This window comes from Carettochelys insculpta, chromosome 18 (assembly GCF_033958435.1).
Source record: "Carettochelys insculpta isolate YL-2023 chromosome 18, ASM3395843v1, whole genome shotgun sequence".
NCBI lineage: Eukaryota > Metazoa > Chordata > Testudines > Carettochelyidae > Carettochelys > Carettochelys insculpta.
The window spans coordinates 10,799,196-10,942,899 of NC_134154.1; the positions used below are offsets into that span (position 1 = coordinate 10,799,196).

At 43.7% G+C, this 143,704-nt stretch overlaps 4 protein-coding genes, 1 long non-coding RNA gene and 1 pseudogene across 13 annotated transcripts; 2 read left to right on the plus strand and 4 right to left on the minus strand.

Moving 5' to 3' along the window:
* Positions 1–19,327: 19,327 nt before the first annotated feature.
* Positions 19,328–26,152, minus strand: LOC142022545 (RIMS-binding protein 2-like). Its single transcript, XM_075012501.1, has 2 exons — positions 20,351–26,152; positions 19,328–19,430 (listed from the first exon to the last, which is right to left on the minus strand). Exon 1 carries the CDS (start codon positions 26,150–26,152, stop codon positions 20,570–20,572), a length of 5,583 nt encoding a protein of 1,860 aa, XP_074868602.1. The 3' UTR covers positions 19,328–19,430; positions 20,351–20,569.
* Positions 26,153–30,448: 4,296 nt separating this feature from the next.
* On the minus strand, positions 30,449–31,328 carry LOC142022848 (stathmin pseudogene; annotated as a pseudogene).
* YDJC (YdjC chitooligosaccharide deacetylase homolog) lies at positions 31,140–97,046 on the minus strand. 8 transcript variants are annotated; one of them, XM_075013084.1, is made up of 7 exons: positions 96,933–97,046; positions 93,873–94,051; positions 74,083–74,239; positions 72,535–72,634; positions 69,599–69,776; positions 37,610–37,784; positions 31,140–31,307 (listed from the first exon to the last, which is right to left on the minus strand). In XM_075013084.1, exons 2-6 carry the CDS (start codon positions 94,034–94,036, stop codon positions 37,640–37,642), a joined length of 744 nt encoding a protein of 247 aa, XP_074869185.1. In that variant the 5' UTR covers positions 94,037–94,051; positions 96,933–97,046; the 3' UTR covers positions 31,140–31,307; positions 37,610–37,639. The 8 variants fall into 8 exon arrangements, 7 of the variants coding, with proteins under 7 accessions (XP_074869185.1, XP_074869186.1, XP_074869187.1 ...); XM_075013085.1 differs by having other exon boundaries at positions 31,141–31,307; positions 37,610–37,738; XR_012648055.1 differs by lacking the exons at positions 31,140–31,307; positions 37,610–37,784 and adding exons at positions 58,799–58,899; positions 60,599–60,691.
* UBE2L3 (ubiquitin conjugating enzyme E2 L3) lies at positions 36,367–66,297 on the plus strand. Of its 2 annotated transcripts, none has more exons than XM_075013090.1 (4): positions 36,367–36,425; positions 48,431–48,526; positions 56,512–56,698; positions 61,301–64,129. In XM_075013090.1, exons 1-4 carry the CDS (start codon positions 36,399–36,401, stop codon positions 61,453–61,455), a joined length of 465 nt encoding a protein of 154 aa, XP_074869191.1. In that variant the 5' UTR covers positions 36,367–36,398; the 3' UTR covers positions 61,456–64,129. The 2 variants fall into 2 exon arrangements, with proteins under 2 accessions (XP_074869191.1, XP_074869190.1); XM_075013089.1 differs by lacking the exon at positions 36,367–36,425 and adding an exon at positions 42,531–42,679 and having other exon boundaries at positions 61,301–66,297.
* Positions 97,047–122,090: 25,044 nt separating the features above from the next.
* On the plus strand, positions 122,091–130,459 carry SDF2L1 (stromal cell derived factor 2 like 1). Its single transcript, XM_075012481.1, has 3 exons — positions 122,091–122,324; positions 124,018–124,214; positions 126,297–130,459. Exons 1-3 carry the CDS (start codon positions 122,165–122,167, stop codon positions 126,573–126,575), a joined length of 636 nt encoding a protein of 211 aa, XP_074868582.1. The 5' UTR covers positions 122,091–122,164; the 3' UTR covers positions 126,576–130,459.
* A 919-nt stretch (positions 130,460–131,378) lies between these two features.
* LOC142022774 (uncharacterized) lies at positions 131,379–136,654 on the minus strand. The gene is made up of 3 exons (XR_012648034.1): positions 136,427–136,654; positions 133,917–134,020; positions 131,379–132,077 (listed from the first exon to the last, which is right to left on the minus strand). It is a non-coding gene; the product is annotated as an uncharacterized LOC142022774 (long non-coding RNA).
* Between the last annotated feature and the right edge of the window lie 7,050 nt (positions 136,655–143,704).

Genomic DNA, 143,704 nt, shown 5'->3' on the forward strand with positions numbered 1-143,704 from the left:
GGGCGGGGCTGTCCAACCGCCAGCCGGCCCTGAAAGGGGACAAAGCCCTGGGCCAGCTAGACCTGGAGGGCGAGCTGTGTTGGCCCATGCCACCCAGAGGGGGCGCTGCCATAGGCCAGGGCTTTACAGTCCCACAATGTGGTATGAGAGCAGATGAGGGCACAGATGATGGCTTTGCTTTAAAAAACTGTTCTATCCTCATTCCTTCACCTGGGCTCGTTTTACATTACGCAGGTCCCCAAGCAAAACCAGGGTCCAAGGCGTTGGGGATGGAACTGAGTTATGAATTGGCCTCCCACTTCTGTCTGGCAGATAAAAGGGAGAAGGGGGATATGGACAGAAAGAGCTTCCTTCCCCTGAAAACTTTCTATTGGAGGGGAAAGGAGACTGGACAGTGAGGGACCAAGGGCAAAGCCTACATGGTGACTTGTGCCCGAGGCAGGCCCTGAGCATACAGCTATGCTGGATGTTGTCAGGTTACAGTTAGGAACTGAGCCATCAAGTTCTGTGTTTTTTAAATCTCTTTTTCTTTACTCAGACTTGTGATGTCCCCTCTAAAGCTGTAAGAGGGGAAATCAGGAATGCATCCTAGCACATACAGTGGTAATGAAATCTGTTTTCTAAGTTCCTGTAACAGACAAAGAAGCCTCAATGCTTTTTCAAAATCTGTTTATACTCACTGACACAAATATTCATGGATGTAATTCACCTACACAAAATGATTAAAAGCCTAAACAGATCCAACGTACACGTGAGCAAAGCTTTCCATCCTGCTCTCTGAAAGGGTGTGTTTCTCCCTCCATTTAAGAGATCCGTTTTATAGATTCAAGGACAGCTCTCTCCAGCCGAAGGAGAGACGTTGCCAAGATACCAGCTGTGGTTCCATTCAAGACCACTCACAGGAGCAATTCCAGAAGAAATCAAATTAGATGTGTTGGTTATACATTGCACAGCCTGCTCAGGATACTAAATGACAGAGTTTGCCAATAATTAAGTGAAATCTCAGCAATGATGAGTCCCCAGAGCTCTGTGGGTTATGTCGATCTAATTCTAAGTGTCATCATTATAGCAGCAGAGCAGAATATTCTGCATAGGCCACAGAGAGGGAATTGTTGCTGTGGGTTTTAAGCTTTTCACGTCTGCTATTAGAGGGCAGGGCAGTGCTTCATTATACATAGCTCTGTTATTGCACTCTCTTAACCTTTCCCTGTTATAATGCTCCGGAAGCCTGACTGCCACTTAATAATTAATATTTAGCACTTACTGTGCAATACCATTTTCCTCTTCAAAGCACTTTTCAAGCTTGTAATTAATCCTCCCCAGGTCTCCTATGAGGTAGGTAAGCAAAAAGTTCTCATTTACAGATGGGGAAACTGAGGCAAAAGGCTGTCATTTATCTCAAGGCCATGATGATACTGACAGCGCAACAGCCAGGAGTAAATCGCAGACATCCCTGTCCACAAACTGGTATGGGACAAATGACTTTTGTTTTGGTTCCAGTGCACTGGGGGAAGAAGATTCGGGAAGCCCTTTCTAGCCCTAGAGCACATCCAAAAGAGGCTGCTCTCATTGGCTGGAGAGTGTTAAGAGGTGACCAGCTACAGTTCCACCTGGCCAGTACCTGACAAGCCTCTCCAATTTTTTAACTGATTTGCCAGTTGCCAGGAAATTAATTTAATCTGAGGAGGACGGTTAACATGGATCCAAAGATTGGCTATGCCAGTGTATTGTGATATTAATGCAACTGTTGAAAGTTCCTGTTTTCTCTTCAGTTGCTATGAGAGGCTGTTGAAAGAGGGGGTTCCGGAGACACCTTGCAGTTGAAGGATGAACCAGGGCCGACCCTAGGGAAAAGGTGGCCTGAGGCAAACCTCCACCGACCCAGGCCCCACCTCTTCCTGCTCCTGCTCTGTCGGTTTCCTAAACCTGCCCCTCTCTGTCCCACCCCTCGTCCACTCCTTATTCCACGTTCTGCCCCCATCACGACACTTCCTGCCCCAGTTCCACCCCTATTGCTCCCCTTCCCACAAGCTCTCGCCCCTGACCAATACAACCCAGGGGATTATTGGGGTGCCTGGCACAGGGAGGCAGCAGGATCCAAGCCACAGCAGCAGGAAACAGTGACCCAGCAACCTGCTCCACTCTGCCCCACCATCTTCCAGCCAGCTGCACTCTGCTCCCCTGAGCTCTTATCACTTGGGAGAGTGGACTGTGCTGGGTCCAGATCACTCTGCTTCTCCCCAGCCATGGTGAAGGGGAGTGGCCCAGGCTGGAAGTTGGGAACCAGAGCAAGGCAGGCTGCTGGGTCACTCCACTTCCCATAGTTCCTGCTGTCCTGATGAGTTCAGGGCGTTCGACCCCTGCTGCTGCCCTGTGCCAGGCCCCGCAGGTAGTCCCCCACCTGCCCGGGGTCCCACAGGTTTATATCAGAATGGGGGACTGTCTTGTCCATAAAATGGCTGGGGTGAATGCCATGAACCCCCCACAGAGTGAGAGTCCCAGGGCAGCCACCCTGAGCCATCCTATGGACACAGAGCTCTGAGCTGAGGTTGCCAGGGTCTTTCCTTATGTGGGGAATGCCAGGGATTTTACATCTGAAACGTGGTAACCCAGTAGCCAGCTAGTGCTGCAGACTGCACTAACTACCCCAGAGAGAGAGCACACCTGGGTGGGCTTCCACTCAAAGGGCACCCTGAGCAGGTGTAACAAGTCCCACTAGCCAATATATTCCCCTGCCACCTCAGCAACATGGTGTCTTAGGAAGAGCAAGATGGAGGTGTTCTCCTCTGTGCTGAGCCTTGGGTGATCAATTACACCAGTACAAAGTGGGCATAAAACGGAGATGAGAGACAAATTCTGACAATGCCGGGTTTACACAAATGGAACACCACCACAGGGTGGAGGAACAGTGCTGAATTAGGATCAGTGCCCACTTCCACCCTCTCTGCTCCCATGAATAAGTTGCTGGAGCGTCTAGTTTTACATTAACAAAATAAAGCAGCAGAAATGTAGCACTTTAAAGCCTAATAAAATGATTTATTCGGCGACGAGCTTTCGTGGGATCCAGGATCTGAAAAAGTGGGTCTGTCATCACCAAATAAATCATCTTGTTAGTCTTTAAAGTGCTACATTTCTGCTGCTTTGTTTTGTTGGTGTACAGACTAACATGGCTACCTCTCTGTTAGTATTACAGTAGTTTTAGAAAACTAGTGTTAAAAAAGAAAGAATCAACCCACAAATGAATTCAAACAGGGGTGTTTGCTGCTCCCATCTGGCTACACTGAACTAAAAACAGTATATTCCTAACTCAGGTTAGCTAACTCCAAATAGCAGTGAAGACTTGGCAATTCATCTTTCAATGCAAATGAGTTACTCAAGTTAAAACCTATAAGAGAGCCTGAGGCTGAACTAAAACTGCTGGGCTAAGTTTAAAACCGAAATGCCATGCCTTCACTCTTATTTTGACCCAAGTTTGCTAACGTGGGTTAATATCACACTTGTTTTGTGCAAGGTCCCCATATGCTGCATGAGCAGTTAGTTCAGATTTCAGTAAAAATAGTGGCAAATTGAATGGCAGGTTGGCTTGAGCCCTGTACCCAGGGGACTCACAGAGCAAAGCATTGTCTTCCTATAAAGAACATGAACTGAAACTTCATAGTCTTGATATTGAAACGGACAAAAATACTAATGAAACAAAGAAAGTCAAATTCAGAATGATGTGGATGGTGCTGGGGTCAGGAGAAGGATAATGCAGTTCAGTGTGGACATGTAAATTGTTTAGCCCTAAGGCAATGAACTAAGTGAGAGTGTATATTCAAAATCCAGCCACCATTAGGTATATGAAGGAAGAAAAATCTGGGGCTTGTTACAGAAAAATCACTGTAACCGTTGAAGTATGGGACAACACATAAAAAGATAAACACTAGGTTACATCAGCTGAGGGAAGGACTACCAAGCACAAGAAGTGATTGTGTTAGGGACACATCTGAATTCAGCCGAGTCATTTGTGCTCTCCACCACCCCGATCTGGCCCTTTGTATTTCCATTTCAGAGTTGAGGTCTCCTCTAGACAAATACTGTGCTGGTGTGTAAATCTACAGTGCACTAGTGATGCTGCACACTAACTGCCTTGCTCCCTTGCACTTTGATTTAATCCCCTGCTGAAGCAGAGGTGATCCAGGTGCACAAGAGAATGTTTAGTGCATGGCACCAGGGTCCACATGGACAGTTAGTGCGCAGCAGGCAAGGAACATTAATAACCCTACTTCCACCATGGTCCCTGTTCATCTAGCCAAACCTTTGTCTCTCCCATCTGAAATAATGCATACAGTTCAGTTAACCACCCCACGGGAAGTATATTGTTGCCTGGAGAGCAAGTCAGAACAGGCATGATAACCAGTTCATTAGGCTAGATGTTATAATAAGGCTTAAGAATCCCACTGTAGGTATGGGGACATCTGAACTATATGTTATCTGTTACCTAGTATTACAACTGTTTTTTGTGGAGGAATCCAACATATTCACTCTTCATTGTGCCAGAAGTCCCATTTTATGGAATTTACTTTTGGTTTCTTGTAACAGAAGAATCCTTACCCTTCCCAGACAGACTAAATATCTGCCATAGTGGAATGTACTTGTTACCAGAAATATTTAAGTGAAAGTATTACAGCTGAACTTAAAACTTACTCCTGATAAGGCTCTGATCCCAGTTGCCCTCTCTTCTAGTTTGTTAAAATATCTCCTTCCTCAGAGGAAGTAAACATTAAATTACAAATAAACTATATTACAAATACAACAACCACAGAAAGAGAGGTTAGTGTGACATTGTCTGCACAATTAGAAATTTTGGGAAATACAAAAGTAAGGTTCTCTGCTAATGGTAACTCATGCACGTATACACACATGCACTAACAGCCTATTTTTGTTTTATTGGTTACTTCTATAGCTTAATATAACTCTCTCTCTAAATACCTACCTCAAAATACCCAGGATGTGCAAGGTACATCAGTTTACCATGCTGTTAAAATGTGAACGCTGGTGTTTCCTGACTCTTTATTTTAAAGTGCCGTCTGTATTAACATAGATCTTGCATTATACAGACTTGTTGTTTTAAAATAAAAACATCGTCACCGCATTTCCAGGAAGTCAGGTCCCCACGTGAGGTAGAGGGCTGTTCCACAGTGGCTTCTATTAATTGGTAATGTACCCAAGATGGAGTGGTACAAGGCCATATACTATCACTCATTCCAGTCCTGGGACCTACAAAGTCATTCCTTCTGTGTACATTAGCCCAAAGTCCAGTGGCATGTGCCAGGTAGCAAAGGAGATTGCTATTGGGGAAAAATGCTTTTGTTACTGTAAAAACCAACAGCAAGCCCCAATGCAAAATATAGAATCACAGAACACTAGAACTGGAAAGGCCCTCACAAGGCCATCAAGTCCAGTCATGTGCCTGCACTGCAGGATCAGGCACCATCTGGATCTGATGGATGCATATCTAACCTGTTCTTAAATATCTCCGGTGATGGGGCTTCCACAGCCTCCCTAGGCAATTTATTCCAGTTTTTAACACTCTGACAGTTAGGAAGTTTTCCCAATGTCCAACCTAAACCTCCCTTGCTACAATTTAAACCCATAGCATCTTGTCCTGTCATCAGAGGTCAAGAAAAACAATTTTTCTCCCTCCTCTTTGTAACACCCTTTTAGATACTTGAAAACTTATGTCCCCCTCAGTCTTCTGTTTTCCAAACTAAACAAACCCAGTTTTTTCAGTCTTCCCTCATAAGTCATGTTTCTAGATTTTTAATAATTTTTGTTGCTCTTCTCTGGACCATCTGCAATTTCTCTGTCTTTCTTGAGATATGGTGCCCAGAACTGGGCACAATACTCTAATTGAGGCCTAATCAGTGCAGAACAGAGTAGAATGAAGTAACTTCTCATGTCTTGGTCACAACACTCCTGTTAACACCAAGAATTTTGCACACATCCCTGATACTGGCAAAAAGCCAGAAATATGTTGGTTTCGCTTGGGTGTGAATACATTTGATCACCGATAAATCAAAAGCTTTTTTTGTTTCCCCAAAGGAAAAAGACAACATGTTGCAACGGACTTTGGAGTGATAAATATCAACTGTGTCAGTTCTCTCAACAAAAAGGGGTTTTCCCACAGTGGTATGGTAATAGCAGTTCAAAAGTCCATACTGAGATCTATAGCACTATATTTAAGTGGTATGTGAGTCATTTTGTTCAGCTCAATTGTTTGACATGCAACCTTCACAGTTCTGCATGACTGAACAAACAGCCCCATGTCCCAAGGTTCCAACAGACCTGAAGTGATTAGGCACATGGTGTCAATCAGGTCACACAAATTTGTGCAAGCAGTTCCTCTAGGGCACTGTCACTTGTCATGTGACTAGACATTCTGGGAGTTTCCATAAGGATTTGGCCAGGTAACTGTAATAACCAGAGTAAACGGGCCTAACTTCATTCAACCCAATGGAGTCATGCCTATACACAACAGTAGTGAATTTGGCCCTTGACTGCTTATAGATTATAATCATCATATTTGTGGATGAGATGGAACATCATTGAAGCTGGAACATGTAACTTCATTGAAAATAGCTGTAACAACAGTGAAGCTCCTTTATAGCAGTCCCTGCACCTAAAACGAAGGTACCTGGAAGTCTCTACAGGAATGAGGGTATGTGACTGAAGGGCTTCAGTAGGTGTTGTTTTGGGTAAGGATAGGTGAAGGAGTAAGAGACAGGACAAGAAAGAGGAAAGTACACACAAAATGCAGTGAGAAAGAAGCTCTGTAAAGAGCCTGGACATGCTGGCTTAAAAAAAAAAAGAAGACTGGGACTGCACACAAAGGAACTGTCCCCTATTGTTTGGCTCTTCCTGTGTTTGAGGAAAGACGGGCTTGTACATTTCTTGAAAATAAATAAGATTGCATCAGAATTACCTGACACATCAGCAGTTTCTTCTCTTAACAGCAGCCACCTGCAAGAGCCAAATGAAATTAATAGGTGGCAGGTTTAAAACAACTGAAAGAAAAGTATTTCTTTATGTGATGCACAATCAACCTGTGGAACTCCTTGCCAGAGGATGTTGTGAACACCAGAACTTTAGCAGGGTTCAACAAAGACCTAGATACATTCATGTAGGATAGGTCCAGCAGTATCTATTAGCCAGGATGGGCAGGATTGGCTTCCCTAGCCTTTGTCAGAATCTGGGAACAGGTGACAGGGGAGGGATCACTTGATGATGACCTGTTCTGTTCATTCCCTCTGGGACACTTGGCATTGGCCACTGTCAGAAGACAGGATATTGGGCTACATTGAGGTCAGCAACGTGCAGCTCTGGAGCCACATGCAGCTCTTTAAGGAGTCATTTGAGCCTCTGGGTGCAGCCGCTGCTGACTCCTCTTGTGGCTCCCTGCCCTGCTGCTGCTGAAATAATGAAACTAAATTTAACTGGTTTAATAGCCGGCAGGGCATTGGAAGGGATCCAGACATTAAACCAATTAAATTTAGTTCCATTATTTCAGCAGCAGCGAGACAGACAGCTGCCTGTGCTGCAGGTGGGGGAAGTGCTAAGACCACAGGAGAGCCGCAGGGATGGGCAGCCACATCTGCTCCTGCTGGAGCCGCACAGCCCAACTGAGAACGGGGAGGCGCAGGGAGGCAGCAACCACAGAGGAGCAGCAGCAGCACATGCACCTGAAGGAGCTTGTTGGCTGAGGTGAGTTAATCCTGGGGATGGGTGGGGCAGGTTTGGGACTGAGAGGGGTTAAGCCTGGAGGTGGGGGTCAGGTTTGCAGGATGAGGTGGTAAAACTTGAGGATGGGGGCAGATTTAGGGGCTGAAGTGGTTAAAGCCTGGAGATGGGGAGTGGTTTGTGGGCCAACAGGGGTAGAACGTTGATGCAAACATTGCTCCTTTCTGCTTAAGAGCCTATCTATAACTAGGCTCATTTCCTCTGAAGATATATAGTCCTTCACTGTCTATAGTTAAAAACCTGTTAAGGGCAAGGGACACAACCTGTTTACATGGGCTGTAAAATGCATGGCATGACTTTGGGCAATGTTAGCATAAATAATATTACAGGGCATCCAAGCAACAATTCAGGGTCATAAGAACAGCCGTACTGAGTCAGACCAAAGGTCTATCTAGCCCAGAGGTCTGCAACCAAAATAGCGAGAAGAGCCATGTTTTCAAATTCAGTTACGAAATCAATACTTCCAGAGCCATAATGCATGTGAATATGAGATAGTCCTTAATACATATCAAACCGTACATTTTGTAACCCATTTTAAGAACAGCAACACACAGTGATTTGTACCAGTTACAAATTTGAGTTACTTTCATCCCTGGACTGGAAAGCAAATGAGGACAAGAAAAACACTCCACCTGGGGACAGGTTCTTAAGCAGAAAGGAGCAATGTTCTCATCAACCCTCCATGCCCCCACATTCCCAGGCTCTACCCTGTTGGCCCACAAACCCACCCACCCCCTCCAACCTTTACCCTCCTCAGCCCCTAAATCCAACCCTACCCCCATCCCACAACCCCAGGCTTAACCCTCTCAGCCCCAAACCCACCCCACATCCCCAGGATTAACCAGTCTCAGCCCCAAAACTGTCCTGCCATCCCCAGGATTAACCTGCCTCAGCCAATGAGCTCCACCAGCTGTATGCGCTGTCACCGCTTCTCCGCTGCTGCTGCCTCCCCCTGCGTCCTCCTCCTCTTCCTCCTTTTCAGTGGGGCTGCATGGCTCCAGAAGGGCCGAGTTGGGCACCCCTCTCCCAGCTCTCCTGTGGGCTTAGCACTTGCCCCAGCTGCAGGGCAGGCAGCTCCCTTCCCTGCTGCACTGAAATAATGGAACTAAATTTAATTGGTTTACTGGTTGGATCCCTCCCACCACACTGACGGCCTTTAAACCATTTAAATTTGGTTCCATTATTTCAGCACAGCACGGCAGGGAGCTGCAAGAGCAGTCAGCAGCGGCCACACCCGGAGTCACAATTGACTCCTCAAAGAGCTGTAGGTTGCTGACTCCTGAAAAAAACTATTCATCCACTCAGCTCTGACAACAATGTTCACAAAAAGGCATATTAGTACTCTATCTCTCTGGAGCTAACAACACAAATTGCTTCTTTAAAACAATACAAATCTCACATAATTCCTTTACTTCTACTTCATCTATCCATTTAGCAAAGTTGGCAGCCCAGTAAAATAATCATCCAGGTGACAAGTGGTGGACTCAATTGCTGTACTGGGGCTGAAACAATGACCCCTGAGCTAGTAAACATGATTGATGGGTGAAGAGGGACCATGTTTCTGATAGCTATAGCCTCTCCTAAACCATAAAAACTGCGTTAAGATGGAGCTAAAGTTGAGATTATGTATCAGTAACATAAGGGTAAAATGCATTAGGAGGACAATGTAAATATCTCCAAACCAAGTATTATAAACCCAGATAATTAAGAATTAAAGCTACAGTCAAAACAAGCTTGGACACTTGAAAGGTAAGTAACTCTGTCCTGTAGAGAGATCATGCAATAGCCTTATGATTAAAGTGCTTCTATGTTGTGCCCCAAAATTAAACCGTCTTTTAGAGACTACATCACCAGTGTCCAATGGGAAGTCAAAGGTCACCACATCTGTGATTGTCATCTTTCCATATATACCACATTCCCCCTCCCACCCCCAAAAAATGCCCTCCCTCTCCCCCAGATCCAGGCACTTCTAGCTCTCCCTGCTCTAAATAAATGCCTGTCCCACCACCCCAAGGCCAGGCACTCCCAGCCTCCCTCCACCCCGCTCTAACTGAATGCTCTCCCCCAGAGCCAGGCACCACCAAACCGTACCCCCGCCCCATTCTAATTCAATGCCAGGGCCACCACCACCACACAGTTCTCTCACCAAGCAGTGGGGCACGTGTGCAGAGCAGATGGACAGCACTCCCCATATGCGGCTCTCAGGAGGAGCCACATTTAAAGGCTCCAAGAGCCACATGCAGCTCTAGAGCTGTGTTAGCCACAATGCAGCGTCCTATTCGCCACATGTGGCTAATGGCAAACATATTGGACACCGCAGGACTACATATTTTTGTCCCCATCCTCACCCTCTTGTGGTAGCAGTATAGGGGTGGAAGATAAAAGTCCTCTGAAGGAGGGTCTGTACTCACCTATTTTAATAGTTTTCCAGCCAGTGAAAGACATAAGAGTTGAGATTTTTGGTCAACTGATTCAGACAACTGACATTCCCAAGGGGACAAAAAGCAGAAAAGCTTGAGTTTAATGAATATGGATTAGACTATATCCTGCAAGGGGCTCCATTCATGCAGAGCACTATACCCTTAGAACTTCAGTTAAGCTCCAAGATAAATGTGGATCTTCTTGCAAGGTCGGTGCTTTAGGCATGAAGTTACATATTGGATGCCAGTAACCCATATTATAGGCACACATATGGACAGCCATAAATATAATGAACCGAAGTCCCTCCCTGATGTTTAAGTGGGATAAGTCAATATCTACGAAATCAAACAAAGTCTTTGGTTGGGGGTCTGTGGATTTTGTTTGTCCTCATACAAGACCAGACCAAAGAAAGCCAAGTTCTAATGGACTTCTAAATAAACACTTCTGAAAGTAGTTTTTCCTCTAATTTTCATTGTTTAAATGTAATCAAACTTCTGGAATTAAGTGGAAAATGTTGGCATAATATAAACTCTAAGTTAGTTCATCCGAAGGATTCTACCTTTCTACATTCTCTAGTGACATGCTGTCAGTTCTGCTCCTAAGTGGAACTGAAAAACAAATGTAAACTAGGCCTCATGAATTTTCATGTTCCCACTGGTTTGGTCATTGAGCTGCCTCAAAAATGTGCTATCGCTTGGCTGTTACAGAAAACCAACAGGGTTTCCCAACAGATTAGCACCAGCATGTGAAACACCAAATGAAGAAGTGAACAGAAACTGGCAACAGACTAAGCATAGGGTTCTACAGTTCCATGGAAGGAATCAGTTTAGATAAATACAAAGACTGCTCTCAACTAAAAACATACAGGAAAACTAGGTGGAAGAACATAGCACAGAATCTCTAATAATGACTTCATCTGATTAATGCTGAAGACAAACAAATGAAGATAGCACATGTGTACTGCTCAGAGGTTCAGCTGTGTCCAGGGAAGGGCCTACTTACAAGTTTATGGGTCATAAATGGGCAATGCCATCAACTAGCTAACACAGGTGGGTTATGAGGATTGAGTCATAAGGGTTTAGAGCAGCCCTTTGGGATAGTTGGATGCAAGATCCTATCAAACTGAAATTTCTTAGTTTGCACAGCACTCTGTTAAAGATGCCATAGAAGTGCATTTCATTAGTCAATAAGTGATCATTTAAGTAAAATGCCAGCCCACAGTGTTTTAGTTTCATAATTTGTATTCTCAGTGGAGCCTATATGATTATTATCCACAAATCAGTGAAAGATTAAGGTAGTGACAAAGCAGAAACTGAACAGAGATCCAAGAGCAGAATGTCCCAAAACACAGAAACAACAGTGATTGAAACTATTTCTCCCTTTGGTGCTGTTTCAAACTGAGTTTTAGTTTCCTGTCTCACAGGAATTTAGATTAATCTGCTTAGGTGCAGCCTAAAACCATGAACACAGTGTTATACTCCAATCCTATTTATTTTTCCCTCTCTATAGACGCCTGCTTATCAAGAACAAACAACTTTCAGGAATCAGGATAAGTTTTTCTGCTGTAAAATGCAAATATCTAGCTAAATTTTATAGTAACAGAAAGAGGAGAGAAGAGCACATGTTGTACCAGCAAATACTTGGGAGGTGGCACCAGTAAATCAGTCTGTAAGCAAATGGCTGGAATGCTAGTCAGAACTGCATCATTTTTCTATATGGTACTCTTAATAAAGTGACAAATTCATGTTCTTATTTTAGAAACACGGAGTTATTACCCAGCACAGAATCACAGAATACTAGAACTGAAGGGATCTTGAGAGGTCATCAAGTCCAGTCACCTGCAGGACCAAATACCATCTACACCATCACTGATAGATGTCTATCTAACCTGCTCTTAAATATCTCCAGTGATGGAGATTCCACAACCTCCCTCGGTAATTTATTCCAATGTTTAACCACCTTGATAGTTAAGAAGTTTTCCCTCATGTAAAACCTAAACCTCCCTTGCTGCAGTTTAAGTCCCTTGCTTCTTGTCCTATCCTCAGCATGCAGTACATGAAACAAATGCTGCTCTCATTCATATCCATTCACTTCAGTGAGGTTTTAGTCACTGGGGATTTTATCAGTAGAACAGCAATTGAAATTTAGCTCATGTTGTTAAATCTTAGTGGCCTGGCCAAAATGACTCTTGGATAACTGCCACTAGCCTGAAGACCAACCAGAGAAGTTTCATCAACTTAAGAGTAATTGGAAACAGGATTATAATACAAATCATTCTGAAACCTATACTAAGAGGTTGACTTCCAGTGACTTTTATAACTTTTTATTTATAAATCATATGAATTATGTGTGCTATTTCCAACATCACTATTTTAGGGAGTCTTGGAAAGAATTAATTTTAGCACAGCAGAAGTCCATGGAGATCATTGATAATGTGCTGATAAGCAGTGGGTTCATTAAAACCATGCACTCCATTGTCTCTTTAAGTCAAAGGCTTGTTTGTAGTCAGCCTGATGAAATGTTTAGTTTTCTTCTGCTCTGGCCTCCACAACCTCCTACAGCTCATTAGCAAAGCTAATCAGATTGAATTTTCCACAGCGCTGTTTACTGTAGCCCTAATGGAGGGCAATTACACACCGGGAAGGTAAATTCTAAAAGCTGTAAGCCATGGAAGCATTATTCTCCCTGGAATATTTCTCTTTGCCTTACTTCCTTAGGATGAAATAAGTAATAAAAGTTTCTGGTAGAGATTTTTAAGGCTATTTTGACATCAAAAATGTAATAAAGTACTGCTATAAGGCACAAATAAATGTATTTGTTATCACACATGAATGTTGCTTCATAGAAGAATAGCAATGTGCAATATGGTTACTAGGATGGGTTCTACTTTATGATTTAATTATCAGAAATAATTAAAACCTTTCTTCTTACCTCTAGGTCATGGGATGCAGATCACAGTTCATAAAGGTGAGGCCAAACTTTCTAGCTTTCATAAACTTGTCATCATAAACCATGATGTGTTAGAATCTCCTGTGTGTAGCAGTATGATCTGAGGCTAAGATATAATAAAATTCAACAAAAATAGCATCATAAACCAGGGCAACTAAAATCCCAGCTGAGACAAGACTTGGGTAAATACCTTCTAAAAACAAAGACGAGAATCACAAAGAGAGAGCCAAAGATACAATATGGGGGTGATCTACAATTCCTGGCTTCTAACCTCTTGTTGTACAACTATCTCAACACAAGTTAAGGTTTTACACAGGGTCTTACAATCAGTTGCCTCACTGATTCAATCAGTCAGTTTAAATGGGGGCTCAGATTGACCAAGGCTTCAAATTAATCTCTGTCTCATACCAGCACCTGCCAACTGTTAACATAGTTTGTAGAAAGAAAATATTGGTGAGACAAACATCTGAACTTACACAGACCTCTTAAGCTTGTCTCTCTCTCACCAGTAAAAACCTTACTCACCTTGTCTCTCTAATATCCTGAGACATATCCAGCATGATGTAGTCACACTTCTAAATCAAGATATAGCAAGAATGGATTTAACATTGTCCCTTGCAGCATTCATCTCTACAAATCCTCCAAAGTTTGTTGCCATCTGTAATGACATCATTGTCCTGAGGTTACTTTATACGCTCTTCATTCAGCTTGCACCATGTGGCAGTAGTAATAATACCCCAGACTAGACTTGCTAAGCAGGATTTCATGAGACGTTGCTAAGTGCTTGTGTTTTATAAAAATCCAAATATTACACCTACCACACTGCCTTCTGGTGCAGTTTGGCCCACTACTATGCTGTAAAGTCATTGTTTGGTTGTGAGTAAATTCAGTCACTTGGTTCCACATGCATCCAAGCCAAGTGAGTATGGATGGAGTCTAATTACTGTTTTAGTTCTTGGATTCTAGGGCATGTTCACGGGCTCAACCTTCTTGTCTGATGCCCTTCCTTGGGAGGAGGGTCACTGCTGGGCAACCTCCTTAGGCTCTGAAACCACTGTGTGAGATCTCCAAAATTCTCCCCTTGCTCCCCCAGAGCTCTACTTTGCCACTCCTGCCAATTCTGTTTACTTGTAGCTTGTTGGATGCCATGCACTGGGCAAAACTCTGCTCTTTATTACGGTCATTCCTTTGTGACATGCTCTGTAGGAAAGTACCAGTCACATGTACCATACCAGTGTAGAAGAAGTGTTGCAGGGGTGACAGCAGTTCAATCATTCCTTTTGGATCACTCCAGATGGCTTGTAATGTTAATCTTTCAATAAGCTGTCAAACTCCTGAGTAGTCAGAATACAGTATAGTAGGCTGTCTTTCGGCATCTCCAGATTGGTTTCCGTCAGCACAATGAACAGCCCACAATTTGACGCAACTACGCATTAATTTTATAATTTTAGTGTCATGTATAGTTACTACCTCCTCTTTACCGCATCAACTGCACAGTCTTCTGTTGCACCCAGGCCCAGTACTATTTTGTATGGCACAAGGTAGTTGTGAGTGACCCCAGTAGCTGGGCTCCAGGTGCTTCCCAGCCAACTGCATTTGGGTGGCACACAGGATCTCCTTAGCTCAAACACATATAAAATGTGACTATATGCAATTTAGCATCCCCGTTGGATCATGTTCTTATCTCAGAAATCAGAGTCCAGAGCAGTGTTCTGTATAAGCTTAGCACATGGGCAGCAGCCACCTAGGAAAGATGAGGTCACACGCAGCAGATTAGCAGAGTGCCCGCAGCCACCCACAGTGGTCAGCATGTTTCTACTGGTAGTGCACATCCCCATAGGCTTTGGTGCACATAACAAAACTTAACCTGGGGTGGGGAACCTTTTTCAGGTCTGGAACCACTGATCTGTAGACAAATCAGTGAGGTGGTTCCTGACTGTAGGAGGGAACGAACAATGGGATCTGCGTGGGAGGTAGTGTGCAGGAGCAGGAGGAGAACTGGGGAGTCTGAGCAGGAGGGAGGGTGCAGGAGTAGACTGGGATGGGCAATCTGGGCATGAGTCAGGTACAGGAGTGGGCTGAGGGTGGGTTTTCTGGGCCAGAGTAGGATGCAGGAGCAAGCTGTGGATAGGGGATCTTGCTGGGAGGGGGGTGTAGGAGAGGGGTGGAGAGCTGGATGAAAGGAGGCTGTAGGAGAGGGCTGGGGTGTGGGATCTGCATGGAAGAAAGGGTGCAGGATGGTTTAGGGTGTGGGGTCTGGAAGGGAGGAGTCAGGGTGGATGTGAATTGTCTGGGAGGGAGGAGTCACAGTAGGGGTGAGGGGTATGGGAGGAAGGGAGAGGAGTAGTGTGAGTGTGGGAAGGAGGGTGCAGGATGGGGAGGGAGTGGGGGTCTGGATGGGAGGAGTGCAGAAGCAGTCAAGAGGTGCAAGGTCTGGGCAACAGCAATGCAGCTTATCTGCTTAGCCCCAGATGCACATGGCTCTGTACCCCCTCCCTCTACTCCCAGGAACAGACCTCTGCTGCTCTGATTGGCCAGCATTCTGACCAATTAGAGGAGCAGAATGAAGCTTCGGGCAGTGCTGCTGAGGCTACTGCTGCTCCCCTTGCGGAGGGAACAGCAGTGAGTGGCAGTGATGCTGCACCAAGCCACTTCCTGCCTCCAGGTCCCCTGGCAGAGCCCACAATCTGAATCCAGCCCCGGCTTGCCAGATGCTATGGAAGGGAGACCCAAGCTTCATGGCCCAGATCCAGACAAGCCACAGGTTGGATCCAGACCCCGGGTTTTCCACCTCTGATTTATCCATTACAGATTTGTCTAAATAACCTATAGTTTTTCTTCTCATTCCTTATATTAATTATATTTTTCTGTTAACTTCAGTGCAGATTGACAAGCACTTCAGCCCTATAAAGACCACTTTACCTGTAACAACATATATTACATATACTGATCATTTATTGGTTTTTCAGTCTTAGCTGTTTAATGCCAGCATCATTATAGTATAGCTTTTGAGAATCAAAATTTCTTTTACTTGGTGTTAAAGATTTTGTTTCCCTGAAATTATTCGAAAATAGGTGAACCTGTTGATAAGTGAGGCAGATATTTAGGGTATGATGCCTCTCTCCAAAAACTGTTTTCAGCACTTCAAAAACGTGTTTAACATTTTTTTAACATAACCACCAACTTGCATTGTTTGCTGTGATGCTCTTTTCTTTAAAGCCCATGAGAGATCATGTTGTTTGCTGTGTTGCTACCCCTCTGCTGGTCCCAACATCTGAGAGTGACAAGGTGGGTGAGATATCTTTTGTTCATCCAACTTCTGCTGGTATAAGACACAGGCTTTCGAGTGACACAGAGCTCTACACACTGATCTGAAGAACTCCGATTAGCTCATAGGTTGTCTCTTTCACCAAGAAAAGTTAGTACAATAAAGCTATTACCTCATCCACCACTTCTCTGTCTCTCTGTCTCTCTCTCGAACATGTCTGAGTTGCATAGGGAATGGTTTGGTACCAAAATAAGACTGAATAAATGACTGGATGAGGACATAGTGTAGGGATGCAGCGGGGAAGTTTACTGCAGAACAGTTTAGAAGAGGAGGGTGACATGAGAAAACAGGAAAAACATGTATGTGGGGCAGAATCAATTTTATTAGCCAATGCTGATAGGACAGACTAAGAGGATAATGGGATCTAGCTGTAATGCTCCATGAGAAACTCCAATATGATCAACATTGTTTCCAGGAGCCAAAGGAGTAATAATACTTTAGTTTTTGGGTTACTTACATTACAGAAATGTTAAAACAAACAAAACTGAATTTAATAAGTTTACTCTTTTTAAAGCTATACAAAGCCTGAATTCAGAAATCTAGGCCCAGGTTCATAAATCAATGGAAGTTAGAAGCTGAAATACCTTTGTGCATTTGAGCCTTAACATCACGTACTTTTGTCTCAAATTAAAATTTCCCTGTATAGTATAATTTATTCCCTTATCTTCCCCGGAAAAAAATAATCACTTTGTCACACTAGAATAGCCCTTCAATTACTTAAGTTGGGAATTGTTTTCATCTTCTTGAAGAACTGTGATAATTTATGATACTAAATAAATCTAACACAATATATTATATTACAGTTTATTTTGGACACAAGACACTCTGAATTTCTATCCTGTAGTTAAATTACCAAATGAAAATATAAAGTATGAAACTGATGCCTCATTATAAATCGTACTCAAGTAACAGCTAGAGACCAGTATCATTGTGCTAGGCTGTGTTCAAATACATAAAAAAAAGTTCTCTTCTTTAAAAAACAGAATATTGATTTGTAACATAATAAAGTGTACTGGCTAACCTCTGAATGAAAAACATGTAAAATAATCCTTTTTCTTTTCTAATTTGAGAAAAGCTCAGTGAAATAAAAATTCTCAAAATGTACTAAAGGTGAGTGAAAGGAAGTCAGGCACTAAATTATATTTCAAACCTTCAAATTCCTCTTCTTATTTTGCATATTCTCTGTAATGAAGAGCAACTAAATAATGCAGTTCAATATTGACAACTGCATCTGAAAAGGTAAGGTTTCCTCAATGTTCTGATAGAATTCTTTCATCAACCAATTAAAACAGATGTCAGCTCTGCAAACACTTATGCATAAGCTTAACATGAAGCATCTGAATAATACTAGTTCCTTCAGTGGGACAACTTGTACCCAAAGTTAGGCAAATTTGAATGTGTTTGAAGGGATGTTGTCAGGTCCCGTGAGGTCAACAAATTTAGATATTTAAACATAGACTAATTGGAATTTTGCCAGTAATTACAAAAAAAATCCCCAACCTTACAGTTTTTGTAATCAAAGCAAATCTGATTATCTTCCTTGTCAGGGTCAAGAGGAATATAAAAAAATTAACGTATTTCTTGAAAGTAAATTCACTGTTAACAGTTCTTTTAAAAATAATCTAAAGGTGTCACCAATAATATCTTAGGGAAAAAAGTGAAATTTAACTTGACTGTGTCCTTTAGCCAACACTGCCATATACAAAACAAAACAAAACAGCAATCACGTAGCACTTTAAAGACTAACTGAAGCACTACATGACCATTTTGTTAGAATATAGACTAACAGGACTACCTTTTTGTTACTGCCATATACACTGACCTAGTTCTTTAGGCTCTGCTGCCATCTAGAGGCAATGTTTAGTTATTTATACTCAGTGGTTAGAGCATTGGCCTTGTAAACCCAGGGTTGTGATTTCAATCCTTGAGAGGGCCTTTTGTGGTTCTTGCGCAGGTTAGATTTAAAAACAAGCCTGTGATGAATGGTGATAGGTCTTGCTGCAAGTGGAGGGGATGGGGAAGGATAGCTCAGTGGTTTGCACTTTGGCCGGCTAAACCCAGGGTTGTGAGTCCAATCCTGGAGGGGACCAATCAGGGATCTGGGGCCAACAGACTAAAAAAATATAAAGGGGGGATGGGGCTTGGTCCTGCCAAGAGGGCAGGGGACTGGACTCCATGACCTCCTGAGGTCCCTTCCAGCTTTATGAGATGTGTATCTCCATATAATTTTTTTTAGCACATACAATTAGCATTTACTGCTGATGTCTGCATGGGTGACAATTTTCTCATAACAAGTTTTTGATGCCACCCTCCCTGTTCACTGAAATCTACAAAATAAATGAATGCTAGAGAGAAATACTATCTGAAACCACAGAATGGGGCACAACAGAAGGAAGTGTGACTGAAACAATCCATGCTCTGTTTATTCTAGGATACTGGGCAATTACTTGTGTCTGGGACAAAACTCAGCCTCCAGCTGCCCAGATTCAACGCCATACAAAGGTGGCATAAAGATACTTTTTTAACCTTAGAGATAAACCAAGTTTAATTCTGCCAGACCCAAAATCAAGAGAAGTCAAAAAACTTGTAATCAAAACTTTGCAAGTTCATAACACCACTGTACATGTCAATGAAGAACAGAGGCAAATTCTCAGAAAATAAGAAATAGGCTTTATTATAATATTTTTGTAAATAAAAATGTATGATTAGAACCCCCAGATGCCACTTTTAAAATTCAAATTTGAAAAGTAAATGAATTACTTCTTTTTTAAGACAAAGTGGATTATGCAAGGAAATTAACATTGGTATAAAAGACAGTAAACTTCCCAAAGGTCTAAAAAGTGACATCATAGCATAAAGAACACACGTATCTGTAAACTCTCCTGTTTTCAAACTCATCTACATTTACAGCTTTGATCCTACTTCAAGAGCTTTAAATCATTCTTCACAGCTTCTGCAGTCAAACAAATATTTAGATGTGTAAACAAATAAAATATTGAAATGAGTAAACAAGTAAAATAATTTATTATCTCAGTAAATAAGTGAAATAAGTCTATATTTTAATAAGAGAAACACAGAAACCTATCCTCTCCCTCCCCAATACAAACTGCACAAAAGGACACACTATTCCTGCAAGTAAGTTTGTGCAAGTGAACTCTAGTGTCTGGAGCCACCTCCACATTGGAAACCTAACTTTAACCCAATAGAATCCTTCCTATTAAAGTCTGTTTTGGGAGTGCCTATTCTCTGCAGCACATGTAAGCCTTACAGTGTGCAAAGCTATTTAACATGGCATTCAGTGCAAAAATGCTTTTGGCATTGACTCCTATGTAAAGCATGCCTTATATGATTCTAGGCGCAAATGCATATATATTGGACAAATGCCTATTGTAGTAACCCCTGAGATTTGAGACAATGAAGTGCAACTAGTGACCACAATCCATCTCTCCTTGAAGTCAACTGAAAACGCCAGCTGACTTCAGTGACAGCAAGACAGGGCATAATCTTCTCAACACCTCGAGGTATTACAAACCTCTACACTGAAATTGGAAATAGAAAAATTCCACTGTAAATCGCACAAAGAAACCACAGTGTTAAAGTCCCCCTATATAATACAAGCTTTAGTGGGAGCAACTGGCTAGAGGAAAGCCAGTGTCTTCCTTAAAATCAAAATCTAAAATTTAAAGATTAGATATTCAGTCGAGAACTGGAAATCATTTGGACGCTATACTAAGTAGGTTTGTTCTGTGTCACTGGAATATTCTGCCCATCTTCCTCTCTTTGAACTGCTCCTCTCAATGAGGAGAAGTAGGCTAATGAACCACGTATTTTTCCAGAGAAAAACATACCAAAAAGTAGTTGAAATTCACTTACCCCTTATGAAAAATATTGCTTGGCATGTTTTTAGCAGCCATTTCACACCATTACTGTAATTCTTATTTTGTAGAAGGTATTTTCATGGGTTGTTTTTAATGCTAGATATGACTAACATAAATTAATTTTTCATCTATATTTTGTGGGTTTTTCTGTTGACATATCAGATTTTTTCTTTTCTTCCTTCTCTGCAAAGGTGTTGTTCACAGGAATCCTCTTTTACTCTTCATCCTGAGTGATAGCTTTGAGGAAGTCAGAAGAGATAAGGCCTCTCTGTCCATTGAACTCACCATGGTAGAACCCATCATCATCCATAGACCCGAATACTGTGATGATGTCTCCAGCATGAAACGCGAGCTCACTTTCTACATCTGCATTCAAGTTCTCCCCCGGGTTGTAGTCTACAACAGCCACCATTGCCTTAGAAGGAAGCTGTTCGGCCTTGCTATTCCGCAAGCTATGTTCTGTGAGAGACTTACTGTTATTCTGTGTATCCACCTCCATTACGTCAACCACAGATTTTTCATCAGTAATGAAATCTTGTTTTAACAGGTGTTGCTTCATTTCATTACTCTCCACCTGCACTTCAGACACCATATTATAAGGAATATACCCTACCCTTCCTGCACATTCACCTCTATAAAAGCCATCAGCATCTTTGTCACCAACCACCATTAGAATCTGCCCCTTTTTAAATGGGAGCTCCTCTTCAGCTGCATCAACATTAGGTGACATAGATATGGGATCATAGTCAAAAAGGGCCACAAATACTCTTACTGAATTATCATTCACCATTTCCTCTGAGACAAAGCCTCTCAGAGGGCCTGCTTTAGACAATGAAGATTTCCCTGCCTGTCCTACTGTTGAAGTGTTACTCGTATTTCTGTTCTGAGCCCACTGCATGGGAAACTCTGGAAGCTCCGGTAGCCTGTAATCATTACCAGCCATCTTTAATCTATTCTCTTCCTGCACATCTAAATCCAGGTCTTCTTCTTCCTCTTCCAAAATATCTGAAAGCTCAGAACTATGGCTGCGGTCAACAACAGGATTCAATGGCCAGTCTCCTGTTCTTGATTTTTGATCTGCCTTTATTTCACTTCTAGACATCCCTAGGCTGGGGTCTTCTTTGGATAATTCTTTCATCTGTTTCTTCTCAGTGGGAACATGTGGGATTTCCTGAACACACGTATCATGTATACCTATATTTCTATAACTGTTGTCCTCCAATTCAAGCTGAGAACATAACTGAGGTACAGAACTTAAGCATCTCTCATTGTAGCCCTCATTATCTGGAGTGGCTGTATCTTTCACAGATTTGTCATCAGAGTACACATACTGGCTGACCATAGACATTTTCATTTTGCTAGTGTCCATTTGATTTTCAAGTACAGCTTTTTTAGTAACAAAGAGATTTTTTATCTTTTTTCTCTGGCTGTCTTCAGCAAGTTCTTTTAATTCTGACATACTGGAATTGACTGATTCTTCATACCGTCTGCTTGGAAAGACAAAGCCTGCAGATTGTACACTGACTTCTGTTTGATTGTAAGACTTTAAATATTTATCATTTTTGTCTCTTGCTATATCATCACCAGTGTTGCACAATGTAAGCTCATATATCAAGGAAGGACTCTGAGAGAACAATTGGGGAGAGGGGATGCTTGCTGGCAGGGAAACTACTGAGTCTTCGCAATTGGAAGTAAAGGGAATGGTGAATTTGTTCTCTTGACTGGCCATGCACATCTCTGAAGAGGGTGAAGACCTCCAATGCGTCAAAGGGATTTTCACATGCTGAGAGTCTGTGAATTCCCCATAGGGCAGCCCAGGGTTCAGGCTGGCAGACATAGAATTTGATGGTGAAGAACAACTGGGAACATTCAACATGGCTGAGGGAATCAGAGCTGGCACAGAATCAAGTGACTCTCCAGCAAGAGAGACAGTTCTCACAGAAACCTTCTGAGACCCTTCTAGCATCTCTAACTGGGACAATTCTACTATGGCACTCCCAGCTGTTGGAGACATAACTTCTGATACTCTTTGATCATTGACATACACAGCATAACCAGTAACTCGTACCCCATTGGATGAACCTGCTGCATCAATTGTTACTGGTATCCAACTGATAACCAAAATGTCCGCTGAAGGGCCAGGCTGTACTTGAACGTCAAGTGGAGCATCAGGTGGTCCCGCTGATGGAGTAATGAATTTAATTATTGCTGATTTCTGCTCCCATTGCTTTTCAGGCAAATCCCATACAATTTTCTGAGGCCATGCTTCCACTCTTGCTTTGTATTGAGTGTTGGGTTGCAGGTTATGGAAAGTGTACCAGTAGACCCCTGCCTCTGTCACATCATACTCCTTCTCGTTAAGGTACAATGCATGAGTGTAGTTGCTATTGCTGGGTAACCAGGTGATCTCTGCTGAAGTGGCTGTGATGCTCCTCAGTTTCAGACATGTTGGTGCTCTATGGAAACCTTGCCCTACAAGGATTGTGCATTGCTTCTTATCTGAGTTTCCCTCCTCTGTCACGCTTTGTACTGAGATCCGATACGCCTTAATCTTTAGATCCAAATTTTCAATTGCTGCTTGAGTCTGACTACCAGACCTCACGTTGTGGCATAGTTCTGTATCTACGTAAATATTATAACTCTGCACATCTCCCCAGCAGGCTGGCATGAGTGGGGGCTCCCAGCTTACAACAACACTTCTTGCAAACTGTTTGATTAGAGTCAAATTTCTTGGATAAGGCACAGATGTATGATCATCAGGCATATCCATATCTCCTTCTAGTCTATTAGGTAAAAACCTGACACTGAGTTCTTCATCTTCACTTTTTTCTCCACTACTAGCACTTCTGATGAGGACATTCATTTCATGATCTAAAGTACAGGAGAGGTCACTTGTCTTTGGAGGTACAAAGGTCATGAGGTCATCATCTGAAACTTCTTCTATCAAGTTAGAGGGAACCAACCCTCTTCTGCCATCCATCAGCTCTCCTTCAAAGAAACCATCCTCATCCATGTCTCCATAGATGTAAACGTATTCTCCAGCTGTCAGTGGAAGCTCTGCCTCAGGGTTCTTATTAGGACCATCAAATGGGTCATAGCTATAACGAGCTAAAAATACTTGAAGTTTTGCAGGACCTTGTCTCTCAGGATCCAAAATCAGGGCAAATTTGCCTGTTTCCCCTTCATCCATCTCACTTGCACTATCCCTGTCTGGAGTGGGGTAGGACTTTGGACTGTTCTGTGTGGATTCTGATTTTGAGGAGTTAATCTGGAACTCTAGTTTTTTGGTTTGCTTCTTAGAAACAGGAGGACTTACTACAAAGTCATTAATATTCTTACTGCACTGAAGAGCATGGCAGTCTTCTGAGGAACAGCACACAGAATGTGGCAATTCTGAAGTCATAAGGTCAGCATTTTTTATTTGTAATCGTTCGAGTTCCTGAGACAGAAGATTAAAATGTTCGGTTTGACCGTGATATTGATTCTCCAGTTCTCTCACCTGCGCTTCCAACAGCTGTACTACTTCTTCATGATCCCTTTTTGCTTCTCTCTGGGCTTGCTCCAAATATTTAACTTCCTCATCTTTCTTCTGCAGTGCTAGCAGTGTTTCCTCATGGTCAACCTCCAGCTGTTGTCTTCTCTCCGCCATTTCTGTCAAGTCCTTTAATACGTGCTCTAGTTCCTCCACTTTGGTTTGAAGTCCTTTGGTCAACTGGACAGCAGCATTCCGCTCCTCTGTCACCACCATTAGTTTCACCTTCAGGTCAGAGTTTTCAGATTCAACCTTTTCTGTCCATTTAGTTTTTCCACTGAGTTGAGCATTTTCCTCAGCCATTCTGGCATTTTCCATCAGCACCTCTTTAAGCTGCATTTCCAACTCTTCGCATCTTTTCTGCTTTTTCTCCACTTCTTGTTCAAGGTTTTCACATTGCTTAATTTTTTTACTAAGTTCTATTTCCAAATGCTGTATTTGATGTTTGCTATCTAAATCTGTATTTAAAGGGACTTTTTCATGTTCCTCAGACACACTTCCCAAATACAGCACTACTGGCTTAATATCCTTTGCCAAAGTGATTGATTCTGCTGGAGTCTGTTTTGGCAAAGATGAAGCATTTACGCTTGCATCAATGTTTGGTGCAAGTGCTTCCTGCATTAGGCACATGGTAGAAGCTGAAGAACTGTCTGGACCAATTCTGGAAGACTGTAGAGACTCTTTGAGGTTCTTCAGCGTTATCTGTCTCTGTAACCGTAACACTTCTTTCTGAGACTCCCTCAACAAGCGATCAAAGTCACTTAAATTGAGCCAGCATGAGCCCTCCTTGCCTGTTGCAAGTTTGGCCCGCAGCTCCCAACACTCTCTCTGCAAAGCTTCTATCTGTTTATCTTTGGCCAGAAGGATGCTGGCTTGTTCACTTAGGTCTTTTGCCCGCTGCCGAGCGAATGCATTCTTGCATTGTTCCACACTGGAGCCTTTGAAGGATAATGGTATTGGGGCATTGACTTCTTTGAGGTTGGACTCTGGGATTTTCCTGGCTCTCTCTTCCAATCGCTTGGCAATGATGGCCAGCTCTGCATTTTTCCTCTTGAGCCGCTTCACCTTCTCCTGCATCTCGGGGAAGCTGTTCCTTCTCAGGAGGGCATTCTCTTCCTTAAGGACTGTGCATCGCTGCTCTAGATCCTCCAGGGCACTTAACAGGTTCATGTTCTGCTTCACCAGCTGGCTGTAACTGTTGCCAGAGAGCCACTCCTGCTGCTGCAACACTAACTGGGTGCCACCTTCTCCTGCAGACCCCCAGTTCTCCATCTTCCCCTCAGGAGGTGAGTCCAAGCACTCCAAAGAAACCTCCTTACTGGTGGGTTTCATGGGAAGATCCTTGGCTGCCCCCTCCTGCGGGTGGGCATCTTCTTCTGAAGCCTTTAGGGCCCCCTGCTGCCCATGACAGGGGCTCTGCGGGGGGCTCCCCTCCAGCGAGGACTCCGCCTTGGCCAGGCTGCTCTCCAGCGAGCGGGATCTGGCTGCGGCCCCATCCGGAGAGGCGGCAGCGACGAGGCTCTCCAAGGAGCGGGGCCTGGGCCCTTCCAGGAGCCTCTTGCTGAGGCGGGGCCGCGGGCCGTGCCGGGTGCGGTGCGGGGAGCCGGCGGGCGGCTGCTCGCCCTCGAACCGCTCCAGGATGTACTTGAGGAAGAGGCTCCGCTCCAGCTCCAGCTCGGCCCGGAGGTGGCGGATGCGGGCGGCCTGGTCGCCATCGATCTCCCAGCGCAGCTTGCTCAGCACCTCCTGCAGTTTGCCGCGGCACTCGCTGCTCAGCCCCGCCGAGCCGCCCCGGGCGCTGCTGTAGCCCCGGCTCACCAGCTCCTCGGCCAGCTGCCGCTGCAGGTCCCGGGCCTGCCGGATGGCGGCGTCCCGCTCCCGCTGGAGCAGCTCCTGAGCCTGGCGCAGCTCGGCGTCCTTCCAGCGGATGAGCTGGCGGATCTCGGCCTCGCGCTCCCGCAGGCTCAGCTCCCGCAGCTGGTGCAGCTCCCGGGCCCGCTGCTGCTCCCACTTGGAGCGGAGCTGGTCGGCCAGCAGCTGGCGGTCGCGCTCCGCCGCCTCCCGCAGCTCGCGGGCCTCGGCGGCGAAGCGGCGGCGGCTCTCCTGCGAGCGCAGCCGCTCGCCGTCCAGCTCGGCCCGCAGCGCCTCCAGCTCCCGCTTGTGCTCGTCGTGCTGGGCCTGGCTGCCGGCGGGCTGCGCCGGGGCCTTGCGAGGCGACAGCCGCCCCCCAGGGGGCGGGCCCCCGCCCGGGCTGTCTCGGGTCATGGCCCAGGAGAGCCGCGGCAGGCGGGGCAGGGGCCCGCCGAGCCGCGCGCGGGAACGGCCGTCAACCGCCACCCGCGCGCCAGGCCCGCTCAGCGCGTGGCCTCCCTGCAGCTAGGCGCTAACGAGCGGCTTCCAGGCGGGCAGGCGCCCCACTCCATCCGGCCCAGGGGTGCTGAGCCATTGAACTAAACTGTATCCCCTCTGTATAATGGACACCTCTTCAGCTCGGGGTGCAGCAGCACCCCCCTGCGCCCCTATTCCCAGCCCCTATGATCTGGGCCTTGCCTGTCTGCAACTTCAGCCTCTCCGCAAACATCAGTGCTCCCATGAGTCCAGGAACAACAAGAAGTCCTGTGGCACCTTATAGACTAACAGGAATTTTGGAGCATAAGCTTTCGTGGGCAAAGGCCTGCTTCGTCGAATGTTAGGGGAAGCGGGTCTTTGGCCACCAAAGCTTATGCTCTAAAATTTCTGTTAGTTTATAAGGTGCCACAAGACTCCTTGTTGTTTTTGAAGATACAGGCTAACACTGCTACCCCTCTGATGCATGCCCCCAGTGCCAGTGCTATTACACCAGGCCCATTGTATTAACACAGGCGGCCTCATCCTCATCAATAAGATTGTGTGTTCAATTAAAGAGAAGCATTCTTCACCAAATCACCATTCCCTTCCAAAAATAAGAGAATGCCATTCATGCTGCTAACACAACAACTCCTTGAGAGAGCAGAAATTGAACAAGTCAAAGATGCCATGTGCTAAAATGCCACAGGAATTGCTGGATTGCAGTCAGAGCAGGGCTTATCAAACATTCTTAGAGGCATGGCTCATTTTCTAATACAAGAAGTATCTCATTGTCAGCCTTCCCATTCCTGATGTTAGGAGCTATCTTTTCTTGCATTCACCATAACTTAACTTCCATGTGCCAAATGCAAAACTTTTGCTGGGAAAGTTGGAAACAAAAACAAGAGCAACTTTATTACCAGCCAGTGAAAGCTCCTCTGAGCAACAGTGATCAGAAGAACACATTGGGAAATTGCACTTGAAGGCTCCCAGTGAACTCAGTGGAAATGCAGGTTTAAAGTTTTAAGCATGTGGATGAATCTGTATTATCAGGGCACTGGATTTTTGGTAATGAGTCGCTTTCCAATTGCACGTACTTTGTAAAGTAAGGCATTGTAATGGAAAAGACTCTTAGCTGTGTCTACACTACAAAAAATAACTTCAAAGTTGCTTACTTTGAAGTACAACTTTGAAATAAGCAACTTAGAAGCTGAACATATACACACCCCCTTTATGTAGACTCTCTGCTGGCTGTTCGAAGTAGTGCCTAACTTGGAAGTTAATTTTGAAGTTAGTTCCTAGTGTAGACACACCTGGATAGTTCTCATACCTTCTCATTCATACCAGCACACAAGGAAAGGAAGAGCGGAGCTCCAGGTTTTTGACTGCAGCCACCCTTTGGGCTCCATCTGGATGAGGAACCATGTTGATTGAACAGTTTGGCCTAATTCAGACCAACTCAGCTGAAATACAGTTTGTTTAAACTGCTATTTACGGGACTGGCAAAGACATCTTTAAAAATAGAACCTTGGCTGCAACTGAGGAATGCACAGCTCAGGGAAGAAGAGTGCTCAGATCACATTGAGGCACACTCTCATTCTCCGGATATCTGTGCACCAGACCAGTTTCCTGTCAGGCTGGCTGCAGATGGCTCCAAAATGGTCATCACAGCAGCTAACACAGAGATGTCCTAGCTACAAGGGGAGTAAAGAAGTGCTTATACCAGTTCTGTGCCACCAGAGTGTACCCTACGTTCAGCAGATTCTCCTGGAGTCAGCTTGGCAAAGCTGCCTGAAATCGGGAGTCTATAGGCCTGGAGATCTGAACTTAGCTGTCAAGAATATAGCCTGTGCTAGGGGTGGGCAATAATTTTTGATGGAGAGGGAAATACCGAGTTTTTCTTAAGTGGTCAAGGGTCACACTTTTCTATAGAGGGAGTTGTGGGCTGGGGGTGGGGTCAGAAGATTTGGGTGGTGACCTGGGGCAGAGAGTTGGTGGGGAAGGAGGTGCTGGAGTGCCAGAGGCAGGCTCTGGCTGGGAGGCACTCACCTAGGTGGCTCCCAGACAGCATCCCTCTGAGGCACACACCCTGTCCACTGGAGCCCCAGATTGGGCAAGCCTGCTCTGGTGGCTCCCAACTACAGAGGCTGAGGGGAGGGGAAGCTTCACATGCTGCTCCTGCTCCCCAGCAAAATCTCTAAGCTCCTATTGGCCAAAAAATTAAAACTGGACAATAGAAGCTGATAAATTTTTATGTGGGGGAGGGGTGTGGCAGCACGCAAAACCTGTCCCTCAACCTGGGGATCTGAAGCAGAGAGCTACGTAGAGCAGGAAGCCACTTAAAGCAGAATGGGGCAGTGACTTCCTGCTCTGTGGCTGAAATTCTCTGGGGTGTGGTCCACGGGCTGGATGCAGCGGCTTGGTGGGCCAGACCCAACCCATGGGCCATATCTTGCCCACCCCTACTCTATGCCATGCTAGATCATGTTTTTTAATAGCGTTTTAAAATAGTTTGTCTCTTCCCAGGCTGTCTGGCTAAACCATGTTACCATATTAACTTATTAATTTGAGTAAAGTTTCCTAACAGATGTAAAATCCCACTGCAGATAGGGCCAGCCCAATGCCAATTTCTTGATGAGTTACGGAGAGAAAAGAATGTAGAAAGAACTGATGGAGGTTGATGGGGGTCTAACTAGAGCTGTTCCTTTCAGTTGATAAAAATGAAGAATTTGTGGGACATTTATTGATTAGCTTTTCTTCCTATTTCACATTTTTGTAGTTGGTGATATTTCTTGTTCGTCTACTTTGTAATTTATCATCTTTCACATTTATACGAGTTTACTGTGATGTATTGTTAATATGAATATCTTATGATTGATGGTGGACAAAATTCAGATTTGGCCCATTTTGCTGCTTTTAGAATAGGTTTGGTATGTATAAATCTTGGTTTGGAAATAAAAAGAAATATTAAAAAGCAAAAGACACGCATAAAACGTCCAGTAGAGGGCCGTGGTGCACATAGTCCCAAACCTCAGCGTTTCCCAAACTTAAAACATTCGCATACCCCTTTCTGGACTTCGGCCTTATCAGGATACCCTCTCCCAGTGCCATCTCAGTGCTTAATCTCCTGATTTTAGTAATTTATTTTCTGCTGTGTAGCCCTTGAAATCCTTTCACGTAGCACACTTTGGGAAACACTAGCTTACTGAATAGATGGCACTTGTAGCATATGCTCAAATTAGATCTCATTGCCAGACTATAAAGCAGTTATCATAATTGCGATTATATGTACACCTGCTGTGGCATACTGTATTCATGATTAAAACTAATTAAGTGTAATCAATCTTATATCGGGGAGGAATAGGAACTAAATAGTACGTAAAACGTAGAGAATAATATTAAACAAGATATAATTAAATAGCTTGCAAGAAATGCATGCTACTTTTTGGAACCATCAGTCTGCATAGTTTATTTAAATATGGATGTACTTTTGGCCTCTGTTGAGTAGATCATGTCTTTTTATTATATGTATGGACATTGCCCACCTAGCACAATGGGATCCCAGTCCCTGCTTGGGGCAGTCTAGACATGGATGAAATACAAATAAAAAATGTATATATGGTACATAGCTTCACAGCACATTCACTTTAATACTTTGTACAAGTTTGCATCACTAATGTTTTGTAATTCTGTACACTAGTTTCATTTGTGAGCCAACCATTTCTAAACATGGTTTCTACAAAAACTGTCATGCCAGCCAGCATAAATTGGGTCTCTCTCTGTGTATCTCGTATATATTGTGAGAGTTTGTGCATCTGTCTGTATGTCCATTCATCCGTTTGAGTCTATTTGTTCAAGAACTCCCAGGCTGCATCTACACTACCCCTCTCTTTTGGAAGGGGCATGTAAATACAGCTGAGCAAAAAATACAAATGATATGAGAATTTGCATATTTGGTACCTCATTTGCATAATGACAGCCATTTATCTTTCTGGAAGAGCTGCTTTTGAAATGCAAAATGGCCATGTAGAAGGGGTTCCTTTGAAAGGAAGCCCCACTTTCAAAAACACCCTTCTTCCTAATTTTTTTCAAAGTCAGTGTCACAGTACTAGATTAGAGATAGAGCCTTTTACTTATTTTCTATCTAAGCATATACAAATTGTACAAGTAAAACATAAGAAAGGATTTCCGTCTTTCTCTCTGCTCCCCCACCCCACCCTCACCTTGGGTCAACATGGGTTTTATGTCTGTTTTGTTATTACAAAAATGCTTAATCAAAGACATAGGTTTTATACTTGTGTAGCACTGTGCAGTTGTATTAAGTCACTCAGTTACAGTAGTATAAGACTGGGACAAAGTCACATTTTGAAGTGTAACAGATATTTTAACATGGAATAGTTGCTACATATTCCTTTCACAAACATGTCTTACAGAGCTCAGACACTGCTAGCCATCAGTCCAGTAGCAAGTGCACAGGAGCAGAAAAGGATGCAACAAGATAGGTACACTGGAAAGACAACCACTTTTGAAAAAGTGAAACATGTAAGATCTCCCCTTTAGTCCCCAAAGCAAGTGTACAGTTTGGATCTAACTATACAGCCCTACATCAGTTTTCTAGAAATTCAACAAAAAGCCCTCTGGCCAATACAGTCTTTTGATATTTAGGGGAAGCGGGGAAACGTAATTTTCTAGAATGAAGTCAGTTTTATTTTCACCGGGTTCATTGCCTTCTTTGTTCTCTCTTGCTTCTTCAGCATGCTTATCTTTCTCCCTCAAGTGCTCCAGTTCAGCAGCCATTTCTGCATCTCTGTTAGCTTCCATTTTGTGGGTCAGCTTCTCTTCTGCCATTTTGCTGAAGTTATTTTCTTCGATTGCTTTTTGAAGTGCCTCTTTTTCATGCTCTTGTTTTTCAGCTAACTGCTTCAAGACTTTTGCTTCATGATACTGGCATCTGTCTTCTGCAGCTTCCAAGTTCTTCTGAATTTCTTCCGGTGAAAGATTCTTCTTCTTTGAGGGGAGATTCTGGGACTCCTTTTGAATGACGACTGAGTATCAGCTCAAATGCTTGCCCAGAGGCACTCTTTTCTAGCTCCACCTGAATATCAGAAGAAGCCATTACCAAGAAGGTAGACACCAGAAATATAGAAAGTCTCTAATTAGTGGAAACCCTGCTCTGTCCATGCCACTGCCTAATATATCCTCTGGGACTGAATTAGTTTTGTGGGCCAGTTGGTGAGAAAACGTTATTTCCTCTCAGGGCTGGCTTTTATGTTCCCTGCATCAGTGGAACTGCAATGGATGATCAAGATCTTTGAGAGTGAAGAGACCCTCAATGTAGTTTGGGCCAGGCTTTGGAGGATTTGGAAGATAAGGACTGAAACCTGTGCTCTGGATAATGTTCATTGTCAAGTAAACTCATGCATTTTGCATTTTCTTCTGTTTTTATTTAAGTCATAATGTTTCATTCTTGACTAGAGTGGCCTTTAGTAGTCAAGCCTGAAGGTCACAAAAGCAGGGATCATGATAGCCAAGTGTGGAACATGCTGCGAAATACAGTACAGTTGAGACCCCTGGTCTGGCTAAAAGTGGGAGAATGGTGATGTGGGCTCGAGAGGAAATCCTTGCCACTTCTTTGAGGTGACAGCACACTTCATGTTTTGACAATAACAAATGTCATGGAGAGATTCAGTAGCACAGCCACTGTTATTACAACCCTTTTCCCATGACAAGAGATCATCCTCCCAGTGCAGTCACTACTGTATATGTTCTGTGTTCAGTCTGAAACCTGAATTGAGGGTTATGCAAAGTATTGGCACCAGAAGTTACACAATTCTTTGCAAACTTCCAAATCATCTGGCTAGAAAAGGGATTTAGATATCAGGTGGTGATTTGGGAAGTTAATGCAATGAGCAATGATTTCGTAAGAATGAATGTACTACAGTGTACTATATATAGGCTGAGTGGTAGCTTTTCCTGTACAAAGTAAAGGCTGAATGTTAGTAGGGGTCACAGATACTTTTTAGACTCTGTTTTACCAGCCATGAAGGACAAGGATCACACTTGCAGATGATCACTCAGTTTTCATGTACTGCTTTTAGGACTCCATGTTAAAGAAGATGGGATTTCTTTTTCCAAGAACTGGTGGAGAAAAGTTTTTGAAAAATTAAAGTTTAAAGACTAGGGATTTTTGTGTCTCTGAAGGACTTTATAGCCAAGGTGTAATTAAGTGTGGGCAGAAGAGAAATGAAGATAGTGTTGGAAATGGTTGATGTGTCTCATATTTACAGGACTGTAAGACACATAAGAAGTACTCTTCTTCCCAGTCAGTATGGTATCAGAGAGTTTCTGCAGTTTTTCCCATCCTGTCTGCTTTTTATCCTCTTTTTTGTTTTTTACCAAGCAATATTCATTGGTTATTTTGAAATAAGCTCTGTTCCCTGTCTTAACATCTATTTCAAAATAGCTATATCAAAATAGATGCTGTTCCTCATAGAATGAGGTTTACCTATTTCAAAATAAGCCAAGTGCTATTTAAAAATTATTTCAAAATAGTAGTTGTATTGTGCAACGGCTAGGATAGGTGTTATTTCAAAATAACTTAGCTGTGTAGATCTGCCCCAAGAGATGATTGTCCCAACAGTGTGCATTAGAGAGTCTACTGAAAATTGATGAGTCAGGTGGGGAGAAGGATGAAGGATGGAAGCCCAGTCTCCAAGTACGGCTGCTTCCAATGTCAAATTGTTGCACTGTTTAGTATTAGCTGTATGATTCCACAGATTTCATTCTTCCTGGAGACAGCAGGAATGCACAGTGGCAGAGGAGAAACCAGAAGTATGATGGTACCAGAAATAGATGTGCAACAAGTAAATCCTGTGATGGGGCTAGTTTGCACATCTTGTCTGTTATCACTGGGATATATGATGGTTTCAAGTGGGCTCCCAGGCTGGGCTGGAGATTCAGCCATGCCCCCTCCCTCACAAGAGTACCCCAAAGGAGTATTTGTGACAGACTGAGAACATTAAATGGATTTATTCAGTAACATTTCTTATTTCTGCAGATGTTTCCATGGAAAATGACGTACAAAAAGTCTGCATCTACACTAGCAAGTACTTTTGGAAAATACGGCCCTTTTTCGAAAGATTACATGGAGCGTCTACACACAAAATGCGCTCTTTTGATCTGAAATCAAAAGAATGCGGCTCTTCTGCTGGAAGCCCTGTTCTCTCCTGTATCATGACAAACACCTTCTTTCAAAAGCGTCTTTTGGAAAAAAACACATGTAGATGCTCCGCGGGCCCTTTTTTCAAAAGAGCGATTCTCATGGCATCGGATTTTTTGATCCCTGGCCCATTCTTTCAAAAGAGTGGGTGATGCGTTGATGCTCTGTCTATTGAAAGAGCAGATCAATCTTTCAGTCCTCTTTTTTGTGTGTGCATGTGCTCTTTGGAAAGAGGTTTTTTTCAGAAGAGATCTTCCAGGAGAACTTTTTTCAAAAGATCGTTGTAGTGTGGACATAGCCTAAATAAAATTCAACACAGCCACAGCTAAAGCAGTAATACGCAGTAACAGAAAATCCAAAACAACCTGAACAACCTAAAGGAGACTTTAAAACTGGTTTAAAGATCATGCCAAAGAAACGTGTATTCTGCATTCTCTAGTCTTCCTTCCTTCTGATTGCAGGTGATTTCAGTTTCAGTTACTGTGGTGGTTGGGATTGTGTGTCTGGCAGGGATAGATCCTTTCTTCCCTTGATTGCCCTTGATCATCCTCAGGATCAGCCTTCCCCATGTGCCTAACAAAGGGAAAGGCCTGACTTAAGTTTGCAGGGACAAGATTAGAAAGATAAAGGCGCAAAATGAGCTCAGACTAGCTAGAGACATAAAGGGTAACAAGAAGATATTCTATAAATATATTAGAAACAAGAGGAAGACCAAGGACAGGGTAGACCCACTGCTCAGTGAGGAGGGAGAAACAATATCAGGAACCTTGGAAATGGCAGAGGTGCTTGATGGCTTCTTTGTTTCGGTCTCCACCAAGAAGTCTGATTCAGAAATTCCTAACATAGTGCATGCTTGTGGGGAGGGGGTAGGTTTAGACAATAAAATAAAAAAAGAACAAGTTAAACATTACTTAGAAAAATGAGATGTCTGCAAGTTACCAGGGCCTGATTAAATGCATTGTAGAATACTCCAAGAGCTGATCGAGGCTGTATCAGAACCTTTAGCTATCATCTTTGAAAAATTGTGGAAGTTGGGAGAGATTCCAGAAGACTGGAAAAGGGCAAATACAGTGCCCATCTATAAAAAGAGAAAAAGAACAACCCAAGAAACTACAGACCAGTCAATTTAACTTCTGTGCCAGGAAAGATAATGGAGCAAAAATTAAGGAATTAATCTGCAAACATCTGAAAGAAAATAAGGCAATAGGTAACAGCATGGATTTGTAAAGAGCAAATCTGACCAGACCAATCTGATAGCTTTCTTTGACAGGATAACAAGTCTTGTGAATAAGGGAGAAGTGGTGGATGTAGTATACCTAGACTTCAGTAAGGCATTTGGTGTGGCCTCACATGATCTTATCAATAAACTAGACAAAAACAACTTAGATAGGGCTAGTATACAGTGGGTGCATAACTGGCTGGATAACCATTCTCAGGGAGTAGTTATTAATGGTTCGCAGTCATGCTGGAAGGGCATAACAAGTGGGGCTCTGCAGGGGTCTATTCTGGGACTGGTTCTATTCAATATCTTCATCAACTATTTAGATATTGGCATAGAAAGCATGCCTATTAAGTTTGCAGAAGATACCAAACTGGGAGGGGTTGCAACAGCTTTGGAGTATAGGGTCAAAATTCAAAATCATCTGCACTAACTGGAGAAATGGTCTGAGGTAAACGCAGGATGAAGTTTAATAAAGACAAATGCAAACTACTCAGGGAGGAACAATCAGCTTCATACATACAGAATGTGAAGCAAATGTCTAGGAGGGAGTCCTGCAGAAAGGGATCTAGTGGTCAGAGTGGACCACAAGCTAAATATGAGTGAACAGTGCAATGCTGTTGCAAGAAAAGCAAATGTGATTCTGGGATGCATAAACAGAAGTGTTGAGAGCCAGACATGAGAAGTCATTATTCTGCTGTACTCAGCACTCATTAGGTCTCAGCTGGAGTATTGTGTCCAGTTCTGGGTACCATATTTCAAGAAAGAGGTGGAGAAGTTGGAGAAGGTCCAGGGAAGAGCAACAAGAATGATTAAAGGTCTAAAGAACATGAGTTATGAGGGAAGACTGAAAGAACTGGGCTTGTTTAGTTTAGAAAAGAGAAGACTTAGAGAGGACGTGATCATGGTTTTCAAGTACCTAAAAGAGGATTGCAAGGAAGAGTGAGAAAAATTGCTCTCCTTAGCCTCTGAGGATCGGACAAGGAGCAATGGGCTTAAACTGCAACAGGAAAGGTCTAGGTTGGATGTTAGGAAAAACTTATTAACTATCAGGGTGGACAAACACTGGAATAAATTGCCTAGTGACGTGGTGAAATCTCCATCACTGGAGATATTTAAGAGCAGGTTAGACAGGCACCTATCTATTGGGGATGGTCTAGAATGATGGTGCTTCATCCTGCCCCGAGGCCAGGTGACTGGCTCGCTGACCTCCCTAGGTTCCCTTCAGTCTAGTGGTTTATGATCCCCTTTCAGCCTAGATGGCTGAATACCGGGTTCCTCCTCTGCCCCACATCAGGGCTCCCCAGGAGGGGTAGGGGGCAGGAGGAAGGCTCCTCTCCTTTCCCCTTGTGCCCCAAGAGGCTTGTGAGTGAGCACATCTCTTACGCACAGCATCGCCAGGAGTGTGGAAAGGGAGCCCCCCCCCGGGGTCCCTAGGGTATCTCTCCCTCGAGACTGCATGTGGAGACCCTATTCCCCCCCCCTTCCCAGGAACGTGTAGTCACACTCGGAGCGCGTGTCGGGGAGGAGGGAGTTTAATGTTCCATGCAGGCCCCGGGGACGGGGACCCCCACGAGATGAGAAGGGTCCGGCCTCCTCTCCTGCCCCCCCCCCCCGGGGTGTGAAGGGGAGGGGCGGGGCAGGAGACTGGCCCTCGCCTCCCCCTCCCTGCGTTCCAGGAAGCGCAGGGGTTTAGCCGCCCTGCCCGCAGCCGCCATGCATTGTGGGGCGGCACTAGCAGAGCCAAGATGGCGGCCAGCAGGAGGCTGATGAAGGTAACATCCAGCGCCGCGCCGGCGAAGGGACGGGACGGGGAGCGGCTTGCGGGAGGGAGCGCTTCCGCCTCGGGCCCCCTTCGCGCGAGGGGCAGCGACCCCCCGCCTCGGGGCGGGAGAGCTCTCTCCTCCCCTGGCGGCAGCCCGGGGGCCGGAACGGGAACAGCCGGCATCTAGGCCGCGGCTCGGAGCCGCCCCCCCGCCGCCCGCTCTGCCCGGAGCCGGGCTTCACGGGTTCCCCGAGCCCCCGCGGCTCTCCGGCACCGTGCGGGGAGCCGCCGAAAGGCGCTAGGGCCGCGCCGGCCCCTCCCTGAAGGGGGGCTCCCGCGGTGACTAAGCAAAGAGGAAGGGCTAGTGTGGGAGGAAATGGTGCCTGGGCTGCGGCCGGGGGCTGGTGCTCTCTGTTCCCGGGCTCGCGGGGATGGGGGCAAGTAGCCCGCACGGCCTGAAGTGCTGCCTGAGCGCTCCGCAGCCCCTGACCGGCAGGAGCCCGGTCCCGCCGTGGCCATGCGGAGAGGCTGGGGCGTGACGGACTGAGGATCTGCTTCCCTTCCCCACCTTATTTTGCGTTAATTTTGTCAGGCGTTTTGGTGTGTTTAAAGATAATCTGCCCCGCCGCGTGGCAGGGAGGGAGGGGTGGCCGGTTTATCAGGTTGAAATACGGACCTTGGTTCAGAAGTTTTGTTTTAAGCACAACTGCGTTTGTGTTTCCAAACCTTTGTGCCGTCTGACATAGGTTTGAAGAATAATGTAAAGAGTGAGCCTTCCCTGGGGTGGTTGGTTTTTTACTTAGGAACGATTTAATTAATAGTTTGATTCCATTGTTATTCGGTACCATATCTCTATTATTTGTTCTTTTGTAATAGATCTCACCTTGTGTGAGACACTTTTCCAACACTTCGGAAGACAGTCACTACCCCTATAAGTTTACAGTCTTTCTAGAGGAGAACATCGTCATCAATTCAGACTGTATACTACTCAGGTCAGGGATCTGCCACACTTGCTGTATAGTACCTAGTGGGACTGTATCAACTGTAATTATCTGTATACCTTGAACTCTCCAAATATACTATGATCTTTGCACAGCGGAGTTAATCCGAGTCAGATTGTATAGTTTAACCACGGGATACGTTGATGTGAAGGCCAAACTGAACGTGGTGCAGTGTTCTCCATTTATCACTTACCTGGTACTGTGATGGAAGAGAAGTTTGGCTTCAGGTAGGTGGACCCCTGCCCAGAGCTTCACTGAGATCAGTTGGGTTACAACCAGACATAGCATTTTGTCCTTGTTGAGCCAGTAGCTGGATCGGGGTCTGAAATGTGTTATCAGATGCATAATTTACAGTCCTTCGGGTAGTTCTGAATTTGTAATGGTAAAGAGAATTACAATAGTTTAATGTCAGTTTCAATTAAGTTCAGTTTTTCTGTCTTCAATTTGCTCAGGATATAGCTCATAATTTAAAACAGTTGAACACCTTGAATGCAGAGTCATGTGTACAAGATAATGTCCATAACCTCAGTGAAGACCACAAACTCCTGTTTAGGAGCTTAGTGAGATTGAACTAATATGGATTTTCATTTATTTTTTATATATTCTAATAATATATCTACTGCTGTCACTTATGAAACTACTGCTTGCAAGTGTGTCAGAACAAGACTTCCCTCTATTTCACATGGGCTGTGGTTACACTACAGCACTCTGTCAACAGAAGTCACTGTGGAAGAGATTTCCCAACAGAACTGTCTTCAGAGTGTGGCCACACACACAAGCCGATTCTGTCGACAGAGCAGCAGGACTGCCCAGCTGTTCTCTCGACAAAATAGGCACCTGGAAGCACAGCAGACAGGGCTACCCATTGTTGTGGATGCCCTGTTTGTCCACAGAAGCCCCCTCACCCCCCTGAATATACACGCAGCTTTTTTGTGGACAGAATCTGTTGACAAAAGGCACTCTTCTTCATCTGGGAGAGGCAGAAATTTGTCAGCAAATGTGCCAGGCTTTGTCGAGATGCTGTTGGCAAATCCCATTTTGTGTGTAGCTGCTTCACTAATTTTTTCTATAAAACTGGGGTAAACATAGCCATGGTGCACAATAATAATTATTTTGTTCTTAGACGGTTAGATTTTCTTTTTTTGTTTTTTTCTAAATTGAATTTACATTGAGCTGTGTGTATATTTTTAAAATTTTTCTAAAGTAAAAAATGCACATAAAGACTCCTAGTACATATCTGAACAGGAGCAAAGTCCTTGAAAATCTGGAGGGCTGCAACAATAATAGTTTAATAATACTAAGTATATCCCCAAGCTTGTTATCATTCTGCTACATTTTATGGTGGTAATGGTGTTGTTGCAGTATGTTTACAGAGACAGTGCAGTGTATAGGTCTTAATTTTTTGGAAGTATTTGATTCTTTTGTCTTCACTTAGACATACTCGTCTAGAAGAAATTCATGATGAGGAATTGGCTGATTGTGGGGAAGGGTGTTGGGAATAAAGAGTGGCATTAATAACAAAATTACTACAGGTTGCACCTCTCTAGTTCAGCACCCTTGGGACCTGACCATTGCGCAACAATATAATATGCCAAACTATGGGAGAGCAGTATTTTTTAGGAACATTACCAACAATTCCACTGCTTAGTGGGCTCATAGAAGACACATGGGAGTAAATTAGAGCCAAATAACAGCACAACACTGAGAGCAAGGACTAGGGACTGTAAACAAACTTTATGGGACCATGGGAAACCCAGCCAAATAGCCACTTGTGGGTATGTCCAATAAAATCGTGCTGGACTATGGATGTTGCTGGACAAGATCAGAGAGGATTCAACCTTTAGTAGATTTTACTTTCATTTTTGTTTTGTGTTCATGTATTTTGGTAATCGGAAACTTTTCACCATGAGCTCAGCAGCTGCATAATCCTCTCAACAGTTCAGAATTTACCTGGTTATACGCCACAATTTACGGATGTTACTCCTCCCACTCCCATCCCCCATTACTCTGATCATTCTGCAGTAGATGCTCAATCCAGGTCCCACGGGATTTTTTTCATGGGACTACATGAGAGCTAGATTAAAAACAAATCCTGCAGTTGGAGCTGTGCAGGCTCTCCAGTGGAATCTGGTTTCAGGATTTTGACCACATAGTACGATTCCACAGTACGCAGATTGCACCGAAATGTGTTCCATTACTGAACAGATAAAAAATAAATTGGAAATCTCTTGCAGATCGTTCAAAGTATAACATTCATGTAAGCAAGGATGTAAGTGAATGCACATTTTTTTTAAAGTACTGGAGTTGTTTGGAACCATTTAAATGGTGTAATACGAACAAATAATTTATGATTCAACAGGTTCCACTTGAGATTAGGGTCCTGTTGCACTAAGAGATAGTGCTTTCTGTGAAGAGCTTACTGTATAAATAGGCAAGACAAAGTATAGGAGATTGGAGTATCATCCACATTTTGGAGATGAAAATTGATCTTGCTTTAAGAGAACCAGTGTTGATATTTAGTCTTGACAGCATTCAACTTTTATTTTTGATAATTTCAGTGGATAATATAAAAAATTACTATTTAAGCTTTTGAGAGTATCAATTTAATTTTTTACCTTGCGTGAAGTTATAGGTCTTGAATACTTTTCCTCTATTTTTATCATTTTATATGTTTTGTTGCAGGAAGCTGTGGGGGATCAGAGATTATTTAATGGCAATAAGACATTGAGATTAAAAAAATTTCAAGATTGATAAATGTTAACATCCAGATGGTCAGTTTGGCAAAACATAGAAAGTACATATCCTTAAATCAACAAGTCGTGGTGTTCTTACTTATCTACTCATTAGTCCATTTGTAAGAAGCCTAATTTTAAATAACTGGATGTTGACTCTGTTCACAAATGGCATTTTTGTTACTTTGCCTATACATTTTGGCTATTGCTGATTGAATTGTTTTGTTCTGTGACACCAAAATCAATATTTACCAATAAAAATAAATCTTTATAAAACTATAGTTAATAATTTACAAATCTTAATAGACCATATTTCAGTTTATAGAAATGTATTTGTATGGTTATAATCATAAACATTCAAGATTGGGTGAGGAATGGTGTGCTGTCTAGAGGGCTGAACTCTATTTTGCTAGACCCTGTACAAAGAGTAAATACCTAGCAGGCATTAGTCACAAACTCTCATTCCCCAGAGTAGTGTAATTGAAGTCATTGAGGCTACTTGCATGAGCATTTTACAGGATCATGCCCCAAGTTTATCATAACAAACATGGTTAGTGGATTAAGCCCTTTGTACATCAGTAACCCAGTTTTAATGTATGAACCACCATGACAACTATGCTCCTTTAGGACAGTGCAGATCTCAAAACTCAGAATAAAGCATGTGAGAGCTGGTGACAAAGCATTCTCTGTCAAGGGGATCTAGCTGTGGAACAGTTTTCCAGAGTAGGAGTGGTAAGTCTGGACTCTGTATTAGGAAACCTTGTAACACCTTTGATTTCAGGAGAGCCTTTACATCATAACTGACGCTCACAATTCAAACATCCTTCTTATTTCCAAAGTTTTATTATCCTCTACCCACCACCACCACAAAAATCTGTACCACATGTAGAGTTCTAGTTCCAGAAATGGAGGAGTACCAGAGACTCTGTGATGTTCATAGCAAAAGGATTTTGCTGTTTCTATTGATTTTACATGGAAATCACTTGGATACTATAGCCATGGGCAACAGTATAAAATCCTAAAATGGATGGATGTAGAGATGACGTTAGTTGGTGGTACAGTTGAAGATGGGAAGGAGGCTTATGTGGGAAAGATGGTGAAGCTGCTTATTTTTGCAGATATGTCATGTTAATATAAAATACAATGTTATGGCACTTTTATTAAATTGACACTACTGTATATTGAGAGATATTCTTCAAAAACATAACTAATAATCAAGAAGACTCTCTTGGATAGTATCTGAGACACCTTCCACAGGTAAAACTCCTGTTGACGTTCCAACTATAATAAGGCCAAGTTAAAGTTTATATTAGGTCTATAATATTTCCATTTCCTGTAATTTAAGTGTTTAAAAAGTTATTAATATTCTGTCAACATAAACTTTTGTTTTTGTATTTTAAGAAAGTGAATAAGGGCAGAAGAAGTTTTTAATCTTTGTGTACACTTACAGTTGTATAGTCAAACGTTTGTGAAGCAATCAACTCCACAGTGAATTACGTATCAGAACCACACCCGTGTAATTAATGTTGAGGACATGTATGTACATTGCTATAGTGCTGTAAACAGGATAAGATCAAATTTATTGAGAATTTTGTATTTTTGATCAGACTTTTTCAGTTTATAGCTTTTGTACTTACACACACACACACACATATATATATAGGTTTTTTATTATTCTGGCCCTTATTACTCACAACCAACCAGTCAGGTGAAAAATATAAGCTGTCTGTTTTCATATTTCTGTTTTTTAAAGAGGTTTATACATTTTTACTGCAGGAGTGAGAACGTATGGTTTTATAACTCAAAAATGAGTGATATTTTACTCAATTCAAATTTGAGCAGAAATTAAGCTTAGGGACTTTCTATCAGAAAGGAGAATTATGGAATCTGAACTATAGGTTTTATGAAAACTAACTATTGTCAGGAGGTTTTATTGAAATTTAAAGTTTCCTTAAAAAACTCATATGGTGAAGTACTAGAGAACCAGAAATTGAAGCAGATCAAATTTGGGTGCCTTGCTAAGGGACATATTCATCATAAAACCACTTATGTTTAGAAAGTATTTTCCTGTTCTTTTTCATAAATAACAGTACAGAATATCTCTTCTCTGTTTAGTTTACATAGTGCATTTAACTGCACTTTGTGCCTGATGGAAAGCTTACTGGCATCAGAAGGAGTCTTTCTGTTGATTTCGGTTTGCTCTAGATTTAAACCCTTTGGCTACAGTTATACTAGAAGCATCTGTCAACAGATGTTTCTGTCAGAAGAGATTTTCTGACAAAACATCTATCGACAGAGTGCGGCCATAAACTAAAGCAGATTAAAAGAGTAATCCACAGTGTTGACAGAGAGCAGCCGGACTGCCCATCCCTCTCTCGACAGAATAGCAGACCAGAGGTTCAGCAATCAGCTGCCTGATGAACCCAGAAGCCTTCTCTGTTGACAGAAGCCACCCCCCTCCCTCCCTCCGAGCATTCACACAGCTTTTTTGTCGACAGAATCTGTGGACCAAGGCATTCTTCCTCATCTGGGTGAGACAGAAGTTTGTCAGCAGAAGTTCTGACTTTTGGCAGCATAACTCTCTAGTGTAGCCGTAACTTATGTGTATAGTCAGTTACCTTGTTTTCCCTGTGTAGACCATCATGGAGGCAAGTTGTAGTCTTGGGATGGTTCATGTGTGCAAGAGTTTGCAGGATTGGGACCAAAGTAATTTTTCCTTGTTTGTACATCCTTTTCAGAAAGCAGCAAGAACTTTGTTTGCATTTTTTAAAGCTGTTTATAAAATCATAAACTGGCAGGGAACTGAGGTTAAAGTTAATAGCTCATATTTAACTCTTTAATTGACTAGATTTCATGTTGATGACATTTTTTTACTTGCTTTTGAATTTTTAATTTTTCAAACAGCATTCATGGTGAAAAGTATTTTTCATGTTTAATAGTAAATATATGCAATGAAAAATACTTAATGCTTTTTGTGATCATGTCCTGTCACTGCTATACCTTAAGCTTAAATATTACATAAACAGCATATTCTCCGTTTTATATACAGTACCATGTTTTTATCTGAACAAGCTGAAATTCATGACATATGAAGTCCCAACCCATCCATAAAAGTAAATACTTCCATGTTATAAAAGGGAGATATGATTCTGCAAGGTCACATGCAGGGTCAGTGGCAGAACTGGAAATAGAATTAGGAGTATGCACTCCCAATTCCATGCTCTTACCATTCAATCACTCTGGTCACTAATTTACATTACTTTAATTCTGTTTAATGTTGCTGTTTTAAGAGGGTGGAAAAGTGGAATTTGGCTATTCACTACATTTCTCACCTTAAAGTTAAAAAAAAAAATCATGTTTAGCCTCATTTTCTCACTTCTAAAAGTCCCTTTCATCTTACGATCACTGACTCTGAAAGGATAAAAATAGTCCTCTTTCTGACTCTGAACAGGATACTACCTTTTACTAGTATGCTGAACGTCCACAAGCAAACATCCTCCTCCTATTTCAATTTCTTCCTTGACAAAAGTATGGGTTTATTTGCTAGCTGTGTTGCCTTTCTATGCTAGTATTTATTCTGAATTGGTGTATCACTAAGCATAGTAACAAGTTTCTGTTTTAAAATCTTCATTCCAGTGCATTAGTCAGAGAGAACACAACTTGATTTGCTTCCTTGTTGAATGTGAAGGGGAGGCAGTAAGTGAAAAGCCTCTTCTAAAGTGAATAAGTTCATTATAGAAGTTACCGACTTGCAATCAGTATGGAACCTCAGAGTGCTACTTTTCAAATAGTTATTTTTGCATATAAAGTGAAACTTTAAGCAACCAGCTGAGGTGCAGACACAAAATGTTTATCTAATGGAGATGGTCTTCTAGTTAAGGTAAAGAAGGAAGGTACTAAAAGACTTGATTCTCCACAATCTTGCACCTTGTATAGTCATGCTTGTTTAAAATACATATATTCTAGACTGAGTTGGCAACTTTTTATTCCTATCTTGTAATTCCTTTGCATACTTAAAAATTGCTACAGCGAGACTTGGACCCTGTATGCCCGCCAGGAAAAGAGGCTGAACGTCTTCCACTTGCGCTGCCTCAGGCGCATCCTTGGAATATCATGGAAGGACAGAGTGACCAACAACGCCGTCCTCGAGCAAGCTGGAATCCCAACCGTGCACACCCTCCTCAGGCAGCGTCGGCTCCGCTGGCTTGGCCACGTCCACAGGATGAATGATGGAAGGATTCCAAAAGACATTCTGTATGGTGAGCTAGCCTCTGGCAAAAGACCTCCCGGATGCCCCCAGTTGCACTACAAAGATGTCTGCAAGAGAGACCTCAGAGAGGTAGACATCGAGCTGGACAACTGGGAAGAACTAGCAGACGACCGCAGCAGATGGAGGCAGGGGTTACACAAGGGCCTTCAGAAGGGCGAGATGAGGATCAGACAGCTAGCAGAGGAGAAGCGAGCACACAGAAAGCACACTAAGGACTTGCCAGACACCCACCACATCTGCAAGAGATGCAGCAAGGACTGTCACTCTCATGTGGGTCTTCATAGTCACAGTAGACGCTGTAAATGAAGTCCTCAGTTGAAACTGTAAAGGGAGCGATCCATAGTCTATGCAGACTGAAGGATGCCTACTACTAAATGAAAGACAGTGGAGACTCAGGCTCAGATGTTTTGGTGATACTTGTCTCTTGATCAGGTTTCAGTATTATGTCATTTCAAATAGAGGCACTGTAGAGCCAGAAGGGTTACTTGTGTGTGTGTGTTAATTTGTTCAGAAAAACACCACAATGTTCTGCACTCTTGAACTGAGACCTTTTGGAGTTTCAAAACCAAATACCTAGCATAGTACTAGATTCTTAGTTGAAATGGAGATGTGATGCCTTAATGCTGCTGCTACTAAAGGTTATCATCAACTGAAAGCATGGTTTATCATATACCTAAAAAATCTCAATGCATGAGGTTCTTGATATGTGTCTTCATGGTTTAAAGCATAATTTTAATAAAACATACCTTATTTCTGAAATCTTGAACAAGTTGGGGTACATTTAATGGCAGTAGATCCTCTCAGTGCAGGCAGGGAACCAGACTAACTAGTTATTTCTAGTGTTCTGAAGACAAGTCTGAACCTTATTACCGAGACAGGCTCCTTAGCTGTGCTTATATCTGTTTTGTCATGCTTGAAGTTTCATTTTCTAGTGTGTATGTTGTTTGTGAGTTCATATTGAACTTGGATTTAATCAAGATGACACAGTAACACTGTAGTTCTGAAAGAATAAGTAAGTTGTTTTTTTGTTCACTGGAAGTTCCCTTTGCAAACTATTAATGTCTTTATTAATAATAGGCATAAACGTAGGGTTTGTTTTCCTTGACTTAAACTTTTAAAATGTTGTGTATACTTAATTGGCTTATTTTTCACTGAGAATTAAAGTTTTTGCTCTTAAGGCCTGTTATTACCTCAGAAGTAATTTCTGAAGGAAGAGAAATTAGTTTTTTAGCTCATGCAGCTAAGTATATATTGCAATTCTGGAAGGTAGTAAGTATCCAAATTGCTGTAATATTGCTGTTAACTTTACATTTTTTCACCTAAACTTAAGATTTTTAGCTATATGATGGAGGTACACTGGATTCGTTTAAAAACCAATCTAATTAGACTGGTACAAACCTTTCTTTTACTATGTTTAAGCTAGTCTTATTTCAGTTTAGCTTAAATCTTAAACCAAAATAAGTGTCCACACAGTGGTTTGTAGCAGTTTAATAATATCTTTAATTAAACGAGTATAACTTTCTCATGTAGTTATGTCCCACGGTATACAGTGGATTAGCCAGTACAGGATAAGGAGGAGCGTGTGCAAACGAATCTAAGTAGTAGATGGAAGGAACACTTTAAAGAGCTATTCAACCACTCTGCCCACATGGAACCTCCGGAGTTACAACCTGCAAATATACCTCTTCAAATTAACAGTAGCAGACCTACAAAAGAAGAGGTCAAAATAGTCATTGCCCATCTGAAAAACAGAAAGCACCTAGTCCAGACAACATCCCTACAGAAGCAATCAAGGCAGGTAGTGAGACATCAGTCAACATGATGTATAATCTATTTAGGAAAATTTGGGACATTGAGGAGATCCCACAAGACTGGAAACGTGGCTACCTTATGAAGCTTCCAAAGAGAGGCAACCGAAGGAATGCAAGAACTGTAGGAGTGTCACATTACTGTCTATTCCATGAAAAGTGTTCAATAGGATTCTCTTGGAGAGAATGAAGACAGAAATTGATAGAAGGCTCAGGGAAATACGAACCAGCTTCCGAAGTGACATATCTTGTACTGATCAAACAGCAACCCTTAGAGTGATCATAGAACAGTCACTTGAGTGGAACTCCTGTACATAACCTTCACAGACTTTGAAAAAGCTTTCAATGGCATTGATAGACACACTTAGTGGAAACTGTTGAAAAACTGTGGCATCCTGTCCAAAATTATTAACCTGACCCTTTCAGCATATGAACCCTCAACATGCCAGCTTGTTTGCAATGGTGTCTTGACAGAATCCTTCACATATCTACTGTCATGAATGTGACCAGGGTGCATATTGTCAGCTTGCCTGTTCCTGATCACAGTGGACTGGATTATGAGCAGGACAACAGATGGCCATCAATGGGCATTCAGTGGACACTTTTCAAACAGCTAGAGGATATTGATTTTGCTGATGATGTCTCCCTCCTTTCACACCAGCGTGAAAGAAAAGGTTACAACATTAGACAAAACTGCCTCAGTGACTAGACTGAGCATTAACAAAGGAAAGACCAAGACAATGAAGATCAACCAGTCCAACACCACCACCACCACATTAGGGGTTGACCTGGAAGATGTGGAGCAGTTCACCTACTTGAAGAGTATTCTGGGAAGAGACAGAGGAACAGACAAGGATATCAGTGCCAGGGTAGGGAAAGCAACAGTTGCATTCAAGACTCTTTGGGTGCGTCTACACTTGCATTCCTCTTTCGAAAGATGTGTGCAAATGAGGTGCATATTTGGCACCTCATTTGCATATTCCTATTTCAAAAGAGAACCAGTGTAGATGCTGCTCTTTGAAAAGTAAACCCTATCTTCGAAAGAATCCTTCTTCCCATTAAATAAAGGGAAGACGGATTCTTTCAAAGATGGGTTTACTTTTCAAAGAGCAGCATCTACACTGGTTCTCTTCTTTCACAGGAAGCTCTTTTGAAATCAGAATATGCAAATGAGGTACCAAATATGCAAATGTGCCTTATTTGCATTTTTATTTCCCTCATTTGCATACCTCTTTCGAAAGAAGACTGCAAGTGTAGATGCACCCTTTGTCTCATGGCGTTCACAAGTAATATCTGCAAGGATGAAACTGCAGATCATCAACACAAATGTGAAGAGTGTGATGTTTTATGGATTTGAGACCTGGAGTACTTAAAGTCTTCAAATCACAAGCTTACAGACATTCATAAACAGAGACCTGAGGTTCATCCTTCAGAGCAAGTGGCAAAACTTTGTTACAAATGAGGAGCTTTGGAACAGAGAAGAACAAGAACCACTTGACAGTCAAATCAAGAGAAGACAGTGTGTGACCTAGCCATCCCCAATCAGAAAATCATCATCCAGCATAGTCTGTTGAGCTCTCAAATGGAACCCGCTAGGAAAATGCAAAAGAGGAAGACATTGGACAACATGGAGAAAGATGTACTGAGATTGAAAGACAACAACTGGTGTACTCCTGGAGTCAGATAGAAATTTTGTCTTGAAACAGTGAAGTGAAGGAGACTTGTAGAAGTCCTGTGCTCCACTCGGAGTACAAGGGTTTAAATTAAGTCATGTCTTAGCATATCTGATTCTTGTCAGCTACAAATACAAGTGATACGATATCAATCCTTAAATTCTTGGAGAATAAGCTTTTTTAAACAAATTAATATCAGATATACATGTGTGTATAACAAAACCCTAAATAAAATTATATAGATATGATGCAATGTTACCAACCAGGCTTCTGTTGTAATGTCATGGCATATCCCTTGAATTAACATATAGACTTTTTGATTGACTGCTTTTAGATAACCCTGATGAGTGCAGGAATTCCATTTGTTTTATTAATTACGTGGCTTGTCATGACTCCCTTCTGAAACACAGATTTATTTAATATAAAACAAAGGAACCCATGTTCACCTCAGTTTCTTACGGGGGCGGGAGGGACAAAACGCGCTGCTCGTTACTGTTGTTAATGTGTACTCATACTCTGCTTGCTTTTCAGGAGCTTGAAGAAATCCGCAAATGTGGAATGAAAAACTTCCGTAATATCCAGGTTGATGAAGCTAATTTATTGACTTGGCAAGGGCTTATTGTTCCTGTGAGTATAGAACACTTGTATTGTGCTTTAAAGCAATTCACACACCCATTGTACCTGGTGCGGACTTGTGTTGTGGGCACAGAGAGGGGAAGAGGAAACTCACAAATCCATAATTATTGGAACCTGATGAACACGTGTTGTTCAGTGGTTATAAAAATAACCTAGTTTATCAGGATTTAATTTCAATTTATAACTACTGGTAAATGTTGATTTTTAGATGACACACTGAAATTGACAAAAAAAGAAAATTGATAAGTCATTGTACCTGCCTGCAATAGTCAAGTGTCATTGGCCCTTTGGCCATTTAGTGAGCACTCTGTACCCCTTTTCTCAGGGTTGTTGGACCTGTTCCTATTGTCGTGGCATATCTGAGATCCCTGAACAAGCCTCCTGCTGTGCAGCAGGGTAACCCACTACCAAACTCTGCAACAGTTCAGGTAGCTCTCTGCAGCTCCATTATCACCAGAGATGAAAATAGGTAGGTGTCCCCTGGTGTGGAGCTCCAGCAGAAGCCAGCAAGGAGCTATTTAAAGAGCTGGCAGGGACCTGGGTTGCAATAAGACAGCACCTGTAAGAAATTTTACGTTTCACCCCTGGTTATCACATACATGCCTTCTTACAAACCAGCTGAAAGTGCCAGAAGCCTGCAGCCTTCCCTTTGCTTTGCATGTACAGGGATCAGGTGTCCCAAGTGCTGTGGCCATGCAGGGAGCCGTCTGCGAACTCTCTGTCACAGCCCTGCTTTGATACTTGTGTGACTGCAGACTTGCAGAGGGTCTCTGGTCACCTGCAGCACTAGATGATGCCCAATACCTGCAGGCAATGGATGTTGGGGAGGTTGTAACTATATGGGCCCATTGGAGCACAGATCCCTGGCCAGGACTGCAAAGAAGGATCTCAAGCTACTGGCAATGCAAGGGACTACCCTGTAGTTCAGGAGTTCCTTCCTGGGGATAGCTCCCATATTCCTGGCATGAGGCTGAGTGAGTGGGGCTTGTGACACCAGTCACTGCAGGCATAAGGTGCAGGGAAAGCTGTGATCCTGACCCAGCAGATTAGAGACCCCTAGCCATGACTGTGCAGAGGAATCATTGTCCCCAAATGTAGAGGGGGCTACCTCACTGGTGAATGGCTCCATGGCTGGGCAGGAGCCAGTTAGCAGTGAGCTGGTTTCTCCTACAGGCAGGGACTTGTATTTATCCACCCCTCTTTACGGTCTGGGGAGGAGGACTGGAGGGTCCCTGCTGTGCCCTGTCAGAGCCCCTGCCTTCCCTGCACCTTGTTCCTGTAGGGATCCAGCATCACTGGCCCTGCAGCCTTGCAAGGAGCCTTCTGTTGCTCCACTGTCACAGCCCCACTTGTTCATTCACCAGCCCAGAGCATGGTAGCCATCCCCAAACATGTACAGTTCAGCAGTGGCGTGGCTAATCCTTACACGTGGCCAGCACTGAAGATCTCCTTTGCTGGCCATGGTGACTGCAGCTTCCCTTGTAACCAGGTCTTGTATGCTTCAGCCACACAGGAACCCTTTGCAACACTGCTGTTAGCATGTCCCTAACCCCAGCCTTAGCCTCCACAACAGTAAAAATAAAAATTAATTAAATAGGGAAAAGAGCTTTCAGAATAGTGTAAAAATAAAAATTCTGCCAGAACTATTTGTAACCTAGGGGGTCCTCTAGGGAGGAAAGAATTTGATATTAAAGTGATTTCTGTAAGCTCTGGATTCAGCTTCCAGCTCTACAACAGACATTTTTCATGACGTTGGGCAAGTTACTTATCTTACAGCTGACTCCACGTGAGCAGGAATGAGATTTTAGTCATATTATGTTGTTGCCATGATTTTTTAGTGTATATACACTTTTTTAAAATGTTAAAATAACTTTTTAAAAATTGTATCAGGTCAGTTTGAAAACAAAACATGTTTAACTGAAGTATCATATGGCATTGTTTTATAGTACTAGTGTTTTGTGTTTTTTTTATTTTTATATCTATATATATATGTATGTGCTACCAGATTATTTTTAAATCATGTTTATAGCAAGTGTTCTATAATTTTTTTTAAATTAAACTGTCACAGAATTCCTATTTAACATTAAGTTTTAACGTATTTTTAAGCAGGGTGGGGCTTTGTATCTGGAGGATATAAATATTCTGTGTACAAATTTAGGAACTAGAATTTTGAATAATTTAGTCTGTGGGGAAGCTAGTTTAGTGAGCATATATAAGGGGAAAGTTTCTCAAAACCACTTGAAGTCTCTTTGATTTTTCTGACTTAAGCTTCTAGGTTAATTCAGCATTTTTGAAAATTTTATCCAAACATTTTAGTTGCTCTCAAAGACATAATGCATTTTAAATGGCATTTTAAAAAGCTGTATCTAATAAAAAAAACAGTGTGGTAAGGTGAGTTGAGCTTTTAAGTTGCTTAACTTATCACTTATTGTCACTTAGTTGATGAGAAAGAGGTTTGTGGTCATAGTTTGTAATTTTTGGGTCAGATAGTAAAATGTAAAAAAATATGTTTTGAAACAGCCATGCGAAGGCTTTGTTTAACTGACACTTGAACGATAAAACTTTTGCCAGAGCAAGTGGCAGTGTGAACTGATTGTGACAGGCAGGCATGCTATCCTGTCAACAATGCGAACTCCACCCTCCTAGGGGCGTGTCTACACTATACTACACTACACAAAACTAGCAGAGTGTCTGTACACACAAGGCATTTTATTGACAGAAACTGTTGACAAAAGGGCTATGTAGATGCTCTTTTGTTGACAGGGCAGATCAAATAAGTGATCCACTTTGATGTGTAGACAGGATCTGTTGACAGAAGTTTTGTCAGAACATCTCTTTCAACAGTAACTTCTATAGCCACATGCTTGTAGTGTAGACATAGCCTTGGTGAGTAGAAGTATTTTTTGTTGGCAAAATTGCAGACAAATAACTTACACTGTCAGACTTCTAGTGACACAGCCATGTCAGTACAGCTACATTGCTAGTGTTGACAAAACCTAAGCAAATACAAAAGCTCTAAGGATTTGTGTGTGTTGGTACTTCAAGAATGTTTAGTGTATCCATTTTTACAATTTTAAAACAGTTCTTGTTAATCGGTTTGTTAACATAGTTTTCGTGTTCCTTATGACTTGGTAGCGAGTTTTAAAACAGTTGTGGTACTATCGTAGTAGTCAGGCAAACCATGTTTACCTCATTTGAGCAGCAGGAATTATTTTGAAATAGTTTTAAAATGGCTCTGCTAGTATGGTTTTATGCCAGAGTAGGTGGGCCTAAAGAGTGGGTCTTACACGGATGCAGGCGATACAAAAATAACTGGAGTCCCAAATAAGGTGTGCTGAGGCATTAAAGCTGACTAAGTTTAGGCACTCCCTTTTAAAAACCTTGTCTGGGGTTTTGTATTTTTGAAAGAGGAGTATTAATAGGCAGCTTTGGGGCTATTCTACGTAGTGGAGTAATGCATCATGTGGGAGTGTGATTTCTAAAGTGTTCTAAGGTACTTTGCATTAATTGACCTATGTTGAACATGTTGGTATACTCAACACAGGGGCGGGCAGGCTGGATTTAGCCCACCAAACCAAGAGATAAGGCCTGCCACTGTCCTGTGACCCAGTTGGACCCTGGGGTAGGCTTTTCCCTCTCTGCCCCTGCACACCTCTTAAAAAGGCTGGCTATGGAGGCTGTATGCATCTCTGTGCGCCCTGTGCCCCTTCCAGGCAATGGGAGCCGCCTGGACCATGCTTGCAACACAGGCAACACATGGAGGGTCCCCCCTCCAAGGGTGCACAGAGATGCACATGGCCCCCCACAAATGAGCACTTTGAGTGGCATACCAAGTGTTCAGCAGGCAGGGAGTCTGCCTGAGGGTCCCGCTGGGCTTCTGGTCAGGAGCCACCTAAGGTAAGTGTTTGCCTGCCTCTGTCACCCCCACCCTCACCCCTAGTCCTCCTCCAGGTCACAAGCCAAACCTTCTGCACCCTCTCCTGCACCCCAATCCCTTGTCCTAGGTCACAACACTCTCCTTCACCCAAACTCCCTCCCAGGCCCCATACCTCATCCTGCACCCCTGGCCCCTACCTCAAGTTTCCTTCCACATCCAACCTCCATCCTGCACTTCCTCCATTAATATCATGGAAGAGTGTGGCCTTTGACCACTTTCCAAATTCTTGGAGTTGGCCCCTTAAAAATTATTGCACACCCAGCTTAACATGCTGTTTGTTATGTCAAAGCTCATTAGGGAACCTTTAGTGGATACTAGTGGGCTGCATTACCCCACCATGTAGACAAGCCCTAAAAGTAAATTCTTACTATACTAGTCAAACAGGGATTTGTTAGAAAGGGGAAGGGAGGAATCCAGTGTATTAGATTGGATGAAGTCAATTGGGATTTTCAACTACCAAGTTCCATGCTAACTTTCCTGAATGAACAGCTGCATCTAGTCTTTGGAAAGGAAGGTTGGGCTATTTGGACATCAGTGCTGCCTTTTGATTGGATGCACTAGAAAGCTGGAGAGAAATATGATTGTCATGTCATCATAAAGAATTTCAACATCAGCTCTGCAGTGCTTCTTGCTTTGTTAGTTGAAAGCTGCTCCTGAACTTGGGTCATGTGTGCTCATATCAGGTTTCCTCCTGATCCTTTGGATTTGCAAAAACTGTAGCATGATTGATTTTAAAGTTAAAGCTGCCTTTCCTTACTTATGCAAATGATCCCTTTGAGTCTTTGGTGCCTGTTTTGTGAATCAAGTGACTAGGCTTTGACCTTTAGGGAAGGAAACTTCTATTAAGTAATATATTTTTAACAAAGTCCAGTTTATGGCCCTTGTACAGAGCTGTACGGCTTTGGAATTACCAGTATAAAGCTGAGTTTGCTTCTCTTTTTATAGAAAAATATTTTCTGGTGATCTGTTCCTTAAAACAATCCCCAGGTTTGATTTAAAAAAAAAAGTGTAGCATTAAAAATTAGATGTTGCTTTTAAACATAGATTTCTGGTCATTAAAACGTGATTTTGGAATACTTTCCTCTGGAAATATTCATGACCTCACAAACAGCAGAAACACTTCAGGGAGCTGTGTCACAAAAGCAGCATTAGATTTTTATGTACTTTTTCAGAAGAAACAGAGCTTTGACTTCATGTTTTAGTATGATTATGAAGAAATTATTTTAAAACAGTTTTTGTCACTGAATCTACATGTATTAAGGATCTTAATTTTTGGTGTGTATTTTAAAAAGACTTAACGTCACCATTTAAAGGGACAGCACAATGCAAATAACACTCTCCTTTTTTTTAACTGGTCTAGAATAATCTGAAATGCAGCTTTTCCATTGTGAGTAAACTTCCTTTAATTTGTGACCATAATCTGGGAACAGATGAAAGCTTTTTGATGTTAAATTTGCTTTTGAAGTACGAGGTGTATGTATCTCTTTAAATCCTTGTTAGCATTTTTAACAACAAATTTATCAGTATTTTTGTCTAGCTTTGGCTAGTTTTTGATTGTCCAGTTCTCCATTTATAATCTCCCTTGTGGCCAACTCTTCTCCTCAGCTTTTGTAGAAGTGATGCTTAATGCAGAATTAAGAATTTAACTGGGATATGCAGTCGGCAGGCCCATTGTTTGATACTTTGCATAGTGTTCAGTTAAGGTTGTTGTGGAGGATACCATTCTAAAAGTAGCCCAGCCTGAATATTAAGAAACAAGCAGTCATCTGTTTACGAAGCTAATCGAGACAGGTTATCTTGCATTTTTCCTCTACAGGTTTGTGGCTGTTTTTTATATTGCTTGTTTTACGTTAATTTAAAAAAAATCTTGAAGTGTAAGATGGTTTCATTTTCTATACACTGAAACAAATTTGTGCATGTCATTGAATTTCTATACTACATTTGTTTCAGTTTCAATATATGAAACATAAAAGAACACTCAGACTCCAAGTGCCCTTGTAAAATACATTTATTGATGTATCAGAAACTGACACTTCCTTTTAAATATTGGTCACAACAGATGGCCCTTCGGGGGAGTGAAAGGTAAAGCCTAAGCTATCAAGTGAACATTGCAGTAATTTATGTTGAAGTATAAGTGATGAACAACCCCTTGCATATACTGTCTTTTAATTCGTGACTCAGATTTTGACTTTATGACTCGGATTTTTACTTCTGCTCTGATCCCTTGATTCTGGGAATAAGGGTTATAGGCTTATAAAGTGGCTGTAAAAACCCTGAATTCTGGCACAGGATCTTTGAAAGATTTGTAAGCCCTGCCTTAAAAGTGTATCTGGGCCAGGGTGAAACCTCAGAATGAAGTATTACAGAGATTCCAGTGAGCACTACCGCTCCTAGGACAGCTTGTGCATGCTGCTGTAAGTTAAACAGGCTTTCACATCTGTTTAAATTATGCCAGGCAGTCAGTCGAGAAGGGTGGATGGATGTAAAGGGGCTTAAAGCCACTTCTGCCATGCCACACTCTGGTTTGCTAGCTCTGCTCTGTATTTGAGGACAACACAGAATCTCTTGCCATAGGTTTAATAACATTTTTCCTTTCCCTGTGGTTTGGTGTTTTTCCCCTGGATATGCTAATACTGGAGAACTCATTTTAACTTCTGAAATGGCCCTGATGAAAAGGATTGGACTGACTGGCTGTTAGGTGGGGGAAATTAAACTGTACACTGAGTAAAAACAGGCCTATTCTGAATCACCCTTTCCCCAGCATCCTGAGTATTTTTATCATGCTGGAATTTTTTGTAGTACAAAACGCTGTATTTTGATAAACTCTAAAAATATCAGTAGTTTTTTTTCCTTCTGGGTTTCTCATAAAATAATTGAAAAACACTTCAGACCAGACCCACAGTATCTAGCTACAGTTCCTATCTGTTGCTGAGCATTGTCTTGTTCACTTTCAGCATGAAGAATCACTCTCCCTACTTCTTAGTTTTCTCACCATGCTCCTCCCAAGATGTGATGAGAAGTACGCAAAACTGCGTATAGATTCAGTGTTCTAATAAGCAGATGCATGTGAATATGCATTGTTAGTTTAAAAAAGAAGTCAGATTTTTATGCTGTCAAAGCAGAAAGGTTCTCTCAGAACAGAGAAACCTGACAAGTCAGATTGCTCTGTTTGTACCACCATATTGGCAGACAAAATAAGGAAATAACCAGATTTACAGACAGAAGCAGAAAACTTGAGAGAGAAAATTGGTAGCTAAGAGGGGACGTGAAATCAGGAATAACAAGAAGTTGTGAGATTGGAGGTCTCTTCCCCAATGTTTCAAACTTCTTCTTTAACCAGGCAGAAATGTCAGTCACCCCTCAGTGCTGCCATAATATGTGTAGCTTTTTTTCTTCCTTTCTGGGTAAGTATGAGTACTGGCAAAACACTGTTACCCTTCAGCAAAAGAATATTATGAGTTTGCTGTTTTGGGCACATTAACCTAAGTCTCGACAAGTAAATGGACCTGAAGGCCTACCCAGAAAACAGGTGCATCTTAAATGTGTACCATTCAAAAGACTGAAATGTACAGCACACAATCCCTTTGGCTGGGTTTACACTACAGAGATCTTTCAAAAGAGCACATCCTCACATAGAAAGCAGACCAAAAGAGTGATCTGCTCTTTTGAAAGAGTGTGTCCACACAGCCCCTGTTCTTCTGAAGGAAAAGCCAGGGATCAAAAAATCAGGCACCATGAAGACTGCTCTTTTGAAAGAAGGGCCCTGTGGAACATCTACACACATTTTCTTTCTGAAGAATTTTTCAAAAGGGGGAGCTCTTCCTGAAGTGGGAAAGGTAGAGCAATTTCAAAAGAAGCGCCACATCCTGTTGATTTACTTTAGAAAGAATGCTTTGTGTGTGTAGACACTCCATGGGATCTTTCGAAAGAGTCCTTCTTTCAAAAAATCTTTTGAAAGAACTTGATAGTGTAGACGCAACCTTTAAATATATCTGTTCTGATGTTTAAAATTCTTTAATGTTCTCTGTTCTTATTCTAGGATAATCCTCCGTATGATAAGGGAGCCTTCAGAATCGAAATCAACTTTCCAGCAGAGTATCCATTCAAACCTCCTAAGATTACATTTAAAACAAAGATCTATCACCCTAACATCGATGAAAAGGGGCAGGTTTGTCTGCCGGTAATTAGTGCTGAAAACTGGAAGCCAGCAACCAAAACTGACCAAGGTAAGACACTGTTTATGGTGCTCTTAATCTCAAATAACTGTTAGCTAAAGACAATGGTTTTATCTTGTACTAGCTGATATCCCAAGGTGTCTGTAGGTTTGTGCAATGGATTACTCCTTGTGGGAATGTAGTTTGTACGTTAGGCTTATGCAGTGACTTAGCCTCCATTGCTGTGGAACTCCACTATTGATGATCAGAGCATCAAGTTTTCTATGTATTTCAACCATAGAACTGCAGCTTCAGATCCTAACAAAGTTGACTCTTATCTTAGTTCTTAAAAGATGATGTAAGAGTTAAGATGTGGAGATCTCTTGGATAAGACTAAATATTTTAGGGTAGAATTGGGTTTGAGGGGCCTTTCTGTTACCGTTTATTGTCAAGCTGAGAATTAGTCTTCATTTGATGTTTGATAATGCTGGCTGGCAGAGCTACTTTGTATGTTTGATATTGAGTGCTGCTGGGTGACTATTTTTAAGTATTATTATTGTTAGGGAACTCCTTCTTGTATGGGCTTTTTTTAGGATTATAAACCCAAATTAATAATAATTTCTGTCTTCCATTGGCGCTTTAGTCACCCCAAAGAGCTTTACAAAGTAAGAGGCAGAGTCTGTACAGTTAAAAATTTCATTTCTTCCAGTCTCCATCTGTCAGTTTCTCATTGTGAATTGTGTGTTGACAGAACCAGATAATATGGATAATATATCCATGAAACCCTGATATCTCTGACTTCCCATTTTCACTCCCAGATGCTCATAACTTTCTAATACTAGGCTTGATCTCAGCGCAGAGAAGGATTTAGGACAATAATTGAGGTATTTTTGTCCACCAGTAACTTTTTGGCCAAATAAAAAACGCCAAATCTATTTTGTGGTTAGTCCTCCAGAAGCCTCTTTGCCAAACTGGGGGAAACAGCTATGCATCTTTTGAAAACTAATGGGGGTGCTTCAAGCAGTCTGCTGTCTGGCACAGAAGAGTAAAATGAGAGCTAGGCATTCTCTCTATCTGGCCTTACACTTGGACTTTGCTCAGCAGACTCAACTGAGACTAATAATTGAAAAATAGCAAAATCCTCTTTTAAAATAAACAAGAAAAAATAAACTGACTGAAAAGCCTGATTCTGAAAAAAAATCCAGGGAGAAAAATCATTGCTGATCCCACCATTTTTGCAAGTTTTAAGTTGAGTTTAAAATTATTCAGTTTCTCTCTTTACATGGCAGAGTCTTCACAATATGAACTCACTGCTTGTTACCCCAGCCTGGCATAAAACAGTCTGCAACCAAATATTGGCGGTCTGGGTAAGGTGCAAATTCCTCTCCTCATGGAATCAGGCCTGGAAGAGATCTTCAAGAGGTCATCTAATTTATTGCCCTGTACTCAACCTAATCCTCATTCTGTGCTGTGAGATACAACTTTCAAAGTCTGCATGAACCAAAGGAAAAAAATGTAGCTTCACTCAAGCAGTATCAAAATAACAGCTTTAAACGCACAAATGTCAGGAACTGGGAAAGTCTTGACTCAACACACCTTTCATATACTAAATGCACATATTAAAGTTATTCTGCATATTAAAGTTGATGCTTTAATATTAAAAACACGCATGTACATGGTGATTGAATTATTGATACGCCTCTTATTACTTTTTAGGGCCTGACTTGTGTGTTTGAATATTGCAGTAATTTTTTTATTTAATTAGGTACTGTGTGTGAGGCTCATAGCATACTGTAGCATTGATAGTGGCTTGGTATACAAGCAATAATATGGTGACAGCTCTCAGATGCAGCAATCTGATAAGGCAATTGTGACATCAACCAAAATCAACGCTCAATTTCTCGTATTTTATATAATAACTCTAGTTTAAGGTAAACACATGTAAGACAGCCTCCTGCCATAGCAGTATAGAAAAAGGTTAATTCTACAAGGATCCGAGTTTTTGGTCTCAAGCTGTGTTCTTTGCTCCCAGGTTGGAAAAGGATGCATAGCAATGTGAATGCAATGTGTTATGTCCTCTGGCAGAAGTACTCCATCTAGTATTATAGTAACCTCTCAGGCAAACTCTAAAATGATGGGATGGATACTGGAGTGATGAACACAGCCCAAATCCTCATCTGCTGAGACACTGTTGTGGAGTTGAGGGAATAGGGGAGCCTGAGGAGATATGAGTGCCTTTCAAGCTGGAAGCATGGAGAAGGAAGATGATGTACCTGCAAAAGAACAGTAATTTGGAGCTCCTTTGAGGCCATTCCAAACTCCTGAAAACATGTTGGAACATACTTCTCCTTCCACAAGATAATATGGTTATTTCTTATAGCATTGATGAGACCAAACTGTTTTAACCATGCCCCTTAAACTTTGCTGCAGCCTTTGCATCATGTTACAAGAGTCTGTAGCACATTTTAGCATATAACATGGTTATTGTTGTAACCACAATAAGTTGCAGTGCAGTGTAGTTGGGAATGTAGCATCATCAGATTTAATATTGGAGTGATGTCTTGTACATCAGGAACCTCTTTAGTACTTTATGGATAAAATATAACTTACTTTTGTCAAACTGTCTATAATACATATTCATGACAGTCTTTCATGCACCATCACACAGCCAACATTCATAGAAATAATTACAGGAAAGAAATCCTCATTTAACCATTATTATATAAACAGACCTATTTAAAATTGGTCTTTATGGTATACTGTGTTGAAGGGGCTTGTCTATAATTACAGGAAGGTAGTGGTTAGTTAATTGTCAGTCTTCTGTTTACAAGCTCATTCTCCAGTTTGTTGAAATGAACTATGCTGCTTTGTCACTTAGTACTACTAAGGTGCTTGCACTGTCAGAAACAAAGAGGAAGTTGTGATATGTATCCCAAGAAACTTGCAGTTGGCACTTTGCAAATTTTATTTTAAAGTGGTTGATTTTTCTTTAGTCTGCCTTAGTCCCTATGTCCTGTATTCAGTTGCATGCACCTGAGAATGTGGTGCCTGGAACTGTTACATTGCCTGCCTGCCTGCCCCTTGAATCATCAGCCTCCTGTGTATCTGCTTTGGGTCTGAACTACCTTAGCTCTGGCTCATTTTTGCCACTATATAAAAGCAAAGTAAAACTTTCAGGTGTTTACTAATTAGGTAATGTCCTATAAAATTTTGTAAAACAAGTGATCGATTTTCTCCCATTACACTTATTTACCTTGGTTTTTGTTTTTTCAGTGTTGGGGAAATTTGAAGTGGTTTTTTGGGGCTCATTTTTTTAAACTTGCAGTTCAGGATGGTTGCTGCAAGTCTGATATTCCCATAGCAAAAGTAAGTTATATCTCCTGTGTGCTTTTAGCTAGTTTATTTGAGCAACTAGGGCTTTTCAGAATTTTGCTACTATAAAGTTACTTCCCATGTATTAAATATAGAGCAATAGTGTTCAACCTTTTTCATTTGTGGGCCCCTGAAAAATTTCAGCTGAAGGTGCAAACCTCCTTGAAAATCTTATACGTAGTCATCAGACCCACAGGGGTCCACAGACCACAGGTTGAAAACCACTGGTGAGGAGTGAAACAATATTGGTGTTCTGCTTTCTAATGGAGAGACTTGCTCTTCCCCTATTATACAAATACTATATTTGTCAAGCAACTGTGGTGTTGAGGGAAGGAAGCTGCTTTTATATGATTTGTATAGCCAAGCATTCCACTGAGCTGCTTTCCATTCTATGTGGCAGCTGATTATCAGCGTGTAAAGTATTAAATTAATAGTTTTGGCATAGTTGCCTGAAAAGCATGGGAGCAATGTTGTATATTGTTTGGGGGCCCCACATTTGACTGGATTGAGGTATTAAGAATGAACATCAGACAGTGAACTCCTGTTTTTTGCACATACCTGTCTTCTCTAGATTTAAGATATTTATTGCAAATAACCTACCTTCCATTTGTTCGTATTCCTTTTAATGACTGCAAACAGCGTAGTACAGTTTGAGAATTTGCGTTGCTGCACCCTGTGAGTTAAGTAGTTAAGCTAAGAAACACAAAAGAGTGGCATTAGATTTTAGAGTCCCTCATTTCTAGTTTAGTTTAAAGTGGTTAAGATTGAGGTTTCCGGTGAACTTTTTTTAGAGCATGGTTCTGAATATTGGGGTGAGAATCATTCTGAAATAATACTAGATTGTTCATCTACTATATCTTGGCAATTTGTCAGTGGAATGGAAGCAACCGTTTAAGAAATGAGACTATATATTTTACCGCATTCATTTTAGACTGGGTTGTTTGTGACAGTGGTAGTTTCTTCCATATTTAGTTAGATGAAATAGTTCATAAATCATGCCAGTTACCTATCCAGAATGGAGTCCAGTTTGAGCTGTATGAGATTTGCCTGTTAGCTTTCTAATGTCAGTTTACAGTTTTTCCTTCTTTAGATGAATATTAAGTCAGAATTATTACCAGACTAAAATTTTGAACTGTTTAGTTGCTATGTACTTATGAGTGTATAGGCCTGTCTTTGGAAAGCATTCATAGGAATACTTTTAACACCATTCAGACTCTTATTTTTAGTGCATTACTTTTATGTTTCAGCTATTTAATAATCAAATGTTCAAGTCACTGACAGTACCTGTCCTTCTTTTAACAGTAATCCAGTCCCTCATAGCACTGGTGAATGACCCACAGCCCGAGCACCCCCTTCGGGCTGATCTAGCTGAAGAATACTCTAAGGACCGTAAAAAATTCTGTAAGAACGCTGAAGAGTTTACAAAGAAATATGGTGAAAAGCGACCAGTGGACTAAACTCTGACAAAATTGATGTCAGCAATGTGTGATAGAAGATCCGGAGCAGTGCATTTCAGACACACCACAAAGCAGGACTCTATGGAAAATTGACAAGTGCCACCTTTTGGTGTTAACTTGTGGCTGTTACTAACTTTCTACAGTTTTCTTAATCAAAAGTGGTCTAGGTAACCTGTAAAGAAAGGATTAAAAATTAAGATGTTCTAGTTCTGCTTTCTTTGTTTAAAAATCACTGCTTCAGTATACTTTAAAGGATGCAGTTTCTTTTTCTTGTCAGAATTTATCAAAAATATCTTAGACTTATATTCTGCCCTTAAAATTCAAAAAGTTGTGGCTGTTATTTCTTGTTTTCCCTTGCGGCTCCCACTACCTTGTATTCATTTAATTTTTCATTTAATTTTCTTTCCCCAAACTGATGTCTTAGAAAATGTATTCCTGTCCTGACAGAAAATGGTTGAATGTTTGGCAGTTCTGTTTATTTTTCTCTTTAAATGTTGCACTGTGCTTTGTGGAACTTGGGTTGCAAGTTCCTCTGAACTTCAGTTTGTAACATAAAAACAAAACCCCACACAAACAATCAGAATCAAAGCCTAGGGGGTCTTATGTAAATCTGGCTGATGTTACCACAATAATGTTTATTAAATGGGGAAACCCAAGTTTTGTGTGCGTGATTGAATTAAAATATGGCTGATATCCTAGTTTTGGAAAACTGAAAAAAAAAATCTGTAGTAAATGAATAGTGGAATGTGATCATGAAGTTCTTTCACTTTTACTCTCTATCTATGCAGACTAGCTAGGAAAATATTGCACAGGACAGCATCACAACCACTTCAGGAGGATTTTAGAAATTCGGGACCAATAGGCACCAAAGTAACAAACTGTGTTTGAATTAAAAGTCATTATTTCTTGAAAATGTTAATTTTGAAATTAAAAACCAAATCTGACACAGTGGCTAGTCATTTAAGTACATCTTTCCCTCAAAATGTAGTATTATGAAACCATCCGTGTTTTATGGGATGGCAACCCCCCCCCCACATTTATTGTATGATTCTTTTTAAAAATGGTATGAGAATAGCATATAGCAATAAACTAATAGAATACAATACATGTCACTAGAAGTGTTCATAAATATCTGTAAGAAATATACTTGAGTTAGATGATTCATTGAGTATTTAAAGTAACATTCTCTAACTTATTCAGATATAAGCAAGGTATTTTCCCTTCCATCCAAGGCATGCCTGCTCAGATGAAAGGAAGCTCTTCCTGTTCAGGACTGAGTACTCTTTTTATAATCTGTTTTTTGTTGTTGGTTTTTTGTTTTTTTTTAAGATACCTGTTTTTTTCCTCTCTAACATGAGGTCATAGCCACACAAACTGCCTTCTATTCCCAACCATGAAAATTTTATCTTATTGAAAAAGCAGGTTTATTTTGAGAAATCTGAATTTAGAAGTGCATATCGGATGTGCAGGAAGCTGTATTAGTAAATTCTGGTTATTTGTAGTTCTACAATCAGCATTAGTACATCCTTGATCTTTGCAATGTTTCAGGACTTGTGTGTGGGACCCTTCTGTTTTTAATGTCTTGTATATTTGTCTCTTCTGCCCAGCCTTTTTAGCTACATCCAGCTTTGATTTAGAATTTAGTATAAACAGTGACAGCCCAGCACCTCTGTTGTAAAGCAAAACATTTTATAAATGACGGAGCTTAAGAACTTTTATGTTCAAGTGTTCTTAGACTGATTCTTTGGCAGGTAAAGTTAAACCCTGATCATCTTATTTAAGGAAACTTGCATTTCCTAAGTGTTTTAAGGCTTGGTGAGAGCAGTCCTACCAAATTTCCACATCTTTGTGTCTTCGGTTGCAGAAAGTTGGTACTGATTTTGTTTCATTCACGCTCACTGATTCATAATAAAAAAAAAAAAGTCAAATTATCTGTCAAACTGAAGTGTGTGTAACTTCTGCATCAGATACCTAAATGACCCACTGTTTTTTCTCCTTGATCATGTCTGTTAGCATGGACACTTGCCATTGCTGAAATTATCTAGCCTTTCATATTTATAAAAACTGTAGCACCTGTTTGTCACTCTTGTTTCTATAGAATAGTGAATATACCTTTTGATTGTAAACCTCTCAGGTTAAATGCTGCATATGTGCAAATTGGTGCCATTAGATACCACTGAAAGGGAACTGAAGAAGATAAGTAGTTCTAGGAGCTACAGTTCAAATTCACATCAGCCTATAGAAAAGTCATGCATATTTATGTCTGGGGGCAGGTGAAGGAAAATATTGATCTTAATTCTCTTCTTGCTTTTTTATAGTCCAGTCTCAAACCACAAGATGTGAAACACAAGTAGTAGCTTTTACTTGTAGGTGACCCTCTTTGTAAAATATGCAGACCAAATAAGTATGTGTACTGTATTTTTGAAGTGGGCATAGACAAATGAAAAGTACTAAGCCAGTCCTGTGTTAACTCAGGAATTCAAGCTCTTGTTCTATTGGTTCCCTAAGCCATGCTCAATTCTAAACATGCAGTTTAAAATACAAGACTCCAGCATACTGGTGAAACTATACAACCAAGAGTATTGGTATAGGCTTTCTGCAATTCCATTCTGCTACCTGTAATAAAAATGCTCTCAAAGGCTTTGTGGCATGGTTTATTTTTACACGGAATGAATTGTTAAAATATCTTTCTACAAGGGAAGCTCAGAATTTGTGTTTTTATGAACTTCAGCTCCGACATGCCAAACCACCAAGCTTATTTCCTTATTCACATGAAAATAGTTCAGCCATAAGCCCACATACTTAGTAGTAGGAGTTCTTTACTCAGATTTCCACTTTAAAAGTATTTTCAACTCATTTGAATATTAAAATCTTGGTTTTGTCTTATTTGTTTAAAACTAGGGACACTTACAGAATTGTGTAATTCACAGTATGAAACTGATGAGGTTAAGGCCACTGTTGTCATGGTTTCACAGTGTTCAGTTAGTGTGAAGAAAACAGAAAATGAGCACAAAACAATACAGTATATGAAAAGAGAAGGGAAGTTCTGCTGACTAAATGTGATCAAAGCAAATTAAGAGCTTGTTTAAAATGATAGTTTAGATAAACCCACTGTCTCTGGCCATATTATGTAAACAAACAAATACAACTAGGTGGTATGCACACTAAGCACTTTTACAATCTCATGCTGTAATTGCAACTCTTACAGCCCTGAGTCGTCTATTATACTTTATCACAGTAGCATGGAAACGTTACTACTCGCTGTAAACACTAGTACTCATGTATAGTTGTCTGACATATCAAACACTTCCAAAAATTGGTTTGTACAGATTTGTACATAGTACAGAAGAGATTGTAAATCTTTGGAATTAATGTTGTGGCCGAATCTAAATTTATGGAGTTGCCTGAAAGTTGCTTGATATTAGCAATCCTAATATTGCATTGATGTTATTTTTGCTACTTTTTTCCTTACCTAAGATGTTCCTAGTTGGTTAGCAAATGGGTGCTGTTAATCATGGGAGGAAAAAAAAAAAATCAGGCCCTCTGTGCACACAGCCCTGGTATGGGTGGGTAGTTGTGGGCTTTGATTTTTCTACAGGTTACTCTTCAAACAGATAAGACTTTGTTAAATAAATAAATAAATAAAGGCATTATGCTAAAATGAGGTCTCAGTATATCTAATGGGAGTCAGTTTTGTTCTGCCTTTTTAAACCACCCTTAGGCAGATACTAAGCTCATAGCTCAAGGAGGATTTTTCAGAAATTAACAGATGAATGAAATCTGCCCAGTAGTGGAACTAAAGCAAACGGTGCCAGGAACTATAAAAGTTAAAAGGGACTATAAAAGATGTCATGCATCTGACCAAGCGGGTCTTTGCCCACAAAAGTCTATGCTCCAATAAATCTGTTAGTTTGTAAGGTGCCACAGCACTTCATTATTTTTATAAAAGCTAGAAAGCTTTGATCATCAGAATTTTGTTTTTATTGTTTTCCCTTCTTATTGTCACTGCTCTCTAGACATTTGAACATCTTGATGTTTATAGTAAGTGACCCTCACAACAACAATGGACAGTGTGGTGTATTGAAAGTTGTTGGTAAAATTTCTATAGGGAAGTTGTCATGAAATATCTGTGGGGTCAGTTGCTCTTCTTGCAAAGTCACCTAAAAAGTTTGTCTGGAAATGCTGTCATTAAAATTATTTGCATTTGACTGTGCAATGCCTAGTTAAATAGAACTATCCAGCCACTGGCATGGAATACAATTGAAGACATAAGTAGGCTACTACCAAGAGTTGATTACTTATCGTGAAGGAAAAAAATGGAACAATCCTTTCTTTTACATAGGCATGAGCACAGATGCAACATTTCAAGTAGACAAATGCAAGGGAAACACAGTAATTTCTAAATATTTATCTTTAGAAAACAATGCTCAAGAGGTTACAAAAATCTGCCTCGCTTGGCCAGCTGAACCTTACTGTCTAGGCTGTCTTTTTGCAACTCTTCTCACCTCACAAAAATCTCTTTCAAAAATTTGGTGTGATTTACCCATGCGTGGATGGGCTGTCTGCTACTGCAGAATTTGCATGAACTGATTTATTGGTAAGCTGACGTTTGGGCCTTGGCTTTCATGTTAAATATTGTGGTGTAAGTGTTACTATATTACACAAAAGAAATCCATCACTTTCAAATCATCTGAGGTGGTTTTTATCTGATAGAGAGTGGCTGGGATATTGCTGTTTGGTGCTTTGGAGAGTCCAGCTATTTCTACTTTAATTATAGACTATTCCCAATCCATACTCAGCTCCCAGCTGCATTAATAGGAGGTATAGACAAAAGAGGTGTAATTCCTTAGTATGCTATCTGCTACAGTTCCCCTGGTACAAGCTAGATTTCTCTCTTCTTGCTTAAAGATCTTTAAATGCACAAAGCTGAATGTTCCTTGTTTTGTAATAGTTCTGCAGCTCTGGTTTCATTAACGTCTGGAGTTCATGCAAGCGCTCCCATGACTGTGAAAAATCATCTGGTCCTTCTCCACAGCCTCCAACGGGGGGAAGAGTGGGGTACCCTGGATGTACCATCAGTTCAACTGTTACTGTTCGGGGTTGCTGATCTTGAGGTGGAAATGGAGTCCTGTGAGAGTTTTTCTTGGTCGTGAGAGCCAGCACTGCACTATCAATGGCACTCTGAATGTTGCTGACAGACATGCTTTTGCCCATCGTACTCAAACCTATATAAATATCAACCCACCTGTTGGACGGGGAGGGGGAGATACAAAAATGAACATGTACAAAAGCCATGATTTAGCTGCAGCATTGTATTTTTAAAGCAAAGTCAATTTCAAATGCTCTTCTCAGTGTAAATATTTAAACAAAATAAAACCAAACCCACTACCACTGAATGAGGTAACTCATCCCTTAACTCCCACCCAGCCACACAGAGCAAGCTCAGGTTACACATCCGCTTTTGAACAACAGTCCTATTCCTGCAGGCTGTTAGGTATGCGGGGGATCCTGCTCCCACAGAGAGCCCCAGTGAAGTCAGCCCTAGTCCCAGTGCTTTGGTTTGAGAATGTGGGAATGGTACAGCCACCGCTGTAGATCTGGGGGTGGGAAGAATGGTGACCCTACAGGACACCTTTGCTACTGTGTTACAAAATAGTGTGTGTTTGTACAGCAAACCCTCGATTTAAGAGACAAATGGGGGGAGGGGTGTCTGCTATTCCCAAGAGTCCATTAAGTCCAAGGGTTTAGTGCCCGCCTGTCCCGGCCAGTCCCATTCCGTGCCCCCAAAACAAACGAACCTCTGCCACTCACCAGAGCTGCTGGACCCTGCTGCATGGCTGGAGCTGCCCCACCACACGCAGCTGGAGGGATAACCACCAGAACTGCCATGTGCTCCTCCCACTGGGGCAGGGCGCCTAGACAAGTGCCAGTCTGCTTGTGTCCATGTCCCACCCCTGGTGGGAGGAGCACGTGGCAGCTCCTCCAAGCTGCGGCAGTTATAAGTCTTTCTTTTTGAGGCGGGGGGAGGGAAACGTTGCAGACCCCAGTGGACTTCAGGAACAATGGGGGGGATGTCTGCTGTTCCTGACATCTGCTAAATTGGGGTCTGTAAAAATCAAAGTTTTACTGTATTGAAAGAGTCATTTAAAAATTAATAAATCATAATTTCAGGTTATAGTTACCTCTAATCGCTTAATTTTGCCTAAATTTGACTTTCAAATAGGAAACCTTTCTAACATATTTGTTCGCCCTCCCCAATATGCAGAGCCAAAGTCATGCTTCCTTACTTTGTGGACAAAATTACAGAATTTTACTACATTCAGTACTGAAAAGTCAACCAAACCAAGAGGGAAGGACCCGAAGGTTACATCATCTTATGCATTAGCAACAGAATTATTAGCTACATTCCAGCTGTAGGGCCAAACTTTTTGTTTCACTTACACAATACCAAATGGGTTTGCCCAGTGTGAGAGCATGCAGAATTAAAACACATTAAAGTTTTCAGGCGTAACTGAGGACAGAACTTGGCCTAGGAAGGCCAACTGTCTGGTGTTAAATTGGATGGTCCTTGTTTTGATACAGTTTTTCCGTCTGGTAGTGGGAGAAAACTGGATGTGGTTTTGGCTGGGAGATGCTGCTCCACCTTGAATGCACTATGTGTACAAGACCATCCTGCTGGGGGCATGGCCGTGAGCTCTTAAAGATTGAGCGCCTCTGTGTGGCATGACCTCGTGTACTGGATGTTTGAGGCCATGCCAACGGGCAATCCTAGAAGGAGCAGGATGTCACATGAGTGGCCACTTTAATTTGGTCTGCAGAAACTGTGTTACCTACTGACAATGGTACATAAGGAGGCAAGAACCCCCACTTGACTTTCAGATTTCTGGCTCAGTTTGCAGGACGGACAGCAACTCAAGTATTTCTAATTATAAATCAATGAAATTTTACATAGCACCATAACTACACATTAAACCTAGTGTCCTCTCCATTACACAGAGTCATGTCTAGAGTATTTTAAGAACTCTGGTTGGTGAACAGCCTGCATAGACACTGGAGTTCAATTTCATGAACCTTTGGTTTCAGCTACTGTCTCCCTCCATCTCTCTGAAATTGTTGCATGTTTTTGTTTAATCAGTTTGCCTCTTTAGCTGGCTCTGGCCAACAGGACACTAGACGGAGAAGTGGAAGTAAAACAGACATGAACAAACAGAAGTTAGAGACATGGGCTACTTCTAAATGAGAGGCTTTTCCCAGCAAAAGTGGGCTTTTGTCAGGAAAAACCACGAAGTGTCTACATGCAAAATGCACTTTGTCAATAGTTTGTCGACAAAACCCAGCACATCCTCTGGCAATGTTTTACCTCTCTTGACAGTGTTCTGTCAACAAAACAGCCGTGTACAGACAGGGCTTCCGGTTCACCAGGCAGCCCTGTTTGCAGAGCTTCCAGTCTGCCGTTCTGTTGCGAGAAGGCTGCGCAGTCTGGCAGCTCTCTGTCAGCAAAGCAGGTTGCCCTTTCAATCTGCTTTTACGTGAAGATACCATCTGTCAACAGAAGTTTTGCCAGGAAATCCCTTCCAACAGCCACTTCTGTTGACGGAGGCTTCTCGTGTAGACATAGCCAAAGTGCGTGAGATAAGATCTTTTATTGGATCAATGTCTGTTGCTGAGAGAAACAAGCTGCTAGCCACACAGAGCTCTTCTTCAGGTCCTGATGCTGAAAGCCAGTCCCTAGCAAAAGCCAGTCCAGTAAATGTAACAGCTCACCCACCTTGTCTCATGAATGTCCTGGCACCCAATGTGGTTACAACCACACTGCAAACAAGCTGGTATTTATGCTTTCCCTATTGTCTCAGTGGAGACCTCAGGGTTGCATGTCTACCACCGTGTGGTGCTGTGGGAGGATAAGCAGCAGCAGCTGTTGCAGGCCAGTTGCCTGATTAAAGATGGTGTTTCCTATAAGTAACCTAGTTCGTGCAGCTGTGCCCTTGAGTCCAAAGGAGACAGAACCCACTAGAAAAACTGCGCCGTTGAGGCAGAGTGCTTGCTGTTCCTGTAATATTCTGGGTGGGATGAGGAACAGCATCAAGAATAGGTAAGATCTGAATTCTTCCATATATACATGCCCTTGTTGTGTCTGTCTTACCTTATTCCATGCCTTGTAAATACATCTACTGTGTCAAGGGAATCTCTCTCTACTCCCAGATAAAAATCCATTAGAGGTGGTTCTATCCATGCGCAGCTGTGAAGGCCTGGTTCTATTGGCACACGTGTATATCTGATCCCATACTCCTCTAGCACCTGTGCAAACACATGTCTAACCTCTATAAGAAAAGACAGACAGAATTTACAGTTAGAAATTAGATCACCTTTTCTTTCCCATTGACAAATATAATCTCTCATGGCCTTTCTCCCTCTTAGAGGGTCTTCTTCATTAGTGGAGTCCAAAGATGTCTCCTTTGAGCTCCCTCCCACCCACAAAACACAGAGTCCAAAGCATCCTATTAGCAGCTGGTAACATTACACCCTCACTGCCTGCTGGACTCACTCCCCTTTATGGGCAAGCATGAAGGTTCTGTAGCTCAACCAATCTTCTTCTGACCCATGGCTTGAAAGATATTTAGGCACTGACATTTCAATGGGTGTTATATGTCTAAATACTCCTGAGGATCTGGTCCTGTGAGACAGGCACTCAGAGCTGAACCATGGGTGGTGTATTCCCCCAAGACAGCACATCCTGTACTCTTTTGGTAGAGAGAGAAACAAAAAGCAATTTCCTCGTGTGGCACCTGCGGTCTAATATAGTGAGTCCAGGCCCAGGAGTCAGTCCCTCTGGTTCCACCCCAGACTCACCTTAGCCAAGTCATTTCACTGTTGTGCCCCACAGTTGCTGTTTGCAAAATGGGAGAAAGATGCTCTCCCACCTTTGTAAAGCACACTGACACTGCTGGAGGGAAAGTGCTCATGAATACAAAGCGTTATTGGCACTAGGGAAGACATTACCAGTTGTAATAGGATCTGCTAATGTAGGATTTCGCAGTGGGGCCCTTGCAGGTTGGACATATCCTGAGCTATTGTGACTTACACACATCACAATTTTGCTGTTACAAGCTGCCTCTGAGTGCATCTTGCTATGTTGCTAGTTGCTTTAAAAATCACCAGCTTCCAGTGAGGTTTTTCATTGCTGCAAATCAGCTGAGTGCCCTAGAATGAGGCGTTATCTGTGTGAATCTCTGCTGCCAGGGGTGATAGTAACTCCAGTCAGGCCCTGTGATTCTCAAAGACTTGCTGGAAGAGTAGGGCCCAAACTTCTCTAAAGCTGGGGCTCCAAATTCCTCACCCTAGAAATAGCAGCTGTGTGATCCACTGCCAGATCTTCAATGTATGCCTCTGGGTGAGGCTCAGCTGTTCAGTTACTGTCGTGATGGGAGATTGGCAGAAATGGAAACCTCTCCAGCCTTGTCAGCAGCTCTACTCCATTTACTGCTCCTGGGAGCCAGCACCACAGTATGGTGGATAAACAGCTCAGCTGAAACCTTTGTGTACCTGAGATAAGTCTGGGTTGTGGGCGTGGAGCTCTGGTGTTAGCTCTTGAGGTTTGGCACCTCCTACTAGGGCACAAAATCCTCCTTGGGCAGGGTGGGTGATACAAGAACTCCTCTCACCAGCCCTAGTAATCCTGGAGATGTCATTTGACCAGTTCTTCCTATTATAATTAAATCTCATATTTATTGCTCTTCGTTGTTATAATTAAGTCTTAGCAGGCAGCACTTGAGTTGCTTCATAGGAAGGGAAGCCAGGGAAAATTCCACCTTGCCCTGAACAACATTAACTTCCCTGCATGCAGCATGAAAGGTCTTTCCAGCTTCACACTGACTGGACGCCCACCTCTACAGGGCACGCACGTGACATGAAGGGGCCTGGGACCATACAGAATTGCTGCCTTTTTCCCACCCACCAATCTCTCCCTGTTCCTCCTCTTTGTGGCCAGTAAAGAGGGGGAAACCTATAAGCCCTAGTGAACGGTGTACAATTCCTGCTACTTAATTAACAGAAATGTGCTGCTGAGTTCATAAAGCTGCAGTGAATGGCAACAAACCAGTTGTAGAAAATCAGACTGACGCATACAGTCAGAACACCGTACAGCCCGAAGGGACCATTATGATCAGCTGGTTGGATCTCCTGCACAGCACGGGCCAGAGAGCGTTGCCATCTAAGGAGAGCCCAGCACAGATATCCAGAGAAGAAGGGAAGACATTCAACTACACAGTGGCTATGCCCATGCTAGCCCCAGAACTTTGAAAGGGGCACGATAATGAACCTAATCGACAGATGCTAATGAGGCACTTCCATGACTATGCAGTGCCTCATTAGCATAACGGCAGTCACGGCACTTCAAAAGTGCTGCTTTCGATCACACGTGGCTTGCTACATGGGGTCCTTTTCGAAAGCACCCTGCATACTTTCAAAGCCCCTCATTAGCATCTTTCGATTAGGTTCATTATCATGCCCCTTTCGAAAGTCTAGAGCTAGTGTAGACATAGCCATAATGTATGTAAGTCAGTCACTTAAGGGCCATTCATATTTCCGTACCTCCCTCCCCAAACCATTAAAGGGCCCCCTCAATGTGATTCCTTTAAGCACAATCATCTCAAATGTCTGCTGCTAATCAAATATGGGGGGGAAGAAATACCCAACTATTTCTAAAATAGCAAATGCAAATATTAAAAAATTCTTCCCCAGCAGCATTGTAGCGCTGTGAGTTTCAGAATGGTCACTCAGCTGCCATCCCCTGCTTGACTCCCATCGTGACTGGGCAGGGAATTAGTAGAGGAAGACCCTGCATTGACTTGTCAGCCCTGGAAGGGAAGCAGCCACTTAGTGTTAGAGGCAGTGAAAGGGAGGTTAAATGGAAGTAGTTGCAGGCACAGGAAGGATACTTTCCTGTCATGCTGGATGGGGATATTTCACGTCATAGTTCTTGGCCAAATACCTTTGTGTTCATTCAACAAACTGGGAATGGAGGAACCCTCAAAGCAGAATTACCCTGCATTCTCTGGAGGAAAATAACCATCTGCCTACCTGGGAGAACATGAACATGCTGGTGTCCATCCATGTGATGAGGGAGATGACCTGTCAATTCCTGAAATAGGTCAACTTGTGCCCACAGCTCCTGTTTCACCTAAATAATGAAGACGGCAGACGGGAGTTGGGGAAGGGGGAGAGAGAGAGAGAGTTGTCATGGCTGCAGAGACCAACAAACATGTGGTACAAGGTATTCATTGGAGGACAGCCCACCCCATTCACAACACTGTCCACTATTACTCAGGTAGGGACTGCTCCTCGGAGATGCTGAGCACCCTGAACTGGTACTGAAGCCAACCCTGGACTCTACCCGGTAATGTAATAAGAGCCTTTGGCTCCCATTAAATTTGTGGTACCAGGCCCTGTTGATCACTGTCTATTATAAATGGGACCATAAACAGAGGGTGAGATTGTCAAAGCCACTTAAAAGAGCTGGATTAAAATGAATGGGAAATAGACAATCTCAGCCCAGCATCCCTATATGCGCTTTGAGGCAGGCATTGTCGACTTTTCGGTCTCTGCAATGGCCTCTGTCATGGCTGGGGCTGGCCCATCACCAGGCTCATCTGGGGCCTCTGCTTGAATGGGGTTAGCTCTTGCCTGCCCTTGTGGGAGCGATCCTTCCCCCAGACCTTCCCTGACATACCCATGCATGTCAACACTTGTTGGTACACCACAGGCCTCTCCTGAAGATACATCTAGAGGTGTTAAATTGTGCAGTGGCTACATGTTCTTAAGTCACTGGGGACTAGATTAAAGCCACCAAACTTCTCTTGCAACCAAATCCTGTTTGAGCACAGGTGAAAAACACAATGACTGGGTGGGTGGGTGGGTAGAAGAGGTTAATGTACCCTGACAATTAAAGTTGACCACTACCAGAATCAAACAGTTTCTCACTAGGCCAATTAATCCGAATGACCAGTTCTACTGCACATCCCACATGATGATCTCAGGGTACCATATAAACAGTAACTCCTGTAAAACCCCACCTGCTTAGGAAAGCAATTATAACACAACTACATGTGGGGACACTGAGGCACAGAGAAGTGCTGTGATTTGCCCAGTCACCAGACAGATCTCATAGAACCCAGCACTCCTGTCTGCCATGCTCCTGCTCCCGTCCTACAAGACAGCAGATTCCAGCACAGGCCATGTTAATCCTGGAGCTCACCCCGAGACCTCGTCTACATTACCGTGGGCTGTTGACCTCAGTTACACAACTTAGCTGAAGTCAGCGTACTCAGGTCTGCTTAGTGCACTACCTCCACCACAGGAAGTGGACAGCTGACGCTCTCCTGTCAACTCCACCTACTCTTCTCCTTTTGGTGGTGTACCAAAGAGCTGACGGGAGAGCGTTCATTGGTTGATTTACAGGTCTGTTCTAGATCTGATAAATCTACCTCCTCACTGGATTGATCTGGCTTGTAGTGAAGATGTGCCCTGAGCTCTGATCCGGAGAAGCTTGGACTTGGTCTGGGGATGAGCAATAAAGCAAAATGTTTCTAGGGAAAGCATTTGGGGAGCGTCAATTGCTTTTCCTCCCACCTCTGACATTTTCAGGAGACCTTTTGCTAGAACTGTCCGGAATCCCATCTTTCCATGGAAGAATCCATCTTCGTTGAGCAGGGAGGAGTTCTCGAGTGCCTTGCAGACAGGGGAGCCCTCAGACAGGTTGGCATGCAGACCTATTGGAATCTTATGTCTAGAACAGGAACAAAAGGCTGGTTAAGTTTCCCCTTCCCTGTGCTCAGGGGGTGAGACCCTATTTAAGGAGCTGCACTTATGTGGAGGGGTTTCATTTTCTCTTTTCGTCATGGAATGTAGTGCTGCTGCTCCTCTGGAAGGAGAAACAGAGCAAGATGCTGAAAAAGAGTAGGACCTCTCGAGGGAACAAGCTTGTGTTGTGGGAGACAATGTAACAGGTCACGTCTACCTCAAAGGTCTGATTCCAGAGGAAAGAATAGTGGAAGAGTAGCAATGAAACATCTTGGGCCAAATGCTGCCCTCCTGTAAATCCAGTTGTCAGTGGAATTTCATCAGGTGAATTGAGCCCTATCACCTGCTTCTGACAATGGTTTATAAGTATTTTCCTAGACAATGCATCTAGAGATGCTGTTCATCACATTGAAAAGATATTATTTGTGGGATACTCCAGGTTTGCCTAACAGCTTATTTTTAAGTTATCCTTTGATAAAATCCAGTTTTAAACATTACATAAGACATATAGGCCGTGTCTACACTAGCACCAAACTTCAAAATGGCCATGCAAATGGCCATTTCGAAGTTGACTAATGAAGCGCTGAAATACATATTCAGTGCCTCATTAGCATGCAGGCAGCCGTGGCACTTTGAAATTGACGCAGCTCGCCGCCACGCAGCTCGTCCAGATGGGGCTCCTTTTCAAAAGGACCCTGGCTACTTCGAAGTCCCCTTATTCCCATGAGCAGATGGGAATAAGGGGACTTCGAAATAGGCAGGGTCCTTTCAAAAAGGAGCCCCGTCTGAACGAGCTGAGTGGCGGCGAGCTGCGTCAATTTCGAAGTGCCGTGGCCGCCCGCATGCTAATGAGGCGCTGAATATGTATTTCAGCGCTTCATTAGTCAACTTCGAAATGGCCATTTCAAAGTTTGGGGCTAGCGTAGTCATAGCCATAGATATTTATGGTAACAGTACAAGCTATAAATGTATGGTAAGGAAATGAGTTGTTTAAGGGCAGTCCCTTAACCTCTGGGGTTAAACAGACTGGATTTGTGCTCACAGACAGCGCGCAGGACTTCTGTTTATGTACAAGGCCAATTGCTGACTGAACAACAGGGATGGTGTTGTACAAATTAGCACCTCTCTCTATTAGAAAAGGATGGTAGCAGCAGAGAGCTAGCAGAGGATAAATGCAAACCCTATACTTAAATAACAGCAAGGGTCTGACTTAATAGCAACTGCAGATTAAAAATTAACAAAAGCCAGCATCTCTCTTAAAATGTAATTTACTGAAATGCTTTGCATAGCAATTACATTTCCTTGCTCGGTATTTATTATGGTTTTCCTGACAATGAATACAGGAACCACAAGTGCTTACATATGTTGCTAATTCCTCTGTTGCTTCTGTGTTCGTTGAAATGCTGCTTTGAAACTTCTCCCAGAGATACTCTCAGGTCTTCTATCGACCCAGGAAGAGGTGGGGGGATCAAGAAATAGTACATACAGTGCTTCTCTGTAGGCTGCTGTGTTAGCTCAGAGCATAACCAACTGTCTCAAATACCCATCTCTGAGGGTGTGTCTACACAGCAAAGCTATTATGGAATAACAGCCACTATTGCGGAATAACATAGTGAGCATCTACACAGCAAAACCACTATTTTGAAATAACCTCAAAACAGAGGACCGCTTATTTCTACTTCTATAAACTGCATTCTACAACGAACAGCACCTGTTTTGGAATAAGGGCTGCATTTCAAAATGGAGGGCCTCCAGCTCCGGTTCCAGGGGGCTTAAATGCGATTCAGTGTGAACACTCTATTTTGAAATAGCTGAGCGCTATTTCAAATGCATTTTGTGTATAGACGCGCTATTTTGAAATAAGTTATTCCAGAAAAATCTCTTCCGGAATAGCTTATTCCGAAAGAACACTGCTGTGTGGATACACCCTGGCCGTTTCTACACAGGCCACTGGCATGCTAATACAGGGAGCGAAAGATGCTAATGAGGGGTGGATGCAAATTCCCCATGCCTCATTAGCATAATGTCACGTGATTTGGAGTTCAGAAGACTGTTCTTCCAGACTCCAAAATGCCGTGCAGAAGTGCGGCCACCGGGGGGGGCTTCCAGAAGGAAGTCCCTCTTCTGGAGGCCCCTTCTTCCTGAAAATTTTTGGGAAAAAGGGGACTCCTGGAGGAGGACTTCCGTCCAGAAGCTACCCCCCCCTTCCACCCGGTGGCCGCGCTTCTACACGGTGTTTTGGAGTCCGGAAGAACAGTCTTCCGAACTCCAAATCACATGACGTTATGCTAATGAGGTGCAGGGAATTTGCATCCATGCCTCATTAGCATCTTTCGCTCCCTGTATTAGCATGCCACTTCCGAATGAGGTGGCCTGTGTAGAAACGACCCGAGTGGCCACTGTTAGGGTCTTCGCTGTTGTGCCTGTGTAACTCAAAACTGTTGGGCTTGTAACAATTTAAATCCAATCTTTCATGTGACCTTAATACACAGCTGTTGCAAAGGGCAGAGGGAATCCTTGGCCATGATGGATTCCACAGCAAAGCTGGCCAAAGAGAGTGCCAAATTTCAAAACTCCACATGCTAGCCAGCCCCACTCCTGAGTTTCCCCCAGTGTTCATCTTCCACACCCTCTGCTTTTAGGCCACTAGAAGCAGCTGTTCTGGTGTTGGCTACACTGGGTGCTCTGGTGAGGACAGGGCCCTCGCTCTGCAAGCTGTTTCCAGCCACATACCATGAGCCCATTCACCTGATACTGTTCCAAGAACAGCTGCTGAAGACACAGACCCTTCCACACAAGGGACCCACCGTAGTTAACACCAATATAACTGAATGCACCTGGGATCATTACACTACTGTTCCCTGGTGTAGATATGGCTATGGGGTTTGATCTTTGCCAGTGACAGGACACTCAACGGGGCTGGGACACTTGCAATGGACGTTCTGAATGGCTTGCCAGGCAGGAGCTTTCTAGCTATGCGGGAGGGATATGAAAGCCTGAATTGTCTAGAGGCTGTAGATGCATAGGGAATGCAGTGGACGTAAGCACAGCTCCCAACTGAGTCTGTCTACACTAGAGAAAGTAAGTCAACTTCAGATATGCAATTCAATTGACATATCTGCAGTCAGCCTACCTGGCTGTCCTTCTGAGAGAAACTCTTCCGTCCCTCCCAGACACGCGAAATCGAACCCACAGATCAACCCTGAGCAGGTCAATGTTCCGGGCTAGTGAAGACACAGCCTGAGCTGTCTCCCGGCTTGCCTTCCCCTCAGCAGGTGGGCTGAAGTGAGATGGCCAAGAGAGCATGTTTGTAAAAGTGGGGGGCTTTGTGATGACTTCAGGGCATGTTCCAAAACTTTGGTGAAGATCAGTCGAATAGCTGATATGTCTTCTACTGAGGAGCCATAGCCTGCCTTGGCCAAAGGACTGACCCTTTGCTCTTGTCGATCTCTGATGTCCTCTGAGGGGTACTGAGAACATCATCTTCTGTACCTACGCATGTGTATGTTTTCTTTGGGACACCATAAGCCAGGGGTTCTTCAACTGTGGGTCGGAACGCCAAAGTGGTTTGAAATCCCATTGTAATGGGGTTACCAAGTCTGGTGCTGGCCCTGGGCCCCAGCAAGTCTGAAACCCAAGATCCACGGCTCAGGTTACATGCTACCCACCCAGGGAAGCAGGACTTGAATGGGCTCACACTTCAGCCCCCCTCCAGAGATCATGTAGTAATTTTTGTTGTCAGAAGCGGATCACCATGCAGTGGAGTTTGAAAACCACTGCCATAAGCCATTCAACGCAGTGTCCCTGCCCGTGTTCAGCAGCAGCTGCTCTGCATTGAGTGGTGGTCCCGCCTATCCCAACGCTGGGGACAGAAGCTCTCCCACAGTAACTAGCCCGCATGACAATGCATGCAAACAATATTTTGGCAGTGATCTGCACTGCCACAAGGGACACCAGGTTCAGATCTCCCTGTTCTGTTAGGTTCTGTTCCTAATCCCAAGCGCACTTTATCCAGGTCTGTGGGGTACAGGCAGATGGAGGGACCACCACCAGAACCTGACCTAATGGCCAGTGAAGTCAGCAGGAGCTCTCCCCATGGACTCCAATGGACATGACTTCTAAGGGCTGCAATGCCTCTCAGCACTGAAAAGGAACCTCTCGCTACTGATGAGCTATAACAACTGAAAAGGGTGTTGAAAGCTGAGACATGGTGGGGAGGATCCCCAAGACTCAGGTCCATTAGGAAAATGGAGGAACAATCCTTACCCCTCTTTAGAAGAGCCTTTCCATCCTGGGACAGAGAACTGTCTCAGACCTACCTTTCTCTTGCACAGCTCTTACTGCACTGACACACGAAGACAGTAACTGTCCGAGGTTACACAGCAGCTCAGTGACCAAATGAAATGCAGCTCTCCCAACTTGCAGTCTGATGCCCTATGCATGTGTGTACTATCCACGACCCCCTTTCCTTTCTGGCACTTCCAGAATGGCCACCAACAGTCATTCCTGGCCACTAATGCAAAGCGTTTTTAAAAAAAATCAGAATTCAAACCCAGACTAATTAAACCAACTTCGTTTGTAAAGCAGAAGATTTGTATCCAATGAAATCACTGATTGGTCACAAGCATGGTTGCTGTCAACGGCCTGGCATGCAAACCAATAAGCGTGTTGAAGAAAGCCCCTAATGTAAGCTGGTGGGATTCACCTGGTCTCTGAATCAGTTTTACTCAGTGTGTTAGCAACAACCACAATTGTACGATCAGTTCACACAGTCCTACAAATGTATGTTTACAAGAATGTCCTGGTAATCTGAGCAATGTAGGAGAGGCAGCAGCTGTGCAGCATCAGGTTTTAACTAAAACTGTGATAAACCAAAGAAACCACCTTTCTGTAAATGGGGCGCACACCTCATGACAACAGCCAAAGGGGCTAGCCATAGGAAACAGGGTTTAGTTGTCTGATTGTAAGCTCCCTCGGCAGGGGGGCTGATGGCCACTGTGGGCCCCAGAGCAAGGTGGGAAGGGGGCTCAGCTCCTGAAGGAGCAGGGCATAGGGCACCCCCACCCCAGAGACACATACATGGCAGAGCAGCACTGCTGTGATATTTTAAAAGGACCCATGGCCAGAGCTGCAGACCTCTTTGGAACAGTGGTACCCGGTGCAACTGCCCCTTTCAGCCCCGCATTGGCAGGCTGATCTTTGGGGCAGAATTCTAGTTTGTTTGGTGTTCTGCACTGCACCAAGCATATTGCCAGCACTCAATAACAGGACAGTGTCCAGCTACTTCCCCTGAGTGAAGGGTACCTGTCAAAGCCAGCCCACAGGCTGTGTGCTCAAAACACATCCCACTCAGAGGCAGGAGAGGCAAGTGGTAAAGGCAAACAAAGAGGGGAATAAAACAGGTAAACGAATCACTGGACTAGTTTCCCTTTCCAAGACTCTGTAGTTTCTCAGTGCAGCACTTTAAGCCAACGTGCCGGCTGAACCAACTGACCTATCTGCAATGACAGCAAATGCTGAGTTCAGAATATAATCGAGTGTCTCTGGTGACTGCATGCTTCGTGCATAACTGCATTAAACTTGCTGTCAGCACATCCATCTGCTCTCTGGACATGTCTCTGCTCCTGGCTCCATGTCCTGACCAAGCATATGGTGGGTTTGGTGCAGAACCTGGGATTCATTCTTTGAGACCATTCTCTTCAGTTGTTTTGGACTCCTAGCTGGAAATCTGGCAGGAATATTGCTCGGTCCTTACAGAGAGCTCTCCCTTCAAGCTGCATGTCATCAAACAGTGCTGGCGGCTGAATTCTATTCTCTTCCTTCATAAGTAAACTGACTCTCTGTTGGCATCTGGTTTGTAGCCCTATCTTGGAAATAACCAGCTGGTTAGGCTTGTCAGCTTTTATTACAAGTGGTGACATGACGAAGATAGAAACACCTGCATGCAGATGGCGTATTCGTAAACACCACAGTGCCCGACACCAGGGAAAGCAACAAGGGCCTGTGCAAGGCTTAAAAAAATCTTACACCAGCGGACTACTACTGAATTTCTGCTGGGTAAATACAAACCCATACCTACACAAATAAGGTTGTTGCATAAGAGTTCATCACTGGCACTCTCCAGCAAACTTAAATATCTGGTCAAAGGATACACCTAATTGTTGTGCATCTTAATCTGGTTTTTCTTCCCATTATTTTGGATTACAAAGCCTCTTATCCAGAGACCGGGCTTCTTAAGTCTGATCTACATGAGAAACTTTTGTTCGTATAGTAACATTGGTTAGAGGTGTAGTTTTGTTATGACACTTTTATACCTGAAAAAGCGTTTTGGGATACAGAGTTTATCCTGGGAAAAAAAGCCCTTTTCCCACATAGAGATGGGGTGGAGTGGGGAGTTTGGTACAAGCTGTACCAGTAAAAGCACTCTACTCTCATGCCAATTACCTGACAGGTACAAGCTGTTCCTTCAGTAGGAGGATTTGCTGAACTGATAGCCCCATAACAGTCAACAGTGTGCCTTTGTAGCTAAGAAAGCTAACACCATATTGGGGTGTATTAGGAGGAGCATTTCCAGCAGATCTATAGAAGTTATTATTTACATCTATTCAGCTTCCACTTCTAGCCCCCCAGCATAGGAAGGATGTGGATGCATAGGAGCGGATCCAGCGGAGGGCAATGAAAATGATTAGGGGGCTGGAGTACGTGACCTATGAGGAGAGACTGAGGGATTTGGGCTTATTTAGTTTGCAGAAGAGAAGAATGAGGGTCCATCTGATAGCAGCCTTCAGCTTCCTGAAGGGGGACTCTAAAGAGGATGGAGAGAGGCTGTTCTCAGTAGTGATGGATGGCAGAACAAGGAGGAATGGTCTCAATTTACAGAGCAGAAGGTGTAGGCTGAATATTAGGAAAAACTATTTCCCCAGTAGGGTGGTGAAGCACTAGAATGCGTTACCTAGAGAGGTGGAAGAATCTTCATCCCTAGAGGTTTTTAAGCCTCGGCTTGACAAAGTCCCCTGTCTGGGATGGTTTAGTTGGGATTGATCCTGCTTTGGGAAGAGGGCTGGACCCTATGACCCCTGAGATCCCGTCCATCCCTAGGATTCTATGACTTTATAACCCTTTAGCAGCAAGCCCTACTTCAGGTAATATCACTGGCTGGCCTTCAAGGCAAACCAAGCTCAGCTCTTTCTGTCACATACTAGCTAGCTCCCAACTGATAGTGATACGGCAGTTTAACGATTCCAGATGCAGGGAACCTGAACTGCGACTTAGAGAGAGCTAGGCGTTCAGAGCGGGGAAGGTGGATTAAAGAGCATGGTCTGGCACCTGTGAGGGCACATGCTCTGAGCCAGGGCCTAACCAGGGACAAAGTCAAGTAGAAGGGTCCCAGGGAGTAGTGAAGCTTGTGTGGGGAACCCCTGAGGGAGGGCTGACCAGGGCAGGGAGATGTCATGGGGACCAAGCCAGGGATGCAATGAGGAAAACCCTGCCAAGAAAAGAAGGAACACTGGGAGAACTCTGTGGGAGGAGGCTAGGCTGCTGTGAAAGAGGCTGAGGAAAGGCCCATACAAACACTGCAATGGAGCCTGAGAAGGTGGAAGGATTATTAGTTGGACATTTCCCTTGGAGTTTCCATTGGACTTTGTGCTACCCCAGAAGGGGACTGAACTTTATGACTTGGCCAGAGGACTGTATCACCAATGACCCAAACACAGGCAGGGAGCTTCCAGGACACACTAAAGACAAGGGCTTCTCACAGTATTGCTGCCAGTGCAGAAGGGTGCTACAGAGGCTGAGCAGAGGCAGACATGACCTTATACTGCACTGCCCTCATTCATTCAGTGGTTGAGTCATCACACCTCACTGAGGAAGTGACAGCAATGTGGTTAGCAGTCAGAGAACATCATGCAGGAAGCAGCCAAAATACCTCCAGATTAGGGAAATGTCACACAGCAGCGTCAGAGTGATGTTACTGTTTACAGGCGTGTTTTGCAGTTAGCATTGATGGGAAAGGAAGTGAAAACACACAGGGCAATTAAATGTGGTTTGATTAGAATTCTAAATTCTAAACGTACTCAGATGCGGTGAGGTCATTAGAGTTTGTGCAACTACCGTCTGAGCTACAAAAGCAAATGAGACAATAGAAGACTTACCCACTTCCATTCATCCCTGTTTAATTTTTTAATTTTAATTTAATGTTTTGGTTTAATGAGCATCTAATGGATAAGGGACATGGATGTTCAATCACAACTGAACTGACAGAGGAATGAAGAAAATACTGTGGAAAATATTTAAAAGATGGTCTCCAGTAAGGATAAGAGGTTGGAATCAATCTATGTCCAGCAATAAAATAACCTAAAAATAGCAAGTCTGAGTTTCCACTCCAATGTAATGCTGCTGACATCAACAGAGTTGTAATTAAAGGTTATTGATAAATTGTTTTACGAGTGTCTCACAACTAGCTCAGAGATAGGAGACATTACTGTGGTTTTCCAAATCCTGCAGTATCAAGGCCTTGTGCTGAGCACCAACTCCTGCTCTGATGCTAGCAGCAACCTACCAGCTACACAAACCTGCTGCAGCAAACAGCTGGTCCAATGAACCAGCAGACAGGGTAGGGAATTCCCCTTGACTATATTTCAGTTCCTTACGATATTTTTATGTCACAGTGGGAGATTAATACGGCGAAACCGACACTAAAGTCCATTTCCAATGGGCAAGTCTGGTGTTCAGTGACATATCTAAAACATCCCCAAGCTTTCCAATGTGAATTAAGCTAACCTTCTGTGGAAATCTCATCTACATCAGGCAACCAAGTTTTGTTGACCCACTGGGTGAATGTCTGCGGCCAGGCTTCATTGTGCTTTTCTATACAACTTTGCAATAACATCCCATATCCTGCCATGACTGTGGAGGGGCCTCCAGCTGGGAATGATGGTAGGTGCTACATTAGACTAGGACTTAATATTCAGAGCAAGGCCTGATTTGGGGGAGAGGGGGTGGTGCTTGACAAGTAAAAAAATGTTTCAAACTTTGAGTGTGTTGATTCCCAGAGACATTCAGGTTGTATACTCCTCTTCAGACTAGTAGACAAGCATCTTATTTCTCTGAGGCAATATTTATTCATCTTTTTAAAACCTGTGAACATGGTTGTACGCTAGTATCTTCTGAGCCATGGATCAAAAAAGAGCAGTAGGGAAAATTGGCAAGCTAAGTGTTGAGACACAAAACCTGAACACAACCCCAACATAGGCATAAAACTCCACATATGCCAAGGGACTTCCCACACTGCAAGGGGACTTCCCATATGCAAACCTCCTCCAGGCTGGGAGGGAAACTAATCAGAAATATGTGAATGAAAACTTGGACTTGTTTAAGAACACTTTACTAGATGCCCTGAAAGCCACAATCCCCCAAGTGAGGAAGAAGACCGCACTGGTTAAAAAAACAGCCTGATGTAAAGGAGGTGTGAAGGCAGCTATAAAAATAATGTGCAACAAATGGAAGAATGGGGAAGTTTACAATAATGAATATAAAACAGAAGCTAGGAATTTCAGAAAATTGATAAGGGAAGGAAAGGAGTTAAGGACAATAAGGAGTATTTCAAATATATGACAAAAAAGAATAATGGTACTGATCAACTGCTAGATGGGAATCAAAGAATTATCAGCAGTGATTGCTGAAAAGCAGAAGTATTCACTAAATGTTAGCTCTGTATGTGGAGAAAAATCAGATGATGTAGTCATATCCCATGCTAATGCTCTGGCTGGCTCCTTCCTTTTGGAAGGGGCATGTTAATGAGCAGGTTCAAAAGATGCTAATGAGGCCCTTCCATGAATATGCAGCATGGCTTTCGAATTGCTGCGGCCGCCATTATGCTAATGAGGTGCTGCATATTCATGGCAGTGCCTCATTAGCATCTTTCGAACCCCCTTGTTAACATGCCCCTTCCGAAAGGAAGGGGCTCGTGTAGACACAGGCTGTGTCTACACTTGCAGTCCTCTTTCAAAAGAGGCATGCAAATGAGGGAAATCAAAAATCCAAATGGTCAATATTTACATATCTGGCACCTCATTTGCATATTCTTTCAAAAGGGCTTCTTTCAAATAAAGAAAAGCGGTGTCAATGCAGTTCTTTTGAAAGTAAACCTCATCTTCAAACACACACTTATGTGAACCCATAAAAAATAGAAGGGTTATTTCAAAGATGGAGTTTACTTTCAAAAGAATATGCAAACAAGGTGCCAGATATATAAATCTGCACCTCATCTGCATTTCCCTCACTGCACGTCTCATTTGAAGGAGGAATGCAAATGTAGGCACAGCCTTTCTGTTCTATTAGGATCTCAAAAGATGCTGAAGAGCAGCTATTAAAGTCAGACATTTGTAATGAAATAAACTTGCATTCAAGAGTTTCACAGAGCTGGCTGATGAGCCTACTGGACTGTACAGTATTCATTTGCAGTCAGTCTTGGAACACAGAGAAGCTCCAGAAAACTGAAGGAAAGCAAACATTGTGCAATATTTGAAACGAGCAAATGGGACGGCCTGCGTAATTATAGACCTGTCAGTCCGATATCAATCCCATGAAAGATAATGGGATTCAATTAATAATAATTAAAGGAGAGTAATATAATTGCAATCAACATGAGTTCCTAGAAAAGAGATCCTGTCTAACTTGATTTTTTGCAACTTAGCTTACAAGTTTTGTTGAGAAAGGTAATGTTGATGTACTAGACTAATGTAAAGCATTTGACCGGATACCATGTGACAATATTAAAAAAAAAAAAACTAGAAAGATGTAACTTGAACATGGCACACATTAAATATATTAAAAGCTGGCTAATTGACAGGTCTCAAAATACAATTGTAAACAGGGAATCATCAAACAAATGCATTTCTAGTGGATCCTCTCAAGAATCATGGCTCTTGGCCCTATGCTAGTTAACATATTTATTAAGGATTTTGAAGAAAATGTAAAATCAGCACTGAAAGTTTGTAGATGACACAAAAATTGGGGAAGGGACAAATAATCAAGAGGACGGGATTGACTGATAAGTTGAGCACAAGCTACCAATGTGTGTTTAAATACAGTTTCAGGTAAGTGCATACATCCAGGAATGAAAAATGTAGGTCTTCCCCACACATGGGGGACTCTATCCTGCGAAGTAGAGGCAATGAAAAAGATTTGGGGACTGAGTAGATAATCAGCTGAACACGAGCTCCTGATGCAACAATGCACTTGGATGCATAAACAGAGGAATCTTGTGTAGGAATAGCAAGATTATTTCAAAACCAAATCGGATGTTTTTCTAAACAACCTGCTCTGCAAATTATTTTGGGGGAAGTTCCACGGCCTGTGTTAGATGGGAGTTTAAACAAGATCAGGGCAGGCAAAATACAACCCATGGGCCAGATCCAACCCACCGAGCTGTCAGATCTGGACTGCAATTATCCCATGGCCCAGCAGAAGCCTTGGTTTGGCTCTCTGGCTGCCCTGACCTGCATGTCACTCAAAGTGGCTAGCTGCCAGGGCCACGTGCTCTCTGCATGCAGGATGCCTGGGGGATGTTTCATGTGCTGCCCCTGCCCCCAGCACAATCTCACAGCTCCCACTGCCCCCTCAAAGGCCTTGCAGTGTGCAGAGAGCATGTGGCACCCGTAGCCACCCACTGCGAGCAGTGTGGGGGGGAAGGGGGAATGCTGCCAGACAGCCTGCCTGAGGATCCCACTGGGCTGCTGTCTGGGAGCAGCCGAAGGTACGTACCTTCCAGCCAGAGCCTGCACCTGGCACCACACCCCCTCCTGTATCCCAACTCCTTACCCCAGGTCACAAACCAAACCCTTTGCACACTCCCCTCCTCCCCTGCACACAGTCACATTCCCCTCCCAGACCTTGCTTCCCCTCCTGCACACCTCCCTTCAGGTCAGAATCCTCTCCTGCAGTGAGACCCCGAACCCCAATCTCCTGCTCAGGTCACAGCCCATACCCCTGCACCACCTCCTACCTCCCTGCTCCATGTCACAACCTCCTCCCAAACCTCACATACCCTCCTACTTCCCTCCTCCAGGTCAGAATCCACTACTGCACCCACACTCCCACTTGGACCCTGCACCCAATTCCGGCATCCAGTCACAACCCACCGCCTTCACCCATACTCCCGCCCAATCCCACACCCCTCCTGCACCCCAGTCCCCAACCCCAGGCTTCCAACTTCGATCCCAGACTCTGAATCTCCTCCATTAATATCATGGAAGAGTACTGCCCTTGACCACTTACTAAAATCTTGATGTGACACCCCCCCGTCCCCTGGCATCAAAAATGATTGCCCTCCCCTGGACTAGATGATAATAGTCCTTTCTGGCATTGGACCCTCTGATGGAGATTACTGAGAGCGAAGTTGGGATAACCTGACATTTGGCACGTTGTCCATCTTAAAACTGCACAATTTCTGACTGCTAAGGCATTGCAAGTCAGCATTACTCAGGGCAGACCTGCCTTGTACACAGGAATCATTATGTGCTGCTGGCTGTTTGGCCTACAAAGGCTGCACATGCTTGGGAAAACACACAAACCGCCTGCTCCCTCTTTGGATTGCCTGGGACAGACTCTGTCTAAATACTTCCATACTTAGAATTACTGATGACTAAAGAAGGGCCACTTGTGAGCAGTTTCCCTGAGATTCCATGGACCAGGAATGGCCAGCTACAAATACCAGGTGGGCCACGTGAGTGACCCTCCATTGCAGTGGGCTACAGCATCGGTCAGCCCACTGGGTTTTCACCTGTGGTCACTTGCTCCCCCATTTGCCCCCTCCCCACACACCTCTCATGCATCCGGGCACTGGAGCCCGTCACTACCTACAGGCCCTCTTCCTCCCAGCACTTCCAAAGTGTGCAAATTGCCTGAGTTACAGTCTGTCCCCTATTCACCCCAACCCTCCCAGAATTAGAACACCGTGAATCAGCTGTTTGCGGCGTTCCTGCTCTGGGAGGGAGAGAGGGAGGGAAGGAGAGGAGACAGAACAAATCAAGCAAGTTGTGCTTCCTCTGAAAGTACTGGGAGGGAAGGGGAGGTGTAGGAAGTGAGGGGCTGCAGTGCCCAAATCAGAGAGGAAACAGGTAAGGAAGTAGGTCAGCCCAGGGGCTGCGGGTGGAAATGCACGCAGCCTGCAGCCTGTAAATTGCCCACCACTGCCACAGACAGCATCTGCTTCTCTGCAGTGGGGTTTCACCCATGCTCACTGTTCCTTACAACATTAAGGGGTGACTGCAGATCCACAGGCACTCTGGAGCAACACCTCACTACGGAGTGCCTGGGGCAGAAAGCCATGGAGTATACACAAGAATTCTGGTATTCCTTGCCTGGGGGCTCAGGGATTATATGAGTGGCTGGAAACAGCCAGACAGGGGGCACTATCTGTGGGAAAGCAAAGATCTACCTCTGGAGGTTGCAAGTTGGGTGTGGGGGAGTTGGTATTTTTATTTGTGACTGTTGCTGGTGTGTGCCATGCTCTATAGTCACTTATTTTACTATACAGCTGACATGCCTTGCTAATTTCTGTTGTTACTTCTGCTGAGTCGCCCAACCACAGCAGAAGACAACATCCAGAGGCCCAAAGAAGGCCTCGCAAAGTAATGGTGAAATGCCACACATTACACTCCCATAGGGCTGGTGTGAACACTTAGTTCATGGCCAGCTGGGATGTGAATCCATGCCACACTAGTGTGCTGCACTCTGAGTTTCACATGGACCCCACTGACACTCACTAACAGTTCCATATTGCACTCCGATCTACTCTTGTGGACAGATCAGAGCGTGTGAGGGACCTCTTGTTGCATGGCAGCAGGCTCCATGCAGACACTTTGTCTACAGCAGGGTAGAGTGAGACCCCAGCAGTGGGGGCTCATGAACTAAGCTCCAGAAGTCCCAGATTCAATTCTGATGCAGGCTGGGTGCTGGAACCTACATAAATTCATTTACACAAACCCAGGGTGAAACAAAAAGAAACTAATTAGCATCCAAAGGCCTTTTATTCCTACCACTTCAATGCAGGATGGGCTGCCTAAGAAGTGAGGCCACTCTGGATGGTGCTATCTGAGGCTATGTCTAGATTACAGATATTTGTCCATATCTGTCGACAGATCGTGGCCAAACTACCAAGTGGATCACAAGAGCGATCTGCTCTGTCGACAGACTGCCCAGCCACTCTCTCGTCAAAATGGACAACTGGAAACACAGCATACAGGATTGCCTGGCGTCCCGGAAGCCCTGTCTGTTGACAGAGGACATCCAGACCAGCTCTCCGTCGACAGAGCTCTGTTGAAAGAGGCATTATGCCTTGTGGGATAAGACTGCTGACAAAAGCGCTGCATTCTGTCAATTCACCATCAACAGAACGCCTTGGAAATCTGGACGCTGCCTGGATTTTGTCGACAAAACCGTCTAGTGTAGACACATCCTGACAGAGAGAAGAGCCACTTTTGTTTATGCTCACTTAATCAAGCTTTGCCTGCCTATGATAGAGTAGAGGCTAACTACTTCAAGGTTTCTCTTCTCAACACCCATAACTAGGTTCAAAAGGTATATGCTCCTCGCACAATTATCCATTCTCAGGCTGAAAGCTTCACTCTGATATTCAGGTTGCAAATGTTTGCCATTACTTTGTGGGCTGGGATAGGAGGGATAGGAAAGAATGTTGTTGTTTTCTTGGAAAAGTCACTGAGCACTCAAAATTCATGGTAAAATTAAACTTCCAAATCTCCAAACATGAGAGCATCTTGACTTACACAGAGTCACCCAAACAGTAGGGATTCTGTCCCCCGTTTTTCTGCTCCTGGCATCACGGGATGACAATATTTTGGCACAGGATTCACTAAAGGCTTTAAAACTTTCACACCTTGGAGCTGTTTAAAAATAGATTTCTGACAGAATGCTGGCTTGTGCTTTTGCAGCAAAGTGGCTGGTATCTCGAGAGAGAGAGAGAGAAAAAAGGGTTTGTTTGCACAATCAGATTTATGGTGGCAACATGCACAAACTCTAACTGAATTTGCCTTTCTTCTGGGTGCTCTGCTTTGGAGCTTCAGGAACAATAAGATCCTACAAACATCTGTGCGTATGACTAACATTGAATTAAAAGGGATCACTAAGGCTGCTTAAAGGTACTCACATACTAAGTGTTCGCAGGTTCTGGGCTACAGTTATTCAGTTTTAAAATGTTTCCAAGACCACACAGCTTGCTTTTCCTGAAATGATTTCAATCAATTTCACACATTTAGAATCCAAAACAATCCTTGTTTGCTCAGATAAAATATGACAGGGGAATAGAGGGCTGTAATTTGTACTGTCTAATATCCCTCCCAACCTGCTCTAGAACATGTAGTTAGCTGACACTATAAATGCTATGACCTGGATTCCTGCCTTTTTAAACTGCGGTCACATGGCCTACAGAAGCGTGTGTAACCAAAAACTAGGCCAGGTGGAGTCTATATTTAAAAATCTGACAGTAAGTAGGGTTCGAAAGGCTGTAATACCAGATGCACCAGAGTTGAAAGCTCTGCATGATATGTCTGTATCTTGGGAATCTGTTCACTTAACCTCACTGTTTTACACTTGACTTTTTTTTTAATTTACTAATAAGCAGGCCTCTAGGTTACATTTTCCCCTTGTACCTCCTTCTGCCTGGTCTACTCTCCTGTCAAAAGTGGCATGTCATTTCTAACAAATCTGCCACTAATCATTGGTCCCTTGTAGGCAGAGAGGCCATGGACTGAAGGGACAGCTAGGCTGAACTCCGATCTTGCCCTTAGAGGACATCCCTGGCTCAAAGTTGACTTATGATGGTGGGAAAACTATACTGGTATCACCTATGTTATGTTGGATCTGTGTCTAGAAGACCACCAACTGTAGGGTTGCCGGATGAGCAACTTCCCTAATTGTCTTCAGTGAATTTCGCATTATCTTTCAAATTGTAGTAGTATACACATCCTGCAAAGCACATGCCACCACCCTCCAAGGGTACCTAACCCTCTTCCAAAGATGGCTTTGGATGCTCCCAGAGAACTAGCATGAAGATGTTAATGTAAAGCTGTCTCCGGTGAACAACAGCTGGCTTTGGAAACTGGGACACAAGATCTCAGAATCCCAGCAGAGCACTCTTTTGAAAAAGGTCCCTTTTAGCCCACTCAGTGATTTCCAGGTCCATCTTACCAGCTGCTCTCTGTTTTAGGAAATACTTCTCTTTCCAAGTGCTAGTCTAGTCTGGAGCGCGAGTGTAAGCTGGGTTTTACCTTCTCAATAAGTTACAAACAATACTTTATATGAAAGGATTTGCTGGGTTAACATGCCAGGTCATGTGATAAAGAGCCAAGTGTGACAACATTTCTCAAAAAGCCCCTGGAGTCATCAGGACTATGGCTATAAACACCAAGCTTCTTTTCCAGTGCACGTGGGCTCTTCATAGATGGGTTTACAAAACCTAACATGAGCAAACTGCTTTCATGAATGTCAAAAAACATGGGGTTGGGTGGAATTGCATACGTGAGCAACACAAACTTTGCAGAATTGTACTAGCACCTGAGGGCCGGAGCGTGAAACCTGAGTGAAATGTAAAAAAGTAAAACAGCACACATGGTAAAAATACGTGAGGCACTTAAAATTTGTTCAATTCTAATAATCTCAGGTACAAGCAGTTTGGCGAATCTGTTTCCTTTTTGAAGCGTGGACTTTTCACTGATCGCATCCCTTGAAGCATTCTAGAAACCAAAAGTCTTAGGCTACATCCATACTAAAGGTTTTTTCAAAGTTACTTATTTCAATGTTCTAATATCTAAATAAATAATGTCAGAAATTTGCATTCACACAGCCATAGTAATGTGAAATGAAGCATTCTCATTTACAGCCACAGCATCGTAAAAGGAGCCTTCACATGAGCAGATAATAGCTGTGCTTTGTTCATGCACGTTCCTTTTTGACCTTGAAGGGTGGCTGGCACGCGCGCACATGTGTGTGTTGGCAAAGAGTGCTCTAGAGCTGGAGTAATTATTTTGAGGAAAAAGCCCTCTAATCTCAAATTATAACCCTTTCTGGGAGTTTTTGCGGGGAAAACAAGGCAGGGGGTCTGAAAAAAAACATCACAGACAAGCCTTAACAAACCCAGACTGCAACAATGAAAGCAACAACACACTCATGAGGGGAAAAATATGCAAAGCACCAGTGAAGAGGAGACTTGCCCATGAAAGCTTATGCTCCAAAATATCTGTTAGTCTATAAGGTGCCACAGGACTTCTCGTTGTGAACCAATTAAGGTCTCTCTACACCACAGCTGAAATCACCTGTGACTGAGCCACATCCAATGACTCAGTCTGATGGGAGTTCAGCTGCTACACTGTTTAACTGCAGTGTAAACATGAGGGAAGAAGGTCCAGCCCAGGGACTCCCAACCTATGAGTTGGGACTCAAGCATGGGTCACCATTAGATTTATTAAGGGTCACCGGCTGGGCAGTTCCCAGAAGCATGTGGCTGTTAAAGAAGCAATTTGCAGTTTCTTAGCACTGCTGCCTCAGGCAGATATCGATCAATAGAGATAGCAATTACCTTATGCCTAGGTGATGAAAGCTTAACACTTGAGTTAATTAGTCTTAAAGACTGTTACCTGCTGGGAGCAAGAGGGCAGAGGGAGCCACCCAGCCTAGCAGCCCTGGTGAAGAAGCTGTGGGAGGAGGGGGTGTGTCTAAGGCTGGGGGGGAAATCTAACGCTGGGGGCGGTTTAGGGCTGGGGGGGTTCTAAGACTGGAGGCAGTTTGGGGAGCAGAGTGGGGTGGTGGTGACTTGGAGCTATTTTGTGTTCAGCCCCTGGAACATTTAAAAAATTGCCATGTGGCCCCCAGTGGAAAAAAAGTTGGAGACCCTCCCCCCCACTTACGCATGACAAAGACTGCTTCCATGTCTTTCATATTTGTAGTGACCCCAGAAAGCCACTTAATAGTGTCTGGCAGTAATTTTGCCCCACTTTCTCTTCTATGCAGCTGACTTCTCAGTATTCATTTTTTTGTTTGTGTCTGGCCTCCAGCCAATGAGTGTGGGGTTTAAACCAGGAGCCGGGGGAGCAGTTGAGGGTGAGTCTTTCCCCTACCGCAACTCAGATTAAGTATAATAATAAAATAATAAACTATAATAAATAAATAAACAGTTATTATTTTATTAATGTATTTTCCCTTTTTATGGATTAACTATTCATATATAAACACGAGGGGGCACAGTTTTCTATTCTTGCCTCAGGTGCATAATTAGCCAGTTACGGCAGTGCTCACCTCCACCCCTCACCCCCTTGGGTCACCAAGTCTTCCTGAATTGCCAAAATAGGTCCCAATCTGGAAAAGGTTGGAGACCGCTGGTCTAGCCCAAGCCCAAACATCAACACTCCATTTCAACAGGAGCCTCAGCAGGAGCCCGAGTCAGCTGACCTGGGCCAGCTGAAGGTGTTAAACTGCAGCGCAGAGGTACCCATAGAGTTCCTTTTGGGGTGGATTATATTTTGTTAACTACGTTAATTATATAATGTTGTAGCTGTGTCATTTCCAGGATTTTAGAGACAAGGTGGATGAAGTAATGTCTTTTATTATATCAACTTAAATAAAGGGGGAGGGATAGCTCTGTAGTTTGAGCATGGGCCTGCTAAACCTAGGATTGTGAGCTCAATCCTTGTGGGGGGCCATTTAGGGATCTAGGGCAAATAGATTAAAAAAAAGGGGGAGGGGGGGAGGGATAATACTTGGTCCTGCCAGAAGGGCAGGGGACTAGACTTAGTGACCTCCTGAGGTCCCTTCCAGCTCCATGAGGTGGGGGGGGGTGTGAGAGTGTGTGTGTGTGTGCATATATACACACATGGAGATGTCAGTTGATGCATGTTCATAGCATCTTCAAAAGACAAGTCTGGGAGCTTAAATTCATACCTAAATTGGGTCACACACTAAAAACCATGGACTGGATTTATGGCTTATTACAACCCTCCCTTGTTCTATGACTGTTGTGATCTTAACTGCCCACTTGACATTAAATAGACTCTTGCAACATGTCAAAACAGCAGTCATGTAACACTTTAAAGACTAACAAAAGGATTTATTAGGTGATGAGCTCTCCTGTGACAGACCCACTTCATCAGATCTGGTGAAGTGGATGTCCCAGGAAAGCTCATCACCTAATAAATCCTTTTGTTAATCAATATTCTAACAAAACAAAAGAGCAGTCATGTAGTACTTTAAAAATTAACACTGCTACCTCTCCGTTATTCTTGCAATGTGTGTTAATGCCTTATGCTAAATAATACGTTACACCTTATATTTAGTTGTTACATTTTGCATATCTTTCCCAGACCCAAAGAAGAGTTCTGTGTAACCTCAAAAAACTTCTCTTCACCAACAGAAGTTGGCCCAATAAATGATGTTCCTTTGCCTCCCTCTTCTCTCTATGTACTAGCTCTAGCTTTCCTTGCACAAGTCTGGGAAAGTGGAGTTTTTCCACTTAGCTATAAGAGTTCTGGATTCACTGAATGTTACAGGCTAAGCTCTGTTCCTATCGCCTGGAAAGGCCGCAGGCGAAAGGGACTAAAGTATCTCACCTTCTCGCCAGTTGTGCTGCATCTGACGCCGCGCTGCCGTTGACCAGAAGGGAAACATTGGAAACTGCTCCAGCCAGGAAACACTCTACAATTCCTTGGTTCCTCCTTGGACAGTAGCCAAAGTCATCTCCGGTGACAATTAACTTCACTCTGGACTGAAACATCCTTAGGGGTCAGCCCTGACAGGAAATCAAAGGAGACAGGATCAAAGCAATGAACACGGTAGCACATAATATTAAAAAGCTACCGGAAAAGGCAGGATTCAGCTAGAGAACAAATCAAAAATTGAGCCTGTCACCTGCCAGTTCTGATGCTCTACCTTTGTTGTTTACAATGGTAAGGACTAATATAACAGCCTGCTAGTTTCATTTTACCGTAATTGTGGCTCTTACACAAAGTCCTCTGCCCCTCCCTCATGCCAAGAACAGCCTCCTTCACTGTTCTATTCATGGAAAGGAAGGAGTGTCATGCTATGTTAGCCAGCTGGATTAAGAGTACTTTCTTCTGGTTTAAAAGGTCACCGATTTACACAACTAAAATGACTGACAGTATGTTGAGGGTCAGAACCCTCTGGTTTCTGAATTCCATCACATTGAGTTTACATTATGTGATTAAAAAAAACAGAGCACACACGATCCTAAAAGAAACTAAATCATTAGCGTATGTTAAAAGACTGATTTCTTCCAAAAGCCAAACCTCAATGAAAGTCCAGTCAGAAAGAAGGGTCCATCCTGGTTCTTGGTTCTGTATATGCTGTCTGAATTCTGCAGTTATTCCAAAGAAGCAGTCCAATAGCACTTTAAAAACTAACAATAATTTATTAGGTGGTGATCCTTCGTGGGACAGACCCACTTCTTCAGACTATAGCCACTGTTCTGGTATGGCTATGATCTGAAGAAGTGGGTCTGTCCCACGAAAGCTCACCACCTAATAAATTATTTTGTTAGTCTTTAAAGTGCTACTGGACTGCTTTTTTTGTTTTGATAGTATATAGACTAACAAGACTCTTTCTCTGTTACTATTCTAAAGAAGCAGCTTACATCCTCCTGCATCCTGGGGGGTTTCAAAAAGGGATCACATATGGCATTTTTAAAGTAAAAGAGTGGACAAGGGAAAGAGGTTAGAGTCTTCATTGCCTTCCCACCTGCATGCTTGCTCTGATGACAAGTATGCAAGATTCCTTCACACCGGTGTTTGCACTCTCCAGTCACACAGATCTAGGCTTGTTTAACTGTGGACTATGTGGTGTTTGTTCAGCATTTGACAAGGAAGGTGGAGGTTTTCTGTTTCACCAGAAGGGCTCTGAGAGCAAGGCATATCTTAGGAGTCAATCAGACCCTCTTTTTTTTTTCCTCTTTTGTTCTTCCTTTCTTCCCTCCACTGAGAAGTGGTTCACCATCTCTGTGCTAGTGCTGCTGAACAGTTACACCAGCAGTAGTAAGGAGGCTGCCGGGCATGCGCTGAGAATAAGCAGGAAGTCTGGAGCACTGAATCAAGCAGCAGAGAAGTGAGCTATCTATATTGTCCTCCCAGTGTTTGCTTACAAAGAAAGGTAAAAGAAGTAGAATTGTAAGCAGTTGCCCAAAATCAACAGGGCAGAAAGTAACTAGCTGAAGCAACAGCCTACTTCTCTAATTTGTATGGAGTTTTCATTATAATCAAGCTGCTTATTCAAAGGGCCAGGCTGCCTTTGCTCTTAAATAAGAAAAAAGCACAGCAGCAAACCACCCCTGGCTGAAGCACTTACCATTGTCTGCAACAATAATATTTCATCACAGGAATTCTGTTTTCCTTCCCTAACTGCAGAGCCTTTCAGGTCCCATTTGTGGAGGGACAGCAAATAATTAGACGAAGTAATTCTGCAGCTCACTCTCTGCTGATTAGGCCTCAACTGGAGTACTGAGTCCAGCTCTGGGCAGCACATTTTGGGAAAGATGTGGAGAAACTGGAGAAGCTCCAGAAAAGAAAATTAAAATGATTTTAAAATATGACCTATGAGAGAAGAGTCAAAGAACTGGGTTTGTTTAGTCTGGAAAGAGAAAGCTGAAAGGGAGCATGATAGCAGCTTTCCGGTACCTAAAACGTTGTTACAAGAAGGAGGGAGAAAAGATATTCTCCTCATCCTCTGAGGATAGGACAAGCAGCAATGGGCTTAAATTGCAGCAAGGGAAGTTTAGGTCAGACATTAGGAAAAATTTCCTGTTGGGGTGCTCAAGTACTGGAATAAATTGTGAGGGGTGGTTGTAGAATCTCCACCACTGGGGATATTTAAGATCAGGTTGGATAAATGTCTACCAGGGATGATACAGACCAGGGTTTCCCAAACTTAAAACATCTGAGTAACCCTTCCTGGCCTTGCGCCTTATCCACATACCCTCTCGCCCAGTGCTTCTCTCCTGATCTTTAGTCATTTATTTTCTGCCACGTACCCCTTGAACTCCTTTCGGGTACCGCCAGTGGTACGCGTCCCACACCTTGGGAATGACTGATCCAGGCGGTGCCTGCTCCTGCCCTGGCCCTAAGGTCCTTTCCAGCTCTACTGTCCTGCGATTCTGTGAAATGCCCTGGCTCGGCTCAATCAGCCAGAAGCAGGGGCGGCGCGGAGGGAAGGAGAAGGAGCCACAGGAAAGTCCTGGAAAAATCAGCGCTGGGAGGCCATCGCGGCGGAGGGGGGCTTCTGACCCCTGCAACCTGAACCCCCCGAGGCCTTGGGGGGAAGCCGGGGGGCTGCTGATTTCCAGCCAGTCTCTGATTTAACCCCACCCCCGCCCGCACACTAGCAGCCTCCCCAGCCCCCTGCGAACCAGCTCCTCCGCCAGCACAACCCCAGGCCGGCGGAGCGCAGGAGGCGCCGCTCCCGGGACTTGCAGCCAGCGCTGGGCCCCGAGAGCCCAACAGGCTGCGGCGCCCTCGGCGCCAGCCCCGCCGGCGTCTGGCCAAGGCGACCGCAGCGAGGCGCTCCCAGCCCCTTCCCGCGCCCCGGGAGCGCCGCGGCCCAGTCCCTGCAGCCTGGGCGGGAAGAGGGGCCCGCGGCGGCTGCCAGCTCGGCTCCGCACTCACCCATCGTGAAGCGCCCGCACGGGCCCTGGCAGCGGCCGCGACACGCTCCCGAGCCCGGCGCCTGACAGTGATGCGCTGCACATGCGGCCCGGGCAGGCTCCGGACTGCGGCGTGGACGCCCCCTAGCGGCGATAGAGGGCGGCGGCACGGCTGCCAAGGCGCCCAGGGGAGCCCAGCGCCCTGTGCGCTAGAGCGACTGGCAGGCAGCGCTTCGTGCGCCCCAGAGCCTCTGGGCCTGGCTGGCAGCTCCTCCCCCCCGGCCCAGGGACGGGCTAACCCAAGGGCAAAGGGGGTGGTTGCCCCAGGGCTCCCTAACTCCATTGTGGTCAGACAAGTCACTTGAAGGGAAGGGAAGGGAAGGGAAGACACGCGGCCTGTCACTGGTGCTGTGAAACCAATGGCAGTGCGATTCTGCAAGGTGAGGCCCAAGAAGCATGAATAGATTTTAAGCCTTAAATGGTGAGTTTACATTAAAATATGGGGGGAGGGTTGTGGCTGTGTTGTCCCAGGGCCCCACCTCTTCTTAGCCATGGGTGGGCTAGGGGCATCAGTTGGGAATGTAAACAATTATGCGAGCCCCCCGCTTCACCCATTCCAGGACACATGCAGCGCTGCTGGCAGAGCTCTGCAGGGCACCCTTCAAAGCAGGGTGTGCGTGTCCCCCCATAGCTGTGGGGCTTGGAGCAGAGTGGATCTCCAGGCATAGAGAGACATGGTAGGAGAGGGAATAGCCTTTAGTGGCCCAACTTCTGTTCAAGCCACCCAGAGGCTTTGTCTTTGCCCCATGACTTTCAGCAACAGGGCTGTGTTGTCCACACAGCCATGTCACTAAAAGCCAGGCAGGGTTGCCGCTGTTGTCCTCTCTTTTGCTGGCAAAATACTTCCACCCCCTCAATGAGTGGCATTTGCCTTGTTGACAGGAGAGAGCCCCAGCCCCGACAATGGACCGGTTGCATGGACACTTGTCTTGTTTGGAGACAACGGACACCTTGCATAGACGCAGGCAACTATTTCAGGATACTGCAGTATTCCGAAATAGCTCCCGCCATACAGACATAGCCAAATAGCCCAGGAGAGGGAGGATAAATAGTTTTTCGTTAAAGAATAGGACTGGGCATCAAGAAACCTGAATTCCAAACCCAGCTGTCACAGACTTAATGAGCGACACTGGAGAAATATAAAATTCCTTGTCGCTTGGCTTCCCAATCTGTGGCATGGGAATAGTTATTATTACTTCCCTCACAGGACAGCTGGGAAGCTTATTCCTTAATATTTGTGAAAAGTTTTTAGATCCTCAAATGGAAGGAACTATAGACATGTTGTTCTTTCACATGTCAATGAGAGTGTCTAGATGGAGAATTCAGTCCCCAATATAGCCCAAATATAAAAATTGGTCTCATCATTTTAGATGCATGTAGAAGAGGTATTTCTAGGAACTTATTTAACTCAGGTCCTTATGAGTCTTAAATTTTAAAACTTGGAGCACCAGGCTGTCCATCAAAGAGATCATATTCAAATTACCTTCATTATTAGGCTTCTCAAATTCCAGTATTGTTGGTCTTTGTGTATCTCTACATGCCATTATGATTGTCCATAACCTGCATCCTAACATAAAGACCAGCTACTTGCTATCCTGGTGTGAGTTTCCAAAATTGAAAGTTTTGAAGAAATAGTTAAATGTATTTTCCAGAATGGATCGAATATTGGAGCAGACTCTGGTTTTGCGAGTTTAATCTCTCAGATATTTCCAGGACAGACAAATCAATCCATTGCATGGGAATAGTTATAATCTTCCTGCTTGGGAAGATAATGGCAGAAGCAACACATGCCTGGATGTGTCCCTTCTTGGAGTTTGATGCGTGAATTGTTTCAGAAGTATAAATGAGTTCTCCCTAGTTCTTCTTTAAGGGGGTGGCAGAAGCCTGACTCTCCTTCCTCCTCCCCTCTTAACCAGTCCTCTGTCGTCACCCACACCTGCCCCTTGCATACTTCTCCTCTCCCCACAACCACCTGGCTTAGTTGTTCTTCTCATCCCTACAGCTGCTTCTCTCAAAAATGTAATATTGCATTTGCAGTGCATTTATGTTGAAAGGGAGCTCATCTCCCCAAGCCGGAGGCTGGGCTAGTGACAGTGGGAATAGAAAAGCTCTCTCACCCAAGCAGGTTGTGAAAACCTAATCCCACATGCAACCAGGACCAGAGCCATCCTATCCATAGGATGAGGGGAGGTAGCTGCCCCAAGCCCCATGCGTTTGAGGGCTCCACAGCAGCCAGCCCAGCCATCCTTAGGACAGGAGGAGGGAGGATTACCTGGGGCAGCACATGGTTTTGAGTGGTAGTAGACTGCAGCTGCAGCATGGGATTGCCTCCCCTTGGCTTCCCTCATACTCATCAGGCAGTGTGGCTGGCAGCCTGCTCTGCTCTGACGTAGCCTCCAGCCTGCTAAGCTTTCCTTCTCTGCAGCAGTGGGAAGTGGCTTCTGCTCTCTACCACATGCCCTGCTGCAAGTAATCCCCAGCCAGGCTGGTTGGGGAAGAGATAGGGAGTCAGTGTGAGAAAGGGGCAAGGCCTGCATCATTGTGGGGGTTGTCTGGGGCTTGAGAAGGTTGCTCTGGGCCCTCTTTGCCCCCATGACAGCACTGACCAGGACTATCATGTCTATTGAATACAGTATACTCAAGTTGTCTTTCACTAATAAACTCATTTCAGTGCACCACCTACAACCTTTGGCCCAAATGCGAAAGTGCTGCATAAGGTGTTCTAATGTACAGACCACCTTTCACTCAGACTGATTCAGACTGTATTAGATACACTCTGCTGAGGAGTAAAGGAGCTAATTTGGTATACTTACAAGCTCAGAAGCTAGATGAAAGTGTAGATTTGAGAACCTTCCATCCTTCTTTGAATGATACCTTCTAGCTTCTTCCAGCTTCTCAGCATGTAAATTACAATGCGTATCCTCAAACCTTAGTAGAATTGGAGTAAATAGAATGAGGGGACATATAGTCTAACTTTCACTATCTTCCATGCTATTTCTGAATTTGATTCTCTATGCAAACATCTTTTGATGGAGGGCTGGAAAATGCTCTCTCCTTTCCAACTGTAGTACCCAGGGGCACTGAGACCTCATCTGGGGTGAGTAAAGTCTCTGCTGTACAGCATCAGCTGAGAGCCAGCTGGCTTTTAGCTCACAAGGTAGCGTGCAGGGCTTTAGACTCTATGCTTGAAGGCTCTATCCCTGGTGCCAGTGACCCAGGTCTGTCAGTGTTACACAACTATGCTGAGCAATCTCTGTGATAAAAATTGTATTTTGTGTGGAATAACACTGTCTTCTCCACAAGATAAAAGCAAGTGATCGATCTTGTTTCTTGTGGTCTCCGAGGCATAAAATTACTGGTGACGACCAGTAGCCCACAAGAGAGGATGGATAATTCAGTAGTTAGGGCACTAGCCTCGGACCTGGAATTCTGGGTCAAGTCTCCTGCATCGCCATAGGCTTCCTGTGTGACTATGGGTAAATTCCTGAGCATTTCTGTGCCTCATTTCCTATTTACGCATGGATGTTGTGATACTAAATGATTGTGAGGTACTCACATACTAGCAATAAGAATGATAAGGACATTATCTTGCTAGGGAGAAGAGCAATGTGTAGTTTGATTACCAACTGGATTCCAAATCTGTCAAAGAAAATATAATTGCTCTGCTCCTTCCAGTTTTGTTTTGATGACACTTTATAAATAATCTTGTTCCTTTTTCTTGTTTGTGTGTTACTGCTGTGAGCTCTGGCTGTTGCCAGCTTACCATCCAATAAACCAATTATCTGCATAGCAATATTGTAGAAAATTGTAAGCAATCTGCAAACTAATATTCATTTAATGAAGACATTTGTGACTGAATGCAAATAACAAATATGCTCAAGAACTTTGTGATGTGTTTTGATGATTCACCAGGAGGGGGAAAAAGTTGAAATTCATTGCAGAAATAATTCTCTGTGCATCATTTGCCCACTTCTATCTTACACGCAGCTGAGCAGTTTTAATTTCTTCCAGTAGATGGAAGTGGTGCGTTTTACTGAAGAGGAATTTTCACAACAGTCTTGAAAGAGAGGCTGCTGAACTCTCTTTTATATTCAAATTCGACACATTAACACATGGTTTGAACCAGGATGCAAATTTTCTGGGTCATTATAAGGGCTCTTTTGCATACTTGGCTTAATCTAATTCTTGACTCCCCCCCCTCCACTCCTCTACTCTCTGATTTGCTCACCTTGATCATTTTTTTTCTGATTTGTCAATCTTGATTACTATGTTTGGTTCTCTGTGCCTTAAATATTGAGTCTGTTCTGGTATGGCTATGGTCTGAAGAAGTGGGTCTGTCCCATGAAAGTTCCCCTAATAAATTATTTTGTTAGTCTTTAAAGTGCTACTTTACTGCTTTTTTGTTTTAAAAAAATTCTAGTCAGTTCAGTACTTCTACTACAGTCTTCCAAGAAACACTTCAAGAACACTTTAACAATTCAACTTCTTCCCTTATTGACTTATAAGCTACATCTACACTAGAGAATTTTGTCAACAAAACTCGAAGCGTCCACACGAAAAATGCATTCTGCGCCAGTAAATCGAAAGAACGTAGCACTTTTGTCAACAGCCTTCTGCCTCTCCCCCACAAGGCAGAATGCCTTTCTTGACAGAATCTGTCAACAAAAAAGCTGTGTGGATGCTCTGAGGGCCCTCTGTCGACAGACAGGGTTTCCAGGTCACCGGGCAGCCCTGTCTGCAGTGTTTCCAGTCAGCCATTTTGTTGAGAGAGCGGCCAGGCAGTCCAGCCGCTCTCTGTCAACAGAGTGGATTGCTTTTTCAATCCACTTTGCTGTCTGGGTATAATCTGTTGGATAGACATTTTGTGTGACTTCTGTTGACAGATGGCTGTAGTGTAGACATAGCCATAGAAATCTGGACATTTTGGTGTGATCACAGATCAAGTATAAACGCAGCAGTGAATAAAATCCCTTGGCTTCCAGTTCATTTCGTTAAGCAAACATTATTGTATCAAAGCATAGTATGCCTGAAGTTGCCATTATCCACAGATATTGTTTCTGCAGACTTCAATTGGAACATTTTTGTAACACAGCCAAAATGCAACAGGGAAGTTGTTTTATTGTGAATAAATAGCACTATTCATAACAAGTATGTGGTTGAAGCACATTCTTTCCATAGTTCTGTTTTACATATAACTGAAGAGTGCTGCATAGGCAGGAATTTCAGGTTTGCACAGTCACGGATAGGCAGGCGGGAGACTGATAAGGAATGCAACAATGTTGGAAAGGGAAATAACAGCTCATATTCTCATTTCTTAATAACAGTGTTACTGCTGATCACTAATTTGCTTGATAGGTACAGCTACAGATTAGCCAATAGCCTCAGTAGGTAGTACAACTTTTCCAGCAAGCCTCAGGGGTTAGGGGCTTCTGGTGCTGTGTAGCGTATGTCTAAGTTAAAGCTTTTATTGCTTATTTGGTACCAGTTGGAATCTACCTAAAGAACATGAGGGAATCATTTCAATTATGCGGTTAATGTTCAAAATCCCTGTTTTTAATCCAATGGTGCCACAAAATGGATCTATAGGTGATTGAAATTTTGCATTGACTCCAGGCCATGTCGACACTTAGAGAAAACTTCGAAATAGCCATGCTAATGGCCATTTCGAAGAATACTAATGAGGAGCTGAAATGCATATTCAGCACCTCATTAGCACTTCGAAAATGCCACTTTTCACTCCAGCACAGCTCATCCAAATGGGGGTCCTTTTCGAAAGGACCTCACCAACTTCGAAATCCCCTTATTCCCATCAGCAGACACCCCTCACCAGAGCCACAGAAATTCACATGTCAACAAGCATGCATGGGCCAGATTGTGGAACCTCTCAGGCCACAGACTGCCCTTGGGCTGTGCCTTTGAGACCCCCAAAATAAGGGATGACAATGAAACTTAGAAGCAATCAGACACTAGACTTTCCTGCACCCATAATTATGACTATTTTCTATAAAGGGAAATAGTGGACGTCTGAGTTAAGAACTGATCCCAATGGTGGTGGGACTTTAATTTCTTCCTCTATATACAGGCAGGATCCCAGATCTTGGTCTCCAGCCCATGCCAGGAACTCTACACATCATTGAAACAGTCTCATAGCCTGAGCTCCAGATGCATGAGTTGACTGACAGAGGCCAGCCACAAGTTTTTCTTTGCTGTGCAGACTGAGGGGCTGTCATTGATCTCAAAGAAAAATTAATTTAATCTTTTCCAGACTTCTTAAATTACGTATTTAGTAGTAAAGAGGGATTTAAACTCCATATTCTGGTAGCTGTTTTGTAGGAGCTAAGAGCGGCAAAACCACAGGTGCATGATGAGAGATCATAATCACTCTTATTTCAGTGTAAATAACAGAGGACACCAAGCCATCCCTAGTCAAAAAAAAACAGTGAAGCATGGAAGTGAAAAAAGTTGTAGTACCTATCTGTATGGTGCTCCATAGACCTAGCCTCAATATCGTCTACATCTCACTCAGACAAGGTGGTGCCAATGTGCCTTAGATAGGTGACCTACATGACGCTGCAATCACCATACACACCTTCTGCCTCCTGACGTGCCCAGACACTACAATAAGGAACATCGTAGAGAGCGCTATATGAGACACAGTCAAGCAGCAAATCACCAGAACTCCCTCTGAGTAAGACATTGCCACATACCTGAGTGTCTCTCTGGAGGCTGAATTCAGCGGAGAGAGGGCAGACTTGTCTTCGCTCTGGACTTGCACTCCTATCGCTACACAATGCCTGAAAAAGCAAATCGCCTGCTGCTGGACATGCTGTGAAAAATGCCAGGAGCTGGGAGTCCTGGTGCTGGGAGTGAACAGCATGGACCATACCATCATCTGGGGTCACTTTAGGATATCATGAATAACAGTATTGTAAAATTGCAATGAATCATGCCAAAGACACCCTGTAAGGTATCTGCAAACATGTTATAATTTGCCAAGTATGATAATCTTGCTTATGTGTGTATCAACCTGGTATTATGAGTTATAGCTATGTGTGAATGTCTGTATTTCAAAGATGTTCTAGGCTTCTAGGGGACACCCCCCAGACAGTTTTGGCATCAGCACTACTTACCCTGTCTCATGACCCATCCAGGAAAATCAAATGTACATTGAAAGGGTCAAAAGCTACACTTTAGGATTCAGCAAGGCATGCAAGGGCATGTTTATGGACAGAACTCTAAGGTTTCCAGGTCATGTGCTGGGCAGCTTGTGTTTGGAATAAAGGAAATACAAGCTGCATAGCAAACGGCTATAAAAGGGCAGCTGCACCTTCTCAGTTGTGTCTTTGGTCCTGCTTTTTACCTCTGCAGAGTATTTTTTTTTGCTACAAAGGAGGCTCTGAACATGACTGAATGACCTGCCCAATCTGTGGATTCACTCCAGAGGGACTTTCAAGACTTTGCATGTATGTGAGTGTGGTACCAGTCTTGTTTTTTCTTTCTCCTTTATAATAAATCTTCAGTTTTATAGGTTAAAGGATTGTCTGGCAGTGTGGATTTTTGGGTGAGATCCAAACATATACCAACCTGGTAATGTAGCTGACCCTTTGGGGTCAGAAGAACATTTTGCATATGTGAGCAGAGTTTTCTAATAACTTCTCACTCTACTGGACCTAGGTGTGAACTTGTGAGCCAGAGAACTGGTATAAAGGGAGCTGTGTGAATGATTTTTTTCTTGATAACCACCAGTGCAGATGGGGCAGGGAGAGGTATCAGAAGCACAATTGTGGCTGATTGAAGAGTTTAACTTTAACCGAAAATCTTGAGAGCATCTCCTCTCCTGTTTGCAGCCTGCCCTGACCTTGGCATTTCCAGTGAGAGCTGCCTTAGGCACAATGGGTCACAGTCATTTCTCCCTATGACAGTGGTTTTCAACTTGTAGTCCATGGACCCTGGTGGCTCCACAGACTATGTCTCTGATTTTTCAAAGGGGTGTGCACCTCCACACAAAAAATGTTAGGAGTCCACAAATGAATAAAGATTGAACCACTGCTTTAGTGAGATAGGAGAGCACATTTCCCCAGTCCAAGGGAGTGCTTCTTGAAACAAATGCATACATCAATTACATCAGATAGATCAAAGAAATATGGCAGCCCAGCAGCTCCAGCCTGCATAAGATGGTGATGGGGCTTGAGTTTTGCCTACATGGATGCAGCTTTTGTTGCATTTCCAAATGCCAGTCTGAGGTCTACAGCAACATGCTTAAAGTCCTGCCTACCCTGTGCCTGGCTACCATTACACATTCAGAGGCCCTTCGAACGGCATGGAAAGTAAAGGGTTTTGGACTTAGTCCGACTACCACTGGAGTAAACAGCAAAACTACTATTAACTGGATGAGGGTGATGATTTTGTGCTCACCACACATAAAAGCCTGGAAGCAATTGGGGTGACTCACCCAGAATGGCTGGGTTAGTGACCCCACACAATCCTTCCTTCTTTGCTGCTCCTCATCTTTCCTCTCTCTGTCGCTCTTGCACTGAGCCCTAATTCAGTGCTGTCCTTAATTCTTTATGAGTTGTGATAATGCAACACTTAAAGCAAGATTTCTTCTTTCTCCTGCCTGTTCCTCCATTTCTGTTTCATTTATTTTGATTGGCAAATACTTACATCATGTAGGTCACAGCCTTCTCCCTTCCCTCTTCTCTTCTGATCCCCCCACCATCTTCCATCTTGATCTTCTTTTCAGTCTTGACATGGGTTCTTTCTTCACGTTTTCTCTCTTCCCTCAGCTTCCGTGGGAATATCCTATCTTATACCTGGGTTGTGACAACAGAGATATTTCCCCCTAATTCCTCTCCTCCATTTTTCACACCCCCCATCCTTGTTTCTTCTCCCTCTCCTCCTTTCTATAGAATTGTCACATCAGATTATGGCATAATTATGATGCACTGTGTAGAAGATGGGTCATGTGAGGTGTCATTGGAAAAAATTATGATTTGCTGAATATGATTATCATATTTGAAAGCATGTTATCATTTTTGTATCTAAAGTTAGGAATACTGATTATGTTGCTGTACTTCAAATGCAGTTACATAGGTAATGTCCACTAGACAAGATGTTTTCAGTCTAGATACCTTGTGGAGAAGGGCCTATACAAGGCAATAAGCCACTAGAGAAAACAATAGGTTTTGGGAGACTCTTCTTTCCCTTGGAGTGAGCCTTCCACAGAACACTCCAGACAGCCTGTAAGTAAGGGTCCCATAACTTTACAAGGTGTGTCAGAAGGCTCAGTGGTACCCTAGTTCCAGGTGACATCCCAAGGGGAACTCGTCACAATATTTAAAATCTTCTAATGCATCCTTTTAATGTATCCTTCATGTAGGCAGAATATTCTTTATGATTTCTTGAGAATATTAAAGAGAGAAGATTGTTAGGATCAGTGACATGAGAGCTTGGAACTGTTTTTTCACCAGTCAGGTCTTGCTATGTAAATGAATGGAATCCTCCATGTCAATGCATAGAAACCACTATGCAAATTCATGGAATCTTTTGTACAAACAAATAGAATCTCCGCACAACAATCACTGGGGAAGACGGGTTGGAAGAGAGCGTGGAGTTGTGATGTACTTAGCTCTCTGGCTTCCATCTGAACCTTTCAAGTTAAGTTTCTCCCTCATGGCTTCAAAGTCTCATCTGCTGAAAATCTGCTACCTTCTTAATTAGTCAGTTTACATATTCAAAACTTATGGCACTGAAAGAAATTATTGGAAATAAAATTCCTGGATTCCATACGCTCTAATTTCCCGGACGGTTCAGCCTTTACAAAAGCAGCTGTAAGTATTAAACACAACTGGAAAGAGTAAAACTGACTGCCAGAAGCTGGGAATGGGTGATGGGATGGATCAGTTGATGATTACCTGTTCTGTTCATTTTCTTTGGGGCACCTGGCATTAGCTACTCTCAGGAGATAAAATACAAGGCTAGATGGACTTTTGGCCTGACTCCATATGGGTGTGCTTATGTTTTCATCAGATGATAAGAAATGCTTTATAGCAATTAGACAGTTGATGGTACAGTTTGAACCACTCTAGTTCAGCACCCTGAGGATCTGACCAGTGCCAAACAAGAGAATTTGCCAAACCACAAGAAGCCAATGTTGTCCAGCAGCATTACCAATACTTCCACTGCTTACTCAGCTCTTAGAAGATCTTTGGGGTAAATTACAGCTAACTAACACCACAGACCACTGAGAGCCAGGACTGGTGGCTGTAAACAAACTTTATAGGACCGCTGGAACTTGGCCGCATCCATGCCAAGTTTCAGCCAGCTAAACAAAATCATGCCAGATTATGGATGTTGCCAGATGAGAGGTTCAACCTGTATTCTGAAATTTTAAATATGCTATAATGGGCTAAATTCTGCAATCAGTAACATAGAATGTCTCCAGTTTGTTCTAACACCCTTTTATTGCCCTCATGACAAATTCATCTGCTCTAGATATCTGCTTGATTTTTCTTCCAGATTTTGCCCATAGATTTTTCTAAGGCTTTTGGAAATGTGCAGAGGGAAATGGCAGGGGTTATTTGACAGATGGTATGAAACCCTGTCCGCACTGCAGAGAATGGCAAAACTGCCAGTGACTCAAATAGGGTCAGGACTTTACCAGTGCTGTGTATCTCTCCTCCCTCAAGAGCCCTTCTGTGTGGGAAACTCTTTTCAGAGTGTTGTGCAGCGGCAGCAGCAGGAGGAGGAAGACGGAACTGCAGGCAAGAGAGGACAGAGAGTCGCTGTCCCTTCAGCACCATGGTGGGCCGCTGCTCAGGCTATTTGGCAGATGACGAAGATCTTCAAGGAGCTCAGGTATAAATCAGAGAAAGAAAAAGCATTCCCTTAGCTTGCATTTCTAGGCACTCATCCTGGCATCTGTCTATACAGTGTGGGGTGTCAGGGCACAATGGGATCAGGATTTCATTATTTAAACTGATAACACTCCAGAAAGGAGTGGTTCTGGGCTCCCTGGGGCTGCAACATTTTCCAGTCTGGAGTCACCCCAGTAACCTTTCATTTCTAAAGCCACAACAAAGATTTTTGGTCACCACCACCTACCCTATGCATACATTCTCACCCCACCGATTTCATCTTTGTCCTCCCTGACACCCTCATACTCCCAAGTATCCTCCATACACATCCCTTGCTCTCCGTACAGCTCACCAGCCAACCCACTTGCCCATGCACACTGCTGTACCTTCACAAACACAACATGCTCGCTACACCACATATGCAAATCAGCCTTCCCCATCAGTTTCCTCACTCACCCTCCTCATTCCCCACACTTGCACACCTGGTCCCCCTGGTTATGTTACTCGAGAGTTACCTTGGTAACCACCATTAACCAGAAGAGCCTCATGACTGCTATATGCCATATGTACCACCACCCTGAACATACACATGCAATAATATTAAGTCTATAACTATAAATAAAATCAAACTCTTTTCACGTACGTTGTCAATACAATAAAAACTAACTTTAGCTAATTTATTTATGAGTGATTCAGAATGTGGGAGGGGGCAGGCTGGGACCAAAGATTGGGGTGCAGGAGGGGCTGAGGGCTCTGATTCCTTGTGGGCTCTGGGCTGGGGTTGGAGATGTGGAGTTTGAGGCGCAGAAGCAGTGTCCAGCTGGAGCGAAGGGTTTTGAATGCAGAAGGGAACACAGGGCAGGAGGTTGGGTCTGGGAGGGGACTCAGGGCTGGGGCAAGGGGTTGGGGTGTGGGGTGTTTACCTTGGGCAGCTCCCATTTGGTGGCATAGCTGGGCTGAGGCAAGCTCCCTACCTACCCTGGCCCCTTGACACTCCTGGAAACAGCCAGCATGGAAGAAGCAGGTGGCTGCACATGCTGCTTTCATCTGCAGGCACTGCTCCCACAGTTCTAATTGGTGATGATTCCTAGCCAATGGGAGCTGCAGAGGCAGTGCCTGCCAACAAGGGCAATGCAGAGATAGCATCAGCACTTCCCCGATCCCTGCACAGCTCTAGTCCATTGCTGGGGAGACGGGAGCAGTGGGCAGAACCACTTCCCCCACCCCCACCAGCTAGATAAATTCAGGAGCCTTAGTGGCTGCAGCGCGGGGCCCCAGCTTAAGGGGAACCCTACAAAAAGTTCTGGACTTTTGGCCGCACAGAGATCTTTTTGCTGGGTCCCCCTTAGCCCAGGTGCTGGGCTGCAGCCCTTAAAGTCTCTGTATTAATCCAAGTCTGCTTGCTCCAGAAGCACTGCAAATCAGCTATTCAAGGCACCCCAGGAGAGAGGAGAAGGAGTTGGGATTCCCTTCCAGAGTACCATTAACCAGCCATTCATGACACTCTGGGACAAAGGGGGAAGAGCCGGGGCTCCCTCCCAGAGTGGTGTGAATCAGCTGTTGGTGATACTCACAGGGAAAGGAAAAGAGCTGGGGGGGGCATATATCCCACCTGGAATCCTGTGAATCGGCTGTTCCTAGTGCTTGAGAGGGAGAGCTGCAGGCTCCATGACAAAAAGCTGCATGCAGCTTATGCGTATAACTGACTATCACTGCCTTATCCTGAGAAACACACCGCTGGTGCTCCAGACGCCATCCAGACATAGAATCATAGGACTGGAAGAGACATCAAGGGGTCACCCAGTGCAGTCCCCTGCACTCATGGCAGGACTAAATGTTATCTAGACTCTAGACCATCCCTGCCTTTAAAATTTACAATGATGGAGATTCCACAGCTTCCCTAGGCAATTTACTCCAGTGCTTAGCCACCCTGGCAGTTAGGAAGTTTTTCCTAATGCCCAGCCTCAACCTCCCTTGCTGCAATTTAAGCCCCTTGTTTCTTGCCTTATCCTCAGAGGTTAAGAACAATTTTTCTCCCTTCTCCCTGTAATCTTTTATGTACTTAAAAATTGTCATCCTGTCCCTTCTCAGTCTTCTCTTTTCCATACTAAACAAAACATTTTTTCAGTCTTCCCTCACAGGTCATGTTTTTTAGACCTTTAATCATTTTTATTGTTCTTTGCTGGACTTTCTCCAGTTCATCCACATCTTAACCCAGCTGAGGCATAATCAGCGTGGTGTAGAGCGGTACCTCAGTGTCTCCCAGCATACCTCATTTTCACCCCATACCCACACCAGTATCACGTACCTGCTCCTGGCCTCCTTCCCCAGAGGCACACAGTAGAGGCATCCTGCCTCTTCCTTTGGACCTGGTGCGTATCAATTGTTGCTACTGAAATCAGTGAAATTGGAGTAGGGTGTCAAAGGTGTAAAGGGAGGAGACTCAGGCCTGCTATATCTTGCGGATGATCATTTTGTTCTTCTTGAGGTAGGTAAAACGTGTTTTGGGGAGATGGTCAGTAGGGGAGGAGAGTAACAAGTAGCTTTTGTAAAGAACAGATTGGTTATTACAGCATGATGTCCATATTACTGCTTCCTCAGCTGAGTGAGATGGTTTCCTGTTAAGGACTTTCATAATCTTTCAATGAACATTAATGCACCAGATTCAACACTTGGTCCTTCCACACCTGCAACCAGTGTCAGGGTCGCATTCAAAGTTGTTCAACGGAAATACAGTTTAACTTTCTTTCCTTGCAAAGTGAATATTAGAATCACAAAAATTAGAGCTGGCAAAGGAACGTGTCAAGCACAGAAACAGGAGAGCTGAATTCTCTGTTCCTAACTCTGCCACTGTGTGAACTGAGGTAAGTCACCGGGCCTCAGTTTCCCCATTTGTAAAACAGGGGTGCTAAAATATTCCCCTTTCATGGGCTATTGTGAGGTTACCTTTACTAATGCTTGTACAGTCTAGATACAGTCCAGAAGGAAAGCACCAGAAAAGTGCAAAAGAATTCTCAAATCCTTTCTCCTGCACAAGATGGATTATTCCCTAGTTTCTCAGACTTTACTATGGAGTTACAATAGCGATTCTAAAGATAAGACTGCAAAAGCCAATCTAGTTTTTCACTGTCTCAAGCAATGAGTCTTTAGAGCTTTACGGTGTCCTCATTAATGCCATTCCCTGCTTTGCTTGCTTACAGAGAGACAGTTCCTCAAACAAGCCAACTGTCACCCAAGTGAGAAATACCTATGATTGGAAAGCTCTGCTGAGATCAGTTTCTCCCTGCAGGTGCCAGAATTCAACTGTATCATCAGATGTTTTGTCTTTTAGTGCATTTCAGAGTGACAATATAGGGGAGAAAAATGGGAAGTCAGATGAACCCTTCTCTCGTTCCCATGGTGCTGTACAGGAGTTCTCCAACTTTGTGGACTTCTTGGTCAACATGGATGCACTGGACAGCCTCCAGCAAATCATGGAAGAGGCAATCCAGAAAATAAGAGACGTAATAATTGAAGATGAAGAGGGTTTACTTGTTGACAAGGACGATGTCAGTTCTAGTCCAGAAAGTGAGTCTTGGACCGTCTATCAAAAACAGTGTGATTGTTTTAGCTCAGGTCGTTATCCCTCCACATCCAACTCAGACGAAGACTGCAAAGAATGTTTCAGGAGCAAGGCTGGACATAGGCTGAGCAGCAAAACTAAACCTCAGGATCAATGCATGCTGGATAAGTTTGTAGCCCAAATGCAGAAGAAAGAGACGAGGAGGACAGAGGAAGTGGCTGAGATAGTTCATACAAAGGTATTTGTACACCTCTCTTTTAATTCTCTTGGCACTAGGATTCTTTTTTTGTAAAATTAAAGTAGGAAGGAAATACTTCCAAATTTTATTTGACACTATTTGTGTACTAAAAATACACAAGCTGCAAATTCTACCCTTACCATTAGGTGTCTCACTGGCAGGCAGGATGGATAAAAATCAATGATTTTTTTAAAATAAAAAATAGATGTTTTAAATTTAAATAAGTATCTTTTTATTTTTTAAAAATCATTAATAAAATACTAAATTTCTCAATTTTAAAATAATAGTTACAATTAAAACTCGTCATAAACATGCTACACCTGTACTTACAGGCTATGGTTACACTACGGCACTCTGTCGACAGAAGTCACTGTCAGAAGAGATTTTTCCACAGAACTTCTGTTGATAGAGTGCAGCTACACACAAAAGCCAATAGGGTGAATGCTCCGTTCTGTCGACAAAGCAGCTGGACTGCCCAGCTGCTCTCTCGATAAAACTGGCACAAAACAAACACCCCAAAGTACAGCAGACAGGGCTGCCCATTGTTGTGGATGCCCCGGCTGTCAAGAGGAGGACCCCCCAGAGCATCCCAACAGCTTTTTGTCGACACAATTTGTCAACAGCAGCCTTATGCCGCAAAGCTTTGAGGCAGAACACTGCCAGCAAAAGTGCTGTGTTTTGTTGAGATACTGTCGACAAATCTCATTTTGTGTGTGCACGCTCCGTGAATTTTGTGGACAAAAACGGGGTTTTGCTGGCAAAACTTGCTAGTGTAACTGTAGCTAATGAATTAATGGGTTTAGTCTGTCCAGCCTAACGACTAGCTCTTGCTTCTTGGAAGTTCCGGGCTTTTAGTTTCTGAGCGGACTAAAAAATAACGTGCAAAGAAAGACACAAGCTGGATAGGATCGTTTTTGTTCCATGCTTATGTTGTGGTGGAATTTGGCCAAGCACAGCACAGGAGTTAAGATATTTTCTTACTGGGAAAAAGTGACATGGAAAACGTAAAAGAATCCAGCTATTATAAGAGCTAAGATTCTGCACCAAAGCTGTGCACTGAAGATGCAATGAAACCTGGTTTATGCTATCAGCCAAGGACCCCACTGCAGATAAAAGGTCATGAAATTGTATACCTATGTGATGGAAGAACAGCTGTTCTCAAAACAATCCCATCCTCCTTGCAGCCCTTACATGGGAATGTTCTCAGAAGAGTTGTATTGCATCCAAACAGAAAATAGATCTCTCTGGTTTTAGACCCATCCCAGAACCAGTAATTGAAAATGAGCAATTCAGAAACAAGGATTCAACTCCAGTCTTCAATCAATTTCACCAGGGTCTGAATTCACCAGGGAGAGAATTCCACCTCTCAAATGTGAAATGGTATTTGTCCATGAAACCTTACCTCATTTCCTTCCTTTCCTACAATGTCCTAATGCTTTCCTTTTGCTTTTATCCATTACATTTATTTACTCTTTTCAGAATATCACCTTTGTGTTCTGTTACAGAGTATTACAGAAAAATCACCTGATTATTATTTCCGTCAAGAACACTTTCACATTTGGGCACAACTGGCAGAGACTTCTGTTGGGCTCCATGAACAAGCTGCAGCAGATTTTTATTCTAAGCTCGAGAAGAAAAATAAGTCTCAGCTTGAGAAACACTCAACTTTTGATATTGAACACATTGAAAAAGAAATCACAAATGTACTGAAAAGACCCACTCCATCTGCTGCTGCTCTCTATTATCCTGATGAGCAATCACTTAAAACCCTTGATTTCTTAGAAGAAAATAAATTATTCTCTGCCCTTCAAGATATTGTAAATCAAGCCATTCTAGAATTAGTGAATGCAGCAAAGAAAGATGGAGCCCCTTTATTTAACATGGCTGATGACTCTGGCATTACTGGGGATTTCCAACCACATGGTGATTTGAATGTCGCAAGCCTCTATGGGGAAAGTTCTCCAGCTGGAAATATAGAGAAGTCAACTCAAACAGCTTCAGAAATTGCAGAGGAGGAAAGTACAGATGAGGGAAAGGAATCCATGTCAGAAACAAGAGAGAAGACATTAGAATCTACACAGAAATCAAAAGGTGGACAGCATGCAAGGCATAAATCCCGGTCAAAATCGCCACCTGAGAAACCTCCAGCAAAACCAAAATATGTGCCACCCCCACTCCCTAAATCCAAGCCTAGGCCAGCACCTGAGGCACCTCCACCCAAACCAAAATATGTGCCACCCCCACTCCCGAAATCCAAGCCTAGGCCGCCAGCGGAGAAACCTCCACCTAAACCAAAATATGTACCACCCCCACTTCCTAAGCCTAAGCCAAAGAAACCAGTGACGGTGGAAGAGGAACTTCCATTTTCCCAGGTACCTTTGCTTTTTTAGTTCAACCAAAATTATTTATGATCATATACCTGGAATACTTGAGTACTGGTATTCCATTGTGCATGGTACTATTTCTACCTGCTTCATAGTATATAAGGTATATTTAAGAACCAGGGATGAATTATCTCCTTTTGCCTAATTTCATATCCACTTGAACAGTGTGGATTCAAAATTCAGATCCAGTCACAATAGGACTGTGTTCAATATAGGTGAGCCCCTGATGGTCACTCTGAGCTGTGTGAACAACTGATTTTAGTTTTCTTGTCATTCCGAAAAACTGACAAAACAATTATTTGGTGTCAACCCAAAACCAGAACTTGTTGGAATTCTCAACAAATCAAAAAGTCAGAAACATTTTAAACTTTGAATTGAAAATGACGCTTTGTTCAAACCCAAACAAAACATTCCATTCAGATTTTGGAAATTTTTTTTTAAATAAAAGCAAGGGGGAAATTGGGAAACAAAGGGATGGATTCACAAGGTGACTTTGGAGCCCCTCATAAAATTAATGAAATGGTATATCAAAACAAAAAGCAGTCAAGTAGCACTTTAACGACTAGCAAAATAGTTTATTAGGTGAGCTTTCGTGGGACAGACCCACTTCTTCAGCCCATAGCCAGACCAGAACAGACTCAATATTTAAGACACAGAGAGCCAAAAATACTGTTTTTGGCTCTCTGTGTCTTAAATATTGAGTCTGTTCTGGTCTGGCTATGGGCTGAAGAAGTGGGTCTGTCCCACGAAAGCTCACCTAATAAACTATTTTGCTAGTCTTTAAAGTGCTACTTGACTGCTTTTTGTTTTGATAGTGTATAGACTAGCATGGCTTACTCTCTGTTACTATTCAACATGAAATGGTATATGTGCACAAAAAGGAGAAATGTCCGTGTGGTAGGCAGTGTTCCCTGTAAGTGGTGTACTTGTGCAGCAACTTAAGAGAGATTCAGATGCTGCCCCTCTGAATAGCAGAGTGCCCCACAGCTAGGGTTTTTGTTTGTTTGTTTGTTCTGGTGGTGCACATTCATACATGCTTCACTGCACACAGAAATTTATTCCACACATGGATTGAAAAGATTAGAGGGAAGATTGGTGGTAGGTATTTCAAACATCAGTGTTTTTAGGAAGTGTGCATATACCAAGAACATTTGGGAACCACTGCCCTGGAGTGCAACTGGACCAAGATTTGGCTATTAACTAGAATTAATATTCATATTCCGCCCTGAAGTCACAATGTCCAAACTTTTCTATATTTAATTAATTTTCATTTACAGTTAATTTAACCCACTTCCCCCTCCTCTTCTTCATAGTCTCTCCTACATATAATGCCAAACCCATTAACATTTGAGCCTGAGCTGAACTTGGAGTCCCTGATTTTTGAAATTAGATCAAATTAGATCATGAGCTTGTCTGTCCCTACCATAAACAGCTTTTATGCCACATTCTTACAAAAATTAGAAAATATAAAAGGGTTCATACAGTCAAAAGAGATTGGGAAGATAAACGGAGGAGGCGGGGACTCCCTAACAAACAGTAAAATAATGGGACCAAACAGAGGAACACTAACTAAATAATACAAGTAGTGGTTTCATTTCAAATCCAAGTGATAAGCTTATCCCAGCAAAACTCTTTCAGAGCTGCAGATGAAATGGCACAGTCTGGAAACATTTTCTGATATAAATATGTAAAGGAAAGTGTCTTAAGGAGATATGTAGACTATCACATTGATGAAGATCACAATGAGACGTCTGCTTAAAGGCGCACTCACTCTCATTGAAATGGGTGGGAGATAGGTGTCTTAACACTTGTGAAAATCTTACTGGGTACCTAACTGCATTTTTAGGGGCCTAAATACCTTCAAAAATGTGGCCCAAAAGGTTGTATTCTCACCTTCAAATAACAAAAAGGAAATAAAATAAAAATGTTAATCAAAACCAAAATGTGGATGATTCCTTTCACACCAGATCATCTATAAAACATGCACAGCTCATAGCCCAAATGCTATTTGAAGTTAGAATGGTGTAAACCCCAGACTAGCATCACTAATTTCAATTTACACCTAACAAAGAGCAGAATTTGGCCCAAAGGCTGCTCTCAAATTGGTATAAATTAAGAATAGATCCATGGAAATACACTAGAGAAAAACACTGATAACCTACTAAATTTTACATTTAAAATGTTGTTATTAAATAGACTTTTTAATCAATATCCTTTTTTCTGTTTTGCCCACCGACATTATGGATAGTCTACTGGTCATTTTCTTTCGAGAACTCCATTTCACAGCCAGATTTTTGATAAAGATCAAGCGGGTGAATGCATGAAAGGCAAGCTTTCTAGAAGACAAGAGGAGATCGTCAACTTTCTTGTTGAAAATGCAGCCAGACATGTTTTGTACAAGTATAACTATGAAAAGTCACTGTCAGAAAAACTTGGGTTTATATCGGTTCCAGTAACAAAGGTACTCCTTGAAATAATGTTTGGCTTTAAAAAATTAAAAGGCAGTGGCATAAGGTTATCATCACATATCGACTGGGCTGAGGTATATCAGCAGGTACATGCCAAAAGACCTGCTAAACCCCAAAAGCCTGGTTCAAAGAGTGGTGACAAAAAAACTGCTCGTTCTAAACCAAAAACTGGCAAGGTCAAATTAACTGAGAAGTCCATTGAACAAAACATCACTTCTCTGCCAGAAATAACTGAAATAGTACCTCTAAAATTCCCTAATGATATACCACAAAATGGAGTGGATTCACAAGGTCAGGATTCTGCTGAAGCTGTAAGGCAAAGGTCATCTTCTAGAAAGTCTATTATTTCCATGGACAGTCAGAGAAAATTATCTACTGTTTTACTGGACACTGAGGGCCAGAACTCTTTAGAATCTTCTAGGCAATCCTTGTCTTCTCAAAGGGCTAGCATCATCAGTGACAGCAATAGAAAATCACCAACAGTTTTACCAGACACTGAAGTCCAGAATTCTGTAGAACCTGTATGGGAAGCCTTGTCTTCTAGAAGGACTAGCATCACCAGGGAGAGCAGCCGAAAATCATCAACTGTTTTACTGGACACCGAAGGACAGAATTCTGTAGACACTCTATGGCAAGCCTTCCCTTCTCAAAGGACTAGCATCATCGACGGGAGCAACAGAAGATCATCAACTATTTTACCAGACACTGAAGGTCAGAATTCAATAGGCTCTCTAAGGCAATCTTCATTTTCTCAAAGGACTAGCATCACAGGCGAGAGCAGCCAAAAATCATCATCTGTTCTCCCCAAAATTTGAAAGCCTACTTGTTGAAAATTAAACAAATATATTTTTATTTTATTGTCACATTTCTTCTACCTATTTACATGGCTAACGTACCCGAATACCTATTTTAATCTCCCACTCCACAAATGACATGTCTGTTAGGCTACGGCTACATTACAGAGGTATTTCAAAATAACATAGCTACACACAAAATGCATTTTGAAATAGCACGCAGCTATTTCAAAATAGCATTTCCAGACACATAGCACTGTTTTGAAATAGAGCCATTGGGTGCCATTATGGCTTATGTGCAAGTTGCGTTTCTGGGCAACCATGTGTAAGCCAAATTTTGTGTAAGTTGGGACAGGAGGGGGAGGGGCAAAGAGCTAGCCCAGGGAGGAGGGCACCCTGCTGCCTTCGGGTCCCCTTGGGCCAGGGCTGTGAGTGGTGGAGGGGCTCAGCAGCCGCAGCAAAGATGATGGCAGCTCCATGTGCCCACCAACTAGTGCTGCAGTACTGCTCGCAGCACTCACGCCGCTGCTCTTGCCACCCCAGTCCACGGCTTCGCGGCTCTGGGCTCCCACCAGCTGGTGCATAAAGCCATGAAGTAGGAGCACTGCAGTGAGAACAGCAGGGTGAGTTCTGTGAGCAGTGCCACCATGCCAGCTGGGGGGTGCATGGAGCTGCCACCATCTTTGCTGCAGCTGCTGAGTCCCTGAAGTTTTCAGATGGGCAGCAGCAAGCAGAGGGGGGGACAAGGGCTGTAGCAGGGCCTGGCAGGAGGGTGAGCTGCCAGGCAATGATTGTTGATTTTGACTCACTTTATTCCAAGAAACATGCAAGTCAAAATTGTGTAAGTCAATGGTCTGCTGTAGAGCTATTCCGTGTCTTAACAGCACCGATTTAGAAACCTCTATTTCAAAATAGGCATTATTCCTCCTGCAGTGAGGGTTACCAGTTTCAAAATACAGCACTTGCTATTTTGAGTTTATTTTAAAATAGCCCATGGAAAGTGTAGATGCTAGCAAAGTTATTTGGAAATAACAACTGTTATCTTGAAATAACTCTGCAATGTAGATGCAGCCTTAGAGGGCAATCAGCTATACATTTCCAAAAATTCTTTGAAATCTAACCTTTCTTTTCACTACTTCTAGCTGTCCTTGGGTGATTAACTTATTCTATGATTATTACTGTTATTTATTATTTGTAATAGTGTACTGCAGTGCTTAGAGCCCCATCTGAGATCATGGCCCCATTATGCTAAATGAAGTGAAATAATAAAATTACTCAATCTGGAGAAGTATCATTACAACTAGTTTATCGATGTGGGGGAAAAGAAGGAAGCAAAAGATAATAGGTGTAGTGAGCTATAGAACAGTTGGAGGGGGCTAATTTCTCCCCACTGTAATTTCATTGATTTCAATGGAAGATTCCTAGTTTACACCCATTTACCTCAACAGGCTTTGTGGAACAAGCCCTAAGTAAGGTCAGAATCACACCTTGGTTGTCTTGCCTCAGATTAGCAGCAATCTGAAGAATAGAGCACAGAAGTCCTAACTATCACATTCTCCATACCCAAGCACTTATATATGAACTGTCACAAGTCTAGCTAAATCAATACAGTTTGGTGTAGAGATCAAAACTTAGAGCTGCCTGCCATGTTAGCCTCATTGTCAATTTGTGCTGTTGTTGTGCACACTAAACAGAACTTCAAAGATTTTTTTCACAAAGACCAATATAACAGAAAAGGAAATCCTCTTGTAAAATACAGTGCTGTGAACCAGAATGCTTCTCTCAAGATTCTGTATCTCATGAGTCCTAGGTCCTGAACTTCTAATACACAACTGATTCCAACTGCAAAGTCAGTTGTGGCCTGATTTTCATGGGTGTTCAGCAGCCACAAGTACAGTGCAAAGAAAGTTATGAGTTATTGGTATCTCTAAAAATCAAGATTACAAACAAAGGACTGTAAGATCAAGTGAGTAAGCCCTAGAGCATTCTAGCTGTTTGCTAAATTCTGTTCAAGTTCATTGAATTTTTTTTTTGTTTTACATGTATAAAGAGAAACTATAATGCTCCCTTGCAAGAGGCAGATATCTCTATTGCACTTCCATCGTATAATTTCAGGGTAAAGATTATCTGCAGCTCACAGCAGCCTACTGGAAACAACAACAGCTCTTATAGCAACAATGTGGCTCTTAATTGCCATAGTTGTTTGGCACTGATGGAGTTCTTTGTTGGCAACCGTTCTAACCCAATTATGTTTCTAAAGTACAAATGAAAAGCATTGTAGGGAGCACCATGTAAACTGTAGTAAATGCACTGGGAATTAGTGACCTCCCAGAAAGACAAACAGGTGCTAGCTGAAGCCCCATATGATTGATTTTCCATGGTTAACATGGCAACCACAGACATCTGTTTTGCCCTGTTTAAAAAACAGTAACAAAAGTGAGCTGATGTCTTAGAAGAGGAAAGCCTCTGAGAAGAAATAGATACAAGGTATTCAAATGTCAAACTGCATACATTCATTTGCATTCTTTTGGATCAGATACAAAAATCAAGCAATAAAAATTATTTTCTGATTGACAGAAATGGACATGGTGTTGGGTGTGGGGTACCACTGTGGTTCAGGGAGATTGAGGACTGAGGCTTAATTTAATCCAGGCCATTTGAACAGGCATAAACCACAAAGTGAGGGACACTTCACTACATATGTAATAGATTAATATAAACAAGTCAAATAATGAATCTTTGAGTGAATGAACGAGTTCCATTATGGGGGGGAGCAAAATGCTTGACAGGTTCAGCACTGGAGCAAACCGAGTACTTCATGATGCTCTCACTTAACCAGAGTAGTGATGTGCTACCCAGACAATCCAGAATAACTCAGAGCAGAACTTCACTTCTGGGCTGTTGCACACATGCAGTTCCATTCCTACTTACATCATAATTGCTTGGAAACTTTTTGCTCTGACCCAAGAAAATTATGTTGCCTTCATAGGAGCATAAAATTGGTAGCTTGGCATCCTCACATCATTCTTACAAGTGGTATGTTGTACAGGCCCTGCATCCACTATCAGATACGTACCTGAGAGAGCCCACATAATAGTTCCCCCAGTATCACCTCTTGCCACAGTTGCTCTTGTAGACAGTGAATTGGTTTGTCTGCACAAATGCACTAGGAGGAAAAAATGATCCATTGGTTTTCTCAGTTGCTTTCTCCACAGAGTACTTTTCAATTATCATTTTTATATATAGTTTAATGATTGCTTTGTGTTCCAATAACTTCATAGTAACAGAGTGGTAGCTGTGTTAGTCTGTAGCTTCACAAATCACAAGTAATCCTGTAGCACCTTAGGCTATGTCTACACAGCAGAGCTATTTTGGGATACCTCAGTATCCTAAAATAGGTACTCTGCACCTTTGAAACCCACTTGTTATTTTGAAATATTTTTCGAAATAATGGGCATGGTATTTCAACATCCCTGTACTCCTTGTTGCAGGAGGAATAAGGGATGCTTTGAAATAGGGCATTACTCTGACATTTGGCGCTGTTTAGACAAATGTCTAAATAGCCTATTTCAAAATAAACTCGAAATAAGATATGCAATTTGCATAGAGCATATTGTATATCTAATTTCAAATTTAGGGTGTCATGTAGATGTAGCCTTAGAGGCTAACAGAGACTAACAGAGATCCACAGTGGGTTTTACCCATGAAAGCTCATGATCTAATAAATGTGTTAGTCTCTAAGATGCTACAGGACACCTTGTTCATCATAGCATTTCAGATTAAAAATGACTTTTCTGGCCAAAAGCACAGACAGACAACTGAGCTGAATGAAAATCATTATTATGTCAGCAGTGTAGCAGCTATGCCACATGGTTGTGAAGCTGATTTTACCCAGCACAGGGGCCTTGGTACACTCATGCACTAGTCAACTCAATATTTTGACTTTGCTTCTCAGTCCTTTATATGGCATTGTGCACAATGAGAGCTATATGGTGCAGGGGCTCACTAAACTTGGAACTGTTATTTCCAGGATGCCATGTTATTAAATAGGCCAGTCTCATTACCGGGCCATTTGAGGGTCATACTCCCCTTATGAAGACACATTAAAAAATTTTCACTGACATTTTTCAAATTGAACCTTAGGATTTCAGCTAAACAAAAATTTTAGCTGAACATGTCTGCTGTCCTCAGAAATGGGTGTGTGTTTTGTCTTGGTTTATTTTATCTGAAAATGATTTTTTCCCTTCCAGTTTGGGGACTTTTTGGTTTTTTTTGGAAAAGTAGGAACTGTAAGCAGATAAAAAAAAAAAAAAGATCAAGTCTCTTGGTAGTGTTACACGTTCCCATACAACGGGAGTAATGCGGATGCAGTGTCAGCTCACCTTGAAGCAGGCTGATGCGTTGCTTGATGTGTGGGTGCCAGGGGAGGGTGGCTGGGTACTGGGCTAACACCCTGATGTGTGGGGTGTGTTGGCTGCCTGGAACTCCCAGGGATAACAAGTGGGCCTCTTGTTGCTGCCGCTCCCCATAGCCGTGACAGTTTATGGCACCCCAGACACGCAACTGCCCACCCTGCTTACCCAGATGCGCAACACACTGACCCCAGCTTTTAGTTTCCCTTTGGGTCCTGCCCTGAGAGGCGCCACGCCGCCTGTTCTGATTGGCTGCTTGGCATCTTCAGCAACCCAATGGGCTCCTCGTTCGTGAGCGGTCAGCAGGGGGCGAGCCAATCCGGAGGCGAAGCTGGAAGAGAGGCGGGCGGGGATTGGCAGGCGCCGTGCTGGCATCGTGTGATTGGCCGGGATGCTGAAGCGGCGAGCGAGGCGCCGGCCGCTTGCGGAAGCGGCTGGGTCGGTTGGTTGCGTGGGGGCGCGCGGAGGGGCTGAGGAGAGATGCGGGGCTGCTGCGTCCTGCTGCTCCTGGCGCTGCTGTGCGAGCCCGCCCGCAGCAAAGAGGCCTTGCCGGGCGCTGTCACCTGCGGGTCGGTGCTGAAGCTGCTCAACACCCGCCACAACGTGCGGCTGCACTCGCATGAGGTCAAGTACGGATCGGGTGAGAATCGGGGCCGGGAGGCTGTGGGTGGCGGGGCGCGGGCCGAGCTGAGGTAGGTGGGGAGCGCGGGAGGACTTGGAGGCGGGTACTGGAGGAGAGCGGCGGGGTCGAGGTTGCGAGGCGGGACTGGGAGGTGGGGCGATCCTGGTCCCGGAACTCCGCTTCCCGGCTGCCCGGGGTGTGAGCGCAGCCCAGCCGGGCGTTGCCTGCGGAGCTGAGGGGTTGGCGGCTCCCGCGGGGCGAAGGGAGCTTTGGTCCCGCTAATATTTCCCGTCCACGGTGGAATAAATTTTGTTGTGTGCACCGAGGCATTGCTGACGTGCACCACCAGTGGACACACGCTGCCGGCCGTGGGCGCTGCTGAACAGCTGGGCCGCGCGTGAATCTTTCCCAAGCGCTCAGTTTACAGGAAAAATGCGGGTGGGGGCCCAAGAGGAGGAGATGCTCCTTGTGGCTGAGGTAGTGAGAGTGTCTGGGGGTAGGGGTGGGGGAAGAGGTGCCCTCATCTGTAAGCAAGGAGGCATTTATGGGCCCAAGAGGTGGGCAGGGTGACTCCTGAGCAAGTCTGCTGCTAATAGGCAAGCACTCCTGCATGGGCTCATATAAGGGAAAAGAAAGGGGTACTCCCATGTCTGTATGCGTCTGGCACAAAAGCCCTTGGGAGTGAAAGAAAGTGCAGTAGTAGCCTGCTAGTATCCTTCATGTTTCGTTTTTCATATCGAAGGCGTGTCAGCAGCCAAATTCTCACATGCTGTAGGCCTAGCACTGAGTGTTAGTTCTTTTTTAGCAGGAGTAAACAAATCTCAAGGACTGAGCCACCCAGAACAGATAGCGGGCATCCAAAAGGGCATCTGGAACCATAAGCAACAGAGACTTTTATCTCAGAATGCTTAATCTAATCTACTTCCACATTTTAAGAACCTGATACTCTAAAGTGCAGAGTGCTTGCAATGCCTATTGAAGTCAGTATAGGAGTTGTGAGGGCACACCAGTTTTCCCTGGAAGCTGTGCACTTATGCGGCTGCACAAGAGTTTCACCTGCTGCCTGGGTGATTAGCTGAGCGCTAGGTTTTGTTTCTGATCGTGATGCACAATTGCACATGCCTCGGTGCAAATAAAAATTTTTATCAGAGAGGTAGCCGAGTTAGTCTGTATCTTCAAAAACAAGAAGTCCTTTGGCACCTTATAAACTAACAGATATTTTGGAGAATAATCTTTCATGGGCAAAGACATGCTTCGTCCGATGCTGCTAATGAAGCAGGTCTTTGCCCATGAAAGCTTGTGCTCCAAAATATCTGTTAGTCTGTAAGGTGCCACAGGACTTGTTGTTTATAGAAATATTTTGCACATGGAAAAAATCTGTACCTTGATGAAAAAAGATTAGAGGGAACAGTGCAAAACCCCTGAGAAGATCTTGACATCCATAGGTAATACTCATGTATTAGGTGTCTCTGTTGTTCAGCAGTTCAGCAATTTTTTTTCTGGGTTTGGATCACAGATGAGGGTGTTGATCTAGAAGCCATACTCATGACAAGTGATATAACAATAGGGTAAGAAGGGAAATTAGCTTTGCAAACTTCATCTGCTGTTCCCCTGAACAGACTGATGCTCTTTAGCAATAACGTATTTTTGATTTCTTAAACTGGTGGAATGTAGGTTATATCAACAACCGTTTAAATTAATTTTTAAACAGGAAGTGGGCAGCAGTCAGTGACTGGAGTTGAAGCTTCAGATGATGCTAACAGTTACTGGCGGATTCGAGGGAAAAATGATGAGGCTTGCCAACGAGGAACACCAGTGAAGTGTGGACAAGCAATACGACTTACACATGTGAACACAGGAAAAAACTTACACAGCCATCACTTCCTATCACCGCTGTCCAATAATCAGGTAAGAAGATGGTGAATCAAAAGCTTTTGCTTTTCATTTCTCTTGTATGTGGAAAAAATGTATAAAATAGCCTTCATCCTAATTTGAGGTAGTCATGTGGTAAAGGAAAGGCTTTTGCAGAGCTAGAGACCAGCGCGGTACTAAAGATGGTCCACAGTGTTAGGTGTTAGATAGCTAGGGATTCATGAGAACTACTCTGCCTCAGGCTTTGTGTGTGAGGTTGGACAAGTCTAGGGATATGTCTACACAATAGTTGGAAGGGCACTTCTAGTGAGGGTAAACAGACATGCACTAGTTCAGCTCAAGGTAGTATGTTAAAAATAGCAATCTGGCTGCAGTGGCTTGGGCTACATGTCCAAATACATGCACAAGAATCAGGCAGAATTGTATTAAAGCATCTAGCCTAAGCCGCCACCTAAACCACTAATTTAAGAGCACTAGCTCATGTAGAGGCACCTTGTACTTTCTTGTCCATGCTAGGTAGCAGCCTGCCAGCTGCTGTGTGGGCATACCTGAAACCCCTCTATGTCCTCAGTATACTCTTTGCCCACTCCCTCAAAAGAACTCTTTACTTCCACACTCACACTTACACACTTCATCTTTGCCCATCTTTGAAGATTAGTGTTTCCCCTTCTTAATCCTCTCAGCTCCCTCCCTCATCAGTCAGCAAATGCATCTACAAAATTTGAATTTATATTTCTTAAAAGAAGTTTCTTATTTGGGGGGGGCGTGTTTCCATGAGTACTCTCTGGTGTCCTGAATGGTAGCATGGTATGATGAATAGGCCATTATACTGGGATAGACAAGATTTTGGTTCTGTTTCAGACTTGTTTACAGACCTGCTGTGACTATGGCAAGTCACGTGGCCTCCCATGTTTTGACTGATCTACATAGATTATAAACTCTTTGAGAAGAGTGTCTCTTCACTGTATGTGTACAGTGCATCACACAATGGGGCCAGATCTTAGCTGGGATCTCTAGGTAATATTTTGATATAAATAGTAATAAAATAAATTCCGAAAAGGAAATGTTTCATAAGAATGTCCTAATACCTGATGCGGGAGTGGGGAGCCCCCAGCCCAGATCTGGCCCACATCTTGCCTAGATTGAGCCTCGTGGGCTGGAGACAGACTCTGCTGGGGCGTGGCAGGGAAGAAGTGAGACTGGGCTTTGCCAGCTGCTACTGCTGCTGCCACTCCCCCTCCCCAGGTGGGACAATGGCAGCACCAAGAAATACTGCCTGGAGAGATTTTTTTCCCTTCTGCTCTGAAGTGTAGCCAATCAGAGCAGTGGTGGGAGGTGCCTGAGAGTGGTGGGGGACCTGTGCCAGGTGAGTGCCCCCCCTCATCACCCAAGCCCAGCACCTCCTTCCACCCAGACGACCATCCCACTCCTGAACCCCCCTGCTGCCCAGACTCCTGTACCCCACTCCCAGCCAGATCCACCACCCCCACCCTGCACCTTACCACCTTCCCTGAACCCCCGCTCACTCCTGCCCAGACCCCACACTCTGAGGCCCACTTCCTGGCAGCACACTGAACACCCTCATTTTTGTCACCATCCCAGAGCCTAGGGATGCCCACAGAATTTACTAGCTTTGCCCAGCCTTGTTGTGCAAGGAGGAGGGGAATGTCATCTTGGTTGGTTTTCAGTTGATGATCATGTCAGTGAATTGTGGGTTTTGTTTTTTTATGGCTTCTCATTTGCGTGGCCCCCAGCTGACTTTTCAGTGGGTCAGTGGCCCCAAACCTAAAAAGGTTCCCCACCCCACGACCTGATGGATGCCATGCCATCTTGCTGAGAGAAAGGAAGCTGAGCCCGGTGTTGGAGAAGTATTTTGTTCTTTAGTTTTCAGGTTGTTTTCTTGAAAGGATTGTCCCATTTTCCTCGTGGCTTTTTTTTGCACATTTTGCTTCTGGGCTATACAGAGGAGGAAATTATCCCATCTGAGTTAGATTCATCACCACAAAGGCAATACAACATCATTTTTTGTTTCCCATTTACCTTTGTTTTTACATTCTCTCTGCTGCCTGAGTGATTGGAGTCTGAAGTGTCATTGGTGTTCCCTTATTTCTAATTCAGGAAGTAAGTGCCTTCGGTGATGATGGTGAAGGAGACGACTTGGATATATGGACCGTACAGTGCAGTGGGACATACTGGGAGCGGGAGGATGCAGTGCGTTTCAAGCACATAGGAACTGATGTATTCCTTTCAATAACGGGAGAACAATATGGCCACCCAATCAGAGGCCAGCGTGAAGTTCATGGCATGCCTTCTCCTAATCATCACAACTATTGGATGGCAATGGAAGGAGTTTTCATTAAACCCAACGTGGACCCTGCAAAACACGATGAGCTATGAATGGTTAAAGGACTTTTATTCATCTGTCAATCCAGGGTAGGAGCTACTGCTCCTTGGTGTCTTATAAATACGGTCTTGTCTATTCACTGACTCTCTGTACTGTAGGGCATTAGGCTATTCTAGGACTGCAACTCTTCTGTAGGAAACTGCAGTTTCCTGGATCACCTATTGAAGCTTGTTGGAGAAGTGCTGTTTGAATTTTGTAATTTAATTGATGGAAAAGGTTTGTGTTTGTTAGTTTTCACTGTAATCCTCTTTGCTTGTTACTTTTTTTTCCCTTCTCTCCAATCCAAAAAAAAGTGACATGAAGTAAAACATCTGTCCGATCACTCCCAAATACAATGCAAATTTATATTTTGTATTCCTTTTGGAAACTGGACTCTGCTATTCAGTGGATAAAAAGAGTTACTAAATGACTAGATGGATTAGATCAAGAATGGAGAAAATATTTCTCAAACCCTGCATGATATAGATGTGGCAGAATCAACAATGCAATCTTCCTGAAAAATATTTGCAATTCACTTGAAAATTGAGTCTAATGTTTGTAGTGGGTTTCATTGTGTGCTGTATTTGCATTTAGAGATATGTTATTGGAAAATATAAATATTATGTATTTTGGGGTAAGGAGACAATTGTTTTTCACTCTCGAGATTGTGGGGGAGGGGGAGGTTTTAAAGAATTTGCATTTTGGTCTTGGTACAATCAGTACTACTTCCTACATGGTAAGATTGTTCAGACAACTGTTACAGAAAGTTACTATTTGTAGAATTCTGTTCATTAAACAAACTTATTTAGATATTCTGAGGGAGCAATTTCAGTAGAACTTTAGCTTTTTTTCATTTTATTTAATTTTTGCAGTCACACCTCTCTTGAAAAAAAAATCACTAGAAAAAGCCAGATGACTTAAGAATAGAGCTGTGTGTTCATGTTTGGTCAGCTTCAGAATGGGGGGAAAAATGCAAATCTCAGCCAACATACTTTTAAGAAAAAGAGAGAACTACAGCAGGCGTCAGCAGCCTTCGGTACTTGGCCCACTGTAATCCTGCTGGCAGACCATGAGATGTGTTTACAGAGAGTGGCTGCAGGCATGACTTGGTGCAGCTCCAGGTGCTACTAGGCACTGGGAAGAGGTAGCCAGCATGCCCTTATGGCCCATGCTGTTTCAGCAGCTTCCCTTGGCCAGGAGTGGTGAACTGCGGCCAGTGGGAATGCGGAGGGATGTACTCAGGGAACCTGCAGAAGCCAGTCCTGGGTCTGTTATTACTCGTGATTTTCACTGATGACTTGGACAATGGAATGAAAGTATGCTTATAAAATCTGTAGATGACACCAAGCTGGAAGGAGCTACAAGCACTTTGGAGGATAGAATTAAAATGAAAAGCAACTTTGGCAAATTGGAGAATCAGTCTGAGTTCAAGAAGTTGAAATTCAGTAAACATAAGTTCAGAGTGCTTCATGTAGAACATAGAAATGCACTGCTACAAAAAGGGGAATAACTGGGTAGGTGGTAGTGATTGCTGCTGAAAAGGAGGTGGGAATTGCAGTGAATCAAACTGAGGATGCATGAACAACGTGAAAGTTAATATTAAAGATTTTGAAAACTTGACCTATGAGGCAAGGTTAAAAGACTACATGGTTGGTCTTGAGAAAAAAGACTGGCAGGGGATCTGATAACTGCTCTCCATGTCTCTGAAGGTCGGACAAGTAGTAATGGGCTTACTCTGCAGCAAGGGAATCTTTAAATTAGATATGAAGAAAAAAATCCTTAATGGTAAGTATAATTAACCTCTAGAATAAGCTTCCAATGGAGGCAGAATCCCCCTCATAGGAGGTTTGTAAGAACGGGTTGGATCTGTCATGGATAGCCTAGGTTTACTTGATCCTGCCTTTTCTTGAGATCCATTCAAGCTCCACAAACACCTCCATGATTCTTAGTCCTGGTCAGGAAATCTGCGACCCTGAAAAACTCATTTAATTTCTGTCTCTTTCTCTCCACTTATAAAAAGGCAATAACACTTACCTGTCACAATAGACTAGGAGCAAGGCTAAATAACATTTGCAGAGCATTTTTAAGATGCAAATTGCTATAGAAGTTGCTTGCTCTAGTTGCTTTATGCATAAGTTGCTCAGCAAAGCAGGGTAGATAAAAGGTAACAAAATTAGGAACACTTGTCTCCCTGAATACATTTTAATTACAACTGGAATCACTGAAATATCAGTTTCTGAATCAGGAAGTTGATTTGGGCTATTAAGTTTGCTCTTTAAACTGATACTGTCATAATTGTAAGCATGCAGAAGCTGTACCGCTACTTGGCTCTCAAACACAGTTCATTTCAATTAAATCTGGTGACAAGTGCTTAATATACTGTGATCATTTAAACTGTTGAGCCTTAGAGTAGCTTCAGTTTTCTCTTTAGGAGTTGGAATTGTCTGCACTTAGCTTATTCAGCACAAAAAAATTCTTCTGTTGCCAAGTCTTTTGGCAGCACTTACGTGCTTTTCCTACTTGGAACAAGAGATGAGTGAGACTGTTTTCTGTTGTTGCTGCAGAAATTCACTAAACATTGCTACTCAGAAGTTGCAGATAGGTCACCTGGAGATTGTAGGTACACAAACTTTCAATGGCTTTTTATTTTAGACATAGTATTTTAAAAAGAATCAATGAGAACTAGGGGCTCATTGCTGCTGAAGTTAAATGTCTTCCCAATCAGTTCTATCAGGCTGAAGAATCAATTTTCATATTACCCATTAGAGGACAGCTGACCTCATTTTACTAGTACTCAGTTTGTTAAATGAAGATGGAGCCAAATATATAAATGCTGAAATGTTTCTTCTCAATGCTTAAAAATGAGATTTTAGAAAATAAATTATTTGGGACAATTTTATTTACCTTTGGAGCTCTGACCATTCACATTTTACTCTATGCTAATGAAGGCTAGAAACTTATTCAGGGAGGGAGCCAAGAGGGGGCTGAGATCCTCATGTACTAACCTGATTCCAGGAACTGGGGCTTTATAAAAAACATGAGTTTAAAACTTATGATGAAAACTGTCAGAGTTAGGACATTGCTTAATCAGACCCTTTTGTTTTCTCCAGGCTCCAAACTTCTATTATAGTTGTTACTGAAGGGAACTAATTTCTGCATGTAAATTACACCTATACCACAGCTAGGAGCCACACTCAGAGGCTGCTGTATCAGTGGTTAATTTATTGGGTGCAGTGAAGATTTGCCAAATTGACTGCAGGTTTCTTTCCAGTCAACCTTGTACTCCATCTCCAATAAGAAGAGTAAGGTAAGTCAACAGGAGAGTTTCTTTTACTGACACAGTCCTCTCTCTTCCCCCTTGCCCCCAGTGTGGACCTGCAGTGACTTCACCTAAGATGCATTGACATTCCTGAGGGTGATTTACTGTGGTAGTGTAAACCTACCCTTAGCTTACATCATTAACTATTGGAGCCTGTGATGTTAGTAGAAACTTCTATAAATAACTGGGAGAGGTGCACAAAGAACCCTATGAACTGCAGTGTTAGAAATAGTGACATTTTTAATTCAAAACAATGGTCTGGAAGTACTTTTGGAAAACAGAATTGTGGATAACTTTATTAAATATTTAAGTGGTACAAGAGCTGTTGGTTTATAAAATCTAATTAGTTTGAAGTAATTACAGGCAGTACATTTAAAGTGTCTACTTAATGCTGAATTAATTAAGCACACTTGCAGTTCAGTCTGAAACCTATCTTGTATCAAATATGTGATGTCCTTGTTTTAATTTTTAGGAGTAAATGTGTATGGAAAGTGCTATTATCTTTCAACATTAGAGCCCTGTGTAACTCATTAATATATGTACATTTGCCATGGCAGGAACAATAAAGCTTTAATCTGCAGTGACTGACATATTGAAAGGGGGGCAATCTCCTATCTGGGTTTGACTGTCTGTTCAAGAACTGCCCCTAAACAGTACGAGCTAAGACTACCAAGTTTCATATACAGCTCTTCCCCTTATCATAACTTCAATCAAGGTAAGGGTTTGGCTGTGAAAATATGATGTGCCTAGAATGGGATTGCATCTCATAAAACCCTACAGAAAAGAGACCATCACCAGACAAACAGCCTCTCACCCCTCAGGGCCCTTTAAGCAGATTGGGGAGCTGAAGTTCCTCCCTCCTCTGATTAGTAGGTTGACACACAAAACCATAAAGAAAAGAGACAGAATCACCAGCCAGGTGAAAGGGGCTGGCTGGGGGCATGCAATCCCCAGTCTGGGACTATCTCAGCCCTGAGCTTCTCACCTCCTAGTTCCCCTTTGGTTGGGGGTGGGAGTGGATTATGAAGCTCCACCAACCCCACTCTGATTCATACAGAAACACTGCTGGTTGTTCCTTTTGTCAGGGAGCGAGGGGAAAGTGCACAATTTGTTGCATTCCTCTCTCTGGCTGGGGAGAGCAGGGGGCAGATGCACCTGGACCTCCCACTGGCTGTGCCCTCTGGAGTTGCAGCAGCCATGGAAAGGCGCTTCTCACCTGGCCCAAAGCTGCTGTGGGGAAAGAGAGGGATGGGGTAGTCCTCTCTCCTCAGGGCAGCCTGCATACTGAACCCCCCAACCCCACCCCAGAGTAATGATTTATATGAAGAAAAACAAAAACAAATTGAGGTAAGTAGCTGAACAGTGCTGGGTAAGTGTACTAATACGTTTATATTGGTTTCTTTAGAACGGGGGTGAGCATCCTTTTTACACTGGGCCCCATTTTTCATCTCTGAAATTAGCAGCCCCCACTTCCCCCCCAAGCCTGTATAATGGAATCCAAACGGATGGAAATTTTGGTTATGGTCATACAAAAAAACCCTTTGGGCATGTGCAAGAAAGTATGTAAAATGTAAAAGCTTTATTAAGCAGTACATCGTTGGAAATGCACCTCCATAAAAACAATAACATATTTCTCCATTTTTAATTAGATGGATGAGTCTGACACATAGCCAACTGTGCAGCACATGCCATTTCTCTCTCTCTCTCTCACACACACTCATTCACACACACACTTGTTCACCCTTGCTTTAGAATGTCAGACAAAGCTATCGGTTTTTGATTCTCTATTGTGAATGTCAGCGCAGAGGAATCAGTCCTGGCCTATCATGTTCTTTCTCCCGTTACAGTTGGTCATCTACTGATTGAAAGAGCAAAGCATATTTTAAAAGGTGCAATTAAATAAAAGTTGGTACAACCCTATAAATGCAAGGCTGACTTGGCAGCATTTCTGACTCTGGTAGTCCTCTGTCCAAACCCCCTGTCTGTCTGCTGCCTGCTCCTCTTCTTCAGCAATGGAATCAACAGCTGTAGCCACAGATGGACCATGTTTGACAGCTGTCCTGCACAGAAGCCAAGCTGTAGAATATCTTTTTTCCAGCAGCAGCATTTCATTGGGCGTCTAATTCCTTAGTTGGTATGTTTGCTGGGTTTTTGTTGGTTGGGTTCCTTGCTGGCAGCTGGGAAATTAGCCATGAGCCTGTCAGGGATTGAGGAATGCAGTTGCCGGATCATTTTTTCCCTTCTATAATCTCACTTTCTATTTCTTATCTTTCAATTTATGCTTGAACAGAAAACAACATCCGCTTCTGATCTATCTCTGGGGCACTGTTCAAAAGTGTTCATTGAAAAAAAAGATTGTGTGTGAGTTGTGCATTGTGGTGCTCTCAGGACCTGGGGCTACATCATAAGGTCCTTTACTCAATTTTCACAATTTATATGGTGGTAAAACTCAATGGCAGGAGCCTAGGATGAAATTCTGTTCCTCCAAGGAAATACCACCCACCAGCCTGAAACTTCTGAGGTTCCTTTCACACGGCTTCCATTGACTTCTTCCACAGAGAAGAAAGCAGAAGTGGAGAAGGAACAGAAAGGACAATCTTGGGGCTGCTTCGGGGGTCATAAGACAATTTGAGCATCCCTAAAGGTGTATGTATAGCATTTACTGTGTACATTATGAATGGCAGACTTTGGATCTTAAAGTACAGTTAAAAAATCAATATAACAAATATGTAGATCAGGGAAAATGAATGTCAGATTAAATTAATACACAGCCAAAGCATGCTTTATTGCTTTCATATTTGTAACAATCCTTTACAAAGACCCTGATAACTTATAGTTAACAACCCTTTCCCCTGCAGAAGGAGGAAATGCCCTGCCAAAGCCACATCCTAACACTGCACTTTACTCTAACCTCAGTGGGGTTTTGTAAGGATAAAAATATATGGCCCACCATCTTGTAGGGATGTTCTAACTTAAAGATATACTCAGGGGGCCTGACAGACTTGCTAGGCGCCTGGGCAAGGTGTGGGGGAGGGGGCAGCTCCATGCTCCTGGAAGGGGCAGCAGGAGTAGGGCTGGGGGCAGCCAGCCCCCAGCGCCCCCCAGAGCATGCCATGCCACAGCCTCCCCCCCATCAGGCCACCTGGAGCACAGCACTCCAGCAGCAGTTTAAAGGGCCTGGGGCTACACTAATTAGACCTACACTCTCCAGAACCTTATTTCAGGTGCTGATTCTCCAAGAGCCTCCCACCTAAATGCTACTTGGGAAAACTTCTAAAATTTTGCTTGGACAGTAGCATTTTATCTTCATACCACATTTGCTCACTGGTTATCAAGCTCCTGTGTTCTGAAGGTTTCAGATCCTTAAACCTTTGTGAAAATTAATTCACATAAGACCTTGGCATAGCAGAATGCCATGGAGGTGTGGAGAGCCATCTGGTATTTTGAGGCTAATGAATCACATTCCAAATGTATCAGTAGCATATGCCAGTTTAAAGTCTGCAGCATGGTTGCTACTCAGTTGTGTCAGCTTTGCATGCCTTCGAATGGAAGAGGGCCCTCAAGTCTGGAATCCTACCTAAAACAGCCCCTGTTTAACCTTCAGGATACCTGAAGGGCCAGCTGCCTTCTTCTGAAGGGATGACTAATTCATGTGCATTTGCCCCTAATGGGAGTGATGGTTTCTTTGAAGGGCTAGAGACTAATAAGTGAATCTTATTGATATTAAATATTGCTGTGAGCTTGGGTTCAGGAATAACTGTCAATACAGTACAATTTAGGTTCACCATGAAAGTGACCCCCTAAAATGGATGCTTTAACCCCATTCGTTTTGTGCCCTTATTCTATCAAACAGCCACTGTTCTCCCTGCCCTCTTTATGGTTCAGTTTTGCTGTTATTACAAATATTGCTCAGCATGGGATCACTCCCACCTTTCAGTTTTAAACCTGCCCTGCAGATGAACAGGAATCCCCCCAGATTTGGTACCCAGAATTGTGTGCTCCGAGATTGGCAGCAGAGCTCCAATGGAGAACTCACCCTTTTGGAACTTCCTTTCTTAGGCATTTCCCTCAGAGCACAGCCTAATCTGCGTTTATTCGGTTTAGTAGCTGCTTCAGTTTTGTTTTGATTTTCTTCAATTCCTGGCAAATACAACATATAATGTAAAGCATTGGCAGATGTTTTCTCTGGTTGTGGGGAACATGAATTGCACCTCTTAACTATGTTTTTATTGCCAAGGCTTAGACACCCAAGCAGTTATTTACTCTATTTATTTTGTAATAACATGCACACTCCAGTAAACCCTCAACCTGTGGAACCCCTTACCAGAGGATGCTGTGAAGGCCAGCACTGTAACAGAGTTTAAAAAAGAGCTCGATAAATATTTGGAGGTTAGGTCCATAGATGGCTATTAGCAAGGGGTAAGGTATGGTGCCGAGCCTTTTGTCGAAGGCGGGAGATGGATGGCAGGAGACAAATCGCTTGATCATTGTCTTCGGTTCACCTCCTCTGGGGCACCAGGCATTGGCTACTGTCGGCAGACAGGATACTGGGCTAGATGGACCTTTGGTCTGACCCAGTATGGCCGTTCTTATGTTATGTTCAGTGTGCCTGTAAGTTGTGTGCTTGTGCAGCCACTGGCAAATTCAAATGCAGCCCAGCTGATTAGCAGAGTACCCACAGCTAGGTTTTGTGTTTCTATTGGTGGTGCACATTCACGCATGCCTCAGTGCACATAAAATTAGTCTGCACATGATGGAAAAATCCACACGCGGATGGAAAAGATTAGCCCTGACCACCACTTGTGGCTTCTCTCACAGGTGACCCTGCTGGCTTGGAGAGTGGGGGAGGCAGTATCGGACTGTAAAACTTTGTTCCCCTTGATTCACAAGAAGATGGAAGGGATGGGGCTTCATGCTAAGCCTGTTCTAAAACTCAAATGGTGCAACTGGTTTTTATTTTATTTTTAACCTTGCAGCAGATTTTTAGCAGGGGAAATAAGCAGCACTCCAGGTACTGGAGACAGGGACACCCAGCAATTTCTATCACAGCCACTAGCTAGCGCTGCTCTTCTTTCTGTTTGGAGCTGCTGTCCTGCCTCTGAGCAATGAAAAGCTCGTTTGTTGGGTCCAGAACTCACTGGGAATGTTGCAGATTTGGCAACGGGAACATTTCAGCATCGTAGCTTGGACTGCCTGCAAATTTACACAGGGGGGTGGGGGACAAATAACATCCACTTCCCTCGCCTTGTAACTGCCCAAGGCAAGGTGAGCCACTATTGTAATACCTCTAGCACAGCTGTGTCTCACCGGTTAGGTGGACTGGACTCTACTGAACAATCTACTGTTTTTAAGGAAATTTCAAAAGATTCCTGCAGTGACGCATTAGGCAGTTCTGTTCTGTCTTTCCCCAGGACTCAGCCAAACCTGGCATCTCTTTGCCTAAAATAGCCTAATTGAAAGTAACAAGTGGTCCTGGAGCACCTTTAAGAATGAGAGAATCCCAGGGCTGGAAGGGACCTCAGCAGGTCATCCAGTCCAGCCCCCTGTCTAAAGCAGGATCAGCCTGAATTAAATCATCCCAGACAGGACTTTGTCAAGCCATGACTTAAAAACTTCTAGGGATGGAGATTCCACCACCTCTCTAGGCAATGCATTCTGGTGCTTCACCACCCTCCTGGTGAAATAGTTTTTCCTAATATCCAACCTCCACCCCTCCCTCTGTAATTTCAGACCATTGCTTCTTGTTCTGCCACCCATCACTACTGAGAACAGTCTCTGTCCGTCCTCTTTAAAGCTCCATTTCAGGAAGTTGAAGGCTGCTATCAAGTCACCCCCTCACTCTTCTCTTCTGCAAACTAAATAAGCCCAAATCCCTCAGCCTCTCCTCATAGCTCATGTGTACCAGCCCCTTAATCATCTTTGTTGCCCTCCATGACTGCTGCAATACAGCCACACCCTTTCTATACTGGGGGGTCCCAGAACTGGACACAATACTCCAGATGTGGTCTCACCAGTGCCGAACACAGGAGAAGAATGACTTCTCTAGATCTGCTGGAAATGCTCCTCCTAATGCACCCCAATATGCCGTCAGCCTTCTTGGCTACAAGGGCACGCTGCTAACTCATATCCAGCCTCTCATCCACTGTAATCCCCAGGTCCTTTTCTGCTGCACTGCTACTAACAGACTGATTAGGTCATGAGCTTTCCTGGGTAAAACCCTCTTCCTCCGCTTTTGGAGAGCTCATGGCCTTAGGAATTTGTTACCTTTAAGGTGCCGCAGGATTGCTTGCTACTGGGGAAGCTACAGCCTGACACGCTCCCCCTCCGAGGCTATTTTTAAAGTATGCACCCTCCCATTCCAATGCAAATTGGTTTATGTGGGGGTGGGGTGCACACAAGCGTTGCCAGAAACACGCTGGGCGGCACAGGCTTCAAGTGGAAACCTGCCGGTTAATCAGCGGGAAAGGGTTTGCATGGGGGATCGCCCGGAAGTAAGTGCTGGTCCCCCCCCGCGGAGAGAGGCCAGCGGCCCCCGGGAATACTCACCGCGCTGCCAAGCGCCGTTTTCCGAGAGCTGCCGCCCCCAACCCCGCAAGCCGGCGCGCCGCTCTGCAGCTGTACCCTAGCGCTGCCCCGCACCATCCCCCGGGCGCCCGCACCCGAGGGCGACGCGCTGCCGCTGTCACCAGGGCCCAGCGGCTGCGCAAGTCCCGCTGCGGGGAGCTGGGCTACGGTTGGGGTCGCCCCCTCGGCGAGATCCGGGCTGGTGGCCGTCGGCAGCTGCTCCGCTCTTGCCGCCTCCCTCGGCTCTGCAGCCCGCCGGCCGGCCGGCCCGCCCTCCGCGCGGGGAGGGGCAGGCTGCACAGGAGCCGCCCCTGCCGGGGGCGCCGCAGGACCGCTGCCACGTGGGGCCCGGTGGGTGGGGAGCGGCTGGAACCGGCCCGCTCCGGCCGCTGTCCCCAGTCCTCCGGCAGCTGCGGGCGCGCGCCGGGCGGCTGCAAGTGACGTCTCTCTTCAGCCGCCGCCTGCGGGCTGGGAGGCGGCAAAGGGCCCGATCCCACTCCGGGGGCCCGGCCGCGAGGCTGGCGGGGGGAGGGGCTCCTGCTCCGCCCGGCGCCTCCTGCAGTGGTGTGAGCTTGCGCCGCCTCCGCAGGGACCGGCTGGTCAGGCATCCGCCCTGCCCCCCAACCCCCACTGGCATAAGCACCTAACCCGGCTCGGCAGGGAAGCCCGGGGGCTACCCGGTGCAGAGGCCGGCCTCCGAGAGGCAGCTGCGCAGGAGGTGGGGGTGGCGGTGCTGGAAGGGACCTCAGGAGGTGGTGGAGTCTAGCCGCCTGCCCGAAGCAGGATCAACCCCAAGGAAATCATCCCGGGCAGGTTTCTGAAAAGCCGGGACTTGAAAACCTCCAGGGATGGAGCTCCCAGCACCTCTCTAGGTAACCCCCCTGGGGTTCATCCATCTGGAGAAAATCCAGCCTAGCTCTGATCTCTCTTCTAGGCAGCGAGCTGAGGCTTCCTTCAGGCTTCATTGCCTGAACAGGGGCTTTGGCAAGGCTGGTCAAAGGCTCAGGGGGGCAGGATGGTGCGGGGAAAAATATGGAAATACACATCTCATAGAGCTGGAAGGGACCTCGGGAGGTTGTGAAGTCCAGTCCCCTGCCCTCTTGGCAGGGCCAAGCACCATTCCTTCCCCACCCCCTCATTTTGCTGCAGATCCCTAAATCGCCCCCTCAAGGGGGGAACTCACAACTGTGTGTTTAGCAGGCTCAAACCACTCTCCAGTCACATGGCGTGAACTTGTGTCAGCAGCCAGCCACGGCTGTTAGTAAGTGGCCTATGTGTGCATACCAATGGCCTGTGCCCTCACCAGTGATAGTGACACTTACAGGAAATCACCCAAAAGCCAGGACCAAGGGAGGTAAGCAATGCAGTGCCTATGTTGACTCTGCCTGGACCTGATTATATCCACCCTGACTCCACAGCTTAGGGAGGTGGCGTTCTCAGATCAGCGTACAGCATGGTTTCCCAAACTGGGGGGCATGAAGAAAATCCGGGGTTGGGGGTGCGAGGTGACCCAGGCCCCCGTGATTGCCCCCACCTGAAGAAAGATCCAGCCTTTGCTTCCGGCTCTCAGCCCTGTCATTTTACGTGGGTGACCTGGTGCGGCCGCTATAAAAAGCAGGCAGCCGGCGAAGATCCATGTGGAGCTAGCTGCCGTCTGCAAATGAGAGTGAGTGTGGGTTGAGGGGAGGAGGAGGAGGAGGAGGATGGGGTTAGATGGGGGAGCTGGGGGTACCTGGCTTTGTAGGAGGGCAGGGGTGGGGCTCAGGTGGGTGGCTCGCAGGGCTTGTGACGCTCGGGCAGCCGGCCAGCTAGCTTGTGAGGCTCAGGTGGCTGGCCCTGGCAGAGCAGGGCTTGGGCGCCTGGCCCCAGCAGTGTGGGGCTTGGGAGGCTCAGGCTGGGGGGAGGCAGTGGCTGGCCCCAGCAGCACGGGGCTTGGGTGGGTTGGGGTGGTGGGTGGGTGTCTGGCCCTGGCAGCATGGGGCTTTGGCAGGCTGCTCCGGTGGCTGGCCCACGGCTGGTGGACAGGCAGCTGGTCCTGGCAGCGCAAGGCTCGGGGTGGCCAGCAGGCAGGTGGACAGCTGGCCCCAGTGCCTGGTGGGCAAGCGGGTGACTGGCCCCAGCACTGCGGGGCTCATGTGGGCAGCTCTAGCAGCGGAGGTCTCAGGCAGGCGGGCGACTGGCAGGGCAGCTCTGGAGGCTGGCATTGAGCTCAGGCAGTTGGCCAGCTGAGGCTGCACCAGGCAACCACAAGGGGCCAAGACAAATTATTTGTGCTTATTTTTAATTTTAAATAACATTTTATATCAAGTTTTTGTGTTTATTTTAAATTACGAATTGAATTTTTTGTTAAAAGGGGGTTGGATGATGGTAAAGAAGAGGTGGCGGGGCACAAGGATTTCTCAAAACTCAAAAATGGGGTGTGCTGCCGAAAAGTTTGGGAACCTCTGGCATAGAGGCACTTGCATCTAAGTAAAGACACTTCCACAGCCAGGGGGTGCAAGGAGGCCCACTAATAGGGGCAGTTGCTCTGGGCAGCAGCGATTCAAAAGGGCCTGCATCAGCGTGGCAGCAGCCTCAGGTCCCTTAAATCACCACTGTACTGGGCAGCATGCTATGTGTGGCCCTGAAGGCTCGGGAAGGAGGTGCAGCATAGTCCAGGAGGTGCTGAGGTCTGGCTATCCTTGCTCTGCCCATTCCAGCCATGGAGGGCCAGCCCACTCTTGCCCAGGGGTCCAGCAATTCTATCTTCTCCACCCCACTTGAAGCAAGGCAGCTTGGCTTAACATAACCCATCAATGTAGATGTTAGTCAGGGCCACAGGTCTGTTAGTCAAGAGGTGTAAGAATTCTCTGTGCGATATATGATGATATATGGAGTTGGGGATGTATCTGCAGGAGTACTATGGCCTGCAAGTGAAGGAGCATGAGTGAGTTATGTATGTCATTCTAAGCAAGGATCAATGAAAACTTGGTACCACTCTACTGTAGCTTGTAACACACAAATTAATCTATTATAAGGGCTGGCTATAAGACGCTAATACCTGGTAGGTGTCAGGCTTTTAAAAAAGCTTACCATTTACAGCTGAAATGCAAGAAACCTACAGGCTTATGCCTGAAAGAGACTTAACCACTATTAAGCCTCGGGACTTCAGTTATGTTAGCTATATTATAAAAATATAAACTAGCATAATTAAATTAATTTGTTGAGCTCCTATTTGTTTGTATGCTGATGGTTTGAAAAATGACTGCTGAGTTTGGAGGATAATGTCTGAGAGATCAGTAGACACCACAAGAGGAGTGTTAGTAGCTGGGGTGAAATTATTAGACTTCTGTAAGCTAACTACATGTTACTATGGTGATAAGACAGTGATGTAAATGTTAGCTGTTTTTTTTTTAAGGCTACTGGTATAGTTTTTCAGATGATACCAGGGTGACCCTCTCAAAGATGGATGCAAGGGGTCCAGCCCTCATGCATATTAATAAGCTTTGGTGGGCATATGTGTAACTTATTATAAATAGGACCTGGCAGATGGCTGAAGGTCACTGCTTCCTGGAGGTCATCCTTTACTGACCCTTCATAGGAACTGGCCACCTGCACGCTTCTTCAGGATTCCATATGGAGATGTGAGCATGAAAGCACTGGAAATACTGGTGTGGGGCGCTTTGCTTTGTTTTCTCTAACCATTGCAAATTATGTGACAGTTATTGAAAACCTTGCATTAATGTGCAACAAAACTTTTAATAAAGATTGTTTCTTGCACACTCCAAGTCACCAGCGATGATGCTAGAACACCCGGTGGTTAGCCTGAATGCTTTAAATGCTGCAGTAGCTGTGGAGATTGGCCATTACACTGAAATGAGAATTAAAAAGGAGTCTCAAAATTATTCAATGCTGTAATCCAGGGGTTCCCAAACTTTATATAGTTGGGACCCAGTTTTTTTCAGTACCTTTTCTTGCAGCCCAAATTATAAATGCATATTTTAATGCATATTTATAAAAAGAATGAAAAATGAATAAATTTTCACTGTTCATTATTTATTCACGAGAATAATAGTGCATAGTGATAGTTTCTAAGGACTGGTATTTTTTTTTCCAAGGACCGGTACTGGGCTGCGAACCACTTTGGGAAATGCTGCCATAACCAATAAAAGCCACGCTACTTTGTATGTATTGGTCTTGAGATGTATTATGTAGTCATGGGATAAAGCAACTTCGACTGCCAATCCATCCACTCTGGGGCTCCTGATGACATTCCAAATCTCTGAGCAGTATTAAACAACCATAATTTCTTTCTATACCAGTTTGTCAGCACATTTCCTCCCTTCCTTCCAACGTGGATTTCATTCCCCAAAGTTATGTATTCCTTCCTTAACCAGGTACCTCTATGATGCTATCTAACTTCCTGTCATGCTAACTAGTATTGCCTCATTCTTTCCTTGGATTCCCCCATCTGTCTATCAGTATTCACTGGTTGTCTTTTATCTTATTCTTAAATTGTAAACTCCGTGGGGTAGAGACAGTCTTCTCGAACTATGTTTATACAGTGTCTACCCTGTGGAGATTTAGCCATTAAGGTGTTACAAATAAAACAAGAATAAAAGTTGATGTCTTGTGACCATTCAGGGGCTAGAAAGTGTGCTGTATTATCATTCATGCTATGGCAGCACTTAAGTGTCCTAAGCCTCATTGTGCTAGGTGCTGCACAAACTTATAGCAAAAAAGTAGGGCTATGCACCAAAGCATTTACACACTGTGTATAAAATAAGAGATCATAGATAGATACAATGAACAGATTCAGGGTGTGCAAGACAACAGACATTTATATCATCAAGGAATGGGCCCTTGTCCCTGATTCACTCCAACAGAGCTCACTCACTTCTTACCCCAGAATGTCCAGAATTATGTGGTATAGAAAAGCCATTTTGTATTAAAAAAAAAAACTTTGGAGGCTTTTTTTACTCTTTTATGTACTATACAGTTGGCCTCATGCTAATTGATGAACCAGACATCATGTGAAGATAGTTACAAGAAATATTTCCTATTCAATTTTTTTTTAAATTCTAAAACATTTGTAGAACAGTTTTTTCTGTAACATGTCACATACAGAATATATGCAGGTGTGATGTGGTGCAAAATCTTTGTCGACACTTGTTTTGGGATGATCTGTGTAACTCATCTGTGGCTTCACTTGTGCATAATGTGCAACTTGCAAGCATGACAATCACATATTCTTTATACATGAGTGAATTTAGTGTGTGTGAGAGGGGATGAGTGCAATATTAAGATTGCCCAGATAAAATAAAAATTGGGAACTCAAGAAGTAAAAATGGGACAGTGTCCTTAAGTCAGTGGTATTCCACATACATAGCAATGTATCTTCCAGTTTGTCTTGCTAAAGTGGTAACTTTAACATTTTAATCTTTGCTGTCCGATATGCACCACCCATAGAATAGGATGGAAAGGAACCACTGTTTAGCCAGAGGCCATTTTGTGTGAAGTTATATTACAACCATTAAACAGATGTGCTGGTGCCTTGTGTTTTAGCAATGAGATTTCATTGCTTTCATTTAAAAAAAAATCTTTCTGTTGTGCACTGCAGAGAAAGACAACAAAGACCCTAAACTCCCAGGGGAGAAAGAGACGCAATATTTTAATGCTCCCTACTTTCTCCAGCTCCTGATGCAAAGGCACTGATTTGTGGTAGAATTTTTAACGTTAATGACTTGCTGAAACAGTTTCCCTTGTGTAAAGAGTCCCAGAAGCAGTCTCTATGCCTGCTGGGCCTTTGCTTAGGGAAAATGTGCATTTATAATATCACAAGGGAACATGGCTTCAGTACGGCTTTAGAAAAATCATAGCAGGTCTTACTGCACATGCTCAGAACTGGTGTGTCTATGGCTTAAAATGTTATTACCTGTCAGTGAGGAATCATTAAATTATGAAGTCTCAACCTGGGTGTCATTCATTGCCACTAGATAAAGTGTTTGGTGGGGCTTGGTAAGTTCAGGGTTAGTCCTATATTGCCAAATGAGAAAGAAATCCTGCTCGATGGGGAGGAAGCTCTTCCTCTGGAAAAGGTGACGAGTGGAATCCTACTGTGGAAAAGGTTCAGAACTGCCTTAGATATCAGGTTTACAACTTCTAGTTTTCTAGTTACAGAGGGAAAAGGTAGGGCTCTGATTTTTAAATGGGAAAAATATTTTCCCCCCTCCTCCCTTCCCGGACACTCATTGCTATAAAAGCATCAAAGGATTCTTCCGCATACTATATAAAAAAGTCACATTTTGGGCCGAAGCCAAATCCTGAAAATATCAGCCCAAAAGATGAACCACAAAGTGATTGGTGTGAAAATAAGGGCTTCTGGTGGAAATTGCAGTGTAACCTTAACTCCATTGGTTGCTAAATTTCAAGCGTGTGTGTGTGTGTGTGAGTGAAAGAGAGAGGGGAAAAGAACGCAGGACTGCCCATGGTTACAGTTTCTTAAAGCTGTTACGCTGACTGAAACTGGTCAGCAAAAGCTTCAGGGCTGCATCTACACTATCCCCCTCCTTTCACAAGGGGCATGGTAATGAGCAAGTTGGGAAAATGCTAATGAGGAGCTGCCATGAATACACAGCCCCTCATTAGCATAATGGCAGCCGCATGCGATTCAGAAGCACTGCTTTCTAATCGTGTGCCGCCCATGTAGACGAGGACTTTTTGAACAGACCCTCCCACCCCCGGACTTCGAAAGCCCCTTCTTCCTAAAACCTAATGGGAAGAAGGGGCTTTCGCAGTCCAGGAGGTCCTTTCGAAAGGCCCCCGTCTCCACAGGCGGTATGCAATTCAAAAGCGGTGCTTTTGAATCGCGCGTGGCCACCATTATGCTAATGAGGCACTGCACCTCATTAGCATCTTCTCAACTCATTACCATACCCCTTCCGAAAGGAAGGGGCTAGTGTAGAGGAGTCATTGAGGTCTAACCTCCTCCCCATCTGAATCAACTCTGTTTTGGAGGTGAGGGGCAGGCAAAAGGACTGTGGGACTAATGGGGTCGTTGACACGTGAGAAGGGTGTGAGTGTGGTGGAGGGTAGAAGTGCATTGTGGGGGAAAGCTGGCAAGAAAAATGCAGGTAAAGGGTACTTCAGTCATCCTCAGCTTGTCCCTTCAAGTCACTTGTGCCTCTTCTCCTCCTTCCCCCTCCTTTTCCCCCTGGACCCTTTGTGCAAATTCCAGGATATCCTATGCTCTGTGCCTAGTCTGTGGTTAGATTCACACTA

What these genes read in the sequence shown, in the direction of transcription:
- LOC142022545 (XM_075012501.1), bottom strand. Translation starts at nt 26,152, where the DNA reads ATGACCCGAGACAGCCCGGGCGGGGGCCCGCCCCCTGGGGGGCGGCTG.
- UBE2L3 (XM_075013089.1), top strand. Translation starts at nt 42,566, where the DNA reads ATGAACCCAGAAGCCTTCTCTGTTGACAGAAGCCACCCCCCTCCCTCC. An exon ending in AGGCATTCTTCCTCATCTGG is followed by an intron (nt 42,680 to 48,430) that starts GTGAGACAGAAG and finishes CTTGCTTTTCAG; the next exon opens with GAGCTTGAAGAAATCCGCAA. An exon ending in GGCAAGGGCTTATTGTTCCT is followed by an intron (nt 48,527 to 56,511) that starts GTGAGTATAGAA and finishes TTCTTATTCTAG; the next exon opens with GATAATCCTCCGTATGATAA.
- SDF2L1 (XM_075012481.1), top strand. Translation starts at nt 122,165, where the DNA reads ATGCGGGGCTGCTGCGTCCTGCTGCTCCTGGCGCTGCTGTGCGAGCCC. An exon ending in TGAGGTCAAGTACGGATCGG is followed by an intron (nt 122,325 to 124,017) that starts GTGAGAATCGGG and finishes ATTTTTAAACAG; the next exon opens with GAAGTGGGCAGCAGTCAGTG. An exon ending in CACCGCTGTCCAATAATCAG is followed by an intron (nt 124,215 to 126,296) that starts GTAAGAAGATGG and finishes TTTCTAATTCAG; the next exon opens with GAAGTAAGTGCCTTCGGTGA.
- YDJC (XM_075013081.1), bottom strand. Translation starts at nt 94,036, where the DNA reads ATGTTTCAGTCCAGAGTGAAGTTAATTGTCACCGGAGATGACTTTGGC. An exon ending in GCAGCACAACTGGCGAGAAG is followed by an intron (nt 74,240 to 93,872) that starts GTGAGATACTTT and finishes TTCCTGTTCTAG; the next exon opens with ACATAAGATTCCAATAGGTC. An exon ending in GCATGTTCATGTTCTCCCAG is followed by an intron (nt 69,777 to 72,534) that starts GTAGGCAGATGG and finishes CTTTTCTTATAG; the next exon opens with AGGTTAGACATGTGTTTGCA.